Source organism: Mesoplodon mirus (genome assembly GCF_964341445.2).
Source record: "Mesoplodon mirus genome assembly, chromosome: 9".
In the NCBI taxonomy this organism is placed as follows: domain Eukaryota; kingdom Metazoa; phylum Chordata; class Mammalia; order Artiodactyla; family Ziphiidae; genus Mesoplodon; species Mesoplodon mirus.
Window position 1 is genome coordinate 102,037,531 of NC_138985.1, and position 127,501 is coordinate 102,165,031.

Sequence of the window (127,501 nt, forward strand, 5' to 3'; positions counted from 1 at the left end):
CACCACTGCCTGTTTCACAGACCTTTGGGGACAGGCATTTGGAAAAGCAAAGCTCATACTTCAGGAAAATGAGAAACGTAGGATATTCCCCAACAAATATTTATTGGATATGAGGGAGGGCATCATGGGTGTTACAGAGATGAAGGAGGCACCCTCAAGGAGAGTAAATCTCGTAGGAGAGAGAAGATATGTACACAAATCATTTTACACAAGCACAAAGTAACTAGACATAGAGTTACCATATGATCTAGCAATCCTACTCCTGGGCATATATCCTGAAAAAATGAAAACTCTAATTCGAAAAGATACATGCAGCACCCCAAATGTTCACCGCAGCACTATTTACAATAGCCAAGACATGGAAGCAACCTGAATGTCCATGGACAGATGAATGGATAAAGAAGATATGGTATATTGGGAATTCCCTGGTGGTCCAGTGTTTAGGACTCTGCGTATCCATTTCAGGGGGCGTGGCTTCAATCCCTAGTCAGGGAACTAAGATCCCACAAGCCATGCTGTGTGGCCAAAAAAACAGATATGGTGTATATATATACAATGGAATATGACTCAGCCATAAAAAAGAATGAAATAATGCCATCTGCAGCAACACGGGTGGACCTAGAGAGTATCTTACTGAGTGAAGTCAGACAGAGAAAGACAAACATCATATGATATCACTTATATGTGGAGTCTTTAAAAATGATACAAATGAACGTATTTACAAAACAGAAACAGACTCACAGACTTAGAGAAGGAACTTACGGTTACCAAGGGGGAAGGGTGGGGGGAAGGGATAGTTCCGGAGTTTGGGATTGACATGCATGCACTGCTATAATTAAAATGGATAACCAACAAGGACCTACTGTATAACACAGAGAACTCTGCTCAATATTATGTAACAACCTAAATGGGAAAAGAATTTGAAAAAGAATAGATACATGTATATGTATAACTGAATCACTTAGCTGTACACCTGAAACTATCACAACATTGTTAATCAACTATACTCCAAAATAGAATAAAAAGTTAAAAAAAAAACAAAACAGAAATAGACTCAGACATAGAAAACAAACTTACACTTACCAAAGGGGATAGTGATTGGTGGAGGGAGGGGAGAGATAAATTAGGAGTATGGGATTAACATATACACACTACTATATATCAACTAGATCAACAACAAGGACCTACTGTATAGCACAGGGGACTATATTCAATACCTTATAATAACCTATAATGGAAAAGAACCTGATAAAGTGTATGTGTGTGTCTGTGTGTGTGTGTGTACATATATATATAATGGAATCACATTTCTGTACACATGAAACATTGCAAATCACCTATACTTCAATAAAATAAATAAATAAGTAAAAAGTAAGCACAAAGTCCTACAAGATATGAGGAAGGAGAATTATCTGGTTTAATGAAAGTCAGGCAAGATTCATGAACTGTGCCTTGGAGAACAATACAGTTCCCGAAAGGGAAGACACCGGGGTAATGCCAAAGGTGCAGAAACCTGCCTCAGTTTCCGACAAGGATGTAGGGAGACAGAGTTGGAGAGATGCACTCGGCTTGGACCTGCAGCGCCTTAACAACAAGCTTGCAAGCTCAGCTTGATCCAGGGGGTGTGCAGATCTCACTGAAGATCCTCAACAGGGTGAGAGTCAGGATCGAATCAGTCTCCAGAAGCTCTGTCTGGAAGTTGCCGGCAGGATGGATCAAAAGGGAGAGAAATCAGAGGACTACCGTTCTAGTTCAGATGGGAGTAATGAAGGCCTGAAGGATGGTGGTAACAATGGGGATGGGAAAGGAAACGTGTACAACGTTACAGAGGTGAGTAAACAGAGCCTGAATTTTCACTGGATGTGAGGAAATGAGAGAGAGAGACATCAAAATGACTCTGGAAGGGCTTCCCCCATGGCGCAGTGGTTAAGAATCCACCTGCCAATGCAGGGGACACGGGTTCAAGCCCTGGTCCAGGAAGATCCCACATGCCACGGAGCAACTAAGCCCATGCGCCACAACTACTGAGGCTGCGTGCTGCAACTACTGAAGCCCATGTGCCTAGAGCCCATTCCGCAACAAGGGAAGGTATCGCAATGAGAAGCCTGCACACTGCAACAAAGAGTAGCCCCCGCTCGCCGCAACTAGAGAAAGCCCGTGAGCAGCAACGAAGACCCAACGCAGCCAAAATAAATAAAATCAATAAATAATTTTTTAAAAAAGACAATTCAATGGGGAAAGAATAGTCTTGCCAACAAATGATGCAGCGGGATAATGATAGCCACATGCAAAAGAATAAAACTTGGACTCTTATCTAATACCACATACAAAAATTAACTCAAAATGGATCATATGCCTAAATGTAAGAGCTAAAATAATGAAAGTCTTAAAAGAAAACTTACGAGTAAATTTTCATGACCTTGGACTAGACAAAGATAGCTTATGTATGACACCAAAATCAGAAGTGACAAAAGGAAAAACAGGTAAATTAGAACTCATCAAAATTTTAAAAATTCGTGTTTCTAAGGATACCAGCAAGAAAGTGAAAAGACAATCTACAGAATAGGAAAAATATATTAAATCATATATCTGATAAGGGACTTGTATCTAGAATATGTAAAGAACTCTCACAACACAACAATAAAATGACAAATAACCCAATTTTTAATGGGCAAAGGAGACACATCTCCAGGAAGACAAACAAATGGCCAATAAGCACATGAAAAGATGACCAACATGATTAGTCATTAGAGAGAACCGCAAATCAAACCACAGTAAGACACCACTTCAAATCTATTAGGATAACTAAAATTTTAAAAAGACGGACAATAACAAATGCCGGTGAGGACATGGAGAAATTGGAATTTTCGCAGATTGCTGGTGGGATTGTAAAATTGTGCAGTCACTTCAGAAAGTAGTTCGGTAAAATAGATAGCTAGTGGGAAGCAGTCGCATAACACAGGGAGATCAGCTCGGTGCTTTGTGACCAGCTAGAAGGGTGGGATAGGGAGGGTGGGAGGGAGGGAGACGCAAGAGGGAAGAGATATGGGGATATATGTATATGTATAACTGATTCACTTTGTTATAAAGCAGAAACTAACACACCATTGTAAAGCAATTATACTCCAATAAAAACGTTAAAAGGAAAAAAAAAAGGAAGTTGTTTGGCAGTTCCATATGTTAATTATAGTTACCATATGACCCAGCAATTCCACACCCAGGAGACCCGAAAACATACATCCACATAAAAACTTATATACAAATGCTCCTAGCAGCATTATTCATATTAGCCAAAAAGTGGAAATAACCCAAATGTCCATCAACTGATGCGTGAATAAACAAAATGTGGTGCATGCATACAATTCAGTCATAGAAAGGAATGAAGTATTGATACATGCGACAATAGAAATGAGCCTTTGTCTCAATTGTACCTGTGAGATTTTAACTTATGGAAGTGACTGACTGATGACAAGCAGAGGTCAGTGCCATTGAAAGATTTTTATTTCTCACGGTGCCTGAAAGGCGAGCACACCACACCCACCGGGCCCTATGGGGAAGCTTCAGTTTGGGTCAGGAGGAGGAAGGAGCCAGGGAAAGCCTGAGCCAGAGCCTTTATTGTGTTTTCTGCAGGAAAGGCAAGGCAGGGCAGGGTAAAGAGTTTAGGACTGACTAGTCTGAATAATTCTGGCAGGCTTTGGGAAGGGCTGTCTCTTAGTTGTTTGGCACTTGGCCCTCATTTGACCTAGGGCAGGGGAGAGATTAGCTTGGTGTGTGAGAGTTTGATAAAGGACGTGGCTGGTTCCTGGTTGGTTCGGGGTGTGGGCTCTGGACTGGATCGTTTGCATACGAAAAGTGTGCTACAGGGTGAGCCCTTTCCTATCTCTCAGAGCCGGCTAGTCCTGGGAGGGGCAGGGAGCCCACAAATGCCAGAGCATCAAGAATACAGAAAATAAGATGATACAATTAAGACAGCTGGCCTTCTGATGAATGGACGCCAAATAGACAAATACAGGATCTAAGAAAACCCAGTTAGAACAGCCTAGAAAACATTATGCTAAGTGAAAGAAGCTAATCACAAAAGACCCTGTATTCCATTTATACAAAATGTCCAGAATAGGTAAATCCATAGATACGGAATGTAAATCACTAGTTGCCAGAAGCTGGGGAAAGAGGAGAATGCAGAGTGACTGCTAAGAGGTACGGGGTTTCTTTTGGGGGTGATGAAAGTGTTCTAAAATTAGATAAACCTGTGACTATCCCTAAAACCACTGTACACTTTAAATGGGTGACATATATGTGTAAATTATATTTCAATAAAGTTGTTATTCAAAAAAAATACAAAGAAAGAGCGGTGTTCAATACTTTCACAAACAAGACATCAGAGGGGAATTTCCTGGTGGTCCAGTGGTTAGGACTCTGCACTTTCACTGCAGGGGGCCCGGCTGCGATCCCTGGTCCGGGAGCTAAGATCCCACAAGCCACGCAGCATGGCAAAAAAAAAAAGACATCAGTGGAAGAGAGGTGTCACTACTACTTACCCTCAGATCTCCGGTCTCCCAGATTTTCTAGCTAGAGATGAGGCTTCATGCAAGATCTCATCATTAACCCAGGAAAGCAAGTCCTTCTTGATATATGAGCAGGAGAATAACACCACAAAAATACTGTTTAACAGGATTATTCTGCGAGTTGAGCATGGCACAGACTGCAGCAGGGAAGACTAGAAGAGGGACACCAAAAATAAGGCCATTGAGAATAATTCAGGCAGAGGAAAATGGCTTAGAAATCAACAAGAAAGATGAATTAGAAAAGCAAGTGAGAAAGAATCAGCAACGCCTGGAGGCTGAGGACAAGGAGAGAGGAAAAGATGTATCCACAAGTATCCTTAAGGCTGGGAGCCTGGGGAAGATGGCCTTGCCACTGACAGTTAAAGACATCCCAGAAAATGTGAGAATTATGGCACAGTGGAGACTCCGGGTCCAGTAATGCAAGAGGGCTACTTAATGAATAAGGATCAAAATGTGCCTTGATGCCTAAGGTTACTCAAAAATGCTTCAAGCAGTTTATTAAACAAAGACCACTAGGAAAGTTATGTGAGAAGTGGGTTTGCAGGGACTGGGGTGAGAAAATGAACTCTATTACATTGGGCTACCAGCAGGACATCCTGGTGATCGCAAGGCAATTTAAGATTGGAAAATGAGTAACAAACTGGGGCTAGAGAGAAAAATTTGGTAGTCATTGGGAGGTTTTAGAAAAATAGGAAACAATGAACTGTGTAAAAGAAGTACTGGAACAGAGAAAAATTAAACATTAACTAAGTTCTACCACCTACTTGCCAGGCACTGTCTGAGAGGATTTTTCAAAATGATTAGAAGTTAGTCCTGACTTTCTAGAGTTTTGTGGACAAGTGATGACAAAGCTAAAAATAGAGTATGAACTAGAGTGTCTGGAACACAGAAGATGAAACAATTTTGTCTAGGGAGTTTTCTTACAATTGAGGATTAGGAGGCAAAGGGGATATCAAAATGGAGACAAAAGTAGAATTCAAAGAATAAGAAGGTAGTTAACGACATCAAAAGTAAAGAACAGAGACGGCCAGCTTTGATCAGAAAGCAATGCTTGGGGGAATAGCTTCAATAAAAATTTAAGATTAGAAGCATAAAAAGCTGAAAGGGAAAGAGGGAAGTTGTCTTCAAATATATCAAGAGAAAATATATATCTGTTACTTTGGAAGCATTAGGACCAATGGAAGACATTGTAAGATTTTCACTCGGGGGCTTCCCTGGTGGCGCAGTGGTTAAGAATCCACCTGCCAATGCAGGGGACACAGGTTCGAGCCCTGGCCCGGGAAGATCCCACATGCTGCAGAGCAACTAAACCCATGTGCCACAACTACTGAGCCTGCGCTCTAGAGCCCACAAGCCACAACTACTGAGCCCACGTGCCACAGCTACTGAAGCCCGTGCACCTAGAGCCCGTGCTCCGCAACAAGAGAAGCCACTGCAATGAGAAGCCCGCACACCGCAACGAAGAGTAGCCCCTGCTCGCCGCAACTAGAGAAAGCGCGCGTGCAGCAATGAAGACCCAATGCAGCCAAAAATAAAAACAAATAAAATAAATGAATTAAAAAAAAAAAAGATTTTCACCCAGTAGAACACATCTAACAACGAGAGCCTCACAGGGAGAGCATGGCTGAGGTGCGCGTGGGAAGACCATCCATTTGGAGAACAGGTTACTATTCATAGTAGGGGGATGGTAGAAGCAAGGTGTGGAAGGGAAGGTTAAAGGTCTCAGCTGAGAGGCCTGGAGGATTGAGAGACTAGAAAAAAAAAGATGGAGAGAAGCTAATCAAAAGGAATGGAATTTAGAGTGAAGTTAAGGCATCAATTCCCGTGCAAAACAGAGAAATGCCCAAGTGGAGAAACTCCAGATAATCCTGATCTTTCAGTAAAACAGGTGGGGCATCACCAGTGGTAACAGAAGGCTGCCAGGTGGGGGGACCGAGAACTTCTGAGAGAATAACTAGCCAGGAGGGTTTCAGAACCAACGGATGTAAAGTCATAATGAAATGAAGCACATGTGGCTTTCTGGTGCTGACAGGTGCAGCGGGCAGGGTCTTTGGAACTTTGTCTCCCCCTGCTGAGTCAAGAGGCATGAACGGCTGAGACGAGGAAAGGAGCCCAATAGGAAAGAACTATTTCTTTTGGCAGCGGGCGGGTTAGAGAGAGGAAAACATAAACATTGATTTTTTTAAAATCACCTAAGTCAGATCCTGCAGCATTAAATGAGCTGCTATGCGAAAACCAAACAGCAGAAAGATGTGGGAAGGGGGCCAGCACTGGGTCATCCCTGTGGGCCACGCTTGCTAGTCTTTTTGGGACTTCCCTGGCCGTCCAGTGGTTAAGACTCCACGTTTCCATTGCAGGGGGCACGGGTTCAATCCCTGGTCGGGGGACTAAGATCCACACAGTGCGGGGGTGAGAAAAAAAATCTTTGCTAGTCTTTTCTCTAAAAGGCTCTTCTCATAAGTAACCCATCCCTTTATCCAGATGCTGCTTCAACAGCCTCAAAGTGATTGCAGAGATAGGGACCTTTCCCTCAGCCAGGACACAGGCTTGTTTTGAATTTCAAAAGTTCTGTTAAATTATCTTCTCTCCAAGAACTTGTTCACAGAATCATTTTTACATGAACCCACCTAGTTGAGCAAACAAGGATGAAACCTATCTCACGACTGGGGGCATTTGGGGAAGGGTATCCCTTCAGCCTCTATTTTAGTCACTGCTCCTTCATCCCCCAGCTCCACCCTCCTGGCTCCAGAGCAGTCTTTCTTTATTTTGTAACCCCATCCACATCTTAATCCCATGCAACAAAGGCAAGTTATGTATGCGATTCCTTAGGTATCCGTTTTTTTAATGAAATCCACAGCAAGAGTTAGGTTCCTGAAACTTTCTATGGTGAGCCTAGGAAAACAAACAAAATGCTAAATAAATAAGCAAATGTGCACATACACACACACAATCTAGGACTATGGTATCCTGATGTCACTCTTCAGGGCCTGATAATAACTATTAATTAAACAAGGCGAAGGGCTTTGAAGTACTTGGATGAAAGGTTTTACCTAAATACAATTATCCCATTACAATCCAGATCAACATTCCCATCCAACAGGGTGGGCTTTTTATCAGTATTTCACTGATGATGAAGTTAGGACAACATCCTTGCGATTAAATGGGATTTAAAATGGTTTCAAATGATTTTGCTTCTTGTTATCTAATTTCTGAAAGGGCAAAAGGGAAAAATAAGTTATTTCTTTAATCAGAGGGCAATGGCAGGCAATAAAAAGCTGACTAATGGCATTTTAGATATAAGACCGTCATTCAAAGTTAAACATTCATTAGAAGGAAGGGTAAGGGAATTCCTGGCAGTTCAGTGGTTAGGACTTGGTGCTTTCACTGCTAGGGCCTGGGTTCCATCCCTGGTCAGGGAACTAAGATCCCACAAGCCTCGAGGCGCCGCCAAAAAAAAAAACGACAGGTAAGAGCAGGGACCTTGTCAAGAGGAAAGAGGCGGAGCTGGCTCAGGTGGGCATGGGACATCAGCACCTCCACCGACTCCAGGGCCGGGGGAGGACAGAAGACATCACAATGTAAGAGTCTGTCAGGTGGCAGATCTGCCTGAGCCTCAGGCAGAAGGACCAGGAAAGAGGGAAGAGATGCTCTTTAAAAAGGCAAACCTGGAGCGGAAGGCGCTGCAGAGCGGGGCCCTGGGGGGCTCTGAGGGGCGCTCAGTCCAGCAGCAGGTGCGAGCTGGAGGCAGTTTTAAGACAAAGCTTCGGACTTCCCTGGTGGCGCAGTGATTAAGAATCCGCCTGCCAGTGCGGGGGACATGGGTTCCAGCGCTCGTCCGGGAAGACCCCACATGCCGCGGAGCAACTAAGCCTGTGTGCCACCACTCCTGAGCCTGTGCTCTACAGCCCGCAAGCCACAACTACTGAGCCCACGTGCCACAACTACTGAAGCCCGCACGCTACAACTACTGAAGCCTGTGCACCACAACTACTGAAGCCCGCGTGCCTAGAGCCCATGCTCTGCAACAAGAGAAGCCACCGCAATGAGAAGCCTGTGCACCGCAACGAAAAGTAGCCCCCGCTCGACGCAACTAGAGAAAAGCCCACACGCAGCAACGAAGACCCAATGCAGCCAAAAATAAATAAATATATATTTTTTAAAAAGCCAAAGCTTCACAGCGTCTGGCAGCCCTGCTCACCTGCAGGACTCTGGTGCACGGAATTCGAGAGCCTTGCACAGCGTATACCTTGGAAGGAAGCCCAGGATAAGATTAAAGTCAAATGAGAAGAGGCCGAGTAGCATCACGGAAAAAAACACTGAAGTCAGAAGACCTGGGTTTTGATTCAGTCCTGCTGTCATGTACTAGATGTGTGACCCTGGGCAAACCCATGAGCTTCTCAGAGCCTCAGTTCTCAAATCTAAGGACCACAACCACGGGTCCTCCTACCTTACAAATGCGGTGGGGATAAAAGAGAGTAGTGGATGGGAGGGCACTTTTAAAAGTCATGTACCAGGAATTCCCTGGTGGTCCAGTGGTTAGGACCCTGAGCTTCCACTGCAGGGGGCCGAGATTTGATCCCTGATCAGGGAACTAAGATCCCACAAGCTGTGCAGCACGACCAAAAAAATTAAAAATAAAATAAAATAAAGAAAGTGAGGCCAGGGGACTTCCCTGGTGATCCAGTGGTTAAGACACCATGCTTCCATTGCAGGGGGCACAGGTTTGATCCCTGGTCTGGGAACTAAGACCCTGCATGCCACGTGGTGCAGCCAAATAAATAAATAATAAACTTGTTTAAAAAAAGAAAAGAAAATGAGGCCAGGAAAATGAGAAGCTTAAAAAAAATAAAAAGAGGGTTCGTGCCCCGGTCCGGGAGGATCCCACATGCCGCGGAGCGGCTGGGCCTGTGAGCCATGGCTGCTGAGCTTGCGCATCCGGAGCCTGTGCTCCGCAACGGGAGAGGCCACAGCAGTGAGAGACCCGCATACCACAAAAAAAATAAATAAATAAAAAGAAAGTTGTGTACACACATGAAGCATTGGGGGCTCAGGCACAGAACTCCCTTTCAAATATCAGTCTTGATGTACATGTACATAAGTATGTATTTATATGTGTGTGTATAGTTAAATGTAACACATAATTACATATATATATATATATATATAGTCACCTAGAATTACCTATAACACATATATAACCATTTAAGTGATTTGTATTATCTGTGTTCACATATATAAATTTCATACTGAGTCTGATTTATTCTGGATATATGCTGGAACAAACCTGGTCACCAGAGGGACTTCCCTGGGTAGCACAGTAGTTAAGAATCTTCCTACCAATGCAGGGGACACGGGTTCGAGCCCTGGTCCAGGAAGATCCCACATGCCATGGAGCAACTAAGCCTGCGAGCCACAACTACTGAGCCTGCGCTCTAGAGCCCGTGAGCCACAACTACTGAGCCCGCATGCCACAACTACTAAAGCCCGCACACCTAGAGCCTGTGCTCTGCAACAAGAGAAGCCACCGCAATGAGAAGCCCATGCATCACAACGAAGAGTAGCCCCCGCTCACCTCAACTAGTGAAAGCCCGCACGCAGCAATGAATACCCAATGCAGCCAAAAATAAATAAATAAGTAAATAAATAAAAACTTGGTCACCAGAAATGATCAGGGCATTTAAGGAAAAGCAAAAGGAAGATGTGCCTGAAAGTACAGAGGCCACAAGGGAAGATAAACCAGCTGTCTTGATTGATGGTTGCTGCGACCTTGGACATGGAGTTGACTCTTTCACGCTCACAATTTAATTGAGGAAACAACAACTTAACCAGAAACAACCAGAGAACAAAATAAGGCAGTAAAATCACTCGGCCTGGGCAGACTGCACAGTCTATGTAACGACTCTAGAATTTTAAGGAAAGGAAAGAGCATTAGAAGTGGGGTAATCAGGAAAAGCTCCATGGAGATGAACATATACACACTACTATATATAAAACAGATAACCAACAAGGACCTACTGTATAGCATAGGGAACTCTACTCAATATTTTGTAATAACCTATAAGGGAAAAGAATCTGAAGAAAAAAATATATATATACGTATGTGTAACTGAATCACTTTGCTGTACACCTGAAACTAACACAACATTGTAAATCAACTAAACTTCAATTAAGAAAAAAAAAAGCAAAGTCCCATGGAGGTAGAACATCAGGAGCTCAGAGAGACAGACAGAACTGGAAGGAAGAGGACGGGCCAGGTGAAAACACGCAGCAGGAATAAAGACAGCAGCTTGAACAACATGCGGTTTCTTCTATAGCAGCAAGCTCGCCCTTCACTGTGGCTTAGCTCTCCAGGAGAGCCGATACGGCTACTGAAGAGCCTAAGGAGAGGACAATGCATTCTCTGCCCCATGGCCTGGCCTGATAACCTGTCATTTACTGTGGGAGGCGGTGTCATGTTGTAAAGCAAGGGGAAGAGCCACATGCGGGGTCAGGGAGCCACACTCCACTCGGCCCCCCTCCACTCCTTTTCCTTCCACCTTTTCCAACACCATCAACATTTATGCAGCACCAACCATGCAAAGAACTAGGCATTGGAGAAAAAGACCAATAATCAGGGCTTCCCTGGTGGCACAGTGGCTAAGAATCCGCCTGCCAATGCAGGGGACATGGGTTCAAGCCCTGGTCCGGGAAGATCCCCCATGCCGCGGAGCAACTAAGCCCGTGCGCCACAACTACTGAGCCTGCAAGCCACAACTACTAAGCCCACGTGCCACAATTACCTAAGCCCGCGCGGCTAGTGCCCATGCACCGCAACGAAGAGCAGCCCCCGCTCGCCGCAACTAGAGAAAGCCCGTGCACAGCAATGAAGACCCAATGCAGCCAAAAAAAAAAAAGAAGACCAATAATCACCTTGGGGAGTTAGATATAAAAACAGTCTAATGGGATGAATGGATAAAGAAGATGTGGCACATATATACAATGGAATATTACTCAGCCATAAAAAGAAACGAAATTGAGCTATTTGTAATGAGGTGGATAGACCTAGAGTCTGTCATACAGAGTGAAGTAAGTCAGAAAGAGAAAGACAAATACTGTATGCTAACATATATATATGGAATTTAAGAAAAAAAAATGTCATGAAGAACCTAGGGGTAAGACAGGAATAAAGACACAGACCTACTAGAGAATGGACTTGAGGATATGGAGAGGGGGAAGGGTAAGTTGTGACAAAGCAAGAGAGAGGCATGGACATATATACACTACCAAACGTAAAATAGATAGCTAGTGGGAAGCAGCTGCATAGCACAGGGAGATCAGCTAGGTGGTTTGTGACCACCTACAGGGGTGGGATAGGGAGGGTGGAAGGGAGGGAGATGCAAGAGGAAAGAGATATGGGAACATATGTATATGTATAACTGATTCACTTTGTTATAAAGCAGAAATTAACACACCATTGTAAAGCAATTATACTCCAATAAAGATGTAAAAAAAAACCAAAAAAAAAACAGGTTAGACCAAAGCAGCTAAGGACCAAATAAGTAATATTGCTATTGCTACCAAAAAAAGGCGAGACGATGGGGGGCTAGTAAGGCTGGCTGGAAAATGGTTTCTTGGACTAGATGGTGCTTGTCCAAGTCTTGAGGAAAAATTAAGATTCAGAAAGCAGAGAGTTAAGAAGGGGTATTACAGACCAGAAGTGTGAATCAACACTAGAAGTTAAGCACTACGATGTGAATATATTAACACTTAACACTACTGAACTGTATACTCAAAATGGTTAAGATGGTACATTTTATGTTACATGTATTTTATCACAATTCAACATTTTTTTCATTTAAAAAACAAACCAGCTTTTCCCCATCTTGCAAGATGGCGGGTGAAAAGGCTGAGAAGCCAGATACTAAGGAGAAAAAACCTGAAGCCAAGAAGGCTGATGCTGGTGGCAAAGTTAAAAAGGCGAAGCAGGTTAAGAAGGGGAAGCCCCACTGCAGCTGAAACCCTGTCCTGGTCAGAGGCATTGGCAGATATTCCCGATCGGTTGTGTATTCCAGAAAGGCCTTGTACAAGAGGAAGTATTCGGCAGCTAAATCCAAGGTTGAAAAGAAAAAGAAGGTGAAGGTTCTTGCTACGGTCACAAAACCAGGTGGCGGTGACAAGAATGGTGGTACCCGGGTGGCTAACCTTTGCAAAATGCCTAGGTATTATCCTACTGAAGATGTGCCTCGAAAGCTGTTGAGTCACGGCAAAAAACCCTTCAGTAAGCCTGTGAGAAAACTGCACGCTAGCATCCCTCCTGGAACCATTCTGATTATCCTCACTGGGCGCCACAGAGGCAAGAGGGTCATTTTCCTGAAGCAGCTGATCGGTGGCTTTGCTACTTGTGCCTGGGCCTCTGTCCCTCAATCGAGTTCCTCTGCGGAGAACACACCCGAAATTTGTCATTGCCACTTCCACCAAAATTGATATCAGTGGTGTGAAAATCCCAGAACATCTCACTGATGCTTACTTCAAGAAGAAGAAACTGCGTAAGCCCAGGCACCAGGAAGGTGAGACCTTCGACACAGAGAGAAATATGAGATTACAGAGCAGCGGAAGGTTGATCAGAAAGCTGTGGACTCACAAATTCTGCGAAGAATCAAAGCTGTTCCTCAGCTCCAGGGCTACCTCCACTCTGTATTCGCTCTTACAAATGGAATTTATCCTCACAAAATAGTGTTCTAAACTTCTTCCAAAGAACCTAATTAAATAATTGGGTCCAAAAAAAAAAAAAAAAAAAAAAAAACCAGGGCTTCCCTGGTGGCACAGTGGTTGAGAGTCTGCCGGTCGATGCAGGGGACACGGGTTCGTGCCCCGGTACGGGAAGATCCCACATGCTATGGAACGGCTGGGCCTGTGAGCCATGGCCGCTGAGCCTGCGCATCCGGAGCCTGTGCTCCCCAATGGGAGAGGCCGCAACAGTGAGAGGCCCGTGTACCACCAAAAAAAGAAAAAAGAAAGAAAACACAGGTGCTTCCAAAAAAAATGATAAACTGATATGAATACACACAGCCATTTGTAATCAAGTAATAAGCTAACCAGTCTGATTATGTAGAAGGTTCGTGTAGAGAGACATCAGGAGATTCAGTAAAGAAACAAACTGAGGGACTTACTTCCCTGTTGGTCCAGTGGGTAAGACTCCATGCTCACAATGCAGGGGGCCCAGGTTTGATCCCTGGTTGGGGAACTAGATCTCGCATGCCGCAACTAAGACCTGGTGCAGCCTAAATAAATAAATAAATAAATAAATAAATATTTTTTCTTAAAAAAAAGAAAGAAAGAAACAGACTGAAGTTGGATTGTGGGAAACCTCAGGCTAACAGGTGGCACTTGATTCTCTCAACCAAGGTTTCTAACTTTGTGGTCTAAGGATGGGCTTCAAGTTTTGGCCTGTGAACACCCTGTAATAAACCTTGAAAATTTGTTCACAGGTGCATTTTGATCTGGGGAGAGGGCAAATGGCTGTCATATTCTCAAAAGGGTTTATGACTTAGAAAATCTGAAAACCATTCATAAAGCCAATTGGCAGTGTGGTCTGGGTGGGGATGGGAGAGGTGTTGAGGTTACATAAGTTGAGCTCACTTCCCTTGAGACTTGCAGTTAACTAAACACCAGATAGTATTATATAAATGGATGCCCTATCTCTCTTTAGTACTTAACAGAGCTATTGTTAGGTATTAAGAACAGCTCATCTGGGAAAGCTGGTGACCCCTATTGGAAACTAGCAGAGGGTGAGCAGAGAACCCAGTAAAAGATAGGAAATAAGAAGATTCAATACATGAAAATGCCATAGAAGCCAAAGAAAAAAAGTCCTGGAGAAGATGAAGTGGTTACCGGAGTCAAGTATAAGAGGAGGATTAAGAAAGATAAGGAATGAGGAAAAAAAGATATCCAAGTTCTATGACCTTCAGTTTCTGGAGAGCGATGCAAAAAAGGTCCAAGGTTAAGGGTAACATATCCAAACTAGGACACTGGGAGAGCAAAGGAAAGTGCTATAATTATGACGTGATAATTATGTCAGAACATCAGGCATAAACCAGGAGTGTCCTGGACGAATAGACATACAGTTAGTTACCTAGTTGAGGAGGAAGTGAGTAGCACAGCCAGGAAGGCAGCAGATACCATCTGTTAACTCAAAGGATTTGGTTGTGAAAAGGAAAATAGGACATTAAGTCAGAAGAACTAGTAGGGATAAGAAATGGCTTTATCAGTTACCTGTGAGGGAGGAGGGAGGACTTCTGATGTTGGAAAGGAAAGGGAAGGGGTGGACAAGAGCATCCTGTACTCTCCATCTCGCTGAACTTCACGATGCACACAGGGGGCCCTCAGACATTTCTTGTGTGAATGTTGACTGGGACACGAGCCCTCCAGGAAGCAGCAAAGACTAGAATAAGCAGGAGTGGAGAGGGGCCTTTCTCCCTTTGAAACCATATGGAAGGAGAAAAGAAAACACCGTATGACAAGAAAAGTCAGGCCAGAGCGCTGTATTTCAACCTAGTGAGTATGGGAGGATCGAGGTGTCAGAGAAGAATGCTTTTCCAAACTGGCCTTCACTATGGCCTTTTCTTCAAGGGAAAAAAAATAAGTTAACTCTTAGGAGTTCTTTAAAGCTAACACGTATGTAGACTGCCAGAAAGAGAATAGGAAATATACCCATAGTGCAAGATATAATTTCATTCAGTGCTGAGCAGTTGTTTTATTTATAATTTCATTTCAGGTACAACTTGGGGGCTACAGAGAGGTCAGAGGAACACTTGTCCAGCTAAGTTTAAACTTGAGAAAGAAAACAATGGCTGGTGTCAGGATACGAAGATGTGACCATACTGATTACGTGGGGGGAGAGGAAACTCTCAGCCAAATGTCAGACAGAGGCTAAATAATCAAAATGGGGTTCATCTACAGATGATTCTTAAATTACGACTAGGCAACTCATCCAAACTTAGCATAATCTTACACAAAGGGGAAGGGAAGGCTTTCACAGAATGTAGTAGAAATAGACCTGTACAATCTGGCAACACCGTAGGGTCAGTGAATGGTCACCAGGGAACACTCAGTAGCAGGAAATTGCAAGGCATGAGTCACATTCTACAGCGCGGAGCTCAGAGTATATGTAAAATAACCAGGTGGACAGATGTTTATTATAAAAGTCAGTTTATTTTCCCTTTCTGTGTTTCATATTTTCCCTTTTTGTCAGTAATGAGCAATTATCTGATTGGAAATCTGCTTGATTAAATAACATTAACAAGTTCATAAACGCACCACATTTGAGAGTATAAAGCAAGAGGTTGAAAAATATTCCCTAACCCAATGCAAATTAGGCAGCCCTCAAAATTGCACATTTTTCAACTGTTAACTTCCATAATTTAAAATATATATACAGTATGACCTTAAAATATTGATAATTAGTATAGAATTCACAGCCTTGAAGACATATATTCTACAAACTTCTAAAGAATAGATACCTAGATACACCTCAGGCCCTAGTAATCCATTAATGTGATTCAAGGTCACATACTTAACACTTACAGGGCCAAAAGGTCTTTCATTTTTCTCTAATTCTAGTCTTCTGCTGAGGTAATGCAAGGAACCCAGCTGCAACAGAGATCAATCCTCTGAAAGTAGGGCTAAGCAGATTAGCTTCCTAGTGGATCCTAAACTTCCCAGAGAACAGATCTGGGGTTGAGTACTTCAGTTGTAAATTACACACTGGCATGTTCACAATTGAGGTACCTTATGGTCCTTGAAAGGAAGACTAAAGACTTCCAGGAGTCAAAGGGAATTCTGAATGAAGACGGAGGAGAACAAGTTGACAATCACTTGAAGATATTTCTGCTTCTGGAGCTGAACAACTTTAGAGCAGATACAGAGTGACTGAGCCAATCAGCAGGTAGTGTGATTTTTCCCACCGTGGTTAACAAAGGGATTCTCTGTCCAAGGCAGGCTTACGCTAGACCCAGCTAGAGTGCTTTATCCGGATTTGATGCTTCAGAGACGAGGCATGCTCTGCAAACTCAGGACTAAAGCAAAATGCAACGATCCTTTCTATTCGTGGAGCACGTCACTGATACAAACCATGCCTGACTGCCTTGTGGTCACTCGGCTTTCCAGGCTGGAGAACTTGGGTCCAAGTCCAATACAGCATTTACAGTTAAAAGGATAAACCTCCACAGGCCAACAAAGACGCTGGCAGATTCATAGGCCATTCAGTACATTCATGAAACAACAGCGATAAAAATCATTAACAATAATTCCTGTAGTGTAGAAAAACAGCCCAGCCTTCACTCTGGTCAGCATCTCCGGTGGCTGACACTGTTGAAAGAGGCTTGACAATCTGAGGTTATGCTGGAGCTCTTAAGACAACCCCAAAATAAGATGAATGAAAAGAAATAGTCCTGATGTGTCTATTATTCTTGTTCTTTTGTGGGCACCAGTCACCCACTCAATATGCGAGCTTGTCGTCTTTGCATAAGATAGCATATTTCCCTCACTATTAATGGTGAAATAAATAGAATTGTGCAACTTGTCTGTGAAGAGAAAAAAGCATTAAACATGCAGTGACAAGTTAATTAATTCTGTTAGAGCATCATGTTTCGAACATAATAATGAATTGGGACAATTACATTCTTTTTGACTTCGTACAAGGACAACTCAATCTTTAATGAATTAGAGAAGGATTTTGAAAATTACAGTTAATATTACAAAATACTTAATGTTACATTACAGTCTCCAAAAAAAGAACTAAGGTACACAGATTAAATAACTCATAGGTAGGGCATAAAATTGATACTGGAGCTCAGATTTAAACAGTGTTTCTTCTAACAGATTCAGTTTTCTTTCTATTACATTTCTAGTATGATCATACCAACAGGTTCCTCAGGAGATACTTCCCTTTACTCAGAAGTAGATGACAGAGTTATATGGCCCAGTCTGTAGAAGCTGGAGGGCACTCAGGCAGAAGAAAGCATCCTTTGTGATAGGAGAGTACATAAGCCTTAAGGCAGCTCCAGGGGATTCCAGGTGCTGAGCTATCCCAAAGGCTCCTTGGATAGGCTGGAGGACAGCGTCTAGACTTGGGCAATGGAGGCTGCCTCCAATTAGGATGCCCTAGATTCAGCGACAGGATACTGAATGCATCCCCTGGTGGATGAAGCCGTCACCAGACTCTCAAGTAGACCTGTCTTGAGCACCGTCTCAATATGTGATAAGAGTATGTCACATGCTTATTCAACAGAGAGCAATGTTTTAAAAGCACAAGGCCTAATTCTGTATTGGCTGTTTCCCAGAAAGTACAGAGTTCCAGCCAAGAATGTTGAAGGCACAACAGATATTTTCTCAAGAGACTCGAGGTTCATTTTAGAACTTGCACACCACAGTGTTAATTACAGCAATGCTTCTTTTTTAACCCTATCTGGCTTGGCGTACACATTTCCTTCAGAATTCCCAAATTATATTTAGCAGACAGAGAGTACTCTGGAAGAGTACCCTGATTAATGGTTGGGGATATAAGCCTCTCTTCATTTTTTTCTGGAATTATAAATGACAATACTCATTAGACTCAGGTCAAGGGCAAACTAACAGCCCTTTCCTTCCTTGAAAAATGAATGTGTCTTTCAGAATCATAAAATGTTACTTTTCACAAAAGAATCTTTAAAAGTGGTCAGCAATTTTGTTGGTTTAAGAAGTGATTTAACCATAAAAAGAAATGAACTATTGATACATGCAACAACATGGATGAATCTCAAAATAATTATGCTGACTGAAAGAAGCAGACAAAAATACATAGTGTATGATTCCATGTATATAAAACTCAAGAAAACGCAAGCTAATCTATAGCAACAGAAAGTACGTCAGTAGTTACCTGGAGAGAGGTGGGATGGTGGAGAGGCAAGAGACAGGGATTACATAAGGGCTATGAAGAAACTTTTGGGAGTGATGGATACATTTACTGTCCTGATCGGGATGATGGGTTCACAGACATGCGTGCACATATGTTAAACTGTACCAAATTTTACTTGTTAAATATATGCAATTTATTTTAAGTCAATTATTCCTCAACAAAAAAAACCTACTTTGCGTGTAAAAAAAGTGATTTAAGTAAATGCTTTGAACTAATTTAATTTAAAAACTACTAGTTTAAAAAAAACAAAAAGGGCACACACTTACCATAAGAATGAAAAAGTAGAAAACCCACATCCATCCTAGGTTGTCCTGGATCAAAGACACTAAATACTAAAGGGAGAAAAAGAAATCACAATATAATCCTTTATAAATTAATAAACTGAAGTAGCTAAAAAGTAGATTAGGACTTCCCTGGTGGCGCGGTGGTTAAGAATCCGCCTGCCAATGCAAGGGATGCGGGTTCGAGCCCTGGTCCGGAAGATCCCACATGCTGCGGAGCAACTAGGCCCCTGCGCCACAACTACTGAGCCTGTGCTCTGGAGCCCACGAGCCACAACTACTGAAGCCTGCACACCTGGAGCCCATGCTCCACAACAGGAGAAGCCACTGCAATGAGAAGCCCGTGCTTCAAAGAGTACTACTGCAACAAAGAGTAGCCCCTGCTCACCACAACTAGAGAGAGCCCACACGCAGCAACGAAGACCCAATGCAGCCAAAAATAATAAATAATAAACTAAATAAAATTTTTTTAAAAAGTAGATGAAACATATCTCTTCTAGAAAACAAAAGGGAGTTAGGATTTGTATAATGTTTTGCAGTTTGCAGAGCTGTTGCATATACATGCTCCTATTTAAACTTTATTGACAGCCTTCATTTGGTAAGCTGGCAGAGTCCACATACAAAAACTGTGTAACAGAAGGCACAAGTCCAGGAGGTATATTTTTTTTCACTTTGCTATTAAGAGAGGATGATGGGGACTTCCCTGGTGGTGCAGTGGTTAGGAAACCACCTGCCAATGCAAGGGACACGGGTTTGAGCCCTGGTCCGGGAAGATCCCACAAGCCATGGAGCAACTGAGCCCATGTGCCACAACTACTGAGCCTGTGCTCTAGAGCCCGTGAGCCACAACTAAGCCCACGCACCTAGATTCTGTGCTCCACAGCAAGAGAAGCCACCTCAGTGAGAAGCCCACGCACTGCAACGAAGAGTAGCCCCCACTCGCCACAACTAGAGAAAGCCCGTGTGCAGCAACGAAGACCCAACACAGCCAAAGATAAATAAAATAAAATAAATAAATTTATTAAAAAAAATTAAGAGAGGATGATGAACAGCCTCAAGTCACTTCCATTTAATCATTCCTTCTTCCAGTGAATGGTACTATAATTGATGCTTGGTCTAGTGGCTAAGACTCCACACACCCAATGTAGGGGGTCTGGGTTCGATCCCTGGTCAGCGAACTAGATTACACATGCCACAACTAAGAGTTCGCATGCCACAACTAAGACCCGACGCAGCCAGACAAACAAACAAACAAATAAATAAATATTTTTTTTAAAGTTCGTCTTTTAAGTATACCACTCATTTTTCAATTACACTATTTGCTCATAGGATTACTGTATGACTTTGACACTCTACAGCATATTCTTTTATTTTCAATTAATAAAAGGTATCCAATAGTTTTTAACCCATGCTTTTTTTTTTTTTTTTTTTTTTTGCGGTATGCGGGCCTCTGTTGTGGCCTCTCCCGTTGCGGAGCACAGGCTCCGGACACGCAGGCTCAGTGGCCATGGCTCACGGGCCCAGCCGCTCCGCGGCATGTGGGATCTTCCCGGACCGGGGCATGAACCCGTATCCCCTGCATCGGCAGGCGGACTCTCAACCACTGCGCCACCAGGGAAGCCCAACCCATGCTTTTAAAAAAAAAAAATACATGTAACACAAAGCTTGCCATTTTAACCATCTTTCAGTGTACAACTCAGCAGCATCAAATACATTCATGATGTTGCACAACCATCACCACTACCTATTTTCAAAAGTTTTCATCACCCCTAACGGAAACGCTGCACCCCTTAACTCTCTGCAAGAACCCTCCATGGCCCCTCTCCTCAGCCCCTGATAAACTCTAATCTGCTTTGTCTATGAATTTTCCATTCAAGATATTTCATGTTAAGTAGAATCACACAATATTTTTGTGTCTGGCTTATTTCACTTAGCATAATGTTGTTAAGGTTCATTCGTGCTGTAGAATGTATCAGAACTCCATTCCTTTTTATGGCTAAATAATATTCCATTGCATAGATATACCACATTTTGTTTATCCATTCATCTATCAATGGACACTTGAGTTGTTTCCACCTTTTGGCTACTATGAATAACGCTGCAGTGAACATCAGCAAACAAATATCTGAATCCGTTTTCAATTCTTTGGGGTACAACATACCTAGGAGTGGAACTGCTGGGTCATATGGTAATTCTATGTTTAACTTTTTGAGGAACCACCATAGCGTATTCTACAGTAGCTGCACGATTTTACATTCCCACCAGCACTGTATGTGAATTTCTCCACATTCTCACCAACACTTGTTACTCTGTTTTGTTTTGTTTTAATTACAGCCATCCTAATTAGGTCTCAAGTGGTAGCCCATGTTTTTGCTTTGCATCTCCCTAAGGATGCTGAGAATCTTTTCAGGTGCTTACTGACCACTGGTATATATCTGTCACGAGGCGTCGTCCCTATGTTTCCTTCTAAGGGCTTTATTAAGTCCATATTAAGTCATGGAGTTTGGGATTTCATACCTCAAGCAATAGGAAATCATTCAAAAATCAACATGGCGGGGGAATGAGTAAAGCTAGCTATGCTTTAGTCCTGGTCCTGCTTCCCAAACCATGAAAGTCAATCTAATGCTGACCCATGTTCACAGACAGGGATCTTAACACTGGCAGGCATTCTAAACGAAAAGAAACTCCTTGAAATGCTAATTACAATCTACCCATTTGATTAATAAGGAAAACATTAGCTGGGAAGGAAAACTTAAAATACAGTAATTTCAGAAAAGGATGCCCAATACCCCTTATACGAAGACATCTGAACATGTGGCCAACAGCATTTTTTTAGTTCCTACTCCAGAACACATTTCTCCTACCTTTGCTAAGTTTGTTTTTCCTTTAGTCTCAGAATCAAATATGCTAACACACTGATCCTACAAATCATTCATTCTACAATCATTCCACAAACATCTGAATGTCTACTGTGTGCCAGGCACCACTCCTGGTACCAGGGCTACAGTAGAACACAAAACAAATAAAATGCTGCCCTCGTGAAGCTCACCTTACAGTGGGAGACACAGACATTAACAAATAAATGTGTAATATATGGCTGGGTGGAGACCAGCATTAAGATGGTGTATCTCCCTCAGTATTTGTTCTTGCATTAACCACTAGCAATTGGGTACCACTGATCCACCCCCATTAAGCAGCAATCTTCAAGGCCATTTAATGACCTCAATGTCAAAACTACCAGCCTTTTTCCTTCCATTCTCTTTCTCCTGACCTCTCTACCTCTATGATCTGAGTAACACACCTCCTCAAATTCTGGCTTCCTGTTTCTGTGACCATTGGGCATCCTCTGAGGTTCTGCCTATATTTTCTTTCCCCATTAAACATCACATCACTTCCACGGTTTCAACCATTTTATCCCTGCAGTTGATTCTCAAATCCACATTTTGCAAAATTAGCACTCAACGACCTAGAGTAGTACACCCTAGGAGAGGCATGACTCCTGACTGTCCCAGAGAAGGGATGCCTCTCTGAAGCCGAATGTAAGCAAAAAAGATCGATTTGAATAGTTCTGATTACCTAGAGTAGGCCCATCTTAGCCCAGAAGATCTCAAACTTTAGAGTGCATAAGAATCGCCAGGAAGGCTTGCTGAAATACAGGTCCCCAGGCTCTCACTCAGCAAGTCTACAGTAAGCTTAGTGTTCGGTACTTTAATGAACCCCCAGATGATTCTGGCATAAGACATTTATGAACCGCCTTTTGAGACACAGTTGTAGGAAGCAGGGTAAGCAACTCAGGGCAGCTGCAGAGTCCGTGGCAATTTCTGGCAGGGGTCCATGGGAAGAATGTGTGTACGTGTGTGTGTCTGGTAGGGGGAGAGAGATAGGGCCTGCATGTCAGGTGTGGGGTAATGAGAAGCATGTGTCTCATGGCCTCCTTGGAGTGCCAAGTTCAGGCTGGAAGAAGGGGGTGGAGGGCTGGGACTGGAGAATCTGTCTTATGAGGTGTTAGCTTCTTTTAAGACAGGAAGAATCTGGAGGTAAAAGTGGAAAGAAGGAACTGATAAATGTAGAGCGACCTTCCACATTAGGTCACATCAGCTGGACCTCAGAGACTAAAAACCCAAGGCTTTCAGTACAGTGCACTACAGCAGACGAGTGCCACCCTACTGTGGCCCAGAGGGCGGGGGTAAAGTCTTCCACCGCTGAATAACTGCCGAACACTCCATGTCAAGCCCTCCCCTGCTCTCTCACCTGGCCCACCGCAGCGCCAATGCTCCCGGTTCCATCAACTATTCCTGTGACGGTCGCCAAGGCCTCAGTGCTGCCTTGGATCAGCTCCTGACGACCCAGGTCCGCAGAAATAGCAGAGCTAATCATATTAGAAGGTCCACCAATAAAAAATCCTGAAGTCATAAACAGAACAGGTTCTTATTAAGACACTATCTGTAACAACGCTAGGAATCTACTGAATAAAGCAAACTCTTAATCCCAGTACTCCAATCAGTATGTTGGAGAGAAACGAAAAGAGGGGGAAAAATAACCAATAAAAATGGAAACTCCCCCAGATAGTAACATCTTCAAACTAGTTAGCATCCACTTTTCTCTAGAAAATAGAGTGAACACACAGCTTTCTAATCCTGTGAAGTGTGCATGCATTGACAACTAAGTGCACCAGCTTGTCAAATTCTCTTATGGTAGAGGTGCAGCGCAGAGCATCTGACTGCCCAAATTCAACCAAACATATTGAAAAAAAAGAGAGACAGGAGAAAAAGCGATTTCAATGGTGCAGGGGGTTCCATCTGCCACTGCTGCCGGTGAGGCTGTCCAAGGACTGAGCAGGAGTTGGCCCATGTGAATCTGTTCAAGAGGCTGCATCAGTCCCATGTGCCTCATAGAGCAGGAGCAGCTCCCACTAACCTATGATCTCAAGTTTAAAAATAAGAATTCTTCTATAACACGGTCCCTAACTGCACTCAATTGTTTCATCTGGGGCTCAAGTGAAGAAATTCTGACCAATTCCAACACAGGAGGAAAAACTAGCTATACTGGACCTTTTGAAAGTTGGTGAATTGGTTTCCAGTGTGGCATCTTCCTAAGCCACTTCCGCAAGTAACATGAGCGGGCGGGGCAGCAATCAAAAATCTCAGAAAATCTCTGTCAAGAGGGACTGCCTCTGTCACGACAGGACTGAGGAGGTCACACGAGAGCAGAGAAGTAGGATCTGAAGGAGGCATCTTTCCTTTTACCTTCGGAGCTCTCTATGATTGTGGTTTTAGCATTACTCAAATTGAAGGAGAAATCAGTTTCCTTTTTTTCCTTTTTCCTTACAGAGGAACAGTACAGTGAAATGGAGCCTATGCCATACCTGTGACAGCCATCAGAAGCGCATTGATGGACTTATCATTTGGAGAACCTGTGAGGAAAGACACAGACACAGAACAACGATCTGAGGAGCGCATTACGTGTGCCTCCACCCAACAGTACACACAGATCTGGGCCTGGATCTCCGTGACCTCACAGATCGCTCCCAGGGATAACAAGTGCATACAGCTCCATCACCACCTCCCCCAACTTTTATTTGTAATGTCTGCTTCTTGCTGGTGCTCAAGCTAATGTGACTTCTAAAAGCTTACAGGAGAACTCTACTTCTATCTCAGCAGCATCTTAAGGGACATATACCAAACCTACTAATTACCATCTCTCCTCTTTTGAAATCTTGTCCCTTTTATTGTTTTATTGGCTCTAATGCTGCCACTCTGGAGCCTACCCTTGAACAAAGCATATACACTCCCAAGCAAGCTTTTAAACAAACCGACAAAGCAAAAGAGATGCCAGTTTCCTCCCCAACACAAATAAAACTATGTGATACTTTTAGCGGCATTTACAGGACAATACAAAGGTCCCATATTATGCCTTTGTGGCTGGTCTCAACTACCCCCCCAGGGTTGATCACTGACTCAAGGCAAATAAATGCCTGAGTCCTAAGAGATGAGGAAAACAGCTTAACTGCAAGGGAATACTCACGACTATATCCAACGAGGGACCCGACGGCCAGAAGCAGACTGAGAGCTAACACCGGGGCTCTCTTCTGTAGCACATCAGAAATGAAGCCTTGCAGAGTTCCACCTTCAAGCACAAAGAGTGCAACCCAATCAAAATCTCTAATTTAGCTCAGTTACCTGACTCTCGCTTACCACATACCCTCCACCTGCGATCAGGATCCTAACACTGGTCTATCCAAAAAGAGAGCTGGCTCTCCTCAAAAATTTCCTCCGTAATTTCCTTTCAGAAAGGTTACCTGACTATTAACTGCCATGATGGCTGATGGGGACGAACCACAAATAAGGGAATATCATCAAAACTACCCCACTGTTTGGGCCTCCCTGGTGGCGCAGTGGTTGAGAGTCCGCCTGCCGATGCAGGGGATACGGGTTCGTGCCCCGGTCTGGGAGGATCCCATATGCCGCGGAGCGGCTGGGCCCGTGAGCCATGGCCGCTGAGCCTGCGCGTCCGGAGCCTGTGCTCCGCAACGGGAGAGGCCACAACAGTGAGAGGCCCGCGTACGGAAGAAAAAAAAAAAAAAAAAAAACACTACCCCACTGTTCCTTGCTGTTTTTCCTTCTCCAACCAGCTGTGAAGGCTTTTCCTGCTTTTTATTTTAAAAGATAATTAAGGACTGTGCTTCATCGGCTATTAGTAGTAGTGAACATAAATATTCACTAAAATTGAATGCAGCAATCATGGTTTGGTAATAACTAATAGGTCAAGACGTTTAAAAGAAGTGATGTGGATCCTTGAAGCACCGCAGTCACATTTAGATGCAGTCCTATTTGGAGTCTAGGGGCAATGGGACACCTGGTACACCCTCATCAGAAGTACGTGCAAGTCTAAAGGCAGCAACCTCACCTTTGGCTCTGGATCTAAGAATAAGAACACACAAGTTCAAATACAGCAACAGGATATCACCTAAGGATACACTGTGCTTTCATGCGCTCAGGGCAGTTTAGTCTTTCCACACTTCTAAATGTAAACATTACAAAAAGGATATTAAGGTTCTGCCATAGCCATATAAGCAGCACCCACTAACATGCAACCGGTACGTCTGTCTGATTTTAAAGTTTCCTACTTCCTTGTTTACACTTCCAGTTAGAGCAAAAAGTCACTGTTAAAATCTGCTGTGTACAATGAAGCAACTGCAAAACAAAAAAATTAATCCCTGCTATTATTCCTACCTTTATGATCTGACAATCAATACGCTAAGCTAGTATGTTTCCCTTCTCTGGCTGCAGTGTGGTATATAAAATGAACACATTCACATCCTAACTTGAACCTCTGACATACAATTTGCTTTACAGCTAAGCTACTGCTGAAAGTGTACAAAAGGGTTACACTTAAAGAGATCAGAGAGAGACAGCCCTGCACTTCCCAAGACAAAAGAACTGATCCATCAACAAAGGACTGAGAAAAAAGAGCCCTATAAATCACAGGGCTGCCATAGGCTAGGTCTTCTTTTCTAAGGACTTTTTTTTGTTGTCGTTGTTAAGACTTTGGCTATTTACTCGTAGGACAGTTTAGGAAAAATAGCTGTGGAGTAAGTAATAAAACTTTAAATGATGCCAGATTTCATAACCCAGTAAAATATGATTAGTGACTAATTCTTATTACAGAAAAAGATGTATCACTGGCCTTACCTATAATTCCTCCAACATCGTACCAAATGGACAGCTTGTCGGCTTCAGCCTCCTTCCATCCGAAGTTATTACTCAGATAAAAGGGCAACCAGAAGAAGAAGGAGTAGTTCACTAACTTCAAGCAGGCATAGGCCAGTGAATACTATAAGAAAAACATCCAACTACCAGTAAGGAACGAACGGCACAACGTAACTACCATTTACATGTAATTAAACAACAAAAGAAAACAGAGGGGTTTGGGGCGAATAGTACCTGATTTTCAAATTCAATGTTTCTACAAATTCCTATTTGCCTGACTTTACCTAGTCTCCCTCTTCTCTTCATCCCCCCTTAGCGCCTAGAAAGTCAGTACAGTAGGCCTTGGGATAAAAAACACATAGGACTACTCCTTAATTGTCCCCCCACTTTCTTCTTTCAGTTCTCTGGTAGAAGCAAACCAGTGTTTTGAACCTGCAAGGCAGGGCACATACTCATATTTCTTTATTTGGATAAAGATAAAAGGTATTCATGCCACTGACTAGCACTAACCATAAGCAAACGAATCCAGTAACATCACAGCCTTTATTGCAAGCAGCCAGACTTTTTTGGTTCTACTTCCTGTGAAGTTAACATCATGGACAATGCAAAGCAATGGGACTGGACTACGGTTCCAAGGTCTAAGAAAAGCATCAACATGAAAACTACTTTCACGCTGTAGTTTCCACAAGCTTTGAGTCAAAAATGAAAGAACAGGATCGTGGGCCTCCCTGGTGGCGCAGTGGTTGAGAGTCCGCCTGCCGATGCAGGGGATACGGGTTCGTGCCCCGGTCTGGGAGGATCCCATATGCCGCGGAGCGGCTGGGCCCGTGAGCCACGGCCGCTGGGCCGGCGCGTCTGGAGCCTGTGCTCCGCAACGGGAGAGGCCACAACAGTGAGAGGCCCGCATACCGCAAAAAGAAAAAAAAAAAAAAAAAAAAGAACAGGATCGTCATGGGTCTTGTGGCTCTAGGTTGAGGAACGAAAGTTACAGCTGCCTTAAGATGGCAGCGGGGCTGAGAATCCTATATTCAACACATTATTACCAGGAAATCCTGACATTTAGCATCAAAGGAAAAAGGGGGAGGAACAGGGAGACCGACTTCAAAGGGTGTCTGGCTAGTATATTCTTTTCCCTGGAGCTGCCAGTTATTCCCTAGGTATCACTTGTTTTAAAGCAGCTTCCCAGGCAGGGCAGCAGCCACCCCCTAGAGAGCCAAATCCCAATCATGAGTGCATTTTGTCCAGACAGCCTGCCACAAAGACAAAGGAATTAAGTTAACTGGATTTCCTTTACACCCTGCCCGTGGCAGGGAACAATAGCTTGTGAAACACAAAGCAATAGCAAAAGAGGGCCATGTTTAGTCACAACAAATCTAAGTTCTGTCTCAGAAATTAACCTATTACCAGCAGAACATTTTAATAACTACTTTAAAAAATACTGATCATTAGCATAAGAACAGGCCCAAAGGAACTTGCATTTCCCTTGTATTACACATCATCTTTTGGTTGAAGACTTGTGGGAATTTACACTTAAATTTTAACTCACGCCTAAACTATCTTGTTTGTAAATGTCAGTTCTCTTAGCTTGGGGACAGGTAGAAGGGAACTGCAAAGTATGAAATGGGACAACCTGCAGACTCTGCATTTACTGAGGGGTCACGTTCATAAAGCACCATGAAACAATAAGATAAAAAAGGTGCTTATTCACAATACAATAACCCAGCATTACAGACCCCAGGGAGGACTGGTAGGCTTTCTGTCCATAGGAAGGGGAACTGAGACATGAGAACGGGCTGAGTGACTTACCCCAGGCCGAGTTAATGGGTAAGCTGGCAACATAACCTAGGCCTCTTAACTTCCACTCCCACGCTAGAGCGCCCAAAACACCAAGACAGAAAAACTGCAGCAGAAGGGATTCAGTTTAGACATTAGGAAAAAACCTAACTGTAAAGGTTGCGGAAACACTGGAATGCATTACCAGGAAATACTGTGGAGTATTCTGCTCTGGACCTTTTAACAGAAGGGCAAACTTTTTTTCCCCTAGAATATTAAGAATATAAGCAAATCAAACAGACTTAACGAACCACTCAAACCTGTCTTGGGCTATTTATAATTCTATAATACTTCAACAGGCCAAAAGGTATATATTTAAAAATACCAATTTTGCCTTCTTACTTGAAGGCTAGACCACGGTCAGCAAATTCCAGCTCATGGGCCAAATACGGCCAGGCCCGTTTGTTCCGTATCATCCATGGACTCCGTTCCTCTACTGAGTTGAGTGATTGTGGCAGAGACTGTATGGTGCCCCCAAAGCTGAAAACATTTACTAACTGGCTCTGCACAGAAAAGGTTTTTTGCCAAACCCTGCATTAGATTTCAGATAAAACTTCAAGTGGTGCCAATACAGAAACAAGCTGAGGGCCAATATTCGCTATTCCTCTGAACATATACTCCTAAAATAAAGTCTCAGAGAGAAGCGAAATACTTCAAGATACTTTATCCCAGGAAGAGTTACTATCCAGGCTATAACATCTCACTGGCTGTGGTGAGGAGATTTGAACAGGCTTTACCGCTATAACTCCGGGAAGGCAACAAGCCTGGTAAAAGCTTATTGCCTTGACTTGGGTAACAGTCTTGTCTTCTTGGATTGAATAATTAGGCTCAGCTTCATCTTCATTTTCAGCACCACTAATTAATGGCCTGTGCGAGTCTTCTTCAAAATTTTCTTCAGCCTCAATACCTGGGAGACCTATAACAAGAGTGATAGCCATGTTTATAGAGGGCCCTCCAGGTGCCCAGCACTGGGCTAAGTGCTTTGCATGCATCATTACTTACAGGGTCCATGTTATTTTTATTTCCATTTTACAGAAGCAGCTACTAAGGTTCAGAGTCCAAGGTCAATTAAGGTCACACAGCTAATGAGCCACAAACCCAGGCCTCTAATTCTCCTTGACCTGGCTTCAAAGCAAAGCTTTTTCAACTACATCACAGTATCTCTCTTACATAATACCAAAAACACCATTAATTACGTGCTCTTAAACTGACATGTCTCTTTAGTATACTCAAAAGAGAGAAGAATCATGTATCTATCTGCTTCTGTGGTTTCACTTGTACACGTTCTGTATTTAACCCCAGATAAGTATCACATTAAATTATTTTTATGAAGGAGAAGAAATCTGTCTCAAGAAGTGAAATTCTAAATCCATCCATGATAATTTCTAGCCAGCATCTCCATTATAAAACCCATTTGCAGATGATGAGTTTTCCCTGAATCTATAAAAAGGTGAGCCTCACTCCCTCAAACAGTTGCAACTGTGCCAGGCGAGGCCACAGCATCAACAGGATACAAACAGCAATACTGATCCTTGAATTCACCGAAAGGAGCTCACAGTTCTCCTAGGAAGAAAGAGATGGGCTGTTCTGGCCACAGGTTTCTCTTTGCCTATAACAGTAAGACGTTCTGAGTAGAAGAGTAGCTTCTCACCAATTTCTTCGGGTGATACCAGGAGTCCAAAGAAGATGATGATCCCACCAGCAAACTGCACAGCCGCCGTCACCAGAAAGGCATACTGGAGGGGGAAGGGAAAGGTGCTCCTGACGCATCTGAGATGCTCATTAAAGGCACATTCATTAGAGGCGCACGGCGGGAGGACGGGGCGACTGGAAAGGAAATGAGCGCTGAGCGCCTAGCCTGTGCCAGGCACTGAGCTAAGTGTTTTACTTGTGTTTTCTCACAAGTTTTTCCCAGTGACTCTATGGGACTCAGAGAGGATAATTAAGGTCCACTGGACACTGAGTGGTACTATTACGATCATGAAATCAGAACTAGCCCCCAAAATAATACTCCTTACACCACTCGGCCTCCTACAAAAGACAGTATCTGCCCTCAAAGATATTTTCCAGTTGAGGGGATTAAACAGTACACAAAATAATAGTATAAGGCAGCATGCAGCTGATAAATGGGAAGGCCCACTCCTAATAGGAAACAAACAGAGGAACTGAATTCAGAAGAAGGAAACAACTAAAGAGGTTGAAGGAGGGAGACAATGCTTTAGGGAGTAGCTGAAAATCACAGCAATTGACCACCTTTCCTGGCACGGCTGAGGCAAAGGCACCGGGTGGGAGGGAGGTGGAAAGCCTTCTGCATGGCGGGAGCTGAGGACTTCTGCTGGGGGTAACAGGGAAGAACACTGACTTGGAAAGGTGCTATCCAGATGAAAGACTCAAGAGCCAGGCTGCATCGCTGAATATTAGTTTATTTAAGAGTGGAGCCTGATGCAGATAGACAGGTGACAAAATTAGTTTTTCCAGAAGTCAAATCTGGGAGCAGCACATAGGGTGAACTGAAATTCCTGTCTGTGCCAATTAGTGCAATCCAGGTGTGAAGCTAAGAAACCTGGGAAAAGGTGAATGTGAACACAGGAAGGACTTCCCAGTGGCCCTAACTAGACCAGAATTCTTCAGGGACCGAACACTTGGCGAGCAGCTTAAAAATGTATCTGCTTTTCAAAAGAGCAATTTACTTTTAATTATTAGGGTTTTGAACAGGCAATAGGTTGACATGATTCAAGCAACAAAAAGTAGATGTATAGTTAAACCCTCCCTCCCATCCCTTCTCCCAGCCATTCAATTCTCATTTTTCCACATATAAGCACTGTTATTTCATTTTTACTTTCCAGAGATTGTTTTGGAAACATACAAGCCAATACAATAGATACGCTTTAATTCTTCCTTCATTTCACACAAATGGCAGCATTCAACACACACGGTTATGCACCCTTGCTTTCTTCACTTAACACACCACTGAGCTGTTTCCCTGTCAGGACATTAGGGCTGCATAATTCTACTTCACAGCTGCACAGCCATCCACTGAATAGGAGTTCCTTGGTATAACTATTTCCCTTTTGGTTGATATCTGTTACCAATCTTTTGCTATTACAAATAATGTTGAAGTAAATAACCTTGTAGATGTATCTCTCTGTACATGCTGAAGTATATTCAGCAATGGGATTAATTCACAGATGTGGAACTGCTTGGTGAGAGCCATTATAATTTTGATAGACCATACTGATCCCAAGAGGGGTTATTTACTCTCCCATCTGCAATGCCTGTTTTGTCACATCCTCATAAACACGTTACCAAACTTTTGGGTTTTTACCAATCTAATAAGTATACGGTGTCATTTCTTTTCTTTTCTTTTTTTACAGTGTAGTTTTAATTTGCATTTCTCTGCCGACTGACACCTAAACTCCATAAGGGTAGAGATTTTTGTCTCTTGGTCAGGGCTCTATTCTTTGCTGCCTTGGGGCACTTAGAGGAGCTTAAAAATATTTACTGAATGAATGAATAAATTCTGAGTGAAGTGGAATACCCTGTCGTATGTTTACAAGCCATTTCTATTTCCTTTTCATGAACTACACATTCAAATCCTTTTACCTTTCTATGTGTTGGTCTTTTTCTTATCAATTTGTGGGCATTCTTTATATATTAAGGAAATAAGCTCTTTAACTGTAACATGAGTTGCAAATACTTTTCCCCAACTGATATGTCTTTAGATTTGGTTGTTTTTCCATGACTAATTTTTTTTTTTTTTTTCCATGACTAATTTTTTAACGTGTGTGAATTTACCAAGAGTTTGTCCACTCTTAATACAAACCTTGCCCCACCCAGACATAGCTCTAGGTCATTTTAAATGGTCACAGGAGTATTTCCTAAAATAGAAAATATATTTATATATTCAAGGAAAAGCTAGAAAGAAACACCTACCTCATAACCATACTGCAGAACGGAAGAAGCTAGACATGCTCCCAAAATATTGCCCACTGAGGCACAGGCACTCCAGAGACCAAAAACAACTCCTCGTCTAGGACGGGAACAGTGCAAAACAGAAGACAATAGGATCAGAAGGGATTCTGTGTGCAGTTCAAATACAAAATGGCCAAAACAGTGCATGTTCGCATTACAAAGAATCAATATTCTATTTTAACGTTTTTTTAAAGTACACCCAAATGGCAAAACGTCAGGTAGGTCTCGTCTAACTCTAAGATTTTATTATAAGTTCAATTTGGGGCTCACTGGAAAACACCATTAAGAGAATTTAAAAAGCCAAGCCACAGATTGGGAGAAACTATTTGGATATCACTTATCTGACAGAACACTTGTCGCTGGAATATAAAGAACTCTCAAAACTCAATAAGGTGAAAAACAGACAACGCAATAAAATGTTAAAGAGTATAAATCTACAATAATCAAAAATACAAAGTTTCTGAAAAAGGGGCAAAAGATTTTAATAAATACTTCACACACACAAAAAATAAGATGCGAATTCCCTGGTGGCGCAGTGGTTAAGAATCCGCCTGCCAATGCAGGGGACACGGTTTGAGCCCTGGTCCGGGAAGATCCCACATGCCACGGAGCAACTAAGCCCGGGAGCCACAACTACTGAGCCTGCGCTCTAGAGCCCACAAGCCACAACTACTGAGCCCACGTGCCACAACTACTGAAGCCTGCGTGCCTAGAGCCCATGCTCCGCTACAAGAGAAGCCACCGCAATGAGAAGCCCGTGCACTGCAACGAAGAGTAGCCCCGCTCACCACAACTAGAGAAAGCCTGAGTGCAGCAACAAAGACCCAATGCAGCCAAAAATTAAAATAAATAAATAGATAAATTTATATTAAAAAAACAAAAAAGAATCCGCCTGCCAATGCAGGGGATATGGGTTCAATCCCTGATCCAGGAAGATCCCACATGCCATGGAGCAATTAAGCCCGTATGCCACAACTGCCTGTGCTCTACAGCCTGCAAGCCACAACTACTGAGCCCGTGCGCCCTAGCGCCCGTGTGCCACAACTACTGAGCCTGCATGCTGCAACAAGTGATGCCCACGCGCGTAGAGCCCATGCTCCGCAACAAGAGAAGCCACCGCAATGAGAAGTCCACGAACCGCAACCAAGAATAGCCCCTGCTCACCGCAACTAGAGAAAGTCCGCACGCAGCAATGAAGATCCAACACAGCCAAAAAATTTAAAAAATAAAAAATAAATAAGATGAAAATAAGCACATGAAAAGATGCTCAACATCATCAGACATTAGGGAAATGCAAATTAAAACCACAAGGAGGTATCACTACACACCTACCAGAATAGCTAAAATCAAAACACACTGAGCATACCAAGTGCTGGCAAGGATGTATAGCACCTAGAATCCTTATACTCTGCTGGTGGGAATGTAAAATGGTTCAACCACTTTAGAAGAAATTGTTGTGGCCTCTCCCGTTGCGGAGCACAGGCTCCGGACGCACAGGCTCAGCGGCCATGACTCACGGGCCCAGCCACTCCACGGCACGTGGGATCCTCCCGGACCGGGGCACGAACCCGCGTCCCCTGCATCGGCAGGCGGACTCTCAACCACTGCGCCACCAGGGAAGCCCGCCAGTTTCTTAAAAAGGTAAACACACACCTATCATATGAACCAGCCATCCTACTCCAAGGTATGTATCCAAGGGAAATGAAAGCATATGTCCATACAAGGATTCGTGAACAAATATTCACAGTAGCTTTACTAGTAAAAACCGAAAACTAAAAGCCTGAATGTTCACCAATAGGTGAACGGATAAATTGTGATATAATGGATGACTCCTCCTCAGCTATAAAAAGGAATGAACTATCAATGCAGACATGAATTAATCTCAACATTACTGTGCCAAGTGGAAGAACACAGTCAAGAAGACATACTGCATGATTCCATTTATATAAAATTTTAGAAAATTCAGATTAAAGTGACAGAAAGCAAATCAGCGGTTGACTGGAGATGGCAGTGGGAGGGAGGAATTACCAAGGGGCATGAGGAAACTTTGGGGGTGATGGATATGTCATTATCTTAATTGTGATGATACTTTTACAGGTGCATGCATGCCACAACTCATCCAGCTGTACCCTTTGAACATGTGCAGCATATTGTATACCTCAGTAAGGCCATCAAAAAAAAAAAATGGATATGTGGATGAAGAATCTGTGGAAGGGAAACTAGCTATTACAATAGTCCTGGAGAAAAACAACTAGCTCTGGACATCGGCAATGGCAGTAGGGCTGCTGAAGAAAGAAAAAGACAAAAAAAAAAGAGCAGTTAAGAAAAATTAATTTTTTTAACGTTTAAATTTGTGTATTAGGACTTCCCTGGTGGCGCAGTGGTTAAGAACCCACCTGCCAATGCAGGGGACATGGGTTCGAGCCCTGGTCCGGGAAGATCCCACATGCCACGGAGCAACTAAGCCCGTGCGCCACAACTACTGAGCCTGCTCTCTAGAGCCCGCGAGCCACAACTGTTGAGCCCATGTGCCACAACTACTGAAGCCCACACACCTAGAGCCCGTGCTCCGCAACAAGAGAAGCCACCGCAATGAGAAGCCGGTGCACCACAACAAAGAGTAGCCCCCTGCTCGCCGCAACTAGAGAAAGCCTGCGCGCGGCAACAAAGACCCAACACAGCCAATAAATAAATAAATAAATAAATAAATTTTTTTTAAAAGTATGTGTTACATTTTAAAAAATAAAATTAAAAAATAAATTTGTATTTTATTCTACTTAATACATATTAATAACACACGGTGTTAGGTCTAGGTTTTTCAGCTCTTTCAACATTTTTATAACCTCACTGAGACAGAAGGAATCTTAGAAATGAACAGGTAGACAACATTTAACAGTGAAAAATAAAGTCTTTTCAGAAGTCCCAGCTCTGCCACTTCCAGCTGGGTGATCTCCAGCAAGTCCCAGCCCAGGCTCAGGGCTCTCATCTGGAAAGCACTGTGCTCCTCAAAGGACTGAGTGCAGTGACACAGTTGACAGTTTGGGCCTGCAAGGGTGTAGCTACTAGTTACTACCTGCCTCCATGTGTTTTAAAAAACTATGACCCCGACAACGGGAGGAGGGACACGACTCAGCCAAGGTAATAGCTTTCCAAGGCAACGACCTCAGTGGATCACTTAATTCCCCAACTTTTTTCACTTGGAAATCATATGATTTGAACTAGATAATCTCTATGTTCTCCCCAGTGTGAAAATGCCCCAAGCCTCTAAAACCTAAAACCTACCAAGAGCGTCCTAGAGGGTCTGAATAACACTGGCTGACCAAAGACATGATTTCAGAAGAAACTGGCTGAAACCGACTGTGACTTTAAGTTATCATAGTTTTATTGGTACTTCATGGTTTATTGTTACATTTCACAGGAAGAGTCACTGTGTGTCAGGCAATGCATCATCGATTTCACTTACTAGTGTTATTTGCTTAAAAACAAACTGTCTTACTTTCAAAAGTAAACTGTTAATGGCTTTCTTGACTTTGTTGTCTTTGTGACTGAGCCAGAGAAATAATCAAGAGGTCAGCCTACCCAGTCACTGCCACCTACCACCGAGTGTCACCCAATTTATAAAAGTTCAGATAAGGATTATCTCAAAATGATACATGTCAAAGTGATTATCTTTGAAGTGACAGTATTTCAGGTGGTTTTGCCTTTATTTCTCTGTGTTCACTTATATTATCTGGTTTGGCTACAATAATCAAGTAACCTTTGTATAATTTTCAAAAATCATGCTTGGAAAGAAGTTATGTTAAAACTCTGAATAAAAATAAATAACACACAAGCACACAGCATCTCCTACTCCAAAAGAAAACTAAAGTATCCCAGGGGAATGAGTACCTCCGAATATCAATTGTTAAACCAGTGACACCAGAGTTGGAAAGAACTGGAAATCACTAGCACACTGAACATAATCAGAGCATTCTCATTAAGCGGTGCTGATTCTAACCACAAGGCATTTTACAGGTGAACTTTCACAACAATACAGAGATCGTTAGCCAGCAAGCACCTCTACTACTATGAGACTGGGGAAGCTGGAAAACCGAGAGGAGTTGGTCAAAGCATGCACTGATCACCGCGGCGGGTGGATAATGCCTGCTGTGTACACTGGTCCCTACGTAAAAGAGTAAACGAACAAAAAACATAGGGCCATCGATGAAATAAATGTGCATCTCACAACACAAAAATATTTATCCAGGACAAATGAAAGAAATCCAAATTAACAGTATTCCCAAAGGCAGAGTGTCATAAACAATGATGAACAACAAAGGCAGAGTGCCACAAGCAACAATAAACAACAAAGCCAAGTCTCCGGGTAGCTCAACTTATTTTCCATCCTGTAAATTAAGTATGGTTCTTCTTGAGTGGCAGTAGGTGCCCATCCTCAAGCCATGGCCCCCGCCACACACACACAAACTCACATACAACGATAAGTACTTAAAGGTTTATGGGAAAAATGGCCCACTTAACTAAGCCCCAAAGTTTGGCATTCTTCATCTGCATCTTCCTTTTTTTTTTTTTTTTAAGGGAACTTTATTGGCGCACGGGCTTAGTTGCTCCGCGGCATGTGGGATCTTCCTGGACCAGGGCTTGAACCCGTGTCCCCTGCACTGGCAGAAGGATTCTTAACCACTGTGCCACCAGGGAAGCCCCATCTGCATCTTCTTGAAGCCTTTGCTCTGTGACCTTATTAGGGCAAGCCCTATGGATAACTTCTGGCCTCAGTTTCCTTATCTTTAAGAAGGTTAAACTAGATCACTGAGTCTCAAAAAAAGGGAAAGCAAAACCCACAGGAAGATACATGATGAGATGGCACATGAGATTTCTGTTATTATGGTGTGTTATTTATGTTCTCTAAAGGGAAGATTTAAAAAAAAAAAAATTTGAGACGTACGGCCTTAGCCACACTCAAAATCTGACCATGGCCAGGAGACTGCTGTGAATGAGTCCCACAGGCTAGACCATCTCTAGGGTCCACATTATTTCCAATGTACTTTGACGTGAAACCTCCTCTCCCGGCTGCTCTAAACTTTCTAAAATAGAGGGAAGACGTGGGTGGTGCCGAAGGGATCAAGTGCATTGACTCTGACAAGTCTTGAACAATCCCATATTAAAACTACTTAAGTAGAGAAATGAAAGAAGGAGGAAGTGGCATACCCAGCTTTCCCAAACCAGTTGCCCATAACAGCAACGACGCAGGGCCAACCAGTGGACTGCAGCAGGCCATTCACGATCCACAGGCTGCAGTATAGCCCCTTGTTGTAGAAATGCAGCCATTCTGTGAGAGTGCCAAAGACGAACACCTTAAAGGAGAAGAAAGAAAAAGACACATGTAACATCCGCGTGGACACCCCGACTAAAGACCCTATGTGAAAGATACAGTCAATGTCTGAGGCCTGAGAGACGTGTGGCCGACTCTTCAGATGCTCCCGCCCGGAGCAGCGCTCAGTGAGACCACCGCCAAACCACCCCCACCAGAGAGGCAGAGATGGCAAAGAGCGTAAAACGCAGTGAGGACCATCCTTCCAACTTGCATCTTCAACCCTAAAAGGTTAAGTCCCCATTGTTGGACCTCTTTTTACATCTATTTCCCTTTCCTCTTGTTTATGGAAGACAGCTCTGGGGACTACCTGACTTCACATGTTTAAATATCGTTAGAACAGCCCAGGCACATCATGCGGACCAGAAAGCGCCAGCTGTTATTAACACCGTGCTTAATAAGTGCATTGGCGTAACTTGTGATTGGCTCAATCATTTGGTGGCATTCATCAAAGGACTGCTTTTTTCCAGGCATTCTGCTCGGGGTGGGCACTTTATTTGTAGTCAGACTCCTTCGGGAATATTTGGCATGGGTTTCAAAATGGTAGGTCTAATACTGTATGATTCCAGTTATATGACATTCTGGAATGAGCAAAACTATAACGACAGAAAAACAGTCAGTGCCTGCCAGAGGCTGGGGGCAGAGGGAAGGGTGGTAGTTACACAACTATACTCATTTGTCACAATTCAGGCGTATACGCTAAAAAGGGTGAGTTTACTGAGTTTATGTACATACTTCAATTTTTCAAAAAATGTAAACAAAAAACAAACAAGAAAGTATGTATACAGGTTTAAAAATAGTATGTATATATGTGTGGGTGAGCAGCTTGGGAATAAATAAAGTGCTTCAATCTCTGAAATAGAAAAATAAGTTTTTCCCCATACACAAATGGCAGACGTTGAAAAACAATAGAGTCTAACTGAACTCCATGCTTTCATTCAATCAACAAAAATTTATCACCAGATGTTTGCAAGCAAATAAAGATGAATCAAATATGGATCTTGCCCTCTAGAGCACTTAATACACCAGACACTGTTCCAAATGCCCCACATATAGTAACACACAGAACCCTCACTGCAACCCCAGGTGGAGGTATTCAAGAGGGGAGGCTAAAGCACACAGAAACCGTAGCTGGAAACTCCCGGGGAAGGACTGAAACCCAGGCGGTGCAGGTCTGGGGAAGTCTGTGGTCTTAATCACCCCACTGCAGGCTCCTGGGGAAAGCAAGACTGACACAGAAATAAGCAGGCTGAGCAGCAGACAAGAAAAGTGCCTTCAAAGAAATCCAGGCACAGGAGCTCAGGACAGGGAAGGATGACTTCCGGGAGTGGGGCTGGTAAAGTAAGGCATAATGAAACAAGAGTCATTTGGCCTCTTGAAGGAGACGCTGAGTTATACTATCAAGAGCTGAACAGAGGCATTCAAGGCAGGAAGAACAGCAGGAACAATAGCCGTGAGGTAGAAGGGAGCAAGATATGTTAGGGCCGCAAAAGGTATTGATAGTTTGATGTGGGAGAGCAGAGAGGTGAAGCACAGGACGGACATGACTGTAGAGGCGGGCTGGGACCAGGTTCTCGGGGGCACTGGATGCCAGGCGAGTTATGCTTTGATTTTGCTGGTGACTGAGAATCAAGCAAGGGGCATGATTGAAGTCATACTTTAAGGACATACCTAAGCAAAAAGGCACAGAAGGGATTAGAACACTGAAGATTAATTTTTCTATTCTATTCTATATACAGAAGTGGGGGATTGCTTGGAATGTAAAATACCTGGCTGAGATAACAGTAATAGTAATAAGAATAAGAAATAATAGCACCTTTCAACTTACCACTAATGCAGAGGAGCACATGCCAAAAGACAGGACCCATCGCAAATTAAGCCGGTCCCCAACGATGCCACTGATGAAAAGGCCCTAAAAATAAAGCATTTTATTTTATAGCTCTGGATAACAACACAGCCTGGAAAAAGTAAAATGCATTCCAAAGCAAACGAGGCAAACAAAACACAAAAATCAAATCTCATTCTCATGCCTAGCCTAGCTGTCTAAATCACTTTCACTAACATTTCAAGAAATGACAATCGTTTCTGCACACTATACTGTAAACACTTCATGCACCAAGACAGTACAATTCAGTGCAAATTTCCATTCTATTTGATCCCCTAACTGCCTAAGAGACTGAAAAGAAAAACACTTAAAAAAGAATAATTCTAATAAAACAAGCACACAAATATGTTTCCTCTTCTAGAAGAGATGAACTCCTAAACATCAGTTACCTGCTTTCCCAAAGGGATTCCTCTTAGCCATTTGCGTTCTGAATTAAGATGTGACGTGTCCTGCAGAACAGGAGCTTCGGGGGCACGTGCACTGCCTGTTTAATCTGACCCTTGGGTTTCATGACATCACGGGGCAAGGAGAGCACGGAGGCAGAGACGATAATCAGGTGAAGAGACGTACAAACGTTCTGCCTCCTGCTCTCCTCCCACTGAGTGGCAGGAATTAGAATGCCGAGATCATGGCAGCAAGGCAGACCAAAGAGCTAAGGGCAACACACTTTAGGTTTCTTCCACAAATATGTAAAATGAATAAATGTCTTGACTAAATACCTAAATTCAGATACAAGTGTTTCTCATAAATTGACTATATTATAAATATAATATAGCTGTATAAATATATCTATATTAGAGTAAATTTAGATGATAAACGGCATAATAAATGTTTCTCCCTCATTATTGTCAAGCTTTCACTACCTCAGAAGAGGCACCCGCAAACGTTAGAGAAGAGTCTATGTTCTATAGCTCCAATTCACATGGTCTTATACTATATATAGTAAGCGCGGGGCGGGAGGGGGGGCGGTGGTGAAGAAAATCTCTCAATTATGCTTCAGATTAGGCAACCAATTTATTCTGTATTGCTCCAAAGGTCCACACAATACCTGGCAGTTACAGAAGGAAATGCAGCTCAATATAAAGAGCTATGATCACTGGTTTTTCATGGCATTTATCTTTTATCTCCTAAACCTATTTAATCCTATAGACAACTATTATCATCATAATTCTGTATCATCATAACTCTATATCATCATAACTCTGTAGGTAAGGAAACTAAATATCAAAAAAAAGGTTAAATTCCATTTTGATACGAAGCTTATCATAGCTAGTTGGTGGTGAGCTAGAGGTTCCATGAGACGACACAGCCTCTTCTAAGGCTGAAGGAGACGCATCACTGGGAGTGCTCCAGCCAAAGCCAAGCGATCCTATATTGGGATTTTGTACAGAAAAGGCTGGTCTGATCATCAGAAAATCTACAAACAACAAATGCTGGAGAGGGTGTGGAGAAAAAGGAACCCTTTTGCACTGTTGGTGGGAATGTAAATTCCCGCAGCCACTATAGAGAACAGTATGGAGGTTCCTTAAAAAAATAAAAATAGAACTACCATATGACCCAGCAATCCCACTACTTGGCATGTACCCAGAGAAAACCATAATTCAAAAAGACACATGTTGGGCTTCCCTGGTGGCACAGTGGCTGAGAGTCTGCCTGCCGATGCAGGGGACATGGGTTTGTGCCCCAGTCTGGGAAGATCCCACATGCCGTGGAGTGGCTGGGCCCGTGAGCCATGGCCGCTGAGCCTGCGCGTCCGGAGCCTGTGCTCCGCAACGGGAGAGGCCACAACAGTGAGAGGCCTGCGTACCGCAAAAAAAAAAAAAAAAAAAAAAGACACATGCACCCCAATGTTCATTACAGCTCTATTTACAATAGCCAGGTCATGGAAGCAACCTAAATGTCCACTGACAGACAAATGGATAAAGAAGATGTGGTGCATATATACAATGGAATATTACTCAGCCATAAAAAGGAACGAAATTGGGTCATTTGTAGAGACATGGATGGACCTAGAGACTATCATACAGAGTGAAGTAAGTCAGAAAGAGAAAAATAAACATTGTATATTAACGCATATACGTGGAATCTAGAAAAATGGTATGGATGAACTGGTCTACAAGGCAGAAACATAGACACAGATGTACAGAACAAACGTATGGACACCAAGGGGGGAAAGCAGGGGGAGGGGCATGGGATAAACTGGGAGATTGGGATTGACATGTATACACTAATATGTATAAAACAGATAACTAATAAGAACCTGCTGTATAGCACAGGGAACTCCACTGTACAGTAGAAACTAACACAACATTGTAAAACAACTATACCCCAATTAAAAAAAAAAAAAAGGCTGTTCTGAGAAGCTAGGCTAAATGATCCAAGATCTGCTCCAACTGTGTCTGTAAGTTTCCTCTTCAAAGAAAAGATATTCTTGGGCCTCCCTGGTGGCGCAGTGGTTGAGAGTCCGCCTGCCGATGCAGGGGGTACGGGTTCGTGCCCCGGTCCGGGAGGATCCCACATGCCGCGGAGCGGCTGGGCCCGTGAGCCATGGCCGCTGAGCCTGCACGTCTGGAGCCTGTGCCCCGCAACGTGAGCGGCCACAACAGTGAGAGGCCCGCGTACCGCAAAAAGAAAAAAAAAAAAGAAAAGATATTCTAGTAACCGCCCAAATAAACATTTGGAGATTACTTTGGGACTTTCACCCAGCATTTCACATCACCTGCACATTTATACCTAAAAGGCTTTTTTATAACTGGACACTTTTTTTTTTTTTTTTTTTTTTTTTTTTTGCGGTATGAGGGCCTCTCACTGTTGTGGCCTCTCCTGTTGTGGAGCACAGGCTCCGGACGCGCAGGCTCAGCAGCCATGGCTCACGGGCCCAGCCGCTCCACGGCATGTGGGATCTTCCCAGACCGGGGCACAAACCCATGTCCCCTGCATAGGCAGGCGGACTCTCAACCATTGTGCCACCAGGGAAGCCCTATAACTGGACACATTTTAAAGATAAACAGTAAGATGCTGGGGAGAAAAGGTCAGACTGCTCCCCTGGGGGCACAGCTCCAGCTATCGCCACCACTGCTCTAATTCGGCAGCCACCACAGACAGTCCCTAAGGCCAGACAGAGACTCTAGCTGCCCGATCCCAGGATACGCCCTCAGCCAGAGCTGGCCCCGGCCGTCCTGGTTCTGCTCCCAGGACAATGCCACCCTCTCGCGGTTCTCCTGCTCCCTCTCAGCCTCCCTGGCCCATCCGTCATCTTCCCCACCTCGAAATATTGGAAGCGCCCCAGCCCCGGCTCAGTCTTCCTACCTCCTCCCTGTCCTTATCAACTCTCCTGACCATTTTCATCCAGTCTCATAATTAAAAAAATCATCTATGGGACTTCCCTGGCGGTCCAGTGATTAAGACTCCACACTCCCAATGCAGGGGGTCCGGGTTCAATCTCTGGTAAGGGAACTAGATCCCACATGCATGCTGCAACTAAGAGTTCTCATGCCACAACTTAGGAGCCCTCCTGCCGCAACTAAGAAGCTCACGTGCTGCAAGTAAGGAGCCAGCGAGCCACAACTAAGACCCAGCACAACCAAATAAATAAATAAATTTAATAAAAATAAAAAATCATCTATATGTGAGGGGCTCTGAAATCTCCACCTACACTCAGGCCTCTGCTCTTGACAAGGTCCTCCCCGGCCGTCCTACTAACACGACAAACCCCCCACCCCACCCCAACCCGGCCTGGCTCTTTGCCACAGCACTTACCACCTTCGAATACACTCAGTCATTTACTTATTTATAGCATTTGGTTACCATTTGTCTCCCTTAGCTCCCACTCAAGAAGAGAAGCTTAAAAAAGAATATAAGCTTTATGAAGGAAGGGATTTCTCCTGTGATGCTCACTGATGAACTCCCCATCGACTAGAAAAGTACCTGGCACATGCTAGGCACATGCTAGGTGCCCAAAAAATATGTGTCGAATGGAGGAATAGAGGGATGGGAAGGACACAAAATATAAACTCTCCTCAGTCAGCAAATTCAAAATCCCTTGCCAACTTCATAAGGTTTGGAGTAATTCTACATTTTTCCTTAACATAAAAGCCTAGAGTTCTGAGACTTACCACAGCATAGGAGAAGAGGAAGATAGTGTCAAGTGTTCCGAGGAAAAGAGTGGCTTCCTCTGCACTGGGAAACAAATGGTTGCTGCTCCAGATCTGCAGTCACACAAGAACCAGTCAGTCCCACTGGTCCAAAGCACCTTCACACACAACTACCACCCACCCCCGCATCACAGGGTGGTGATACTGAAAAGAGCAAATCAGCACTCTGTACATAAGGAAACACATATGCAAAAAAGGTCCACAAGGCCAAAATCATTTGCATAACATAAAATGTTATTTGCTTTTTCCCTTTCACTTTTCCATTGATGGTGCAAAAGAGTGGTGGGTAAAACTGTGCCTTAGCACGGATCAAGGCGGTTACACAACTGTACTGTTATATATATATATATATTTTTTTTTAATTTATTTATTTAGTTTTGGCTGTGTTGGGTCTTCGTTTCTGTGCGAGGGCTTTCTCCAGTTGAGGCGAGCCGGGGGCCACTCTTCATCGCGGTACGCGGGCCTCTCACTATCGTGGCCTCTCGTTGCGGAGCACAGGCTCCAGACATGCAGGCTCAGTAGTTGTGGCTCACGGGCCCAGTTGCTCCGCGGCATGTGGGATCCTCCCAGACCTGGGCTCGAACCCGTGCCCCCTGCATCGGCAGGCAGACCCCCAACCACTGCGCCACCAGGGAAGCCCCACAACTGTACTATTAACCACTGTATTCTTTAATGTCGTGCAGTTTAAAAAAAAAAACAAAGGCAATTTCACTTAAGAGTGTCCTTGGCACATGCTAGACGTTCAATAAATATTTGTCGAGCAGTAAAAATTACGATTTTATTAAATCTGGCCCCTGAGTACATTTTTTTTTAATATTTCGTGTGATGAAGCAGAAAATATGCATACAGCACTTATGCACACCAAAGTATGATGGCTATCTTGAGAAAACTGTCTGAGCTGCAAGCTGGAATGTCATTTTTACTTGAAAGAGTGACTGACAAACAAACCCTAGTTATTCAGATTTGGGTATTTGGCAGATATTTCCTCAGAAAAGAATGAAATGAGCCTGTCACTTCAAGATCCATTCAAAGTACAAGACAGACAAATGGATCTTAATGCAAGTGTATAAAAAAGTTAATGAATACAGTTTCAGATTCCACATTGTAACTAACCTTTAAGAAATTGCCTCTTGTCAAATTCTCATGTAGCATCAAAGACAAATATCCACAATTAACTAAAAAGGCTATTAAAATACTTCTCCCCTTCCTACTATGTATCTGTGAAAGCCAAATTCTCTTCATATACTTTAAAGGATCAAGCTGCAAGAGACTGAATTCAGAAGCAGACATGAAAACCCACTGTCTTCTATTGAGCCAGACATGAAGAGATTTGCAAAAATGTAAATCAATGCCACTCTCCTTATTAAGTGATTTTTTTCCATTTTGAAAAAGTCACTTTTCACTAAATGTTATTTATGTTAACGTGTTATGGGTTATTTAGTTCATTTATATATAATTTAAAACCAGTGTATTTTTCTTCAATGTCTTGGTTTTAATTTCTAAAACAGTAAGTCTCTATAAATACAAACCCATAGCTCTTTGGGGTCTCCAGACCAAAAAGTTGTTATACTAAATGATTTCTGAGATGGGTTATTATAGAAAATTTGACTTTGGAATATTAAAGAGAAAAATCACAATTGGCAACTTAAAATACACTCTACCTTTTAACAGAAAGTAAAATCCCCAAATTGTAAGAGAATATATAAAGTGTGATCCTAAAGCATTGTGACTCACTTCCATGAGGCTTAACGCCAACAGTCTTGTTACTTTCCCTCACACACTGCTTTCATGAGCAGTAAGAAAGCAGCTCACACGGCTGAGACCCATCAGTATTTCAGTGTGCCAACTTGGGGCCCGAAATATCTCCAATTAGAGTTATTTTGCCACCTTCCTCTCTAACCACAATCTTTGATCCCTGATGCCATCCAGGCTCAAAAGGACCCAGAATTAAGCCCTGTGGAGCACACACCAGTGTGAGGAGCTCACATTCAAGCAGGTGCTCCAAGTTTCAGGGTTTTTTTCTTTTTTTTCTTCTCTTATGAGAAGCCACTGAAATCTCCCTGCAGGTGTGGCTGACACAAAAACTGACAGGTTTCAAACAGCTTTTTTCTGTTTAAAATTCAGCTGAAATACACTTTTGACTGCCTACTTAACAAGTGTAAACAAACCCCAAAACGAAAAAAAAAAAAAAAAAAAGCAGGACTAACAAAAAGATTCAGAAAATAGGATAAAAGAGAAAAGGCTAGTGAAGAAAGTTAACATCGATAATACAGCTATACCAACAGGAGAGAAGATGACTGTCTTGAGGAAAACGGTGTGAGTCGCGAGCTGAAATGTCATTTTTACTTGTAAGAGTGACTGACAGACAAACTCTAGCTATTCAGATTTGGGTATTTGGCAGATATTTCCTCAAAAGAGAATGAAATGAACCTGAAGGTCATCAACAAAGTGACTTTAAGGTGCTCAAATCTCACCCACTGGCCTGCACATATGCACAATTGCCACGTAAAAGGACCGGCCTGTACGTGTGGAGGCCTTTCTTGTGTTGTCAGGGGAGGGCCTGCATTAAGCTATGACGACCGCTACACATTGGGGCACTTCCAGGAAACACAAAAGGTCGCAGTGTGGGTTTCCTAAGTGAGAATGTTTATCACAGAACTATAGCTATGCATGCGGGTGGGGGAACTGACACGAAAGCGCTTCCTGAAGCCACGCTCGGAGGAAAGCTGAAGCTGACTTGTGTTCAGGGGTCAGGTATCGGTTGCTGTGAGAATCTGAGTCTTCAGCTGTGGCCGAGGTTGCGCTGGAATGTTGAGGGCACCTTGAATCCTGCTTTCCTCTCCTGGAGAGAAGTTTAGACTCTCTTACACTATTCCCTACACCCTGGAAGGACTGTGCTGTCTGGAGAGTTATGACTTTTTAACTTAATGGAACAAATTTTTGTTCACAATTTTCAATCAAGTTGTCCTCAAATCTTAGATTCAACCATTTCCTCTCCATTATCTATAAACAGAGATTTTATATCATGATCTCTTACTATGTCCAATGTTTGCCCATGTCAGTGGGATCCATTATAAAATCTTAAGGTATACAGACTGGGTCTGCTTAATTTTTTTGTAAAGCACCTAAGATAAGCTATGCATAAACATGAAAGCTATAATAAGCACTTTTCGAGGATGCTGTTTAGGGCACTTAAGAAATGTTAAAAAACATATATAAACAAAATGTTTTTAGAGTTGACTCATTTTACGTCTAAGAACCTTTCCACTTTGGACAAGAAAGTAAGTGTCCAAAGGAAGCTGGAGTTAAGACAGTTACAAACCCAGAAGCACAGGAGGAGTGAAAGGTACACACTGCCCTACCCACTCTGCTCCCAGCAGTAGGCTTCAGGAAAGAAAAAACCTGGATTTTAAAGTCTACAGAAGGGAGTGGAAGGTTGGCACTGCTCTCTGTGAGGGCAGGTATGGAAATACAAAGACCTCCAAGATAAGTCAGAACCCGACTTCTACATAACCAATCCATCCAAGCTACTGAATACATAGTTCTGAAAGATCAGAATGGTGAAACCTACTTTAATAAGCAGCAATTAGAATAAGTAAGTAAGTAAATATCTCAGTGGGAAAGTTAATGCAAGTTCAACACAAGCTAATAATGTGACACGGTCACTGGCAGGGAAGAGTTACCATAGCAGACCTGATATGTACCCTTAAAAAGGCCTACTTGGAAGGCTGGCCCCTGGAAGCTTGGATCTTGGGAGGGTTCCCATCATCCCCTGCTAAAAGTGGCTCCCTGTACCTAAGCTGTCTGTCCAAACAATATGGTTTGTGCTGAACCCCTGCTTTCCTTATGGGAATGTAGAATTTTCGTACGTGCCAGGCAGAGGGTGCCTACATGACCAGCCCCAGTAAAAACCCTGCCACCAAGTCTCTAATGGGCTTCCCTAGCAGACATCTCACCGGAGTTGTCATGACTTGCTGCTGGAAAACTTAAGCACATCCATATTATTGCACTGGAAAGGGACTCTTGGAAGGTTTTGCCTGCTTTCCTCTAGACCTTACCCTATGTGCTTTTCCCTTTGCTGACTTTGCTTGGTATGCTTCACTGTAATAAACCATAGTTCTGAGTCATATGCTGAGTCCTATGAGTCTCCCTAGTGAGTCATCAAACCTGGGGGTGGTGCTGGGGATCTCCAACCCAGTCACCTAAAAAACAAAGGCTGTATAACCAGAAATTCAGTGCCTAAATCAAATCCTATTATTCTATATATTGGTCAGCCTGGACCTGAAAGAGCATATTTAGTGCTCTGTGTCACTAAACTACAGCCGAAAGAGCAGGGATGTTGTGCCTCAACATGAGAAATTTAGGGAGACGGATTTTCCTCAAATATTTAACAGGCTGTCCCTGCAGCACGAATCAGCTTAGTATGCATGGCTCAGGATAAAACCTAAGATCAAAATTAAACAGCAGGGGCTTCCCTGGTGGCGCAGTGGTTGGGAGTCTGCCTGCCGATGCAGGGGACACGGGTTCGTGCCCAGGTCCGGGAGGATCCCGTGTGCCGCGGAGCGGCTGGGCCCATGAGCCATGGAGCAACGGGAGAGGCCGCAGCGGCTGGAGGCCCGCGTACCACAAAAAAACAACAACAAAATTAAACAGCAGAACACTCTTACCTCACTATAAGAAAGAACTTACTAATAATGAGAGTTAAATAAAAATGTAATCGTCCACCTAGAAAACAGGGAGTTTCTTCTCCCTGAAGTATTAAAGCAGAAGCTAGGTGGTCATCTGTCAGTAATGACAAAGAAGGATTCTACACAGTTTGAGAGGTTAGGGCATGTGACCTCTCTAAGGCCACTTCACCTTGAGGGTCTGTGACGAGTCAGTGAATGATCATTCAGACGTACTTACCACGCACACGACACTGGTCAAGGCTCCGTCAAGAAATGCAGCTGTCTAGTCTTAATAGCCTGCCTTTTAAAAGTCCCTGGTAACTTCAATTCCAGAAAAATTGTTCAAGAGCATTTCCACTACAGTGTCAGCTCCATGAGGACAGGCTCTTTTCTTTTTTTAATTCTCTAGGCTTTTACTGATTGACTGACTGATTGATTGTATCCTCAGTGAAAGACAGACTGAATAAGCTACTGACTGAATAACTTATTTACACTTCAGGCTATATTCAGATAACCTTTGAATCTCTGTCAATTTTGAATTGGTCCAAATAGGGGAAATAATTTTTAAGAAATAAAAATGCGGGGCTTCCCTGGTGGTGCAGTACTTAAGAATCCCCCTGCCAATGCAGGGGACATGAGTTCGAGCCCTGGTCCGGGAAGATCCCACATGCCGCGGAGCAACTAAGCCCCTGTGCCACAACTACTGAGCCTGCGCTCTAGAGCCCGTGAGCCGCAACTACTGAGCCCACGGGCCACAACTACTGAAGCCCATGCGCCTAGAGCCCGTGCTCCGCAACAAGAGAAGCCACTGCAATGAGAAGCCTGCGCACCACAACGAAGAGTAGCCCCCGCTCACCGCAACTAGAGAAAGCCCGCGCGTAGCAACAAAGACCCAACGCAGCCAAAAACAAATAAATAAATATTTTTAAAAGTGCAAAGCATATTAACATATACCTATAATTCCACATAAGTAGAGCTCAAACAACATAGTAAAGTTTGACAGGTATGGATTTTTGTATTGGGATATGGCATCATACAGAATAGCATCTCCAGGACTTCCCTGGTGGCGCAGTGCTTAAGAATCCACCTGCCAATGCAGGGAACACGCATTTGAGTCCTGGTCCAGGAAGATCTCACATGCTGCGGAGCAACTAAGTCTGTGCACCACAACTACTGAGCCTGCACTCTAGAGCCCATGAGCCACAACTACTGAAGTCGCCGAGCCTAGAGCCCGTGCTCTGCAACAAGAGAAGCCACCGCAATGAGGAGACCGTGCACCACAACGAAGAGTAGCCCCCACTTCCCGCAACCAGAGAAAGCCTGCACACAGCAATGAAGACCCAACGCAGCCAAAAATAAATAAATTTATTTAAAAAAAAAGAATAGCATCTCCATTCCAAATAGTCATCAAAGGATTTACTTGGTCCAAAATGAATATAAGAGGGAATTCCCTGGAGGTCCAGTGGTTAGGACTTGGCACTTTCACTGCCAGGGCCTGGGTTCGATCCCTGGTCGGGGAACTAAGATCCCGCAAGCCACATGGCACAGCCAAAAAACAAAAACAAAACAAACAAACAAAAATGAATATAAGAACTGGATACAGACTCCCTGACTTCAAGTCACTTAAACAAGATAAAAACAAGTGAAATGATTATAAAGTACATAAGTACCTCGACATTGAACTATGTAATATGCAGTGCACACAGTTCAGGAGGGGGAAAAAAATCAGCAGAAGCTGGAAAAAAAACTTGATAGAAAAAATGGCATTTTATCTTGACACAAAGGAAAAAGCAAAATTTAGATGGGTGTAAGGAAGGTGAAAGATCATACAAAAGAATACAGGCAAAATCTCAAAGGCAGAAATAAGCATGGTACTTGTGAAACTCAATGAAAAAAACAGCCTAGCCAGAATTGTGTGATTTCAAAATAGTGAGAAATAAGTTGGTTGAAATGGTAAAACAGACCTGAATCAGGGCAAGCTAAGAAATCAGGCAGAATAGTTTGGATTTTATGCCATAGGAAATAGTAAGCCATCCTAAGGATGAATGAAACAAAACAGAACTTAGAAGAATTTACGGGTGGGTGTGGTTCCCTTCTTAAATCCACCCCAGCATTTCGTTCTGCTTACCTCTACTGGCAGTTCAATTGACTTGTTAAAAGCACTTGGGGTCCACTGCTTAGAGATACTGACTTTGACGTTGCTAAATGTTTTTCTTGACGCGTGGAGCAACGAGTAACTACAAAAGAGAGAAGAAAGACAGCTGAATGAAAGAAAAACGGATTCAATAAAATCACAGCTATATTCCCATTTGTTTTATACAATTTGGAATTCTTCTTTTAAAAAAGAGAAATTCAGGGGCTTCCCTGGTGGCGCAGTGGTTGAGAGCCCGCCTGCCGATGCAGGGGACACGGGTTCGTGCCCCGGTCCAGGAAGATCCCACATGCCGTGGAGCGGCTGGGCCCGTGAGCCATGGCCGTTTGAGCCTGCGCGTCCGGAGCCTGTGCTCCGCAACGGGAGAGGCCACAACAGCGCGAGGCCCACATACCGAAAAAAAAAAAAAAAAAAAAAAAAAGAGAAATTCAGAAAGAAAGAGAGAGAGAGAGAGGGCAAGAGGGAGGGAAGGAACCGCTTTATAAGAACTATCCACTGAAACAGTCTCTGCTAAGCAAAGAAACAATTAACTTGTCTTCTTCAGTATGAGCCCCCATGTTCACTCATAACATGTCTCTGGACCTAGAAGATGGAGATGTGAAGGACTGCAACCCCTTTAAATCATGGTTGCAGTTCTGTAAAGGATTTTAAGTCTTTACCAACCACTGGCCACTCATTGCACTAGCCATTCAGTGGCTTTTTCCTTGGGGCCTGTCTTTTCCTCATACTGATGCCTCCCTCAACCCCTCACAAATGGATTTCCCCTAAAGCAAGCATCCAAAATTACCTATCAACTCTTACATAATTAGAAAACCATTTTCCTAGTTTCTGCCTTAAAAAAAAAAAAAACAACCATCATCATCATTTGCGGTGCCTTCAATAAAGATTAATAATAAATAAAATCTATTCAGAAGAAATAATCGAAATAGTTGAGTCACAGGGTTATGAAAAACGTGCCCTTAACACCAAAGAGCCTGGCTGAAGTCATCTACAGACCACTAAAGAGAGCCACTGAGGGCCACTGAGTCAGACATGGCCGATTCTTCAGTCACACTGACTGGTCAGGCTCTCACACGAGTGACTGAAGTTCCTCAAAGAGGTCTCCTACCATCTTTACTGCTCAAGGAGGCATAGAGCATTCCCTGAATACGCACATCCTTTTGTTCGCAAGCTCCTGGTTTTAACAATCAAAGGACTTTATGTCAGAGCAAGGTTTTTCAATCACAGCAGTATTGACATTTTGGGCCCCCCAAATTCTCTATTGTGGGGGGCTGTCCCGTGCACTGCAGGATGTTTAGCAGCATCCCTGGTCTCAACCCACTGGATCCAAGTAGCACCCCTTCCCCCAGCGTGACAACTAAAAATGTTTCCAGACCTTGCCAAATATGGGCAAGACAGCCCTCGAGAACCACTGTATTAGAGCTATCATAAAGTACTGCAGAAGGACCAGCTGGTCTAGCTCATGATTAGCCCGGGCCAATCACTGCATTAAGCACTTGCCATGCAATAAATAGCTCCTTCAAAAGGAAAACAAGGACAAGAACAACAAGAGAAGAGTTTTAGTGGTCCACTTACCTGAAGAAGGTGAGCAGGAACACTACCACATGATGATGGCTGAACTGGGAGAGCAAAGTTCCTCTTTGAAAAATATTTGGCCAGGCCATGTTCCTCCTGACCTTCCTTCTCACCTTGACCTTAAAGTCTGGACAGTGAATGGTTTACATCATTTCTTCTTTCTGGAAAAACAAAACACATTATTAACATTACTCATAATAGGCATATTATCCAAAAACAGAATTATTTAGACTTTCAACCAGTCACTGTATAATCAGGCCTAGAAAAAAAAAAATTACATGGATTAGTTGACACCAGAAAACTAGATTGATAATTATGTTTTATAGCTATTAACTAGTCCTTTAAAAAGAAATCCTCGGGGCTTCCCTGGCAGTGCAGTGGTTAAGAATCCGCCTGCTGGGCCTCCCTGGTGGCGCAGTGGTTGAGAGTCCGCCTGCCGATGCAGGGGATACGGGTTCGTGCCCCGGTCTGGGAGGATCCCATATGCCGCGGAGCGGCTGGGCCCGTGAGCCATGGCCGCTGAGCCTGCGCGTCCGGAGCCTGTGCTCCGCAACGGGAGAGGCCACAACAGTGAGAGGCCCGCGTACGGAAAAAAAAAAAAAAAAAAAAAAAAGAATCCGCCTGCTTATGCAGGGGACACGGGTTCGAGCCCTGGTCCGGGAAGATCTCACATGCTGAAGGGCAACTAAGCCCGTGCGCCACAACTACTGAGCCAGCGCTCCAGAGCCCACGAGCCACACAACTGAGCCTGCAAGCCACAACTACTGAGCCCGTGTGCCACAACTACTGAAGCCCATGCACCTAGAGCCGGAGCTCCGCAACAAGAGAAGCCACCGCAATGGGAAGCCCGTGCACCACGACAAAGAGTAGCCCCCACTCGAAGAGTAGCCCCCACTCAAAGAGTAGCCCCTGCTCGCCACAACTAGCGAAAGCCTGTGCACAGCAACTAAGACCCAACACAGCCGGTAGGTAGGTAGGTAGGTAGGTAGGTAGGTAAGGTAAGTAAGTAGGTAAGTAAGTAGGTAAGTAAGTAAGTAAGTAAGTAAATAAGTAAGTAAATAAATAAGTAAATAAGTAAATAAATAAATAAATAAATTTATTATTAAAAGAAATGCTTGACGAAAGATTACCTCCTAACAGAACGAACTCTCATACAAACTGATAAGAAAATCACTAATTCTGACTGGAAAATGAGCAACGGAAATGAACAGACAACTCAGAAGAAATGAAATGGCTATCAAACTTATCAAATAAGAGTTCCAATCTCATTAGAACATAAGAAATGCTAATTATGATAATAAAAAAAGTTTGCATAGTTAAAAAAGACTGTGCTCAATGCAGCTCAAGGTCTAATGATCCTGAACTCTCATACACTGCTGATAGAAGCGAAAATTAACACAATTTTATAGGAAGACAATCTGGCCAGGTGCATTGAGAGCCTTTGACACAAAAATTCAATTTCCAGGGATTTATTCCTAAAGAAATACAAGGTGCATTCAGCTCTATACACAAAGGTACTTTCCACAAAAAGTCGGAAGAGCTCTCTTATATGAAGAAATGAACTTTGTGCCAGTCATAAAGGAACAGGGGAAAGGCACAGGGCCACACCTCTGCCATCTCTTTCCACTTCCTCTCACCTCTCCTCTGTCCTCTCGGAAAGCCACATCCACGCTCTGACACACCAAGACTAATTAAGCATAAAGTAAGCATCTAGGGCTTCCCTGGTGGCGCAGTGGTTAAGAGTCCGCCTGCCGATGCAGGGGACACGGGTTTGTGCCCCGGTCCGGCAAGATCCCACATGCCGCGGAGCGGCTAGACCCGTGACCCATGGCCACTGAGCCTGCGCGTCCGGAGCCTGTGCTCCGCAACGGGAGAGGCCACAACAGTGAACGGGAGAGGCCACAACAGTGAGAGGCCCGCATACCGCAAAAAAAAAAAAAAAAAAAAAGTAAGCATCTACACTTAATGTCTCCAGCTATGAGTCTGCAGAAACAACCCAAACATGCAATAAGAGGGGAATAATTAAACAAATTATGGTATATCCAAATGGCTGAATATTTTATCATTTGACATGATGATTAAGACTTTATAATAACATGAGTAAATGGCAAGTGAAACATGTAGGATATGACTTATGATCAACTGAACTCTAGATTTACATAATATTTACAAGTAAACAGGGAATATATAGTTCTCTCTAGGCAGCGGGATAATGGGTAATTTTACTTTTCTATATATTTTCCTAAAAATTCTACAATAAACATGTATATTACTTTTATAATCAGGAGGGAAAACATCCACAGCATTGTAAAAGTCCTATAGTTTATCTGCATATTAGGAAAAAATTAAATTAAATTAACAGCGGCTTCGCTGGTGGTGCAGTGGTTAAGAATCCGCCTGCTAATGCAAGGGACATGGGTTCAAGACCTGGTCCGGGAAGATCCCACATGCTGCAGAGCAACTAAGCCCGTGCGCCACAACTACTGAGCCCATGCTCTAGAGCCCACGGGCCACAACTACTGAGCCCATGTGCCACCACTACTGAAGCCTGGACGCCTAGAGCCCGTGCTCCGCAACAAGAGAAGCCACCGCAATGAGAAGCCACCGCAATGAGAAGCCCACACACCACAACGAAGAGTAGCTCCCGCTCGCCGCAACTAGAGAAAGCCCGCGTGCAGCAACGAAGACCCGACGCAGCCAAAAATAAATAAATTTAAAACAAAAACAGGGCTTCTCTGGTGGCGCAGTGGAGAATCTGCATGCCAATGCAGGGGACATGGGTTTGTGCCCTGGTCTGGGAAGATCCCACGTGCCGCGGAGCGGCTAGGCTCATGAGCCATGGCCGTTGAGCCTGCGCGTCCAGAGCCTGTGCTCCACAACGGGAGAGGCCACAACAGTGAGAGGCCCGTGTACTGCAAAAACAAAAAACAAAAAAGCTTTAAAAAAAATTAAATTAACAAAATACCTTGTATGATAAACATACTACAATAATAGTCAAGGTAGGAGACAAACTCAAAAGCTTCCAGCACTAAAATTAGTGAATCACAGGACTTTGCCCAAGGCTGTGCTCCCTGTAACTGCTATTTATATTCCTGTTCTCTACTACAATTTATACTACAGATTGGTAGATGAACCCAAAACCTTAAATGCTGAGAGACCCAGCTGAAAGGCCATTCTTGAAACTTTTGGATAAAAGATACAAAGTTGAGATGGTTAAAGTTTATATAAACATTACAGCTGATTCACTTGCTGGATGTGAGCCCTCGGACACATCAATCTCTCTGAAGCACAGACTGTCATGTGTAAAATGGCCTATCTCTTCTGGGACCAAAATAAACAATGCATGTAAGGTATTAAGATAATTATTTTAGCCACTGATCTGCCCAGGGTTAATCCCACACCAGGAGAATATAGTTAATTTCATATAATCATTCTCCTTGAAAAATGTTAAAACAAAATTGTGAGCCAAGTCAGACAACAAATTTCCACTCACAAACTGTAAATAAACTTTCCGTCTGTAATTCCAGGAAGTTACAAACCCGAGAGCTGTTAGTGTCACTGCTAAAGTTACCTCCATCCCCCAAGTTAAACACGACACCCAAGTGAAACAACGCAAAGCTTTAACCGTTCTTTATAAAGCACAGCTCTTTGACCGGAACACACTCACAACGCAAAACACTGTACTGAATACTGCAGAAAAGGTTGTGGGTTATGAAATTCTATAATTAATTAGGTAAGAGAATAATTCCAAAAATGTATGCTCCAACAGATTGGAATGACTTGCTTCGGCAATAATGGTTGTGGATTTCAGGCCTGTACAGTTACGTTAATGGTGTTAAATGACTACCAAGCTGTTTGAGACCATCTGGATTTAGTTTCTAAATAAACCACCTTTTCCTTAGCTACAGTGACAGGGAAGAAAATGCTTAATAACTTCAATGGGAAAAGAGTTTAAACATTCTTCTGATGTTGGCAGAATGCCATTTAAAATGAATACTATTATAACATCTGGTCCTATATAATTATAATCATTAATAACAATACCTTGCGTTTATATGTCCTACATCACAGAAGTGATTTCTGATCATCTGTGAGCTCTGGAGCCCTGCAGAAGCACAGAGTTTTTGCCAAGTCCGACTCTATTAAGCACATCCTACTTTTAGACCATTTTCTTTCCGGCTCTGAATATAGACTGAACAAATGTCTAACATGTTTCAAGCGTATGTAAATGCTGTTATAATTAATAAAGCCAAAATTCATTTTAAGTGTTTCTGAATAGAGGCTTGTCATTTAATATTTTCTTAATCCATGGATACTAAATATACAACTGTCATGTGAGAACAAGAATGATCTTTAAAAAAAAAAAAAAAAAAAAAAAAAAAACAAACGGGCCTCCCTGGTGGCGCAGTGGTTGAGAGTCCGCCTGCCGATGCAGGGGATGCGGGTTCGTGCCCCGGTCTGGGAGGATCCCATATGCCGCGGAGCGGCTGGGCCCGTGAGCCATGGCCGCTGGGCCTGCGCGTCCGGAGCCTGTGCTCCGCAACGGGAGAGGCCACAACAGTGAGAGGCCCGCATACCGCAAAAAGAAAAAAAAAAAAAAAACTTATAAAAAGTAAGATCCCTGGGGCTTCCCTGGTGGCGCAGTGTTTGAGAGTCCGCCTGCCGATGCAGGGAACACGGGTTCGTGCCCCGGTCCGGGAAGACCCACATGCCGCGGAGCGGCTGGGCCCGTGAGCTATGGCCACTGAGCCTGCGCATCCGGAGCCTGTGCTCCGCAACGGGAGAGGCCACAACAGTGAGAGGCCCGTGTACCGCAAAAAAAAAAAGTAAGATCCCTGCCATCAAAAAGGATGCAGAGGGCTTCCCTGGTGGCGCAGTGGTTGAGAGTCCGCCTGCCGATGCAGGGGACACGGGTTCGTGCCCCGGTCTGGGAGGATCCCACATGCCGTGGAGCGGCTGGGCCCGTGAGCCATGGCCACTGAGCCTGCGTGTCCGGAGCCTGTGCTCCACAACGGGAGAGGCCACAACAGTGAGAGGCCCGCGTACTGCAAAAAAAAAAAAAAAAAAAAAAAAAGGATGTAGAACCATTGAGCCCTATTCTACTTTTCAAGGCTAGTTCATGATCATTAACTCATCCGATTTGTAAGAAGCTTTCTGAGATCCTATAGGATCACCCACACAACATACTTTCTAGGATGGAACACTCCATATTGTGTGATGGAGGCTAAATAAAAAGATGGCTTCACATGTGACACGCCCAGGCAGAAGGCAATCTCCCCCTTATAAACACTGCCTTGGAATATAAAACATTCCCCATATTTCACTTTCCATACATATTTAGAGTCCATTCCAACTCAAACATAGTAAGATTTAAAGTTGTCTTGTAGGGACTTCCCTGGTGGCGTTGTGGTTAAGAATCCGCCTGCCAATGCAGGGGACACGGGTTCAATCCCTGGTCCAGGAAGATCCCACATGCTGTGAAGCAACTAAGCCCATGCGCCACAACTACGGAGCTTGCGCACTAGAGCCCGCAAGTCGCAACTACTGAAGCCTGGGCGCCTAGAGCCCGTGCTCCGCAACAAGAGAAGCCACCGCAATGAGAAGCCCGCGCACTGCAACAAAGAGTAGCCCCCGCTCGCCGCAACTAGAGGAAGCCCATGCACAGCAACGAAGACCCAACACCGCCCAAAATAAATAAATTGATTTTTTAAAAATAATAAATAAATAAAGTTGTCTCGTATTAGCAACACTTTGGGGGAAACAGACTTCGGAGTGGAAACGGGAGAGACTGGCAGAAAAGGAGATCACCTGCCACCTCCATCTCATCGGACCCATCCTCACCCCACCCCCACCGGAAGGAAATGCTCTCTGGAAATGGAGAGAAGCAGTTAATCTACTTCTCCATACCATGACCCTGTTCTGCGAGTTCTTGCCTTTCCTACCCTGGCGGACTCCTGCCTGCCCCCAGATAACACTGCTTCCTCTGGGGTCTCTCAGGGAGAAGCAATTTTCCTTCTCACAACCACTCCTCCTTGCGAGACCCCAGCTTCTCCGAAGCTCCTGGGCCTCGCTGCGCATTGCCCCTCACAGCCGTTGTCTCCTGGTCACCTGCTGTCCCCGCTCTGCCCTGTCTCATGTCAACACACAGATGGGTAACCTAGCAGACCCTGGTCCTGTTCCCACCAATCTTTTCCTCTATCCCATGAGCAAAACCCGGCCCGTGTCATCTACTAAGCAGTAAGTGCATCACCTCCCAAACTGCGTTTCAAACATCTTGCTTTGTCTCCTTCCAGAAAACTGCTTACTTCATACTCCCCACTCCAAAGTCATTTTACCTCAGCAAGCTCCCAATTAGGTCACCTCCCCATTTTTTCCCTTCATCCATGACCCTCCTCCTGTCCTCATTCCCTTCTTTCCCAACTTAGATCTGGACTATCTCCCTTACGGGCCTTTTTCCTCGCTTGCCTCTGGCCTCCTCTCCTGGGCCCAAGTGGTTGAGCTTTGCCAGAGAAAAATCAAAGGAGCGGGCTGGTTTCACTTTTCCAATTCAAAACCACAAACCTCAGAGGGCATGCAGCTCTGCCCAGCAAGTCCGCACTTGCCTAAGGACCTGCTTGCTCAACATCTAAGATAACCACTCACACTTTTCTCTCTCAGCTTCCAAGCTCTCTGTCTCCTTCATCTGGTACCACGGCTTTCTGCCAATGATTCCCAGAGGGCCAGCTCTAACTCGGACCCCCCAGGGCTCCCAGCGGCACAGCCAACCAACCACTTGAGAGCCCTCCTTGGAACTAAAACACAATTTCACAATTCTTCACTTCCTCCCTCCACACCCATTTGTCCCCAGCACTGCCCCCAGAAGATGGTACCACCAAGGCCACTAACACTTAGCCCTCATTTCTCCTTTCCTCTCAGCTTCCACCTCCAACCCATTACTAAATCCAGTCCTTTTCACCCCAAAATTCAGCCCAAATCCATGCTCTTCTCTCCATCCCCACAGCCACTACCAAGGGCAACCACCCACGTCTTGTACCAAGCCTAGCGCAACAGCCTCCTGCAGGGTTTCACTATTTTACATCGAGCACACACACCAGCCCCCTGCTGTCCATCACGCTTCACACATCAGCCAGAAACATATCTTACAACATAAATCAGCTGTCACTCTTCTGCTTAAAATGCCTTCTTCACGGTTTCCCAAGACTCATATAAAACCACAAAACAAGAGTTTCGCCATAGCCTCCAAAACCTGTATGCAGTAGACGCTATACACATACGGTAGAAAGTTCAAAGGGTATATACACGGTGACACCTCCCTCCCTGTTCTCACGTCACCCGGGGCTCCTACCATTGCTTCTGCATTCTTGCAGAATCTGCACCTGTGCGTGCATTCCAGGCGTAGCCCCACACTCACACATACACAAATGGGAGCATACAACACACACTATCCTGCACCATTTTTTTCCTTCACTTATCAGAGGTTGGAGGTCCACCCCATCTGCACCTACAGAGCTGCCGCAGTCCAGTCTCCTGCGGGACACCTGGGTGGTTCCCAATCCTTGGCCGGTGTACACAGCGTGGAGCTAGCCGTTTCCTTCTCCTCTGTGGCCCCCTTGCTCCGCCCCCCACCAGCATCACTCCTCCACACGGCTACCATCTCCCTAGCACCCAATCCCTTTCTTGCCCCTGAACACCAAGCCCTTCCTTGCTTTGGGACTTCGCACTTGCTGTTCTGTTGTCTGACATGCGTTTCTCCTGGTTCTTTGCAAACAGCTTGCTCTTGCCTTTCCTTGGCTCAGCCTCAAGTGTCATCCCCTAGAGTGGCTGCCTGGATCGCCCTATCTAAAATGGCCTCCCTCCGTTACTACTTCTCCCATCTCCATCTGTTTTTTTCCCTTCACAGCATTCCTCCCAATCTTATTATCTGCTTTAATTGTTCACATGTTTACTGTTCATCTGTAAGTGCCATATCTGTCTTAACACCGCAGCTATAATCCCAGGGCCTAGCAGAGCATTTAGAATGATCAGTAAAGATTTTCTGAATGAATGAATGCTTTGACTGATGGCCAACACTGAATGCTTTCAAAGTGCCAGGTCCTGTGCTAGGCACTTACCATGTGCCATTGCATTCAGTTCTCACCACATCTTACAGATAAAAAAATGGATTTTAGAAAGTAATATCTCTTAGGAGGTGAAAGGAGCATTCAAACCCAGACCTGACCCTAGACCCTACGTTATACTGTGTAAGAGGGAAGGTTAAAAGATTAAAATATCCCAAGTTGGGTAAAACACAGTAATTAAAAATATCACACATTAAACATAGACGTATAGATCCAGGATGGAAAAAAAGCACCTTAGTAACTGTGGTTCTCGCCCACGCTTAAATAAGGGCAATTACTTCACTCCCTAGACTTCAGCTTTTATGTTTGCAAAGTAAAATGATTCTGTATACTCAGTGTAAAGAGGTAGGGGGAAAAGTACTCAATGGGTAGTTGAGCTCACCTATTGTGACAGTTGTGCATGCTGTAATTGACACAAGTATCTTTTTTATCCCACATGACCTCATTGGAAGTCCCTGTACCATGTAAATCCTTTTATTCGAAACTCAAGTCTTCCTGTAATTTGTCTCTCTTCTTAAATTTTTCCTTACCACAGATGTAAAATACCTAGCACTTTTCTGTAAAATTCCCTCAGGGTTCCCCAAACCACGTTCTTCCTACCTATTTTGAACATATTCCAAAGACAACAGTTTTCAAGATAAAAATCTTTCCCTCTCCTAGACAAAGGACTTATACTCAAGTTAATGGTCACTGCTGTGACATTTCCTTACCACTGGTGAACAAGACAAATCAGAACCTGAGACAATGACTAATACACTGGATCCTGACAGCTAGGGAGCAACAGGACAGTGCACCGACTTTGAGCTTATGAAAGTATCGTTTCAGGGTTATTTTCTGATGCAGAGACCAGATATCAAAGATTAACAGAAGATTGTCATCTGAAGCCACACCGTGGCCCACACAAAGGCATGAAAGTTCCAGTTGGCATTCAAGACCCTCCACTTAACTTCTTTGAGTCACTGAAAGATTAAATGAGACAATTTATAGAGAGTTCTAAGTACAGCACCTGGGGCTTCCCTCGTGACGCAGTAAAGAATCCGCCTGCCAATGCAGGGGACACGGGTTCGAGCCCTAATCCGGGAAAATGCCACATGCCGCGGAGCAACTAAGCCCGTGCGCCACAACTACTGAGCCTGTGCTCTAGAGCCCGTGCTCTGCAACCAGAGAAGCCACCGCAATGAGAAGCCCGCGCACCGCAACGAAGAGTAGGCCCCGCTCGCCGCAACTAGAGAAAAGCCCGCACGCATCAATGAAGACCCAACGCAGACAATAAATAATTTTTTAAAAAAGACCCAACGCAGCCAAAAATAAATTAATTAAGTACAGTGCCTGGCATACAGCAAACATTCAACAAATGGGAAAAAAAAGAATTCAAGCATCAAAACGCTGAAGAAAGAAGGTGGCCATTAAGAATCATATTTTGCTCACCCCAGAACTCCCTACAATCCTTTCAGTAAGTTATCAGGAGATCGCCTAGTTTCTGGAAACACCAAAAACCCTGTGGACACGTTCCCATAATCCCGTGAGAAGCAAGAATAAACAGACCACATTCTGCAAACAAGAATACTGAGTTAATGACGAAAAAGCGATCAGATAAATTCCTGACCGAGACCATGGTAGTTACCAAAAAGCAAAGCCCATTTACTCCACTAAGAGCCTTCTCCCTCTGTGGCCTCACTACATCCTCTCCAAAAGCCTGCCCGCCCTACCTGTGAGGTACCCTTCTAGACGACAAACCCTTTTCTTGCACAGGCGCCCCCGCCACCGCGCTGGCGTGGGGCCTGGCCGCCGGCTCTCCCCGGAGGCCCTCCCGATCCTCCCGCTCCCCTCCACTACGGTACTCGCCGGCCCCGCCAGGTCCCGGAGCACCTGGACGCCGAGGAGCCAGGCCCAGAGTGGAGGGAACGAGGGGTGGCCGGCCTTGCCCGCGGCGCCACACCCACCGGCCGCCACCTTCTGCCTCTCCGCCCCGTCCCCTCGACGCCTGGAAGCTCCTCGGACCTGCCCTCGCCTGCGGCACACCCCAGCCTCGCCCCAAGCCGGGTTCCGGCCCTTCTCGGCTCGGGCCCGGCGCGTCGCCACTCGCGCACCCGAGTGCCGCAGTAGTCGTCGCGCTCCGGACGGCCGGCAACTCCTCTCGCTCCGCCGCGCCCGCAAGCTTGCCACTCCCGCCGCCACATCACCGACGCCGCCGCGGCCAGGGTTTCCGGGCACTCACGTGACCCGTCGGTACCCGCAGCATGCTGGGAGTTGTAGTCCGACCGCGCTGCTTTACCTGAGGGCCACTGGGCAGGGAGGGGAGGGGGAGGGGAGGGGGAGTGCCGGCTTCCAGACGCTGCCGGAGGCCTGGGTGGACCCGGCAGCTCCGAGGGGGAAGTGGGGGTCGGAGGGACGGACACCGGCCAGGACTGTTAGGAAAGAAGCAGTGCGGGAGAGAGAAGATACAATCTGGGAAGAAATTATGTATATATAAATCATCTTTTTTTCAAAAAACCTTTATTCTGCATTTTGTTTTGAGAGAAAGAAACGGGCTGCTAGGTGTGCTACTGACCTGCCATGAGGGCATAAGCTTTAAATTTTTGTTGAATTAAATACAGTTGACCATAAGGACAGGGTTATTAGTCTGTCGGTATAATTCACTGTTGTACATCCCACCCCCATCACGCAAACAAATAAATGAGTGTTAAGATCCTGGCAGCCACAAGCAAAAACTGAAGGCCTTACAACACACGACTCTGAACAAGGGTCTTTTGCCCTCCTGGGCTCTCTTTCAACTGCTAGGGGGGGGAAAAATTAAGTCTTTCAACCCAGAAAACCTGTCCACAAAGATAGCAGATTAGAAAACAGTTTTATTATTGAATACGCTTTGAACCAGACTGTGACGCACATCACAGGCAACGCGCTAAGAGGTAGCAAAGGAAGAAAGGAATCTTCCCCTTACATTGCCAGGCAGACAGACACTACCCACTCCAGGCAAGTTCTCAGATAATCACTACCCCTCAAGTGAGAAGACTCGACTGGACCTTATGTCACAAATAGGTCTCCTAACTTTATCACGGTCACTGGGGAGACCACCTGAGTTGGCTTATCACACCTTTAGGACAAACAAACTTTTCACACCTTTAGGACAGGAGATGGTTTTGCAAATTGGAGCAAGGCCCCCACGGAAGTTAGCCTCCCATCCTGCCACAGGAACTGGGGGTTAGGGGCAATAGCTCCCTGGATGTTTGAATTTCAAAAGATGGCTCCCAGGTCCTGGAGGAAACATTCCAGAGTTGTGAGACCGGCAGAGGTTATTTAGCCATTATAAAGATATACATATGTTGGAAAAGGACAGAAATTTTGAAAGAAAAAGGAGGGAGGGGGGTCCTCTTCCCTTATTTTCAACAAGGAGAATTAAGTCTCTTATCTCTAATTTGTATTTGCCTTTACACAATGCAGGGGTAGTTTTGTTTCCAGTCATCAGAGGGTGTGGCTGGGGAAATGTGATATTATGGGGAGCAACCATAAATCAACCAGACCAGGCGTTTCACATTTATTGTAAAAAACAAATTGTGGACAATTATTCAACTTTAAAGGAATGAAATTATGACACATGCTACAACATGGATGAACGCTGAAAACATTAAACTGAGTTAAGCCAGACACAAAAGGACACTTACTGTATGACTCCACTTGTATGAGGTACCTAGGGTAATCAAATTTATTGAGACAGAAAGTAGAATAATGATTACCAAGGGCTGGGGGGAAGGGGAAATGGGAGTCATTGTTTAACAGGATATAGAGTTTCAGTTGGAGATGATGAAAAAGTTCTGGAGACGGATGGTGGTGATGGCTGCACAACAATGTGAATATATTTAAGACCACTGGATGATACACTTAAAAATGGCTAAAATGGTAAACTATATATACTGTGAAATATATGTGTGTATATGCACATAGGTATGTGTGTGTGTATAAGTATATGACCTGCATCACCACCACCCACGTCAAGAATGCCTTCTTCCCCATAACCCAAGTTCTGCTCTTTGCACTTATAGTCAGCATTGGTGGAGAGGGTCGGGGTAGGGAAAAGCAGCATCTCTCCTTGACGTCGATAACCATTTGGGCATTTTACCGTTCGAATTCTACTTGCTCTCCAAGTGCGAAGTCTGAGTCAGCTGGGTTTTTTTGGTTTGGGTTTTTTTTTCTTTTTTTATCAGTAATCATTACCAGAAGAAGAAAACATTTTGACACCTAACCTCACTGACACGTCTCACGGGTTTTATTTCCTGCCCCTGCCCATACATTTGTCGTGGATCTTGACCTACATTTCATTTTCAAGCTGCATACGCATGACTGTGGCTTTCAGAGCACAGTCTGCAGGGCCTTCCCTGGTAGTCCAGTGGTTAGGACTCCACACTTCCATTGCTGGGGGCACGGGTTCAATCCCTCATCAGGGAACTAAGATCCTGCATGCTGCATGGCACGGGCAAAAAAATAAATAAAATAAAATAAAATTTAAAAAACAACAAAGCATGGTATGCAGCAGCAATATTTGGCAGTGTCTTTTGTTTTCTTGCTCTACCTGCCAACATTGGGTTTATCCTCCCCAAAAGAGAGGTTCCTGAAAGTGATGTGTAAATGGAATTTGGGGTAAGATAAATCATCATTTACTGGTTTTCTGGAGAAATGTTCTTGAGTAGTGAATAAATCGTCCTCTATTTCAGTGCTAGGCCTCAACCCACAGTAAGAAATACAACTTACATCACCCCCAGCACACACGTGCCGGTTCACAACTGATCCAAACAGCTCATGCAACAATACTCTTACTCCACGGAATGCATTCTGCATTGGTTTCCTAATCTTTTCTGTAAAAACGCTGGTTACAACCCACTGAATTTGACTTCATGACTCATTAACGGGTCTCAGCCCACAGTTTGAAAACACTACACCAGTTTAATATTTTATCGATCGGGATGTTTCTGTTTTGCATGTTGTGCCTATAGCTTAACTGCCTGCTCAGCACATTCCACAGAGTGGAGCTGATCTGGTCCCCATGCTAGAAGCAGTGACTCTTCCAGACTCTGTGGGGAAAACATAAAAAGGAAAATTCACCTCAGCTCTTCGCTTCTCCTGCCAGCATCAGGGACTGACGAACTCCAGGTCTTCCTAGAAATTAACCTTGGTTCTGGGGTACACTTTGTGGGGGGAAGGAAACATTGTTTTTCAGCTCCCCCTGCACATTCAAAGTTGTTTTCGTTTTTTAATCTTCTCTTTGGATCACCTCCTTACTCTCAGTGGCTCCTCAGAAAAGGTTATTCAAGTCCACAAAAGAGTTAAATGACTCAAAACCCAGATCTGTAACCTCCTTTAAGTTGCTGTCCTTCAACTAGCCACTCCCACCCCAGCCAAACAGGGGACACCAGGAAACACTGGGGGTAAGGGCTGCCTAAGAGAATGTGAGCTGAAAGAAAGAACAGGGCGGCTCAGAGGTGTTGGCTGAGGTAGCGGGCTAGTCCTTTTCATTTTGGGTTTGCTGGATAACGTGTGATGCTAAGAAGCCGGAGGAAAGGTGACCTAGCGTGGCCTCACCCCGTGCTTTGTACCCAATGGCAGCTCCTCCGGATGGGGAGGGAGGGGAGGCGGAGGGAGGGAGGGTTGACACTTTCCTTTCACTTTCTCAGGCCACCAAACCTGACACCTGGGGACAGAACTACAGTTCCCACGACGCCTCGAGACAGGAGGAAGAAGGGGCATGGAGGACCAAAGGGAAAACCAGGAGAAAGAGCAAACATTACCTACTGGCAGAGGTGAGAGAGCCAGACAGGTAAGCAACAGGTGCAGGTTACAGGATGCAGGATGGAGGGTGTTGGAGGGTGGACGTCGCTTGTCTCTCCTTGCAGGGCGTGTAGGCGGAGGTGAAGGGGGCTTTTGTGGAAACCCTAAGGACTTACTTGGTGGGGGGGGGCATGGAAGTAAAATTTCAGCTCAAATTACAGGGATAAGACACCGGAAGTGGAATGGCTTTCTTTACTTGAAAAGCCCGGGAAGAGTTGTTTGATTATGTCTCGTGTCTGCTGGATCATTTAGCCATAGTGATTTCAGAGGAGTCCAGGAGAAGTGTAGGATCCTCCGTCTGTTTAAAGCTCGCCGTTTTTACGTACAGATTTTAATTTGTGTGATGATACAGACTTGTCCTTTTCTATGATTTCTGAGAAAACCAAAAACTAAAACTGGGGGAAATGAAGAAGGGTGTCATAGGCAGGAACAATTTGCAGCACATCAAATGAAATAAGGTTTCCTGTATTTTTGTTTGTTTGTTTGTTTTTGCGGTACGTGAGCCTCTCACTGCTGTGGCCTCTCCCGTTGCGGAGCACAGGCTCCGGACGCGCAGGCTCAGCGGCCATGGCTCACGGGCCCAGCCGCTCCGCGGCACGTGGGATCCCCCAGGACCTGGGCACGAACCCGCGTCCCCCACATCGGCAGGCGGACTCTCAACCACTGCGCCACCAGGGAAGCCCGGTTTCCTGTATTTTTAAGAGACATCTGAGTAGGAGACCCAACACAACCGAAGAACAGTTGAAGGGCCCAGGTATATCTGCCATGAGGGGACATGGTTGCTCCTCCAAATATCTGCTGGACTGTGGAGTAGGAATCTGCTGTCATGTGGAATGGGAGTCCTGATGTAGCATGAGGGTCCACAGATGGAAACCTAGGGGAGATAGATTTCAACCCCATGTAAGTTAGAGCTGTGCACACAACAAAGATTTTTTTCAGGAGGTAGTGAGTTCCTTGTGATCTGAGATGTTGGGGATATTTAAGAAGAGACGCTGAAGGTGGGAATAAAGTTTCAGGTGGGTGATTGTGTCGGTCAACACTTCCCAAGGCTAGCTAGTCCTCAAAATCACCTGGGAGTGTGTGCATGTTTTTAAATCTATTTAACAGACCTAAGATGGGCTCCAGGAATATATATATATTTAATTATCTTCCCAGGTAATTCTGATAATCAGTTAGTTTGGGAGACGCTGTCATGAGAAACTTTCTTTTCCAGCCTATGGTAGAGTATGGCACAAACATTCGAACCACAGGGTTTGTTTGTTTTGTTTTGTTTTGTTGCACCTCGAGGCTTGTGGGATCTTAGTTCTCCAACCAGGGATTGAAAGAGGGCCCTTGACAGTGAAAGCGCAGAGTCCTAACCACTGGACTGCCAGGGAATTCCCCACAGTTTTCATTTTGAATATTCTCAGAATCATAATTTCCAGGACAAGAAAAAGCAGGTGCCAACCAGAAGAAAAGGGCTATGTGACTCTTCCCGAAACTGACTTGTCTGTCAGGTCTCGTTGATGCTTGCTGCTGGTTGCCTGGCCATTCAGTCTTCCAGTAATTTGTCTTCCTCCCGTGTGACATGGAGATAGGCTGACAGCTAGGCATGTCTCCCACCTGATGACTGGCAGGTAAAACACTCCTGCTGGGCCCCGAGGCATGTGGGATCTTAGTTCCGGACCAGGGATCAAACCCACCACCCCCTGAAGTGGAAGCACTGGAAGCATGGAGTCTTAACCCCTGGACTGCCAGGGAAGTCCCAGTCAATGCTGTCATCTGAGAGTGTTGACCGTGTACTGGGCCCAGCAGAGAACAGCAGTAGAACCTCTTCATTCCAAGGTCACCCCTAAAGTAATGTTAACTCACCTAGGACAGGTGGGGTTTGTGCGGGCAGCTCCCTCTTACCCGACCAGTAATTAACGTCCTTTTCCCACGAGGATGGCAGTGCTAGGAAAACAGTGACCTCCCTCTGTCTTGTCCTGTGCTGAATCCCGAGTGCCAAGAATAGTTCCTGGCCCCTGATAGCTGGTCACTAATACAGGGGTCCCCAACCCCCGGGCTGTGGACCAGTACCGGTCCTGTTAGGAACCGGGCCACGCAGCAGGAGGTGAGCGGCGGGCGAGTGAGTGGAGCTTCACCTGCCGCTCCCCATCGCTCCCCATCGCTTGCGTTGCCTCCTGAACCATCCTGGCCCCCCACCCCGTCTGAGGAAAAATTGTCTTCCACGAAACCAGTCCCTGGTGCCGAAAAGGTTGGGGACAGCTGCATTAAAGAGAGACTGAACTCCTTCTTTTCTTCCTTGATCTGTTCTAGGTGGCAAGAGCCATGCAATTCTCCAGCTCAGCCAGGGCAGCGGATGAGAACTTTGACTATTTGTTCAAGATTATCCTCATCGGGGATTCCAACGTGGGGAAGACGTGTGTGGTGCAGCATTTCACGTCCGGGGTCTACACCGAGGCGCAGCAGAACACCATTGGGGTGGACTTCACTGTGCGTGCCCTGGAGATCAATGGCAAGAAAGTGAAGGTCAGAGGGGGACAGTGGTGGGGCTGCCTCTTTCAGCCGTGGCTCCTAACCCCGAAACACAGGCCTGAGGAGTGAAAGATTTAAATATAAAATATGAAATCATTAAAATACCAGGGAAAAAAAAACCCCATGGGAGTATTTATTTTTATCATTGAGGAATAGAGAAATCAGGCTTTAAAGTAAGACAAGAACCCAGAAGCCATAAGGGAAAATATTGCTCCATCTAACTATTTAAAGGTCAAATTAATACTCTTCTATATGATCATATAAAGGTCAAATGTCTACATACTCAAAAATACCATAAACAAAGTCAAAGATGAGTGACAAACTGGAAAGAAACATTTGCAAATATGGAACTGACAGAGAGCTAATTTCTCTGATGTGAAAAGAGCTCTGATAAATATCAAAGAAGAGACCAACAACCAAATACAAAAAGTAGGCACTTCACAGATTAGACAAAACAGCTACTTCACAGATGTTATATGAACTGGCCCATACATTTATGTGAAAAAGTAAAGGTGCCCATTGTTACTCATAATTAAAGAAATGAAATTAAAATAAGTGAGATAATATCATTTACCCATTTGATCAAAAAAGATCAAAAAGTGTTGGTGAAAATGTAATAAATGGATTTTGCGTGGGATCCTTATTAAACAAACACAATAGTAAAAAGACATTTTGGACGGACTCCCCTGGCAAGCCAGTGGTTAAGACTCCACGCTACCAATGCAGGGGGCGCAGGGTTTTTTTGTTTTGTTTTGTTTTTTAATTAATTTATTTATTTATTTAAGCATCTTTATTGGAGTATAGTTGCTTTACAATGGTGTGTTAGTTTCTGCTTTATGGGTGGTGGGGGTGGGGTGGGGGGTGCAGGTTTGATCCCTGGTCCAGGAACTAAGATCTCACGTGCCGCACTGTGCAGCTAAAAATTTTTTTTTAAATTAAATCAAACAAAAGTGCAATTTCTAAAAAAAGAGACATTTGGAGCCAATCAGGAAATTTTAATATGATCTGAGTATTAGATGACACTAAGGAGTTATTGAAAAGTTTATTAGCAGTGATAATGGTGTTATGGTTATATAAGAAAATGTCCATTTTTATTAGGAATGTATATCGATGGGAGTAGGCATGAAATGACATGAAGTCTGGGATTCTCCTTAAAATAATACGTCAAAGAAATCAACAGAAATGGCTCCATGAAGCAAGAGTGGCAAAATCTTGATAATTATATGGATATATGAGGGTTCACTGTTTTATTCTCTCTAGTTTTGTGAATGTTTGCAAACTTTCTTTAAAAAATAAATTTTATAAATAATGTGAGTATGAAAAAACAGGTACCTTCAGACATTGTTGGACGGGGTATAAATTGATGCCACTGCCTGGGACGGTAATTGGGAAGGTAGTATTACGATAACACTTCTAAACATGAACAGTCGAATGGTCCTTTAAAATCAAAACAGTTCAGCCCATGCTATCACCTTTTCCAGCACTAACATCAATGGACAGACTCAAAAGATAAAGCCCAACATCTGGACGAAGGGATGAGTGTGGTAGGAAGGCAAAAGAACACCAGACCTTAGGACATTGGGTCCGCCTCTCCCACTGAAGGGCACCTTAGGTGACGGCCCCCAACCTGAAAACACATCCAGATTACCCTGGGGAGCAACTGAAAAAGGACAGATTCCTGGGCCCCACCCCAGACCTCCTGAATTTGGATCTCTAGAAGTGAGACCCAGGGAACGACTTAGGTGAGCAAGTTCCCTTCAGGGGTGGGAACTCCTGACGTGGACCCCCTTTCCTGCCCTTCTCCAGATGCAGGTGTGGGACACTGCAGGCCAGGAGCGCTTCCGGACCATCACCCAAAGCTACTACCGCAGTGCCCATGCTGCCATCATTGCCTACGACCTCACCCGGCGGTCCACGTTTGAGTCTGTTCCTCACTGGATTCACGAGATAGAGAAATACGGGGCGGCAAACTTGGTCATCATGCTGATTGGTAGGTCGATTTCAAAGTGTTTCGCTTTCCTTGATTGTCCGCCGCCCCCCATGCTCAGCTTTTTCTGTTTCCAATGGCAGTGGAACAGGAAGCCATAAAAGTGCACGTGGCGGATGGGACCTCAGAAAACATCTGGGCCAGAAATTCCCATCAGGTTCGCTTGAGCATGAGAGTGGGATGGTTTGAACTTGTTAAGAATACAGATTCCAGGGCCCCACCCTAGAGTTTCTCACTGCAAAAACCTGAGATGGGGCCAGACATCTAGACGAAGGTACACCCTGGCTGATTCGACACACGTCTGTACAGACTACACAGGAAGTATTCTGTAGTCTGAGCTTCACAGCGTCTGATGGCTCTTAATCCCCGGAGGAGCCACTCAGATGACTATGCCTGACAACACTCTTGAATGGCTTCTCACACCTGCTAAGATGCTAAGCAAATCTTAACAACAAGCCAACATCAAAATTAACCGCAACTTCAACTATACAAAGTGAACTCACAGCTTGAAATACGTGCCGTCACACTGTGCATTCAGAATCGGGTAACGTGCCGTCACTTCCCTCTAGTATTAGCTACGCAAGCAGTGCCCCTCCTAAGGACACTAATGTTTACCAAGTGGCTGCTTGATTTTGGCAAGTTGGTTTAGGTTCTTGCTACTCAAAGTGCGGTCCACGGACCAGCAGCATCAGCATCACTGGGGTTTTTGGTTTTAGGTTTCTTTTTCTTGTTTTTGTATTAAGACTTATTTTTTTCAGAGCAGTTTTTAAGGTTCTCAGCAAAATTGGGAAGGTACGGAGATTTCCCATATGCCCCCTGTACTCACACACGCATAGCCTCTCCCATATCAACATCTCCTACCAACGTGGTACATTTGTTACAAAGGATGAACCTACATTGACACATCATAGTCATCTGAACTTCATAGTTAACATTATGGCTCATTCTTGGTGGTGTACTTTCTATGGGTTTGGACAAATGTCTAATGACAAGTATCCACCATGATGATATCATAGAGAGTATTTTCACTGCCCTAAAAATCCACAGCATCAGCATCACTTTGGGGTTTGTTAAAAGTGCCCCATCTCAGGCCCCATTCCAGACCTACTGAATCTGAATCTTCATTTTAACAGGATCCTAGAGAGATTCATATGCAAATTAAAGTTTGCAGAGCACAGGTCTAGACAGCTGCTGTGGGACTGAGCGCTAAACATAGCATGTTTAGTGGATTATTTATCCACGGACAGGCATATCCTAGCTGTGTGGTAAGTTACCTTCTGAGCCTTAGTTTCCTCATCTATAATATGCAATCAGTATTCACTAGGGTTGTTGTAAAGATGTGATGAGATAATGTGTATACATCGCTTGACAGTGCCTGGCACATAGTAGGTGCTTCATTAACAGGTGTGTGATTTGTTTCTAGAAGGTTCGTTTGTTTGAGGGAACTAACTCCTCTGTGTTCCTTAAACAATGGGGTGGGGTGCTTATGGTGAGGGTACAAGTCCCTGGGACCTAGGAAAACCCAGCCCAGCAGTCAAGCCCAGCCAGAGTGGGAGATACAGTGGAGCCAGGCCACCCATCGCAAGCAGGAAGCTGGGGACCCTCCTCTCAGGGCTGGGCTCTGTGCACCAGCCTCCTCCACCATTGTGTATCTATGTCTTCTCTCAGAGCTGCTTCTTACATTCAGGATACTGTGGGCCTGCAGCACTCTCTCCCCCTGAACCCTCCCTCCTGGGTTCCTCAAAGCATCATCCCCAGCCTGCTCCTGCCACAAAAGCCCTCATTCTCTCATACCCTCTAGCTCACATTCCTCAGAAAGGAAATCCCATTGCCCCATTCCTTTTTTTTTAATACTTAATTTCTAAAAAATATTTATTTATTTATGTATTTGGCTGTGCCGGGTCTTAGTTGCAGCACACAGCGTCTTTTAGTTGTGGCACGCACGCGGGATCTAGTTCCTTGACCAGGTATCCAACCCAGGCCCCCTGCATTGGGAGCGCGAAGTCTTAACCACTGGACCATCAGAGAAGTCCTGCCCCATTCCTCTTTCTCATGGCAAAGCCTGGCCCAGACTCCGGGCTCAGGGATACCTACTCCCACAGCATCCCTTCCCCCACCAACCAAGAAGCAGGGCTTTGCCCCCAGCTTAAACCTCACTAGTTATACAAATGCATGTAGTTCTCTTGAAGGTACTACCTGAATGCTTCCTGTGGCTGCCGTAACTAATTACCATAAATAGAGCGGCTTAAAACAACAGAAATTTGATCTCTCTCAGTTGCGGATGCCAGAAATCTGAACTCAGTCTCACTGGGCCGAAATCTAGGTGTCAGCAGGGCCACGGTCCCTCTGGAGGCTCTTGGGAGGAGACTGCTCCTCGCCTCGCGAGCTTCTGAGGGCTGCCAGCATTCTTTGGCTTGTGGCCGCATCACTCCAGTGTCTGCCATCTTCACATGCTCAGTGTTTGTACTCAAGTCTCCCTCTACCCTTATAAGGATGCTGTACGTGATTATGTTTAGGGCCCACCTAGCTAATCCAAGATGTCGTCCTCTCCCCATGCCCCACTCCCATCTCAAGGTCCTTAACTTAATCACATCTGCAAATACCATTTTTCCAAATAAGGTAATGGTTACAGTTTCCAAGGATTAGAACCTGGTATCTTTGGGACCATTTTTCAGCCTACCACAGTACCAGAAGGGGTAATGTCCACTGAAAAAATTCTTGGATTTAACCTTAGTTGGGGATAATTATGATCTAAGTCTAGCTTTGTCAATGCGCAGGTTAGTGACTGTCACTATGAGAAAGTATTTTTTTCCCCAATCCTTTTTACTGGGACATGTTTAAAGAGACGTACATTCACACGGATTTATCACAAATCCGTGTAAACACCCTCCTCCTCAGGTCAAAAAAGAATATGGCCAGGGCTTCCCTTCAGTCTCCCCTTCACGCCCCTCCCAATTACTCCCTCTCGGGCTTCCCTAGTGGCGCAGTGGTTGAGAGTCCGCCTGCCGATGCAGGGGACACGGGTTCGTGCCCCGGTCCGGGAAGATCCCACATGCCGTGGAGCAGCTGGGCCCGTGAGCCATGGCCGCTGAGCCTGCGTGTCCAGAGCCTGTGCTCCGCAATGGGAGAGGCCACAACAGTGAGAGGCCTGCGTACCGCAAAAAAAAAAAAAAGAATGAAATAATGCCATTTGCAGCAACATGGATGGACCTAGAGATTGTATTGAATAAAGTAAGTCAGACAAAGACAAATATCATATGATGTCACTTATACATGGAACCTAAAAAAATGATACAAATGAACTTATTTACAAAACAGAGCCAGACTCACAGACGTAGAAAACAAACTTATGGTTACCAAAGGAGAAAGGTGGGGGAGGGATAAATTAAGAGTTTAGGATTAACAGATACACACTACTAAATATAAAATAGACAACCAACAAGGACCTACTGTACAGCACAGGGAACTATATTCAATATCTTGTAATAAACTATAATGGAAAAAATCTGAAATTTTATATATATATATGAATCACTTTGCTGTATACCAGAAACTAACACAACATTATAAATCAACTGTACTTCAATTAAAAGAAAAAAAGATAGTGGCTCTGTTTCCATTCATTGTTGGGTTCATTTTCAGTAAATCTGCCATCAATAACTATTTGTGAACAAATGCATGTGCACATATTGCTAAACTAAAATGTTCTTTTTCAAGTTCACCTTTTAAAAAACCAGATTAAGTTACTCACCGGAATATTTGCTTCTCTCTCACTCCCAGGGAACAAATGTGACATGTGGGAAAAACGGCACGTTCTGTTTGAGGATGCCTGCACACTGGCTGAGAAGTACGGCCTCCTGGCTGTCTTGGAGACATCTGCCAAGGAGTCCAAGAACATCGACGAGGTCTTCGTGCTGATGGCCAGGGAGCTGATGGCCCGCCACAGCCTGCCCTTGTATGGGGAGGGCACCCTGGGCAGCCTCCCCCTGGATTCCAGTCCTGTCCTCACGGCCCCGGGGCCGAGGGAGAAGAGCCAGTGCACTTGTTGAGTATGTTCTCCGGGCCGGGGGCACGCAGCAGAGGCCAGCTCCGAAACCAAGGGCAGCGGATGGCCTCGTGTCTGCGGAGTAGACCTCGGACCCCAGTGCGGACGTGCAGCTGGTCCTACCCCTTCCTGCCGGGTGGGGGGCACCCTTTCACCTCAGTTCACACCAGAGGGGGAAACCCTGGCTCTGAGGATAGAGGACACCGCTGTTTTTCTTGACTTTTCCTAGGACTCAAGGCCCAGCGGTAGGAGGACAAGACTTGCTCCTTTTCATCTTTCCCTTTTCTGTCTCCCCAACCCTTCGGCTGTTTTCTACTGAACTCTGCTTCCCACCTGAAGAAGAGGGTAGTGAAGGAAAGAAGGAAAGAGACATAGAAGAAGGACACAAGAGAGGGGAGAAGATGTTGGGGACATTGCAGAGTGGTTGAAAACAGTGCGGGCGTGGGAAGATGGGGGAAAAGCCTGCAGTGACGAACCAGATGCTGTTAACTTTTGCTTCCTGACATTCACACCTCGGGCCTTACTTTGGGGGGCAAAGCTTTTTGACCTAAAGACCATAAATACGGTCTTGCCAAATGGTCAGGAGCCATGTGATGGAGAGAGAATTAGATTTCACTTTATCCGAGTTGGGCTGATTGGACCACCCTCCTAGGATGAAGGAGATGCCTACAATTTCTTTCCGAAAAGAAATTGTCTTTTTGAAGACAATTTCTTCAAAAAGAAATTGCAGGGATCTCCCCAATCATCTGCTGGATCAAAAGTCATTTCTGAATTGAAATTAAATTGGCTCATAGACAAATATCAAACCAGTACTGACCTTGCTGTATGGCCGGGATGTGCTGTGGACCCTCTGGAAGCTGTGAGTCATAACCCTTGTGTCTGCAAAGCTCCCTGATGGTTGCTGCTGAGGGTGTCTTACAATCCTAAAAAGAACTGCAAATGCTGGTCCAGCCACAACATCAGCTCTGAAAGAGGAAACGTCTGTCCGGGGCGCACCCAGGGTGCAGGTGAGTCCCCCCCCAGGCATTTCTAGCTGTAGCACCGTTATCTGTAGGCTGAGACCAGCACAAAACCAATAGCCACTAGCCACGTGTGACTGAGTACTTGAAATTGGCTAATTTGAATTTGATGAGCTCTGAATGTAAAATACATACCAGAATTTGAAGACTTATTATAAAAAAAATGTAAAGTATCTTCCTAATAATTTTTATATTGATTATATGTTAAAATATTTTAGATTAATATCATTCTAGGTTAATAAAATATATATTAACATTTCAGCTGTTTCTTTTTACTTTTTTTAATGTGGCAACTAGAAAATCTTAAATTATGTGTGTGGCTCATACCATATGCCCATTGGACAGTACAATAGAGCAATGCTTCTGTAGTGGAATTCCCCAACCACACCTATGACAGGGGCCAGGGGATGCTTGTCTAGGATTCCTGACACCCATGGCTGACTGACTGAATCTTTCCAGAAACCCACACTTCACCAAGCTCGCCAGGTGATTCTCCCCACACTAAACCTTGAGAACTACTACCACACAGAGGTTAGGTGAGGATGGGAGTGTGACCACAGAGAATAAATTACATTTAATTCACAGCAGTGTATATTTGTTTTTGAAGCGAACAACTTACCTTTTGGAAACATGAGGGAAATCTATTACAAGCCAGAAATAATAAATGCATCAAAGCAGATTAACCTTTCTTCACATACCTATTCTTGTTCTAAAGAAAGGGTTATGTGAAGCAGGAGTTCACAAGGCAGATCAGGAATACACCTGTACCAAGTCACTGGGCAATTTTCAGAGGAGGCAGTGAGCAGACACTCATTAAGAAGGGGAAGGAAGGGACTTCCCTGGTGGCGCAGTGGATAAGACTCTGCGCTCCCAGTGCAGTGGGCCTTGGTTCGATCCCTGGTCAGGGAACTAGATCCCACATGCATACTGCAACTAAGAGTTCACATGCCACAACTAAGGAGCCTGGGAGCCACAACTAAGGAGCCCGCCTGCTGCAACTAAGACCTGGGGCAACCAAATAAATAAATAAATATTTTTTAAAAAAGAGGGGACTTCCCTGGTGGCACAGTGGTTAAGAATCCGCCTGCCAATGCAGGGGACACGGGTTTGATTCCCTGGTCCGGGAAGATCCCACATGCCGTGGAGCAACTAAGCCCGTGTGCCACAACTACTGAGTCTGCGCTCTAGAGCCCGTGAGCCACAACTACTGAAGCCCACGTGCCACAACTACTGAAGCCCGCACACCTAGAGCCCATGCTCTGCAACAAGAGAAGCCATTGCAATGAGAAGCCCACGCACCACAACGAAGAGTAGGCCCCGCTCGCCCCAACTAAAGAAAAGCACGCGCGCAGCAACGAAGACCCACTGCAGCCAAAAATATAATAAATAAACAAATAAATACATTAAAAAAAAAAAAGAAAAAGAAGAAGGGGAAAGCAAACTGAGTGGATCAGGGGAAAGTGCACAGACAAGAGGCTGAGCAGGATATGAGATTAACGGTTCACACCAATGCTCCTTCATTTATCTGCACATCAGCCTCAACCAATACTCTAAAACCTCATCAGCTTCTAGGATGATGCCCTCTGCGGGTTATCTGGAATTAAAATATTCCTACCAACAGGTTACACACATGAGAACAAGGTCACCTGAACACCAGCACCTGTAATGAACCAGCGTGGGCTCCTGTTGAAATGATGGTGCTGGGACAGAAGCGCTGGACAGGGCAAGCGGAGTGGAGCAGCCTCCCTGGGGGAGGGCGCACAGACGCCTGCTCTGAAAAGAGGCGCAGGCTTTTCCGAAGCTCAGAGCAGGCTTGTACCACACCGTGAAGCTCACTCAGGCAGGCGCTGCTTTAGAGCCATGGTCCAGGAAGACTCTGTGTTAACTGAAGCTGGCACTTTTCTCACATCCTCGAAACTGTATACTTGTTAACAAGGGAATCATATGAAATTAAGTTCCAAAAGGGACATTTTGGAAGAAAAAAAGATTATAGATGTATAAAATAGATAACTACTGAGAACCTACTGTATAGCACAGGGAACTCTACTCAGTGCTCTGTGGTGACCTAAATGGGAAGGAAATCCAAAAAAGAGGGGATATAGGTCTACGTATAGCTGATTCATTTTGCTATGCAGCAGAAACTAACACAACATTGTAAAGCAACTATACTCCAATAAAAATTAATTTTAAAAGATTATGGGGCTTCCCTGGTGGCGCAGTGGTTGAGAGTCCGCCTGCCGATGCAGGGGACACGGGTTCGTGCCCCGGTCCGGGAAGATCCCACATGCCGCGGAGCGGCTGGGCCCGTGAGCCGTGGCCGCTGAGCCTGCGCGTCCGGAGCCTGTGCTCCGCAATGGGAGAGGCCACAACAGTGAGAGGTCCACATACCAAAAAAAAAAAAAAGAAAAGAAAAGATTATGAATGTCTCTATTTCGTCTGCCAGTGTCAAGTACATCTCATGTATGAGAAAATCTTTCAGTTAATATTTCACTGTTGATAGATTATTCCTGAATCTCTTCCCCACACTCATTACTGAAAAGGTCTATTGGTAGTAACAGTAATAATACTACTACAGTAATAATAATGGCAAACACACATGGCAATTACTATGTGCCTGGCACTGTACCAGGCCTTTTTTTTTTTTTTTTTTTCCGGCCGCGTGGTTTGTGGGATCTTAGTTCCCAGACCAGGGAAGGAACCCAGGCCCCCTGCAGTGGAAGTGTGGAGTCCTAACCACTGGACCACCAGGGAATCCCCCAAACATTTTATTTATACTAACTCAGTGCATCCTGTCAACTATTTTTGAAGTAGGTACTATTTGTAACTCCTATTTTAAAAATGAGGCTATGAGACACGGAGAGATTAAGGTCACACAGCTAGTAAGTGGCAGAGCCAGGATGCAAACCTAAATCACCTGGCTCCAGAGCCCACTCTTAACAATTACGCTACACTCTCTCTAAGATAATGACCAGTATTGGATTTGGGCTCCATCATGTTAACTCCTCATCAACCTCTACACACACAAAAATACACTCACCGGGGCTTCCCTGGTGGCGCAAGGGGCTTCCCTGGTGGCGCAGTGGTTGAGAGTCCACCTGCCCATGCAGGGGACACAGGTTCGTGCCCCGGTCTAGGAGGTTCCCACATGCCACAGAGCGGCTGGGCCCGTGAGCCATGGCCGCTGAGCCTGCGCGTCTGGAGCCTGTGCTCCGCAACGGGAGAGGCCACAGCAGTGAGAGGCCCGCGTACCGCAAAAAAAAAAAAAAAATACACTCACCGCAAGATAAACTCACATACCTACACTTCAATATCCTTCAAAGTAAAGTTGTGCAGCTCTCTCTATAAAAGAAGCTGAAGGGGGACTTCCCTGGTGGTGCAATGGTTAAGAATCCGCCTGCCAATGCAGGGGACACAGGTTCATGCCCTGGTCTGGGAAAATCCCACATACTGCGGAGCAACTAAGCCTGTGCGCCAGAACTACTGAGCCCGCGTTGCCACAACTACTGAAGCCCGCGTGCCTAGAGCACAAGAGAAGCCACCGCAATGAGAAGTCCGCGCGCTGCAACAGAGTAGATCCTGCTTGCCGCAGCTACAGAAAGCTTGCACACAGCAAGGAAGACCCAACGCAGCCAAAATGAACAAATAAATGAATTTATTAAAAAAAAAAAAGCTGAAGGGGCGAGAAGGCAGTGGGGAAGGGGCAGGGTAGAGAAAGGGTAGCAAGTTGGGTGGATTGCGCGAGTCCTATTTAACTGGGCGAATTATGGAGGAGCTGTGCCTGAAATACACCTGGTCCAGGCTGAATGCTCTGCCTTTTGAACAGGGATGATGTGGAAACTCCAGTTCCATCATATGTAAGGTGATGTGGCTGATGCAGGGCAAACCAGGCTGGCTTCCACCAGCCATTACGACCCAAGGCTTCGATTGAAAGGATGGGGAAGGACTCGGCCAGCAGTACCCACTGCAGCTCCCCGCAGGTAGCTTGTAAACCTTCAGATGGTTAAGAGGTTCTGGGGATTCATATCACCAAAGGCAATAACAGTGCCTGCTTAATTTTTTTTTTTATTTTCAATAATATCAGTATAATCTGTTCAAGAGCCTGTGATCAATTATTGAATGAACATGTGTAGATTTTACAATTCACAAATGATTCACTAGTTGGTTTACCACCAGCAGAAGGGGAGCTGCTAAAGTGTTTCTGACATCCTACAGTTTGCTTTGTGTTTATTCTTAACCATATATTGTTTAATTTGTACCTCAAAATAATTGCCAAAGACTGGAAGTACCAGGAACGCCGAAATTAAAGTACAAGTTAATAAATAGTACAGAATAGGTGGTAATTCTGCAGAATCAACCAAAGTTTGCTCTTCACCTGAATAAAAGTTTCCTTTACCTATCATTTAGACTTGCATTTACTTATTCTTACATAGTGTATCAAGATGTCTCTAGAACTTGAAAAACCAACATTTAAAAGAGATCGTAGGGGGTTTCCCGGGGCTTCCCTGGTGGCGCAGTGGTTGAGAGTCCGCCTGCCGATGCAGGGGACGTGGGTTCGTGCCCCGGTCCGGGAAGATCCCACATGCCGTGGAGCGGCTGGGCCCGTGAGCCAAGGCTGCTGAGCCTGCGCATCCGGAGCCTGTGCTCCACAACAGGAGAGGCCACAACAGTGAGAGGCCCGCATACCGCTTAAAAAAAAAAAAAAAAAAAAAAAGCCCGCGTACCGCTAAAAAAAATAAATAAATAAAAATAAAATAAAAGAGATCGTAGGGACTTCCCTGGTGGCACAGTGGTTAAGAATCCACCTGACAATGCAGGGCACACGGGTTTGAGCCCTGGTCCGGGAAGATCCCATATGCTGCACAGCAACTAAGCCCATGAGCTACAACTACTGAGCCTGCGCTCTAGAGCCGACGAGCCACAACTACTGAGCCCACGTGACACAACTACTGAAGCCCGCGTGCCTAGAGCCCGTGCTCCGCAACAAGAGAAGCCACCGCAATGAGAAGCCTGCACACCACAATCAAGAGTAGCCCCCGCTCACCACAACTAGAGAACGCCCGTGCGCTGCAACAAAGACCTAATGCAGCCAAAAGTAAATAAATAAATGTATTAAACAATGAAAAGAGATCATAGAGTGATAATTATATTCAATCAGTTTTTCATTTTGGAGCAATAAAAATTATCCACAGATGATGTGTTAACTTTTAGAAAGTCACTTACAAATAGCAGCCTGAAACCTCATCTAATTTAGAAATGAAATTTCAATTACAAAAATAAAATTTATGACATTTGTAGAAATACCAAACCAGTTATTTTTTCAAAATTACAGGATATAGGCATTCCCCATATAAGAGCTTGTGTGTGTAGCAGTTGCCTGTCAGCATTTTATTGTCTATGTATTTCCAAATCAAACCATGGGTTATTTTAAAATTCAGCAATATTTTAACATAAATAAAAATAACTTAGTGAGCATCATTTTAGTGGGAAAAAATCAGTATATCTGAAAATAATTAAAGAATTTCACTCTTGGTGATAGGTGCACAGTATTATGAATGTAATTAATGCCACTGAATTGTACACTTAAAAATGATTGGGCTTCCCTGGTGGCGCAGTGGTTGAGAGTCCGCCTGCCGATGCAGGGGACACAGGTTCGTTCCCCGGTCCGGGAAGATCCCACATGCAACGGAGCAGCTGGGTCCGTGAGCCATGGCCGCTGAGCCTGCGCGTCCGGAGCCTGTGCTCCGCAACAGGAGAGGCCACAACAGTGAGGCCCGCGTACCTCAAAAAAAAAAAAAAAAAAAAAAAGGTTGGAATGGCAAATTTTACGTTATATATATTTTACCACAATTTTAAAAAATTAATAATGTATTATAGCAAAACCCATTGAACTGTGTACTTAAATGTGTGAATTGTATGGTATGTGAATTGTATCTCACTAAAGCTGTTAAAAAGTGTTTTAAAATGAGCTCAAAGGGCCTATGGAGAAAATAATTGCATTTAAAATAAATTTTATAATACAATCTTTAATAACTTATCAGCCATAAGTATTGCTTTTTAACTTTAACCATTGTATACCATACAAAAACACTGAAACACTTTTTTTAAAATCCCTAAGGGAATTACTAAGATTATATATTACTCAGAAACAACTGAGAAAGGTATTTATCACTTGGAAAAAAAAAGGTGAGGAACACTGGCTTTAGAAAAGCTGATTTTTTTGTCCAATGTAGCTTTAAAAAAAATATTTATGTATGTATTTATTTATTTGGTTGTGCCGGGTCTTAGTTGTGGCAGGAAGGCTCCTTAGTTGCAGCATGCGAACTCTTAGTTGCGGCAGGCATGTGGGATCTAGTTCCCTGACCAGGGATCGAACCCAGGCCCCCTGCACTGGAAGTGCAGAATCTTCACCACTGTGCCACCAGGGAAGTCCCCCAGTGTAGCAATTTTAATAATTTTTTCTTCTGCTGCACACTGAAGAAAAAATTAAATTACAGAAAAGCTTAAGACTACTAAAATCAACTGGGATTCCATGCAGAGCGACTCTCTCAACATGATCTTGTACATGTTGTCTTTTCTCTATACATTGACTTTCCATAACATTTCAACATGTAGCTATTACCCAGATAGCCCCTCGAGGGGTTTAAGTCCTGCCCTGGCCATTTACAACATGAACCTGGCAAGTTACTTCCACTTTGCGGGGGGCTTTAGTATTCTTAACTGGAAAAAGAGAAGCCTGGACTAGAGAATGCGTCTGCATCCTGGCTGTGCATGGGGTGGGCCACAGCACCTGCTAAACATACCAGTTCCCAGGTCCCAGCCCTGGAGCTCTGCTTCAGTAGGTCTGTCTGGACGAGGATCCATAATTTGTACTTGTTAGAAATCTCTTCAAAGCATAAGGAGATTCTCACACGCCAATCTACAGACTGACACTTGGGCATCATAGACCAGAACTGATCTGTTGTTCCTACCAGCTCTCCAAGATTCAGCACCCAAAGCCTTAGTGGCCGGTGACCACAGAGATCTGAAGCAGAAGTGGAAATGTCAAAGGAATTCCTAAATGCCTTAAGGAATGCCCATAATTAGGGGAAGAAGGGAGGAGCCACTAGGTCAGAAGAAATCAGAACTAAGATGGTTCTTACCGATGCCGCTAAGGAGGGGTCTGCATGCCATCCCTGGTCCCAGGCCAAGGAAGTATAGACACCAGAGCATTTAGAAATGCTTGTATCAATTTGGCATTGCCACAACATCCAATCCTATGTCTGTCGAAACCAATAATAACTTTGGGATTGTACTCTGAAGAATGTTTTCCATGCCCTTTTTCTTTTCTTTTTTAAAATATTTATTTATTTATTTATTTATTTTGACTGTGTTGGGTCTTAGTTGCAGCATGCAGGATCTTCGTTGAGGCATGCGGGATTTTTTTTTTTTTTAGTTGCAGCATGTGGGCTTCTTATTTGCGGCATGCAGACTCTTACTTGCAGCATGCATGTGGGATCTACTTCCCTGACCAGGGATCAAAGCCAGGCTCCCTGGATTGGGAGTGCAGAGTCTTACCCACCACACCACCAGGGAAGTCCCTTCCATACCATTTTTCTAACAATTTATTTTTATTGCCTTTCACAGAAGTTCTGCATTTCACAGAAGGCCCATGATGAACTGGAATTTTTTTTTTTCCCTAAGACAACTAGTCTTTTTACCATGAATGTTTGAGAAACACTGGTGTAAAATAACATTAAAGACTGGGGGGAATAGTGATCAATTCCACCTATTGCTGGGAAGTCAAGAACATGGAGTAAAGGTCCCTGCAGTTCCTGAATCTGGCAGGACGTCACCAGTTGCCCTTGGCAATGCACTTTTGGTAGAATGATGAGGCGAGTCCACTGCCTGCGGCACAGTCTACTTGAGTCTAGCCTCTAGTCACAAGGTGCTAAGTTTGAAGCCTGCTCCACAGCTTATCAACTGTGAAACCACAGGCAAATGATTTAACGTATGTTTCAGTTTCCACCATTGTAAAACAGATGCCATTCACCTCAGATTGCTGTAAGGAGTAAATGTGAAATGAATGAAGTGCTAAGCACAGGGCCTGGCCCACTATGCATTCAATAAAGGGTAGTTACCTTAAAGTCATTAGTAGAGATCCCTTGTTCAAGAGCTCTCACAATAAGGGACCTCCCTGGCCGTCCAGTGGTTAGGACTCCGGGCTCTCACTGCCAAGGGGCTGGGTTCAATCCCTGGTCAGGGAAGGTCAGGGAAGTGCTGCATGGAGAGGCCAAAAATAAAGAAAAGAAAAGAAAAAAAAAAGAGCTCTCACAATGAGAAAGTAGGAGAGAATTAGTTGATGGTTGGAAACGAGCAAAGGTTTTTTAAATATTGGGAAGACTACTTCTAGGTATTTAGATTCAGGAATTCTTCATGGAGTGTGTGAGACAGTACTGCTAATAATAATGAAAACCTGAAAATAATCTTCAACAATAGGGGATTATTACATAAATTCTACACAACTTCTAAAGGTGTGGTAACTACTATATATAAAATAGATAACTAATAAGGACCTACTGTGTATAGCACAGGGAACCCTACTCAGTACTCTTTAACGGCCTACATGGGAAAAGAATCTAAAACAGAGTGGATATATGTGTATGTATTACTAATTCTCTTTGCTCTACACCTGAAACTAACACAACATTGTAAATCAACTATACTCCAAAAAAAAAAAAAAGTGTGGTTGTCATTGTTTAATTGGGTGAAAAATGTTCAACAATAGGGTAAATAAAAGATTAAAGAGGGACTTCCCTGGTGGCCCAGTGGATAAGAATCTGCCTGCCAATGCAGGGGACACGGGTTTGAGCCCTGGTCTGGGAAGATCCCACATGCCGCGGAGCAACTAAGCCTGTGCATCACAACTACTGAGCCTGCACCTTAGAGCTCGCGAGCCGCAGCTACCGAGGCCCACGCGCCTAAAGCTGTTGTTCCACAACAAGAGAAGCCCGCACACCGCAACGAAGAGTAGCCCCCGCTCACTGCAACTAGAGAAAGCCCGCGCGCAGCAATGTAGACCCAACGCAGCCAAAAATAAAATTAAATATTAAAAAAAATTAAAGAAAAAGTATGATTCCATTACAAGCAAAAAAGTATAGATGTACACAGAAAGAAAACTACAAGCGATATAACTAGAAGGATATAAACCAAAGTGTTATTTCTGGATATTAGTTTTCTATTACTGCATAACAAATTGCTACAAACTTAATGGTTTAAAACAACACGTTTATTATCTCAGTTTCTGTAGGTTTTTGTAGATGTGCAGGCACAGCTTAGGTGGATTCTCTGCTCAGTCTCACCAGGCTGAAAGCAAGGTGTCAGGCAGGGCTGTGGTTTTCATCTGGGTCTCAGGTTCTTCTTCCAAACTCACTGGTTGTTGGCAGAATTCATTTTCTATGGTTGTAGGACCGAGGTCCTTGTTTTCCTGTCAGTTCTTTTTGTTTGTTTCGGCTGCGCTGGGTCTTCGTTGCTGCGCGTGGGCTTTCTCTAGTTGCAGCGAGCGGGGGCTACACTTTGTTCCAGTACGTGGGCTTCGCATTGCGGTGGCTTCTCTTGTTGCGGAGCACAGGCTCAGTAGTTGTGCTGCACGGGCTTAGTTGCTCCACGGCATGTGGGATCTTCCTGGACCAGGGCTCGAGCCTGTGTCCCCTGCGTTGGCAGGCAGATTCTTAACCACTGCGCCACCAGCGAAGCCCCTTCCTGCCAGCTCTTAAAGGCTGCCTGCAGTTCCTTGCCACATGGTCCCCATAGGCAATCACGACATGGGTGTTTGCTTTCAGCCAGGCCAGCTGGAGCATCTCTCTCCACCTTCTCTTTGGCAACCAGCCAGTGAAAACTCTACTTTGAAAGGATTCACCTTATTAGGTCAGACCTACCCAGGATAAGGTCTCTTTTGCATTATAATGGAACATAATCACAGGTGTGATATCTCCCATCATACTCACAAGTTCCATCCACTCAAAGGGGATGGTATGATATCTGAGCAAGGGTCATTCTAGAGTTTTACCTATCACATTGGACTCTTTGGGTTTAAAACTTTATTCTTTATGATTTTGTAACATTTGTATAATAAAAATGTTATTAATAGAAACCTGTGAATAGTTATCATGTAAATGAGCACTGTCCCTTAATTTCAGTGCCCAACTTTGCCTTTCCTTTTATAATTGTCTTGGTACCAAAATCTGTAATGCACCTGTGTCTCAAGCTGCAGTCCAAAGACTACTATGTCTCTAGAAATGACCTTTAGAGTCCCTAAGACCGTAGGTTATGACACCAGTGTTTTCGGAACGTTGACTATAATCCATATTAAGAAACACAATTTACATTTCTACCTGGTAAAACGTGTCCGTATCACATGAGATGCACTCTGACATAAATACACCATTCATTTGCTTAAAATGTTGCTTGTGGCCCATAAATTGTTCTCCCCATCCATGAATGGGTCACAACCTGCAGTGAATAACACTGCTCTGGAGTGGAGGTTCCATGTCTCTGCTACTCCTTTACTCCTTTATACCAGCAGTATGATTAGCACGCAAGCCACTTAAATGCACTGATCATCTCAGACACTTAGACTGGATTATAAGCTAGAGGGTAAGAGTTGTGTTTTGCCTATCTTTGAAGTCTGCAGGATTTAAACAAAGCATATCCTCTGTAAGAAACTAAATTTCTTACATTTGAATCTCCTGATGCAAGTAAACAGAACTAGAATAACGACAAAAAAAAAATCATTCCCCCAAACCTTGAGGCTTAGGACTCCACAGTGTCAAGAGAGAACAAATGTTCAAGTCACAAAGGCCAGCTGAGGGGATGGTGGTGAGGAAGAGTGTAAATCTGTTACTCAAGTCACCCAGAAAAGTGAGCTATGTCCAGAAAGGAAGCAAATGGCAGCAGATCTGTGTAGAGACCCAGACGTGGGAGTCCAAAGCTGTAAGGCTTCCATGGACACACTGCCTGCTGGACACTGGGCTAGTTAACTCCTGCACCTTGGTGTTATTTGCAAAATGAGACAAAACCTGGCCTTAACTACTTTACAGGCTTGTGAGGATCAGTTAAGAAAGCTCAGAAGGTGCTTTATAAAGCATCGTGCAAGTTCTCCTATGATGAGTGTTATGGCTAGGTGGCACGGACTTCAAATTATGGCACAGGTGGCCCAATAATGTGCAAGTGGCTTTAGAAGAGTGATAGCTGAGGTCCCTGTGGGACGGGATTCTGGGGGTGCAGTGACTTCAGAGGAGGGCTAAGTTCTGGTCAGGCTAAGCAGAGGCAGTTGGGTGTGTCACATTTTACTAAAGTACTGAAACTTAGGAAGATCATCTTGATATATTAGGGCAATCCAATATTATCCCTATAAATGTTACCAACACACTTGCATTGAGATCCTTTAAACTGGGCTGCAGGGCATCGACTGCCATCGATGGTAGGCTTCAGTACAAGGTATCATATGCTCTGCCTTTGCCGGCTTCACGGCCTCAGCACATGCCTCTGGTCTGAGGGGTGGTGCCCTTTTCCCCCCTTTCAGATCTCAGCTCAGATGAGCTTTCCCTGGCCAGAGATGAGCCAGGCCTCCCATTAAAAGCTCTCATTTTACACCTTTATAGTAGTTATCCTAATTTATAATTATCAAAAATAATCACACAGTGGGACTTCCCTGGCAGTGCAGTGGTTAAGACTCCACACTTCCACTGCAGGGGCCACAGGTTCCATCCCTGGGTGGGGAACTAAGATGCTGCATGCTGCGTGTTGTGGCAAACAACCAAACAAATAAATAACACAAATGCCTCTAACTCCATTAAGAAAAGGACTACAACTATTGTTAATTAGGATATTTCACGCTAGGCTACATTGGCAAAAAAAAACCAAAACAAAATAGACTCACAAATCTCAGTGAATCTCTTGTTCATGCAAAATCTGATTTGGGGTGGAGGGGTTCTCTTCTCCAGTGACCTGGGGACTCAGGATGCCTCCACCTTGTAACTGCCGATTCAGCGGAGGGGCTTCCAACATCTCCTTGGCAGGAGGGATGGAGGAGGCATGCAGCACGTGGTCCGAGTCAGTCACATGGCACCAATTTAACTGCAAAGAAGTGTGGAAATGCAAGGGAGCACATGGACTATTTCGATGAGCACTGTTTCTGCCACATCTGTGCTCACAGCACCTCAGTGCTAGCACAGTGCTGGCAGGGACTCAAATATCTGTAACAAATGGCTACCTTCGTCTTATTAAAAACGTTACCCATTAACACAATTTTAACGCAGAAGGCAAGGGCAGGGGAAGAAAGTGAGTTCACGCACCTGCATGTATATAAGTAAAAATGAAATAAGCCCTTTACAAGAGGGCAAATATATCATCAGCCTTCCTTTAAACAAATCTTTTTTTCTTAGAAATTCATAATTTTGCATTTTAGATTATGATCACTGTTGGCAAAGACAGAGGAGGTACAAACTTTCTGGAAATGAATTTCTAAGTATTTGTTGAGGGGAACAAGTTTTTAATTAAAAGGAAAGTAAAGCACATCACTTGAACCTAAAAACACATACTTGTTTAGGTACTACAAGGCGTATTTCTTCTATGTACTGATAAGGGAGCTGCATTAAGACCTGGTTAGTTCTGGTGAAAGTAAGATCTTAGGTATTTTCTATCATCAGCAATGGATCTCTTCCTGTCATTCAATACAAAATAAGCACTGGCTGCTTAAAATTTTAAAGATTCTCTTCCCACTTAGAGGGAAATCCCTTTCCTGCACAAGCCTATGCTACCCTCAGAAATGTCTTCTAGCGTTTGAGGGCTACTTAAAAACTTATCACCTAGCTAACCAACTTACAGCAATTCACCTGAAGTCCTTCCGACATATTTAAAAACTGTAGTACAAAATCTCATTCTTCTAAAAAAAATTACATATTTTCATTAGTAGTATTTATCATCAAAGATTAGGCAAAAAAGCAAGTTTGTAATAATGCTTTTCCTACTAATCATGTCTGTATACGATGTATCAATTTTAAAAGATAAAGTTTATTTAAGTTTGTTCATCAGTACAACTTACTTGATCACCTTACAATTTACTTTCCACTGGATTATCTTGAATAGAGGTGCCTAAAAAGTATTGTAAACATAAATGAATATTTTAAATACTGAAAGTCTTCTACTTAGACTTCTGTATAAAATGACAGCTCATTTCTTTAAACAGATTTCAACACAGGACTGGTTGTTATGCTGTGACAACATAAAGATCCAAACTTTCAGAGGCTTTTCACCCCCCAGCTGGCGTTCCCATGCCCCTCAGAGGTCAGCTGAGTGTTCGCCCACCTCTCCCTGCAGTGTGACCCAGGCCGGTGGAACCGCCACCTCCTCAGAAATTACGCACGGCCATAGGAAAGTGGAGAATGAGGAAAACCATGGACTGACTGGCTCTTAACTTTCATCTGGAAATGATACTTGTCACTTCCGCTCACATTTCATCAGCTCACGAAAGTTAGATGGGCTTTGCCACTGTACCGCGCACCCAGAAAGCCGACTTGGACATTTGAAGAGTGTGAATAACGACGACTACAAATACCTTTATCAACAGCATACCTGCTCCCTCCCCCAAATCTTCGGCAGTATTTGCTTCACTTTTCCTCCAACCTTTAAAAAAAATAATCCGTGAATGTCCACAGGAGTTAGTCACAGATGTAAACATCACTTATTGTTGTATGGTGGCAGGAAAGACGTTGAGATGGTAGTTTTGTGCAAACGGGAAAGAGGTTTCACTCATCACCGGTGGTCCCCCAACTGTGTGCAGTCGGCAAGCACATAGAAAGAGCTCACTTTCAATGTAGGCAGTGACCAGGCAGCAACACGCATTAAGGACAGGCTTATACATAAGCTTCCACTGCCTTTTCTGAGACACAAAGAAAGCTGCTCCAAACATCAACCCACCTAAACTCCAGCAGTAAGCTAATATCACCACCTAGGCCATGCCTAGACCATTCTCCCCACCACAGACTCAGACATGCCGCCAACGGCGCAGCTACTGATGAGCCTCTTCCTACTTTTTGGACACCAAAAAAACAGAGGTTTAAGTCTCTGCCCCGGCTCAGATCCCCAACACTTCCACCTCGCCTCAGGCTTTCTAGCATCCCTCTGGGAGTACATGTGGTCCCCCAGCAAGGCCTCAGCAGCAGCACCTGAAGGTGAACTTTGGGCACTTCTGGAAGGGAGCAGCTTCAGCTAAAGATCCACCAGAAGGGAGCTTACAGAAACCTTCAGCTATGACTACAATAAGTTGCAATACACACAATCCTAGATGTGGAGACATTTTCAATAGCATTAATTCTTAATATAGATATTACAACTATTAATTCTTAATTATAGATACTAAATTATTTTACAAATAGGCACTGTAAAAAGGTTACTGAAGGTCTTCCATTGGAGTGGTGGAAGGGTTTTTATTTTAATAATAAAAAATTTATATAGGGAATTCCCTGGTGGTCCAGTGGTTTGGACCCCACACTTTCATTGCTGAGGGCCCAGGTTGGATCCCCTGGTCAGGGAACTAAGATCTCACAAGCGACGGGGCAAGGCCAAAAAAAAAAAAAAATCACGTAATAGAATTAGGAACAAAAACACCGTTATTTGCGGGTCTGAAGCAGGTTCAACAGCACATGTCAACAGAAACTGTCAGTGCCACTGCCAATAAAGAAGGCTTAAGGGTTAGTCTTAAAAGTCCTAAAAAGAAATATATAAAATGATGATCCCAGCTGGTAAGGTTTTCCTCTTTACCTCTTTCTCTCTCAAACATTTCTCAGCAGGCTAGATGTTTTAGGAAAGGTGTCAACTTTTCTCAATGAACCTATATCCACAGAAATTTGACTAACTGATGAACTGATCCAAGAGGCGATGAAAGAAACAAATATGCTTTGACATCTGCACATTTCAAAATGGCTCATTACACAAAACAGAAAGCCAAACTATGGGTTTTTAAAATTGTTTTATTTGGGAAAAGTGCGTCTTACAAAAGGGCAGCTGCAAAATACAGAGACCTCTGCAACGATTACTTGTTTTTGCTTAACGTGAAAGAATGAGTGGTATCCAAGGAATCAAAGCAGTAGATGGACAAACCAGGGGCATCTCCAAGTTATTTTCAGGAAATAGAGCAACAGAACGCAGATTTATAATTTCTGATCAAGGACATCTTCTAACAATTTAACTTTAGCTTATCTCGTGGATTACCACCTCTCCGTCCCCTTTTAGTGGAAAAGCATGACTTACTACTGCAAACCAATTACTCCACTACAGGAAACGCCTTAGAACATAGTTTCGAATCACACCTGTCTAACTGCAAAGCTCAGGGATGGAATGAGGCAAATACCCACAAAAACGAACAGAAAAACCCGACAACAAAACCCCTCAAATGAGGACAAAGGTTTGTCAAAAAGTGCCTGGACTAGAAAGTCTAGGAGATCGTAAAACATTAAATACAACCGTGTAACTGAGAACCAGTTTGTGTTAATACATGAGATAACCAGAGAGTTTGAACTTCTATGGCTAAGCCCATTTCCCTATTTATATAGACAGAGCTAGCCCTGCTCTATTAACAGCTACCAATATACTGCTTTGTCCTTTCAGATCTATTTGCCACACGAGGCTGAAACCACTAAACTTGAGTTTTTCCACTAAGGCTACAGACACTGCATCTATGCAGGGATGAGAAGCTTGTTACACACTCACACGTACCAAGTCTATCAGCCCTTGGGAGTCAACTTCCAACTCTGCATTTATTTTATTCCACTATATCTTTATATGTGTTCTTTCACAATTTTCCTATCAGGCTAAACACAATAAAAATCTCAACACAGTCGCACCTGGTTCTGGTTACCCAGCAGTAGTACTTGTGTGCAATTAAACAAGAGACCAAAACCACAGAACAAGTGCACAGGGTGGGGATTACAGGGCAGGGAACAGATATAAAAACAAAGATGTGCAGAATTCACCAGAAACCTCAAGCATCCGCCTAAGTCTATAGCAGAAGGCTACATGCCACAGTTCAGATCCTTCACCTATCACCCCAATTCTTGGACCCCAAAGCAGGACCAATGCTGTTACTTTTGAACCTGGGGTCCTCAAAAATGAGTACTGGAAATCCAGAAATGCCACCCTTGAACTGTGTGAATCTGGCTGAAAACAGATGACCCAACAAACCTACACTCTAACTGTCTGACAGTTAAATGCATGTTACAAAAAAAAACTAACTTTTAAGATTTATTTTTGTAACTTTTTTAAACAGAGAAAACAACATACTCCTTGGGGATCGAGAGGACAGGCCCTGGGTAAAAATTATTACGACAGCACCTGGAGTTGAGAGGCCTGCCTAGAAGAGAACCACGGGCACTGCCGCCAAAAGCGGGGACGGCTGCCGTCTGAGGCTCAGCAGACCAGTTCACACGCCCCGCAAAGCTGCTATAGATCCAAGTCATAAAAATCTTCCAGCTCATCGTGAAACAAGTCCCACTCGTCTTCAGAGTCCGTCAGGTCGTCGTCCCCACCTGCAGCCAAAAGCATAAGCAACATCTCGCCCAGCTCAAAGGTGACAACCTCTTCTTCGTAGTTGTCAAAGGGGTTGCCGTTCTCTCTTTCCTCAATGAGCTCCCAGAAGTGGTTCCTTCGTTGGGCCTGTAAAAAACAGGGCCGTGATAGGGATGGCACTGCCGAGTAGCATCTTCTATTCTGTTGTTTCTAAGGCAAAACGTCCAGCACACCAGAGGGCATGACGAACCAGACTTCTCATTTAGGGTTTCGACTTTACCAATTCCTCCCCTCTGGTTACTTGAGGCCAACAGCTTAGGCTAGCGCTTTAAGCATCCTAGCTTCTCCTCTCACAGCCCTCCCAGTTTGCCGAAGTTGGTTTCCTCCTTTCATGCTCTAGTCTCGTTCCCAGTGTTAATCTTCTCCTTCCCCGACCCCAATCTGTGTGGGACTCAACTGAGAGTGTGGGATTTCCCCTCCTTTAAAAAAACAGTGAGAGTTACCCGGTATCTGCTTGATGTTCCCACTTTCTGTCTCTGTGGCTCCTCTCTACGGCCATCGGGGTACGCATGCTTGTAAAAACAGTTCCCTCCAAATGGACAGCTCCCACGTCCTTCATCAAAATACCTGCACGCCTTGTTGCTGGAAAGGAAAATATCGCAACCCTTATTCACGGTGGATTTCAGGTCTGTATTTGACTATCATCCAGGGTTTCTTTAAACAGGGAGGGATAGAACTGGTACGTCTGTTTACAGCCCTCCCCAAGGTGTGTTCTTAAACACGTGTGTGCTATTGCATGAAACACCGACTAGAAACAGAAACTGGTCAAGTCTAGCTGTTTAACAGCCCTAGAACCGCAGATCCAGCAGAGAGAAAACCTTCGAGAAAGCCCACACACAAGAACATAGGACAACTGTAACATGGAATCAGGACAAGGCAGACCCCATTCCTGGGGCTTTAGCTCTGTCAGCAGTGCAGACTTCATCGTAACGCAGCCCTTTGGCGTGCACCCCAAGGACTGTGTTATAGCAAGATACAGAACAGTTAAGTGTTATCAGTGGTGACAAAATAAACTGTACTGGGAAGTAAAAGAAAGGGTAGGAAGGAGGTAGGAGTATATAATGCAGCACTGTTCTTTTCAAAGTGAACCCAAGCGACGTTGGGATCTTAGGTTGAGAAAAGGCTGCAGTGCTCATACCTCATTGCCTCCTTGTATTTCTGAATGAGTTTCTGCTTCTCTTCTTTCTCCTCCACCCAGTACTCACTTGGAATGACAAAGTTAGATGTGATCCGGCATTCTGGGCAGGACCTGGGAAACAATGAACAGGCTGCAATGCAAATTCCCCTTTATAGGCCCACTGTCCTTCAAGGACACACCCTGGTGTGTCACCTCCAGATTTAAAGACTTAACTGAAAGGCAGATGGGCTTTTCCTGAAAGGGTTCCACAGACTGGTCACACAACTGACCATTTCTTTTGAGGCAGAACAAACTCCTTTATAAATTCAACTCAACAGCTAGCCAGTTCATTAAAAAAAATAATAACTTAGGTTAAAGAAAAAAACAACAAAAGAAGACATTTCACACAGACTCCTTTTTCTTTCGTTTAAATAAATTTATTTCTTGTAACTTTGCTCTGTTTAGATTATGTAGTTTTTGTTCAGTTATGAGAACAATCTTTAAAGGATGGTGGATTATTGGCTAGCTTAATGGATGGAATAGGAAAGTGGAAAATGTAAAATGTCAGGAAACATACATTCAGAGCTAGATAAGTTTGTCCTCTGAACCTAAACTGGCTAATCCATTAAACACAATCTCCTCAGAAAAAAGCACAAAGATTCTACTAACTGATACATACGGTTTCCTCATTCAAATAAAAGTAGATATACCAACTAATCTAGAAGCTAGCTGAAATACAAAGAAGAAACCCCAATTAGAAGAACCCCCAGTTTCAAGATAAAATGCATGCATTTAAATGCGGTCCATCTGGTTGAAAGTTGGCACAAGATACTAAATTCTTCCCCAAAATAGAAAGCACAAACGAAGGTTGGGGAGGAGTCTCACTTTATGATCTTGCTCTCAAATTGCTTAGCACTCCTCCACTTGCGGATACACTTGAGACAGTAGGTGTGGTTGCAGTTGGAGAGGATCCCGAAGCGGCGCTCGCCGGGGTTGGCTTTTTCGTAGACCACCTCCATGCAGATCCCACACACCATGTCCTTGCTGCGCTGCACGGCAAACGAGAGCTCCATGTCCTTCTCATGGGCCTCGATGCAAGACTAGAAAAAGTGGAGAGAGGCGCAATCAAGTCATGGAGTCACGACAAGACTTCAACTGGACAGCTAAAGACTCCTGTGCAGAGAATCAAACAGTCAGTTGAAAAGATAATGTTCCCAATACGACACTGAAAACAGCTTTGTTCACCAGTGAGTACAGGTGCACTGACATCTGGGGACTTCACGATACTCTAAAGTCAAACGCTGAGGACTCAACTTCAGGAACTAAAAAATTACCTAATTTTCTCTATCCTGCAACTCAACCCCTGCTGTTATTCACACTACAGACAGTTTTTCACACTAAGTTTGTTGATTTTACTGGTTTCTAGATGGAAAATGTAATTAGGATTAAGGCTCTAATTTACAACCCATCAGAAAATAAGGGTGGGGGCTTCCCTGGTGGCGCAGTGGTTGAGAATCTGCCTGCTAATGCAGAGGGGACACGGGTTCGAGCCCTGGTCTGGGAAGATCCCACATGCCGCGGAGCAACTGGGCCCGTGAGCTACATCTACTGAGCCTGCGCGTCTGGAGCCTGTGCTCCGCAACAAGATAGGCTGCGATAGTGAGAGCCTCGCGCACCGCGATGAAGAGTGGCTTCCACTTGCCACAACTAGAGAAAGCCCTTGCACAGAAACAAAGACCCAACACAGCAAAAAATAAATTAATTAATAAACTCCTACCCCCAACATCTTAAAAAAAAAGAAAAGAAAAGAAAAGAAAAGAAGGGTGAAGGAAACTAACCTTTATTAGGTGACAATTATGTGCCAGGCATATAATTCACATTCAAAATACAACAGCTTTATTGAGATATAATTTACATCCCATATAATGCATTCATTCAAAGTGTACAATGAAATGGTTTTTGGTATATGCACAGAGCTATACAACCATCACCACACTCAATACTAGGACGTTTTCATTACCCCAAAGGGAAACCCCAAACCCAGAGCAGTCACTTACTTCCCCCCACTCAACACCCGCAGCCCTAGGCAAGGACGAATCTGCGGATGTGTTTATTCAGGACATTTCGTGTAAATACGTGGCCCTCTGTGACTGCCTTTGTTCACTTCGCACATTCTCAAGGTATCTATGGTGGTACAATGTATGATTATTCCATTTTCTTTTTATTGCTCAGTAATATTCCATCATATGGAGAGACTGCAGTTTGTTTTTCCATTTTCAGGTGATGGGCATTTTGGTTGTTTCTGCTGTGGGGCTATTATGAATAATGCTATGAACACTCATGTACAAGTTTTTGTGTGGACATCACATACTTTTTATTTTAAATGAGGTATAATTTACATAACATTATATTACACATATTTTAATCTCTAAGAAACATGCTAATTATAGGAAATACAGAAAAGCGACAGAAAAGTCACCCATAGTCCCATATAACCAGTTATTTTAGTATATATTTTTATCTTTTTCCTAAACCTTTTTTTTAACATCTTTATTGGAGTATAATTGCTCTACAGTGGTATGTCAGTTTCTGCTGTATAACAAAGTGAATCAGCTCTACGTATACATATATCCCCCCATATCCCCTCGCTCTTGCATCTCCCTCCCACCCTCCCTATCCCACCCCTCTAGGTGGTCACAAAGCACTGAGCTGATCTCCCTGTGCTATGCAGCTGCTTCCCACTAGCTAGCTATTTTATGTTTGGTAGTGTATATATGTCCATGCCACTCTCTCACTTCGTCCCAGCTTCCCTTTCCCCCTCCCCGTGTCCTCAAGTCGATTCTCTAGTAGGTCTGTGTCTTTATTCCTGTCCTGCCCCTAGGTTCTCCATGACCTTTTTTTTTGTTTCTACATTCCATATACATGTGTTTGCATACGGTATTTGTTTTTCTCTTTCTGACTTACTTCACTCTGTATGACACACTCTGGGTCCATCCACCTCACTACAGATAACTCAATTTCGTTTCTATTTATGGCTGAGTAATATTCCATTGTATATATGTGCCACGTCTTCTTTATCCATTCGTCTGTTGATGGACACTCAGGCTAAACCTTTTTTTTTTTTTTTTTAAACAATCCCCTGAAGTAGGCACTGCTCTCGCAAATATATACAGGGGTTTAACCTGCTACATCACACAGCCAATATGCTGAGAAGGCAGAGGTCAAACCACACTCCACTGCTTCACCACCACCCACAGCCAAAGTAAGTTTGTTAAAAGAGATGAGTATGATTAGAAGCAAAATCTGCTCCAATAAATATAAGGTTTTTAATACAGGGTCTTCCCAACAAAAAAAAAAATTCATGCAGCAAATGGGCTTAGGAAACCATAGTTTGAAACTTGCATCCATCGCTGATGAGAATGTAAAACAGTGCAGTCACTGTGGAGAAAGCCTGGCAGTTGCTCAAAATATGAAGCATAGAGTTACCATGTGACCCAGCAACTCTATTCCAAGGTAATCAAGACATATGTCTACAAAAATTTACACACGAACGTTCATGGCATTATTCATAATAGCCGAAAGGTGAAACAACCCAAATGGAAAAACAAAATGTTGTACAGCCATACGGAGGATTATTACTCAGCCATGAAAAGGAATGGAGTACTGATACACACTCCAACACAAATGAATCCTGAGAACATGATGCTAATCTTTTAGCCAGTCACAAAAGGCCACATATACAAAATGACCAGAACAGGGAAATCCATAGAGACAGAAAGTAACACAGCTGCTGCCAGGAGCTGGAGGGAGGGAAGAACAGAGAGCAGTGGAGCTAATGAGCCAGAGGCTTCTTTTCTGGGATAATGAAAATGTCCTAAAATTAGAGAGAATAGTGGTTGCACAACTCTGTGAATATATTAAAAACCAATGAAATGTGCATTTTAGAAGAGTAAATTGTATGGAATGTGAATCTCAGAGAAGCTGTTATTTTAAAAGAGAAGAAAAAGGAAAAAAGGCCCAGAAGTCTGAGGTTCTAAAGCACAATTTTCTTGATAAAGCAGTCAAGAAGCCTAGGAAGGAAAACATCCCTAACTTAATGATAATCACCATTCAATTCACCAAACGTTTCTTTGAAATGAACTGACAATGTTGTGAAAAGGAAAATATAGTTCTCACACCTATTAACAGAATATCTTCCTTAAGACTTACTTTTATATGTTGTGATCTTTGGGCAGCATCCATTGGATGGAGGACCTGCAGGCCACACATATCACACGAGTCTCCGTGGAGATACACACAGTTCTCCCCATATCGGCACTCTCCCACTGCAGCATAGGGGCAGAGCTGCGTCTTTGTTTCCACTGCCGTCTGCTCCTTCTCTGATTCTTCCTTGGTCGCTGAGCCCTGCAGGGGTGCTTCGGTGGAGGAAGGGGCGGCTGAAAACGTTGAAGAGTGTGGTAAAGGTCCAAACGGACAAGGCAGAGACATAAACTATAAATAAGGGAACTGAGAAACTAACTGAAAAGAACTTCAATTAAACTCCACAGCAGTCTATTGAACTAATTCCCTTACTCTTGAAAGAAATGAATTTCTTCTGATACTGACATTTCCAAGATTAGCTTTGTTTTAAATTTTTTTAAAAAAACCTTTTTCCATATTTCTTGTGCAACTGTATTGATTAAAGGAGAGAGGCTTGGGATTCCCCGGTGGCACTGTGGTTAAGAATCTGCCTGCCAATGCAGGGGACACAGGTTCAAGCCCTGGTCCGGGAAGATCCCACATGCCGCAGAGCAACTAAGCGTGTGTGCCACAACTACTGAGCCTGTGCTCTAGAGAGCCCGTGCTCCGCAACAAGACAAACCACTGCAATGAAGGGTAGCCCCCGCTCACCGCAACTAGAGAATGCCCGTGCGCAGCAACGAAGACCCAATGCAGCCAAAAATGAAAAATTTAAAAAAAGAAAAAAAAGAGAGAGAGAGAGAGAGGCTTCAGTTTTTCAAAACATTCTAAATTCATTACTATTGGGATTCAAAATATGACTAAATATGAAGATTGGAAGCAGGAAGCTTGTGAAAACTCAGCTAATTGATGAACTACTCTCTATCCCTCTAACTTGTTATTATTCTTCAAAATACTCACTACGGCCACAGTAGGGCTGCCCAGGAACAAACTCAATGGCATTCACCCAGTCTTCTGAACCCGCTCCTACAGTTGAAAAGTTTGAATTTCTTGTCTCAGCTTCGCCCATATTCATTTCAACAATCGGTCCAACTACTGATGAGAGACTTGAGGAAGCAGCAAGGGGTGACTTTGCAGTTAGATCTGTAGCAGTTGCTTCTTCTTGTTTCAGTGGCTTGCTGTGTTCATATCTTAAAAATAAAATAAAATAAAATTTAAGAAGTCGGCAGTCACTGTCTAACCAGAAGCCTCTAGATGGAATATATTCCCTATCCTGTCCTTGGGTTCTTTTCAAACTACTGTGCCTATGAAACACGTGGAAAACTGTTAAAAGGCAGATACCTAATTTCGAAGTCTGGGTGCAGCCCAGAGTGTTGCGTGTCTAACCAGCCCTCACGCATGCAGTGCTGCTGCTCCAGGGACCAGTGTGAGCAGCAAGGCCATAAACCAGGGGTCAGCAAACTTAAAGAGTCAAATATACACAGACTCGGGGCTCTGCAGGTCATACTGCCCACGTTACAACTATTCAACTCTGCAGCTGTGGTTCAAAAGCAGCCATAGGGGGCTTCCCTGGTGGCACAGTGGTTAAGAATCCGCCTGCCAATGCAGGGGACATGGGTTCGAGCACTGGTCCAGGAAGATCCCACATGCCGTGGTGCAACTAAGCCCGTGAGCCACACCTACTGAAGCCCGCAGGCCTAGAGCCCGTGCTCTGCAACAAGAGAAGCCACCGCAGTGAGAAGCCCGTGCACTGCAACAAAGAGTAGCCCCCCGCTCGCCGCAACTAGAGAAAAGCCCACGCGCAGCAACGAAGACCCAACGCAGCCAAAAATAAATAAATAAAATAAATAAATAAATTTTTTAAAGCATCCATAGGCATTATCTAAATGACGATGCGTGCTGTGTTCCAGTAAAATTTACAAAAACAGCCTTTGGTCAGGTTTGCCCTACAGGCCTTATAGTTCACCTACCCATGCTGTAGAACATCTATTACCCTTCAAATTCCACTCTAATTAGGAGTTTCAGACAGTTGACTACCGTTCCCATGGCAAGTCTGCTAAAGAGATTGTGCAGCCAAAATTAACACTGATTAAGAAAGCAAGGCTGACACTCAAAAATTCAACAAATATGTGAAACATTTTACCAACACATAAAATTCTCCCAATATTAAAACGCAGAGATAGTATTTACAAAATATGCAGTGTGTATTTTCTTTTCCCACATCCATCCATTCACCTAATTTTCTTTTCTAAATTCTTACCCTATGCATCTCCTGATTGCTTTTCATCTGTAAAATTATCATTGACCCTTATCCCCAAATACAGAAAAAAAAACTATTTATATCCTTTAAGAAGCACCTTGCTGCCTGAGAAAATCCTCACAATTCTTTGAACATTTTATGCTGAGAGATTCACCCAGACACAATAAATTAATTATGAATGCAGTACATAAACTGTGTTATAACATATAGTATGTATCTAGCAGTTGTAATTAGTTAGTTAACTGGGCAGTACTAACCATGGGTCATCTGTGTTATAGGTGTCTGTGTTTACATCTAAAGAAGAGGTAAAACTTTAACTAAAGACTGTCCTTTAGCTTATGGCAAACATTTGCTGAGCTGGTCTTTATCCTATATTATCTCAAATCTTCCTATTCCTACTCCTAAGCATTAGGTAACCTACTCTGCTTTGCAGTACAAGTAATTTGAGTATCCTGATATCAGCTACAAAACCCAGTGCATTTATCCCACAGACTGGAATTATGCCAGCTGAAGATCAGAAATATGCTCTCTCACTTGTACCACCACACTTCATCATCAATAAACTATGAGAAAGTATTCTTTCATTTTATTTTATTTTATTTTATTTTTTTGCGGTACGCTAACCTCTCACTGTTGTGGCCTCTCTCGTTGCGGAGCACAGGCTCCGGACACACACAGGCTCAGCGGCCATGGCTCACGGGCCCAGCCGCTCCGCGGCATGTGGGATCTTCCCGGACCGGGGCGCGAACCCACGTCCCCTACATCTGCAGGCAGACTCTCAACCACTGAGCCACCAGGGAAGCCCTTCTTTCATTTTATAGATGACGTGTAAGTAGTGCTCTAGATCTAATGTGACTCCAAATCCACCCTGTACAAGAGAGCAGCCATTAGCCATATCTAGCTATTTATGCTTAAATAACATTTAAAACTCAGTTCCTTGGTCCTGGCACTAGCTACGTTTTCAAGTGTTCAATAAGTAGTCACACGTAGCTAGGGGGTCACCTTTTTGGGCATTCACACTATCAGACAAAGTTCTATTAAACAGCACTGCTCTGAAGTTTGTTTCAGAGCCTTAAGGAACCTTAGAAATCTATCCCCAGATCCTCACATTTTAACTGCTTTCACTGCCTTTAAGTTAGAAAAGAACCCGGGTTTCAGAATTAAGACAGGCTTGAATTTAAAATGCCAGCTTCACCAATAGAGAAAGCCTTCAGGGCTTTGGGAAAGTTTTAAAGGATTAAATAAAACTAAATGGCAAGATACATAAAGGGTCTAAGAAGTAGATATGACACCCATATTTTAGTTCTCTTTCTTTCCCCTTTGCCTTATTCATTTCAAGAATTTCAGGGTAAATGACTCAAAAAAAACTACTTAAAAGATAGGACTTGAATGCTTACCACCATCTATCAAATTGCAAACACTACAAAGTTTTTGAAAGGAGTGAATTTTGGTTTTAAGGAACATTTATCAAGGAATCAATAAGGTATAAATAAAATTTTTGAAAGCACAGAATATTAGCAAGAAAGTTCACATCTGTAAATAGTGCAGAATATATCTATATAAAATACACTTCTGAAGTAAAAATTTGTGAGTAAGCACTAGGAAAGGTAGAGTACAAATAAGAAAGAATAAAGCAAGAAAGAAAAAGACAAAGGCAAAAGCAATACACCCATTCTGAAAGGAGTTTACTAAAAACTAATGGTTCAGTGAAGCATGGAGCTCTTCGCCGAACAGGGACCGGCCACCTAAGGCCCTCAAGCCAAACCCTACGGGAGCTAGTAATGGTTTTGGCATTTTTAAATAGTTGTAAAAAAAGATCATTTTATGACACGAAAAGTAATTGAAATTAAAATTTCAAGGACTTCCCTGGGGGGTCCAGTGATTAAGGTTCTGCACTCCCAATGCAGGGGGCATGGGTTTGACCCCTGCTCGAGGAACTAAGATCCCGCATGCCATACAGCATGGCCAAAAATAAAACTAAAAAAATTAAATAAAATAAACTCTCTCAGAAATGTTTAAATTAATTAACTAATTAAATAAAATTTCAGTGTCCCAAAATAAAGTTTCATTGGAACACAGCCACATCTATTAGCTTATGTATTTATCTAGGGCTGTTTTTGGACTACAAGAAACTGTATGGCCTGCCCAGCCACAAATATTAATTCTCTGGCCCCATACTGAAAGTCTGCCAGGCCCCGTTAAAGAGAATTCTCACATCTATTGGATTCACAGTCCATGACAGTGGCTTTGCAAAGTTATTAATTCTTTAAGAAATTAACACAAAATTGCTGATCCTTTAAGCCACAGTGGTAAGTGGTATGTTAATACTGAGGCAACATTGAAACTAATATTGAGTTTTTCTTTCACATCTTGCAAAGAATACTCTGATACAGTATCAGTTTCTACCTAAGGAAGTTTAATCCATTTTTCTTCTACCTCTACACAAAAGACAGACACTTCTCCCTCTGGTTGGCTTGCAACTGCCCACCCCTAATCATTCTGAGCTTTGATATCTGCCTTTAAATATTTTAACTTATGGGATTTCGTAGGTCTACAGGGCAAAAAAAAAAAAAAAAAATCCCTCCAAAGGGGAATTCCCTGGTAGTCCAGTGGTCAGGACTCCGAGCTTCCACTGCAGGGAGCATGGGTTCAATCCCTGGTCAGGGAACTAAGATCCCGCATGCCTCACGGTCACTCCAAAGGAAACAAGATCTACCATAACAATGGTTGTCAACCAAGGCAGTCCTGTCCTTTTCCCAAGTGGGTGTTCAGAAACAACAACTAGGAGTTCTAATGGCACTTACTCAGTGGGGGGCAAAGGATGCTAGATCTCCTGCAACAGTCCTGAACAACAAAGAACTGGCATCACTAAATAACAGCACCCCATTATGCAACACGGATGCAGCAATACTTATGCAACACGGATACAGCAACACTTCTGCAACACGGATGCAGCAACACTTCTGACCTGTTGGAACTAGGATATCATCTTTCATTATAAACTATTCCCTTCATGAGGAGTTAAATTACTCAAAATCCCTGGGCACTGGCCAAGTTGTATAAAAAGATCTCTACATAGTAAGAGTGAAAAGTAGGCTTAAGCCCCCAAGTACAATTTTAATGAGGAAACAGTCTTGGAACAAGCCACTCCATGAGATTCCTTCCTTAGCTAGTCTATAATCAAGCTCTTAATAATCACCTATATCAGCCTGTCCCAAACAATTATCACCAAACTTTCCTTTCAGGTAGACTATTGGGATGTAGGTTTCCCTAACTCCTTTCACTTTATCCTAAGAGCACTAAACCCAGCTCAAATCAGGATCATTCCCCAAAAAGGGAGCTGTATACCCTTACTAAAGAGAAAACTAAAAAGAAAAAAGCAGTTTGTTAGGTGACTTGCATCCCAGGTGAGGTCCCCCGCCCTCTGAGACCAACCTCTGCTCCTTGAGCCTAAGCCGCACCCCCCACAGTCCCCAAGGTCTTTTCCAGCACTGGGGGTCCTGAGCACTGGCCCCGCCCACTGCCCAAACCTTGCCCTTGCTTGGGCCCCACTCCCCACAGCCAAGGCCTTTCTCCCCTCCCCTCCACTTTTTCATTTCCCTCCTCCTTTTTTTTTTTTTTTTTTTTTACTATTGTGGTACTGATGCACCTTCTGGTTGCTGACTCATCTATATTTTTATTTTTATATTCTTCCTAAAATATCTGTTAATTTCCTAGGCTAATTTTATTTTTTACTATATTATTGGGTTTTTTTCTTTTTTTTTTTCCACCCCAGGAGGCTTGCGGCATCTTGGTTCACGAGCCCGGAGTCGGGCTGAAGCTCCTGTGGTGGGAGTTCCAAGTCTGAACCACTGTACTAACAGAGAACCTCAAACCCCAGGGAATATTCATCGGAGTGAGGCCTCACGGAGTCTCTCATCTCAGCAACAAAACCCAGCTCTACCCAATAGCCTACAAACCCCAGTGTTCGAAGCCTCAGGCCAAACAACCAGTAAGACAGGAACGTAATCCCACTCAAAAAAAAAAAAAAAAAAGGAGAGAGAGGGAGATGGCAAAAAAATATATCACAGATGAAGGAGCAAGGTAAAAACCTACAAGACCAAATAAATCAAGAGGAAATAGGTAACCTACCTGAAAAAGAATTCACAGTAATGACAGTAAAGATGATCCAGAATCTTGGAAATAGAATAGAGGCATGGATTGGGAAAACACAAGAAATGTTTAACAAAGATCTAGAAGAACTAAAGAACAAACAGAGATGAACAACACAATAACTGAAATGAAAAATACACTAAAAGGAATCAATAACAGATAACTGAGGCAGAAAAACGAATAAGTGAGCTGGAAGACAAAATGGCAGAAATAACTTCCGAGGAGCAAAATAAAGATAAAAGAATGAAAAGAATTGAAGACAATCTCAGAGACCTCTGGGACAACACTAAACGCACCAACATTCGAATTATAGGGGTCCCAAAAGAAGAAGAGAAAGAGAAAGGGTCTGAGAAAATATTTGAAGAGATTATAGTTGAAAACTTCCCTAACATGGGAAAGGAAATAGCCACCCAAGTCCAGGAAGCACAGAGAGTCCCATACAGGATAAACCCTAGGAAGAACACACCAAGACACATATTAATCAAACTAAAAAAAATTAAATTCAAAGAAAAAATATTAAAAGCAGCAAGGGAAAACAAAAAATAACATACAAAGGAATCCCCATAAGGTTATCAGCTGATTTTTCAGCGGAAACTCTTCAGGCCAAAAGGGATTGGCAGGATATACTTAAAAGTGATGAAAGAGAAAAACTTACAACCAAGATAACTCTAACCAGCAAGGATTTCATTCAGATTACATGGAGAAGTCAAAAGCTTTTCAGACAAGCAAAAACTAAAAGAATTCAGCACCACCAAACCAGCTTTACAACAAATGCTAAAGAAACTTCTCTAAGCGGGAAATAAAAGAGAAGAAAAAGACCCACAAAAACAAACCCAAAATGATTAAGAAAATGGTAATAGGAACATACATATCGATAATATCCTTGAATGTGAATGGATTAAATGCCCCAACCAAAAGACATAGACTGGCTGAATGGATACAAAAACAAGACCCATCTATATGCTGTCTACAAGAGACCCACTTCAGACCTATGGACACATACAGACTGAAAGTGAAGGGATGGAAAAAGATATTCCATGCAAATGGAAATCAAAAGAAAGCTGGAGTAGCAATACTTGTATCAGATAAAATAGACTTTAAAAGACTGTTACAAGAGATAAGGAGGGACACCACATAATGATCAAAGGATCAATCCAAGAAGATGTAACAATTATAAAAGTTTATGCACCCAACATAGGAGCACCTCAATACATAAGGCAAATGCTAACAACCATGAAAGAAGAAATCGACAGTAACACAATAATAGTAGGGGACTTTAGCACCCCATTTACACCAGTGGACAGATTATCCAAAAAGAAAATAAATAAGGAAACACAAGCTTTAAATGACACAACAGACCAGGCAGATCTAATTGATATTTATCCACCCAAAAGTGGCAGAATATACTTTCTTCTCAAGTGCACATGGAACATTCTCCAGGATAGATCACATCTTGGGTCACAAATCAAGCCTCGGAAAATTTAAGAAAACTGAAATCATATCAAGCATCTTTTCTGACCACAACACTATGAGACTGGAAATCAATTAACAGGAAAAAAAACTGTAAAAAACAAAAATACATGGAGGCAGGCTTCCCTGGTGGCGCAGTGGTTGAGAGTCCACCTGCTGATGCAGGGGACACGGGTTTGTGCCCCAGCCCAGGAAGATCCCACGTGCCGCGGAGCGGCTGGGCCCGTGAGCCATGGCCACTGGGCCTGCGCATCCGGAGCCTGTGCTCCACAACGGGAGAGGCCACAACAGTGAGAGGCCTGCGTACCGCAAAAAAAAAAAAAAAATGGGCAGAAGACCTAAATAGACATTTCACCAAGGAAGACATACAGATGGCCAAGAGGCACATGAAAAGATGCTCAACATCACTAATTATTAGAGAAATGCAAATCAAAACTATAATGAGGTATCACCTCACAGCGGTCAGAATGGCCATTATCAAAAACTCTAGAAACAATAAATGCTGGAAAGGGTGTGGTGAAAAGGGAACCCTCCTGCACTATTGGTGGGAATGTAAATTGATACAACCACTAAGGAGAACAGTATGGCGGTTCCTTAAAAAACTAAAACTGGAACTACCATATGACCCAGCAATCCCACTACTGGGCATATACCCTGAGAAAACCATAATTCAAAAAGAGACATGTACCACAGTGTTCATTGCAACACTATTTACAATAGCCAGGACATGGAAGCAACCTAAGTGTCCATCGACAGATGAATGGATAAAGAAGATGTGGCACATATATACAATGGAATATTACTCAGCCATATAAAGGAATGAAACTGGGTTATTTGTAGTGAGGTGGATGGACCTAGAGTCTGTCATACAGAGTGAAGTAAGTCAGAAAGAGAAAAACAAATACCTTAAGCTAACACATATATATGGAATCTAAAAAAAACCAAAAAAAAGGTACTAATGAACCTAGTTGCAGGGCAAAAATAGAGGTAGACATAGAAAATGGACTTGAGGACATGGATGGGGTGGGAGGGCAAAGTTGGGGCAAAGTGAGAGTAGCATCAACATATATACACGACCAAATGTAAAATAGTTGGCTGGTGGGAAGCAGCAGCATAGCACAGGGAGATCTGCTTGGTGCTTTGCGATAACCTAGAGGGATGGGATAGGGAGGATGGGAGGGAGGCTAAGAGAGAGGGAATATGGGGACATGTGTATACATATGGTTGATTCTCTTTGTTGTGCAACAGAAACTAACACAGTATTGTGAAGCTATTATACTCCAATAAAGATTAAAAAAAAAATCTTGCAGAGACCATCTTACTACAAAGAATCGCTCATTCACAGTAGGATGGATTTCTAACACCTATTGCCCTTTTTAATATTGTGACTGACTACAAAAGACATATCTGGGTTTTTTAGTTTTGGGGTTTTTTTTTGAGGAGTGTCATTGTATCAGTTTTTTCCTTCTAGCAATATTGCAATGAAAAAAATCAGCAGAGGGCAAAATGACCACTAAACTCAGATACCAGGGGTTCCATTTCTGGGATCCTTCCTACAGTCACATGGAAAGAATCTTTTCCTTCTTCTCTACCCTTACTAGATTTCCTAAATAAAACAGATGTGAGATAGCCTAACATCAATATCCCACCCGTCAATAATTTCTTAGTCTTTTGAACTCTAAGCATTTGAACCCAATAGTTGACACAATTCTTTTCTGATAATAGGATGCTAAAATTGGCTATGATGCTGTCAAAATATCTTACCTAGTGTGACCATTTAAAATATGCCCGGGACTTCCCTGGTGGCACAGTGGTTAAGAATCTGCCTGCCAATGCAGGGGACACAGGTTAGAGCCCTGGTCCGGGAAGATCCCACGTGCCGCGGAACAACTAAGCCCGTGTGCCACAACTACTGAGCTTGTGCTCTAGAGCCCACAAGCCACAACTACTGAGCCCTCATGCCACAACTACTGAAGCCCACGTGCCTAGAGCCCGTGCTCCACAACAAGAGAAGCCCACGCACCGCAACAAAGAGTAGCCCCCGCTCACTGCAACTAGAGAAAGCCTGCACAGCAACGAAGGCCCAACACAGCCAAAAAAAATTTTTTTAATAAATTAAAAAAAACCTTAAAAATATAAAATAAAATATGCCCAAAATTCTTTGACAGTCCCCCCGCCGCTTTAACAGGTGGAGGCCAATTTCTTTCCCCTTGAAAGTGGGCTGGACTTAGTGACTCGCTTGTAATAAACAGAATATAGTGGAAGTGACAGTGTGTGACTTCTGAGACTAGGTCATAAAAAGGTATTGTGGGGACTTCCCCGGTGGTCCAGTGGTAAAGAACCCACCTTCCAATGCAGGGGACTCGGGTTCAATCCCTGGTCAGGGAACTAAGATCCCATATGCCCCATAGCATAGCCAAAAAAAAAAAAAAAAAAAAAAAAAGGTATTGTGGCTTCGTCCTTGCAGTCTCTCTTGAATCACTTACTCTGGGGACAAGTTAGCGTGAGGACATTAAAGCAGCTCTAGGGAAATGTCCACGAGGCGAGGAACTAAGGCCTCCCACCAACAGATGTGTGAGTGAGCCACCTTCCAAGTGGTCTTCCGGCCCCCATCAAGACTTCAGATGATGGCAGCCCTGGCTGAAATCTTGGCCGAAATCTCTTAAGAGTCTCCAAGCTAGAACCACCCACCCAGCTAAGCCACTCCAAGATTCCAGACTCCAGAAACTATGAGATAATAAATGTTTACTGTTTCCAAGCTGTTGAATTTCAGGGTAACCTGTTTAACATCAATAGATAACTAATACACTTAGATATTTTCTAAACTGAGAAGATAAAGAAAAGCTCTAACTGGGACTTCCCTGGTGGTCCAGTGGTTAGGACTTGGCGCTTCCACTGCAGGGGATGCGGGTTTGTTCCCTGGTCAGGGAACTAAGATCCCACGTGCCGCACAGTATGGCCAAAAAGAAAAAGAGAAGAAAAACTCTACCCAATTGCTAGCAGAACCCACAGAACCCACTACTGCTGAATTGCAATTTAACGGGATTATGGTACCAATTCAATGAATGATGATAGAGATTACTTAATAACTAATCCCTCTTGGTTTTCCACCATTCTGAGATAGATACTAGAGACTATTCTGAAGCATTTTCTGTAAATCTTGGCTTAAAATTTAGTCTTGCGAGCTCAAGTGGTTTATGAAAGTTTAGTTGGAATGACAAGCCCTCTTAACTAGTAACCTAATACACTGTTCCAAATGCCTATGATCCCATTTTCTCTCCATATTTCATACTAATAGAGAACAACTGAAACTAGTCCCAACTGGTCAAATATGAACCTTATTCTTGGTCTTTAAGAGGAAATGCTATTAACAAACATGCCTTCACCACACCCCATCTCTAGGTTTGCTGGAAGTTGCTCCTCAGGCACTATTTAAACTTAGGACTGTATTATAAACTCATTTTTTAAATGTAATACATTCCGTCCAAGAGAGAGATATGTCAGTGTGCTAACATTTCTAATGAGCACTTTTTAAAGTACTATTTTAGGGAATTCCCTGGTGATCCAGTGGTTAGGACTTGGTGCTTTCACTGCCATGACCCGGGTTCAATCCCTGGTCGGGGAACTAAGATCCTGCAAGCTGCGAGGCATGGCAAAAAAAAAAAAAAGACTATTTTAAATCTATTATTTACAAAGTTGTTGGAATTATGTATTTTACTCTCATTTTTTTCTGCCAACCTCTCCATCCACCCCTGAACAAAACTGAATTGGAAACAAATTCTTACCTGCAGCGGTCTCCGTAAATACAGTACCCTCGCTGAAAATACTTGCACACTACACCATATGGACTGTCAGAGAGGTCATGTGAGTATCGACAGTTATCTCCTTCCTTACAAACCCCATGCATGAAATACCTGTGAGACAAAGAACCACAAGTTGGTTTATAAGTCAGTACTCAAAGAATTCATGACCAATATATTCTAATAACACAGGAGCACTATACACTAGTACTACGTTCTACTGTTATAGTCTATCTACACAAACACGAGAAATGAACACAAAGAAAGTAGAACTAGATTATATGACCATAAAATTATCCATGATGGTACCACAGGAAGGTTGCCTATAGATAGAGACACCAATTTAAACTTTGAGGTCACCATTAATCTTGTCTCTACGGGTTAAGTCTGACTACTGCTCTCATTTTACAGTCCTACAGAGGTAGCTTCTTGTTTTCCACTAACTTCAGCCATAATGGCAGCTCTATCTGCAAAAAAATCAAAGATAAGCAAGAAACAACGTAAACCTGAACGGGTCAGACTACTGTATATGTTTCAATTCTTCGAGAAACCATTTTAATTCTTTAAAAGCCACATGCGAAAATCCAAGTAAAATTTGTTGCAAGGGTAGAGGCAAAGGGAAATCACTTCTGCCCTTCATTTAGCAGACTCTTGTTCTAAAGGAGAACATGTGTACTTAACTAGCAGTTTCCAAAACCCAAGTATCAGAGAATGACTCAGTTTCTAAGAGGACCTGGGAATTTGCTACAAGTGCAACTTTTGAGACCTCACCTCAGACCAACTAAACTGGAAATGGGGCGGAGGGCCAAGCAGCAATCTGTAAGTAACTAGGCAGATCAGGGAAGCCCCAGGGTCTTTATTTTTTGTAGATAATCCTGATCTTGTAAAGTGGGTAGAACTACCACCGCCCCTTGCATCCTCCCTCCCATCACTGACTTTGGTCTCTTTCTCTTGAGCAGAGTTATGAAGATTTCATATTGGCAGCCCATAACTGCGCCAAATATGCATCTATGTACAGCTGATCCAGAGTGAGGAAAAAGTGCCTATCTCCTGGGTGTGTCAATTATCTAGAGATGGAAGGTAGAATAGCAGAAAGTGCACTCCACTTGTGCACTGGATTGAAGGATATATAGAAAAGAGACTCATATTTACCTAAAGGAGCCTTGAAGAAGGCTGCCCCAAATTGAAATGTGAAAGGTTCTATTCAAATTACTGGCATGGGGCTTCCCTGGTGGCGCAGTGGTTGGGAATCCGCCTGCCAATGCAGGGGACACGGGTTTGAGCCCTGGTCCCAGAGGATCCCACATGCCACAGAGCAACTAGGCCCGTGCGCCACAACTGCTGAGCCTGCGCTCTGGAGCCCTGCAAGCCACAACTACTGAGCCTGCGTGCCACAACTACTGAATCCCACGCTCCTGGAGCCCGTGCTCCGCAACAAGAGAAGCCACCGCAATGAGAGGCCGGCGCACCGCAACAGGGAGTGGCCTGAGAGCCCAGGAGCAGCAACGAAGACCAAACGCAGACAAAAATTAATTAATTAATTAATTTTTTAAAATTACTGGCATGTATACCTTCTATGTGACATAGAAAGAAAAAATGTAACATCTTGGTGGAACAGCTATAATTATCAAGAAGATCCTGAACTGCCCTAGGATTTCAGTCCATAACAAAACGTAAGAATATAGTAGTAGGAAGTCAAATTCTAACTATAATTAACCTAATTTCAACTGTTATCAGGTTTAACTTTAACTAGGTTTGAACTTTTGCTCAACTACAGGGCAACTTTCTGCAAGCTTTGAAGCTGTCTGAGCACCACATAACACAAATCTGAGTTAAACCACTTGTGCTAATAGGTACTTTTTGACCTATAAATGAAGAGATTAACACTTAAAAAAACCCAACAACCCAACAAGTCAAATAATTGTAATCATTGTAATCACCACTAGTATTATCATGCTTCAAAGTATCTATAAAAGTATCCCCACACACACACACAAAAGTATCCACAGTTGGTAATTGCTTATTCATTTGAAACAGTCTCACTGTTTGAATACAGTTGCTTACTGTCCCATCCCCAGTGGGAACTTTCACAATTCTCAACACAAGACAAAGCTGTCTATACCTTCAATATTCTTTGGGGTCAGTCTGAAGTCAGAGGTGCACATACTGATACAGTCTTAAGGCTTGATAAAACACCTGCCCCTAGAGATCGCAAACCCGTTGCTCCAAGGAGTTCGGCTCCCTGACACCTGCGTTTAAATGTCCAGCAGGATGCTCTTCCTCCACACGTGTGCAACACCTCACACCACTACTACTTTCTGACATCCATGATAGTAAAAACTGTTCCCGAGAATCCAAAATGAAAGCGTAAACTCAGAGTCACTGGCCCAAGACAGTGTAGCATGGCCTGTTGGCACCTTTTGACCAAGAGCATAATACGGCAATGACCAAGAATGGAGAGAACAGGGGAGGCCAGGCTGGAAAGCTAGGGAACAGATTCTGCAGGGCCTTTTAAGTCAAGTTATCTTAAAGCAGTAAGAAACCGCTGAAAGATTTGAAATAAGGACGTGTCAGAATTAAATTTAAATTTTAAAACACTACATTAAACTGCCTTCTTCCAGGTGACGTGTCTGGGCCAGCTGATTACATTTATGTCTAGGGACTTCAGTTAATTCCAAGTTGCAAGAGCCAGCAGTGGATGCAGCTACCAGAACAGTTAATACAATCAGGCTGCATCAGTAGTCAACTGTTTGGATCAAAGTAGTAATAAAAAGCACACAGTTTAAGAATTAGGAAGACTGTTTAAATTCCAGCTTTGTGACCCTTAGTAAAGCTATTTTGTCTTAGTTTCACCACTCTTTCAGATTTAAGAACTTAAAAAAACCCAAAACACCCCACCACGTGTGCAGTAGCAGCTGCATAGTGTCTTTGCTGGCACTTGAGTTCATTTCCCCATCTCCCCTTCCACATCTCTTCTCTGCCTTGACTACATTTGTTTCCAACCACACGCTGTAAGAGGTACACACTAACGAATCGGATAAGAAAAGCAAGAGACCTAGATGTCATGCCATAAGAAGATTTTAAGTAACTGGAGTAGTTTGGCCAGAAGACAAAGGAATAGCCTTTTCCAGCACTATTCCTGGCAAAGTCAATACATGTGGGAAGCTACATCATAAACCTGGCTCAGCGTAAGGACTGAGAACTAGAACTATCCAGCAATGAAATAAGTTCCTGAGGTCCAGAACTAGCATCACCAAAGGAATTCAAGCAGACACAAATCACCTGATACTGCAGAATCAACAGAAACACTAGAATACAAGCCCCAATTAGTTACTGCCAAATACTAAGCATTATTTTACATGGTTGTTTGGTACATATGGTCTGGGTTTGTGGTTTGTTTTACTTGCCTTTTGTCTCTCAGTGATATCAACACTGTTGGTATAATTATAAACAGTCCTCACAGTGAAATCCCTTCTTGCCAACCCATGTCTAAGTCTAAGAGATTATGACATGATAGTTAGTGTAAGTTATAACCTAAAGAGGAAAAGAGGCAACTCTCCCAAGAATTTCTCCCCATTTTTTTTTTCTTTTTTAAATGCCACCACCAAAAAGCCATCATCCAAGTTCACCTTAATGCCAGTGTCCAGGCTGAGCTTGCCTTCAGTTAAAGGCTGGGCCATATGATTTCTATGGTTCCTTCCACCTTGAAGATTCTATGACTCCAATCAGACATTGTCCAGTAATAAAGACAAATACAATTGACTAGAATCCCCGACTGTTGTACCTCTTGGAAACGTAAGCATGGGTACCAAGATATATAAGAAACCCCAACAGTAGCTTGTGAGAGTGTAAGAGAACCACACAATACCCTCAAAGTACTTCTAGGCATCATAACAACCTGTCTGGGGATTTACAGAAATTACAGAATATTAATTAATTTGGCACTTAATCACTTAATCTGCTGTGACACTGTTTACTGTTACTTAATTCTTGATAAGTACGTGTACCCTATTTCTCAAACTAGATTGTAAATTCCTGGTGTTTAAGAACCATAGTTTATTCTGCTTTTTATCTTCTACAGTACCTGTACACATGTAGAAGCACTCTGATAAAACAGTGTCTAAATTCAAAATTACAACTTGCAAGTTACAACTTTGTTGTTTTAACCCCCAACACTAAAGAAAACTAGAAGAAGCAATAGCATTTCTAGTTCACAGCACTAAATTCTAATAAAAAATATTAAAATGGCCTGGTGGGGGCAGCATAACACAGTTCCTTGGGAAAAGTATACCTAGGTTTTCCTTAAAGGCCTGAGAATATAAACACAATGACAGAATTTCCAGAGAAATATTTAGACAATACTAACCAACAAGAAAATACAGATGATTCTGAGCAACGAAAAACAAATTTCTAACATCCACACAGCTAAGAGAATTATACCCTTGGTGAAGAAAACAGCCTTAGTCAAATTCCTAGATATAAAGGGGGGAAGAGGCACAAACTAGAACACTATCTTGAATTCTCTTCAAAGGAGATTTTGCTATCAAACACCACGAAAATATTTATAATACAGTGCATTTCTGCATCTCCTTCAACATCTAGCTCTATGTCTCTCGTAAGCACTAATGCTTATTTACTGAATAACTGAAGGAGGTAGTCCCGAAAAGATATACACATGTTCTATTAAGTCCTTTGTCTTTGCTGATTTACAAGGGTCCTCTTCTTCTTAACGAAAGCAGAGGAATCTTACAAGCACATATCAAAGTGGGTAATTTTAGGTGTGGATTTACCAAGATCAATTTAAGCCTTTACTGAGTACACCAGGCACTGACTAAAGCCCTACAGGTACAATGATAAACAAAACAGCTCAGAAAGCCCAAAGTTTACAATAAATAAATTAAGATATCGTATTTGGTATTCCCCTACTCAAAAGATTTTTTTTTAAACAGGAGATCGTGTGAGTACTTAGAACAACTGAAAACAATATCAAATATTAAAACCCAAGACTTATCAACTAGCCTGTGCTTTTTTGGAGAACTGTCTCAAGCAAAAGCTACAGACAGGTTTATATGAAAAACAAAACAGTAGCACATCTAAGCCTGTATCTGATACATAACGCTTCTTAGAAATATTACTCACATATGTAAATTTCCTAAATATATAAATCTATTGGTTCATGGGCGAGGAACTCCCACTGGTCCAGGATTGATCTGGGGTATTTCAGAAACTCAAAGATCCTAAAGGTAGGCAAAAAGGAACGATTAGTCTGGTGAGCTGTTCTGAATCCTGATGACACTGGTGAGGAAGTAGAAAAGGGGAAGTAAATCAGGGAAAAGTGCCTAACAAAGGGGAAAGTAAAGCGTAGAAGTGATAACGCATTCTGGGCAGAAATGAGTTGAGCTCAGATACAGACACAACAGGATAATAATGAGACAAGTAATATATAGTAATGTCAAGTTAGTGATGGGTATTCAAGGCTAAACTATATTGAGATCAGAGTTAGTGTGTAAAATCAAGGCACTGAATAGAATTCTTAAAGAACCCACATATTAAAGGAAAACTAGTCTCAGTGTATAGATAGATTGGAACTGCAGGATGAATGGCTAGAAAATTCAGGAATGTAAAGGTTACACTAGTCCCTTTATTTTTAAAAGAGTCAACTAGCACATATAAATCAACTGTAACATTGTAGAGAAAAGAGAAGTAAAAGACTCAAATAATTGGTTCCATGAATAGGAATTTTAAAATTCTCATTCTTTGGGATACTGCACAAGTATTCTAAGGATCTACAGATGACTGATAAAAGAAGCTACCTAAAACAGCTATGCTTTCTACATCCCGTTATTGAAAATAACCTTAATTAAACTTATTCATGCCTTAAATGTATCATGTTAAGCACTGAGAACGCTTCACTCTCGCTGTTAATACCAGGGCAGTGAATTCTGTATATTAAGAATATTTTCAAGCATTTACACATAAATTACCCCACCTAAGTGAAAACCAGCGTTTCAACTGATTTTTTCAACCGATCGAAAAACAAAAGCTTCTAGGCGCTTACTGATCACTTTTTAAAAATCCAAGTACAACATCCAATTAAATGCCCTAATCTTTTTTTTTTTTTTTTTTGGCGGTACGCAGACCTCTCACGGTTGTGGCCTCTCCCGTTGCGGAGCACCGGCTCAACGGCCATGGCTCACGGGCCCGGCCGCTCCGCGGCGTGTGGGATCTTTCCGGACCGGGGCACGAACCCGTATGCCCTGCATCGGCAGGCGGATTCTCAACCACTGCGCCACCAGGGAAGCCTTAAATGCCCTACTCTTAAACGTACAGCTCGATAATTTGTTACAGGCGTGCACACGTCAGTATAACCGTCCTCCACTAATCACTTTTTTTCCAAATATTTTCATCCGACATCCCAAACCAAAACAAAATCTCTCTCCTTTCGGAGCGACGAGCTCCTTGACTCCCTAAGTAAGATGCGTGGATTTCAAAAGAGAAGCCTTTAGCCGGGGGACGGGAACGGCAGCTCGTCAAATTTAAGGCGGAGGAGACGACCCCGGCCCGGCACTCGGTTCTAAGACAAAGCTCAGAACCGCCAACCTCGATAAACATACAAAGAAGAAATAACCAAAGCTCCTGCTCCGGGTGGGGCGGGGGCCGAGAGACCCGAGACGACTTTACAAATGGATGACACGGCGGCGGGGCCCGGCAGCCAAGTCCCCTCGCCGGGGCCCGCGGCGGCGCTCCCCGGCCAGGCAGGGTCGCGGGGAGGCGGCGGGCTCCAGGCGACACCGCCAACCTCCTTCTCGAACCGGCGAGCTGGAGGCAGGGGCTGAGGGATCCGGCGACAATAAAAAGGAGGGAGGAGTCATCCTACCTCTCCCCGTGCGCGCTGCGCGCTCTGCCGGGTGAGGGGAGACGGCGGGCGGTGCGGCGGCTCCTCAACGACGCCGCGCGCGCCCGAGCCTCGGCGGCAGGCGACGGTTGACGCAGCGCGGGCGGGGAGGCCGCGGCGGCCGCGCGGACAGCAAAGCCGGCGGCGGCACCAGCAGCGGCACCGTCGGCGGCGGCTGCGAAACGCCGGCTCCCCTCCCACCTCCGGCCGGTCGCCCGCCCCTTCCTCCGGGGTCTCGGTCCCCTCCCCGCGCCCGGCGCCGGCCGCGCTGCGTCTCACCTGCAGGTGACCTGTTTAGTCCAGCCGCCGCCGCTGCCGTCTCCCCCGCCCCCCGCCCCCAGGGACGGGGAGGTGACTGTGGGGGTAGGGGTGGGGGAAGCCGCTGCCACCGCCGCCGCTGCCGCTCGTGCTCCTGATGTTGTGGCTGTTGTTCCGGGAGCTGCAGCCTCCGCCATTACTGTTTATCCCACACAGCAATGGCGCCGGAACTTCCGGGATCACATAATTCCGGTCCGGCTGCGGGGAGGAGAAGGCGGCGAGGCGAGGGGTGGGGTGGGGAAGGACACTGAGGCGCCCGCTGGCTCCCCTCTGCCCCGCGCCGCGTCTCTGAGCGATCTCGCCGCTCGAACTGAGGGCCGGAGCCCGAGCGCCCCCCAGCCCGCCCCCAGCGCCCTCTGATTGGTGAGCGAGGCAGCTCCGCCTGGGAGGGGCGGGGCGAGGGCGGGCTACCCCAGGTGAGGCCCACCCCGCCACCTACTGCCCCCAGGCTCCACATGCAGGGAACCAAAGTCCTCATTTCAAGGGCACTGACTTAGAGGAATGCGTCCCAGCATAGGCTGATGCAGTGGAGAGGCGGAGTGGGATTGGGGTCCTGGGTTTGAATCCAGACTTTCCTGGCTCTACCAATTACTAGCTGTACAAACTTGAACTGGTTACCCATTCTCTCTAGCCTCAGTCTCCTGATCTCTCAAGTGGGGGTGAGAGTAGGCCCTACCACATAGGGTTGTGGTGAGGACTATATATGTGTGGCAATCCCTGAGCTTACTGCCTGGCCAGACTAAACACTTAATAAATGTTCTCTCTTATTCTTCCCATCAGAAGTGGGATCTCTCAACCCAAGAGAATAGCATGGTGGCTAAGCAAATGCTCTGCAGTCAGCTTGTCTCCGTTACCTCCAGGCTTCTCCCATTCCTAGCAATGTGTTTTTGAGTAAGTTAACTTACCTCTTAGTCTCCTGCTTTCCATCTGTAAGATAATAATAATTTAAAAATAATAACTGTCCCTACCCGAGACGATTATGAAAATTAAATGAGAGTCCACTGTGCTTCACACTACAGCTTTAACTTAATAGATATTGAATAACAAAAGCTGTCTGAAATATCCCAGCTTCTAAGAGTTATTTCTAAAACTAGGAACATTAAAAAGTATTTATTCCTACTTTCTGATTAAAGCCCATGGTCCACACAGATGCTGCATATTAAATCCTGAGCAATTTTTCATGAGCCCTTAAATTTGCTTTTCTTGAGAAAGTGAAAAGCCACCCCACTGATAATCAGACCACAATGTACCCAACAGACACAAACAAGGACAGTGGCAAAGCCAACAGAAAACAATGTTTCACCCAAGGCCACACCATGACTGCGAAATGACTAACAATCCCCTTTTGAGTAATTATAGCTTTTTACTAATGACTTTCCCAGCCCCACTTCATTTCTCCCTCTGACCTCCCAAAGAAGATTTATGAGACACCCAGTTTCTAAACTGCCCCACCTTAAGACAGGACCCCAAACCAGAGCTGGTCTCCTCTTCTGCTGTGTTGTTACCCAAAAAGAGCTTCAACCCTGTGAGAAGCCCCTCCCTATTCCCCTTTCCAAGATGCTCACATTCTGCTCCTGGGTGGCCTCCCCTGCTGCGGCAATTTAATAAATCTTTGTTGGACTACAGGTGTGTTCCTGGTACTCTTTATCTGTTAGGGTTTATCTGTTGTTGTTAAATAACAAAATTTCAACCAAGTCAATTTTATGATCTAATTGGCTTTATTGAACAATTGGACATCTAGAAAGGAGTTGCACTGAGCTGTAGAAAAGGAAAGATTTTTAAAGGCTGAAAGGGGGCAGAAAAAGGAACTTATTAGCAAAGAAAGCATTGTTCTCCCAAAAGGAACAGAAGGGGCCAACTGGTCATATCACCGCACCTAGTGCTGACCAGGTAATTCCAGGTTGACTGGTTAAAGGTTACATTCCTGGGGGGTTGAGCCAACAGTTAGGTTAGGTATTAAGTCTTGGTTTGGTGATGTGCGGTTTAGCACAAGTGACTCCATTTTGGGCCTTCTGTCTCCTTTTAACACAGTCAAGTGATAAATTGTGTTTTTAAAACGTGGGAGTAGGAAAGGAAGTACTGAAACTTTTTTATGTTAAGAAAAGGGGTCATTTAAAACAATTCTTCTATTTTAGAAAAATCCTCTTGTAAAGTTTGGGTTCTTTGTCTCCTCACTGCTGCCCTCACCTGGAAGCAGTGATGCTCGGCTCAGGGCCCTCAGTACAGTCACATGAGATGGTAAAAGATCTGAGTCACAGAGATACACCTGGAAAGGCCCTGGGCCTCAACTTTAAGATGGATTGAGGATGGGACCCAGAGCTGTCCCCGAGACCCCATGTGCCCAGCCAAGCTGAGCTCTGAATTTTATTTTTATTTACTTTTTTTTTTGTGGTACACGTACCTCTCACTGTTGTGGCCTCTCCCGTTGCGGAGCACAGGCTCTGGACGCGCAGGCTCAGCGGCCATGGCTCACGGGCCCAGCCGCTCCGCAGCATGTGGGATCCTCCCGGACCAGGGCACGAACCCGTGTCCCCCGCATCGGCAGGCGGCCACCCAACCACTGTGCCACCAGGGAAGCCCTGAGCTCTGAATTTTAGATCTTCCTGTTCAACCCTGCAGCCAAAGTGACTTTCTCTGCTCCAAGTCCTCCAAGGAGGGTTTCAATCAGGGTAAAGCTTTACTAGGCCCCATCTACAGACCTCATTTCTCTTCTGCCCCTTTTTCGCTTCTCCAGGAACTCTGACCTCAAGCTTGTTACCAAATGCAAGTTTGTGTGCCCGAGGCACAGGGAGGCCAAACAGACCTAAACATCAGAGTTTGGTGCAGAGAGAGGTTTATTGCAGGGCCAAGCAAGGGGAACGGGTGGCTCATGCTCAAAAAACCCCAACTCCTCGATGGTTTTCAAGGAGAAGTTTTTATAGGCAAAATTTGGGGTGAGGGCTGCAAGGTGTGTGGCTTTCTTCTGACTGGTTGGTGGTGAGGTAACTGGACGATGCTCCAGGAATCTAGCGTTCAGCCCGAAGTTACCATCCTCCACCTGGGTGGGGACCTTAGTTCCTGCAGAAGAACTTAAAGATATTGTTATGTACATTCCTTCAGGAAGAACCAGGACCCTGCCCCGAGGCTTCACTATTGTTTCTTGACTGTTCCTTCTTTGTTTCTGTATTCCCTCCCTTCCCTGATTAGCAACTGTTTGAATCCACCCTTTGGGACTCAGGGAATATCAAGGAGGCTGAATGAAGCTTATAAACAAGAAACTGGGGGCAGGGAAAGGATTTGTACTTGGTTTCATGCTGACCCAAACACGCAAGTCACAGTCTCACAACCTCATCATCTAGACATTTCCTTGGCTACCTCCTCCAAGCTTTTGCCAAAACTCAACCAGAAATTCTCAAATCTCAGGGCTGGGGGTGATAAACTGGGAGACTGGGATTGACATATACACACTACTATATATAAAACAGGTAACTAATAAGGACCTACTTACTGTATAGCACAGGGAACTCTACTCAATACTCTGTACTGACCTATATGAGAAAAGACTCCTAAAAAGAGTAGATATAGGTGTTGACTAAAAAACTATTCACAACCTAAAAGTTGAGAGTTATGTTTTATTCAGCTGGAGTTTTTAGGACTTCAAGCCCGGGAGTCAGTGTCTCAAGTAACCCTGAGAAAATTGCTCCGAGGAGAGGAGAGGCGAGCTAGGATATATAGTTTTGTAACAAAGGGCAGGTAGTAGGAACAAAAGATTACTGTTAATAAAAGAAAACTAGATAAGTTAAGGAATTTAACATTTTCTATGTATGGGAAGATGCAAGAGTTGGGCTCACTGAAATCATTCCTCTGATCTGCACCTCAGCTGTCTGGGGCCAGTATCCTGTGTTTTCACGTCCTGAGTTTCCTCAGGGCTCACCACAGAGAGTGGCTGCAGTCTGATGGCTGCTAGATGGCAGGTATTCTTTCCTTCCTGAGTCCCCTCAGGGCTCACCAGCGCAGCCTAGTGAGCTGCAATTGCTGATGACTGTGACATCCTTTGTTTACCGATAATGGCAGGCAATATTCCATTTATCATATGTATATGTATAACTGATTCACTTTGCTGTACAGCAGAAACTAACACAACATTGCAAATCAACTATACTCCAATAAAAAACTAATTAAGGGCTTCCCTGGTGGCACAGCGGTTAAGAATCCGCCTGCCTATGCAGGGGACACGGGTTCGAGCCCTGGTCCGGGAAGATCCCACATGCCACGGAGCAACTAAGCCCGTGAGCCACAACTACTGAGCCCGTGCACCACAACTACTGAGCCTGCGTGCCTAGAGCCCGTGCTCCGCAACAAGAGAAGCCACCACAATGAGAAGCCCGCGCACCACAACGAAGAGTAGCCCCCGCTCACCGCAACTAGAGAAAGCCCACGCGCAGCAACGAAGACCCAACGCAGCGAAAAATAAATAAATTAAATAAATTTAAAAAAATTAAAACAATTAAAAAAAAGAAATCTCAATTTCTCCTCTGACTGCCTTTTAAAATATTGCAACATGTTTCCTCACCACCTCACCCCACTCTCCTACACTCCTAATCCCCTTACTCGGCTCCATTTTTCTTTTTCTTTCTTTCTTTTTTTTTTTTTTTTTGGCATGCAGGATCTTATTTCCCTGATCAGGGATCGAACCCATGCCCCTGCAGTGGAAGCTGGAGTCTTCACCACTGGATCACCAGGGAAGTCCCTGCTCTACTTTTCTTCATTGCATAGTATTTACCTTCTAATTTACTATAGAATTTCTTGATATTTTTTAATGGTCTATCTCTCCTAGCTAGAATATAAGTTCCCTGAGGGCAGGAATCTTTACCTATTTTGTTCAGATGTATCCCAAGTCCCTAGTACGGTGTCTGGCATATAGTAGGTGCTCAATAATATTTGGGCAATGGATGAAAGAATTCTCTGTTGTTAGAAAAATTACTATGCCTTGTCTCACCATCCATACCAAAAGGAATAATGATGTTTTGTATTATAGGGAAACAAAATAAACAAAGAGTCATCTCTTTCTCTGGGAGAAATGTTCAGCACAGGGCAATCCATTTACCTCTTCCCTCACAAAATATTTATTAGTGATTTTGATTTTGCTGGACCCGTGCTACCCAAACAGCCAGGTTACATAGGAATCATGAGCGGACTTTAGTGCCTGAACGTAGTAGCCAGGTGACACTGGGCAAGTTCCTGCCTAAGTCTCCTCACTGGTGAAATAAGGCCAGTGGTACACCTTCCTTATAAGTATTAAATGAGTTAATATATATAAGCCTCAAGGAACAGTCACTAGGTGTAGTAACTGCTAGGTAAGTATTTATTATTGTTTCCATTGATGTTGTTATATGATGTCAAAACAGGGTTGCCAGATTTAGCATATGAAAATACAGGATATGCCTAGTTAAGTTTGAACTTCAGATAAATAACAAATCAAGTTTTAGTGTAAGTATATCCCAAATATTGCATGGATATACTTATACTTAAAATATTCGTTGTCTGTCTGAACTTCAAATATAACTAGGCATCCTATATTTTATCTGGCAACGCTACATCAGAACCATACTTGATGCTTTTCAAAGGCCTGTCACCTCCTTGTCTAGTTCTAGTCTCACAACAGGCTTTTGAAGCTGAGCAAGCACAGGTTATTTTGCCCCTATAAATCTGAGCAGATGAAGTTGAAGAGACAGGCAGAGATGCTGTGCAGGATCACACAGCCCATGAGTGACAAAGCAGAGCTTGAAGCTTGAGGAATTGTAGCTGTGGGGCTAGTGTTCCTTCCCCAGCCGGTACTGGAAGTCAGGCTCTCCCCTAGGGGAAGCTTTTAATGTAAAAGGGAAGACTACAGACAAGACGCGCAGTCCCACTTGTCGGTCTGTGCTGAGTGCTACAAAATTAAAGAAAGTACAAGAGATAAGGCCAGCATCATGCCAAGCCGCTGTGGATTCTATTGCTGTGAGCAGATCTACTTTGCACTCTGTGGAACAACCTTGAAAACCTTAGTGTGTGAATTCTAGTCCACACAATAAGCACCAATATTAATCTTCCTGTTATTTTCTTTCCAAAGGGGGTTCAAATAACGATTTGGTCTCTGTAAAAACACTTTGTATTTTCACATAGGTCAGTGGTTCCCTGCCTTCTTCGGTCTAAGTATCCTCTCCGACAATTTATGAATTATTTTGTATTAGATGCTGTGTTAATTTTTGCTTTGTATAAATTTTTTTTATAATAATACAGTCATGTGACTAAACATTTTCAAAAGTAGAAAAGGGCCTGACCAGGACTTCCCTGTGGTCCAGTGGTTAGGACTCAAGCCTCTCACTGCCCAGGGCCAGGGTTCGATCCCTGATTAGGGAACTAAGATCCGACAAGCCGCGCAGGACAGCCCAAAAAGAAAGGGGGAGGGGGTCATGACAAAGATTCTTTGACTAAACTCTACTCAGGCTCCCCTGAACTTTACAATGAGGCCTCAATTTTTGGACTTCCGTGTTCATCTCTGCATCATCCAATTTTAGCAAGAATCCTGTTAAATTGCTTTAGCCAGAATCCTCCATCGCACCGGTGCCAGGTTGAATCTGGGAGACAGAGTTTTGGGTGAAGTAGAAAAGGACAGTATTGCTTTGCCAGGCAAATGGGAACACACAAGGTTCCTGCCTCAAAAAAATGTGTGTCCCAACCCAAGAGGATTTGAGGAGTTTTATAACAATACTTCAGCGGTGGGGTTGCTGACAAGATGAGGGTGTGTGCAGGGTCTCAGGGTCTCCTGATCTTGATGGGCTTCTCTGGTCCCTTTAATCTCGCCTCGGGTGGTTTCTCGGCAGCTCCTCCCTTGATTAGCAACTGTTCGAATCTGCCCTTTGGAACTCAGGAAAGGTCATGGAGGCTGGAGTCTTGCTTACAAGAAACGGGAGACAAAAAAAGGCTTCCTTGCCCAGGATCCCATAACCCCACCCCCGTTTCACTAAGCACTGGACCACCAGGGAATTCCTCTCTCTCTCTTTTTTTAAATGGAAGTAGAGTTGATTTACAATTATTTGCCATGCCTCTTAATCCTCATAAGTTTAAGAGATACTTTATTTCCTTTTCTGTCTATTTGCAACCTTTGCCCATTTTTCTCTTAGATCCTTTGTAAGTGGAATTAGGGAAATTAGCATGTCGTTTCTCATGAACTGCAAATATGTTTCTCAGTTTGTTGTTGGTGTTCTGATTTTCCTTGTGATTTTTGCCATGTGGATTTTTTTTTTAAGATGCAGTCTAATTCTATGTTTTCTGGATTTTGTATCATAGTTATAAAAGTCTTCCCCACCCCAAGGTTATTAAAGTATTCACCCCCCTTTTTTTTTCCTAGTAATTTTATGGTTTGATTTACTACATTTAAATTTATGATCCTTTTGTAATTTGTCCGGGCACAAGGTGTTAGGTGTGACAGCTTTGATTTTTCCCAGATGGTTACCCAGTTGTCTCAACACCATTTATTGAATAGTTCATCTTTTCTCCACTGACTTGAGATGCCATCTTTATGGCATATTAAATTCTTATTTTTTATTTTAATAGTGTCCATTTCTTTTTTTTTTTTTCTTAAGAAATTTATTTATTTTTGGTTGCATTGGGTCTTCATTGCTGCACGGGCTCTCTTCAGTTACAGAGAGCGGTGCGCGGGCTTCTCATTGCGGTGGCTTCTCTTGTTGCGGAGCACCGGCACTGGGCCAGCGGGCTTCAGTAGTTGTGGCTCGTGGGCTCTACAGCACAGGCTCAGTAGTTGTGGCACACGGGCTTAGTTGCTCCGCAGCACGTGGGATCTTCCCGGACCAGGACTCGAATGCGTGTTCCCTGCATTGGCAGGCGGATTCTTAACCACTGCGCCACCAGGGAAGTCCCATATTAAATTCTTATACTCGTCTGTTTTTGAACTTTCTGTTCTCTTTATTTAAATCCCAGTGCTGTACATTATTGAAGGTATATAGTATCTGTTAGTGCCATCTTACTTTTTTTTTCCAGAAAAGTTCTCACTTTATCTTTTACATATGAAATTTAGAATTTGATTGCCTAATTTTTTAAATCCTGTTATTTTTATTTTTAACATTAAACATTTTGCCCTACCCCTCCCACAATCTGCATATAATGCTTGGAGCTCTTTATCCACAGCTTTAGCTCAGTGCCTGGCCCAAAATCTTTGTTGAGTAAACAAATGAATAGATAAACCAATGGATAGAAGTAGGAATGAATGCAAATTTAGGTTTGTGCTGGTTTACCCTAGTGCGAAGCTCCCCTCCCCCACTCTAAAGGACAGGATCTAAGGTCTTAGGAAAAAAAATTAGGAAAACTTGTAGCAAACTCAGTGCCTCCTCTTTAAATGGCCTGGTGTCTCAGCCCTTCGCGCATTCCCACACCCCCAAGCCTTTGTGCAGATCAAATAGCTTTTGCAGTTTGAGGGCTTCCTTTTAAGCAGGGAGCAAAAAATGTTAATAATGTTTCCAGTTTCCATTCTTGCCCTTGCTAGGAGTGTGAGCTGTAATCTCCAAAAGTACAAAAAGGCCTGGGGACAGCCCTAGGGGTGGGTGGGAAAAAGATCAACTAGATTTGAGAAAAGTAAGCATTTAAAATTCCAAGAAGTTAGAAAAATCTTATCTGCTTTAACCTTTACTTTCTAGGGTGTGTGTGTGTGTGTGTGTGTTTTAGCCATTAGAGTAAATGCTACTCTCTCTTCTGCCCTAGTGAAACCAAGCTTTCTAGGAAAGAGAGGCTGGAGAGGGCAGCCTAATCTCCGAAGGAATTATCTATTTCAAAAGACTTCTTGAGTCCAGACTAAGAAATGGGCGCTGAGAATGAATTTAAGAATTCCCTAGACTGGGATCAACAGATACACACTACTATGTATAAAATAGATAACCAACAAGGGCCTACTGTATAGCACAGGGAACTATACTCAATATTACATAATAATCTATAAGGGAAAAGAATCTAAAAAAGAATATATATATGTGTGTGTGTGTATATATATATATATATATATATATATATATAAGTAGCTGTGCTGTACACCTGAAACTCACACGATATTATAAATCAATTTAAAAAAAAGAATTCCTTAGCCTTATTTGGTTAAAAAACAGAATTTTGTTTGTTTGTCTTTTGAAGAAAAAGCTTCTTCTGGGTACAGTCTAAATGGGCCACAGTCTTAGGACGATGGCATCAGTGAATGTATTCACTTATTCATTCATTTAGATACGGTCATCAGGGAAGGCTTTTCTTTTTTTTGTTGTTATAAACTTATTTATTTTTGGCTGTTTTGGGCCTTCGCTGCTGCACGGGCTTTCTCTAGTTGCAGCGAGTGGGGGCTACACTTTGTTGCGTTAAGCAGGCTTCTCATTGCAGTGGCTTCTCTTGCTGCAGAGCATGGGCTCTAGGGGCGCAGGCTCAGTAGTCGTGGCCCACTGGCTTAGTTGCTCTGCGGCGTGTGGGATCTTCCCGGACCAGGGCTCGAACCCATGTCTCCTGCATTGGCAGGCGGATTCTTAACCACTGCGCCACCAGGGAAGTCCAGGGAAGGTTTTTCAAGATGATATTTAAACAGACACCTAAAGGATTTGCAAGAATAAGCCAATTGAAAATCTAAGGGAATAGTGTACAGGACAGAGGGAACAGGGAGTACAGAAGCCCTGAGACGGGGTCATGCTTGATATAATCCAAGAACTGCCAATGCCAGTGTGGCTGGAGCCCACTGAGCCAGGCTGAGTGTGGCCAGAGATGGGGCAGGCTGGCTGGAGAGAAATGGGAAGAGAGAGTGAGAGACAGGGTCCCGAGGAGCAGATTCCTCCTAACACCAGTTCACAGCATGCTTTGGGTGTAAGTCCACGAGCCAGGCAGAAGTTATCTAACCTATTGAAACTGCACTGAAGCAGCGGGCATCCTGGTGTGGCTACCTGGAGGAGACAAAGGGATGTTGTGAGTGGAGGGGAGGGACAACACAGACCCCTTTTTCATTCTCAAATAATCACAGGTACAGAGTGTCTTTCTAGCTTTCTGTCTGTTTATCCTTCTGGCTTCACACGTAGCAGGGAGATTTGATCTGAAGGATTACAGCAATGCATTCTGGATTTGGTAATTACATGGGAGAAAAAAAACCTTTCTCTACTCTCTTAGGTTCATTATCTAGGACATGCAAATTAAACTGATAAAAGACAGATTAACAGGAGAAAAGAGTTTGTTTCATATGCATAAGAGTAGCCAGCGAAAGAAGTAGCTGGCTTCTTAAATGGTTAAAATTAAAGGCTTATACACCTAACTTAGTAGGGAAAAGGGAGGGAGAGAGAAGGCTTCTATGGGAAAAACCCAATAGGTTTCTTTAGGGAAGGCCAGTGGGTTTTTAGAACAGGTGAGAGATAAGAAGGTTTGTGATAATGACTGTCTACATGGGTATGCATGGTATTTTGCCTTCTTGAGGGCCATTAAGGGGATTTATGGTATCCTCATTTCCTAGCAGTTGCTGATTTTAGTTAGGTAAGGAAAACTCAGAAAAGCTTTTTTTCTGCATCTGTTGAATCTTAAATGTCTTCAGCTTAAAATCATCTTGATATCAACTCTGGGGTCTTGAGTGGGTCCCCACATTGCCTAATATATATCTCATAGCATCTTGTGCCTATTTTCCAAAATATAAAAATGCACATGTAATTGACAGATGAAACGAATGCCCTTTGATCAGAGAGCTGCTCAGAGAATACTCGCTTTGTGTGTCCTCATAGGATGGGGATCTGAGCTCCTAGGACTCACCCTTGAAGAGCAGTACAAGACCACCAGCCCCCCAAGCTGCAGGGGAGCCTTCACCTCGCTGACCCCACCTCAGCTCAGTGCCTGCAGCTCCTTGTTGCCTCTCACAGCAGCGGCCAGGCTTCCTGAGCACTGGTTCCCATGCAGGACAACCAGCCAGGCCCAGAGGCGACGGATGCCTTCCTCTCCCTCTTCCCAAAGCCCCCCTGTGCCCAAGTCCTGGCCTTTTCACTTCTGAAATCTATCTCAAAATTGCCCTCTTGCATCTCCACTGCCACTACTCTAAGCTATCATCATTTCTTGCTGGGCTATTTCAGT

General features: G+C 43.8%; 3 protein-coding genes and 1 pseudogene across 12 annotated transcripts; 2 read left to right on the forward strand and 2 right to left on the reverse strand.

Annotated features, from left to right (window-relative positions):
- Nucleotides 1-12,418: 12,418 nt before the first annotated feature.
- LOC309810633 (large ribosomal subunit protein eL6-like) lies at nt 12,419-13,335 on the forward strand (annotated as a pseudogene). Its single transcript has one exon. The product of its transcript is annotated as a large ribosomal subunit protein eL6-like (transcript).
- A 1,975-nt stretch (nt 13,336-15,310) lies between these two features.
- On the reverse strand, nt 15,311-62,408 carry SLC37A3 (solute carrier family 37 member 3). 4 transcript variants are annotated; one of them, XM_082633185.1, is made up of 15 exons: nt 62,302-62,408; nt 52,095-52,255; nt 50,496-50,604; nt 43,662-43,754; nt 39,490-39,573; nt 37,499-37,644; nt 32,255-32,351; nt 29,973-30,057; nt 29,059-29,237; nt 26,471-26,612; nt 24,804-24,905; nt 24,145-24,192; nt 23,031-23,182; nt 18,765-18,830; nt 15,313-17,125 (listed from the first exon to the last, which is right to left on the reverse strand). In XM_082633185.1, the coding sequence occupies exons 2-15, from the start codon at nt 52,181-52,183 to the stop codon at nt 17,033-17,035; spliced, it is 1,485 nt and encodes a 494-aa protein (XP_082489311.1). In that variant the 5' UTR covers nt 52,184-52,255; nt 62,302-62,408; the 3' UTR covers nt 15,313-17,032. The 4 variants fall into 4 exon arrangements, with proteins under 4 accessions (XP_082489314.1, XP_082489311.1, XP_082489313.1 ...); XM_082633187.1 differs by having other exon boundaries at nt 62,213-62,408; XM_082633186.1 differs by lacking the exon at nt 62,302-62,408 and adding an exon at nt 62,155-62,261.
- A 4,621-nt stretch (nt 62,409-67,029) lies between these two features.
- On the forward strand, nt 67,030-74,599 carry RAB19 (RAB19, member RAS oncogene family; the record flags this gene model as incomplete). 2 transcript variants are annotated; one of them, XM_082633195.1, is made up of 4 exons in its annotated part: nt 67,030-67,047; nt 68,330-68,542; nt 70,355-70,538; nt 74,316-74,599. In XM_082633195.1, the coding sequence occupies 3 exons, from the start codon at nt 68,342-68,344 to the stop codon at nt 74,582-74,584; spliced, it is 654 nt and encodes a 217-aa protein (XP_082489321.1). In that variant the 3' UTR covers nt 74,585-74,599. The 2 variants fall into 2 exon arrangements, with proteins under 2 accessions (XP_082489321.1, XP_082489320.1); XM_082633194.1 differs by lacking the exon at nt 67,030-67,047 and having other exon boundaries at nt 68,342-68,542.
- A 15,996-nt stretch (nt 74,600-90,595) lies between these two features.
- On the reverse strand, nt 90,596-116,715 carry MKRN1 (makorin ring finger protein 1). 5 transcript variants are annotated; one of them, XM_082633193.1, is made up of 8 exons: nt 116,354-116,715; nt 109,165-109,293; nt 98,458-98,687; nt 97,528-97,754; nt 94,204-94,418; nt 93,407-93,450; nt 92,645-92,783; nt 90,596-92,288 (listed from the first exon to the last, which is right to left on the reverse strand). In XM_082633193.1, exons 1-8 carry the CDS (start codon nt 116,527-116,529, stop codon nt 92,144-92,146), a joined length of 1,305 nt encoding a protein of 434 aa, XP_082489319.1. In that variant the 5' UTR covers nt 116,530-116,715; the 3' UTR covers nt 90,596-92,143. The 5 variants fall into 5 exon arrangements, with proteins under 5 accessions (XP_082489319.1, XP_082489315.1, XP_082489318.1 ...); XM_082633189.1 differs by having other exon boundaries at nt 93,340-93,450; nt 116,354-116,713; XM_082633192.1 differs by lacking the exon at nt 116,354-116,715 and adding an exon at nt 116,057-116,203 and having other exon boundaries at nt 93,340-93,450.
- Between the last annotated feature and the right edge of the window lie 10,786 nt (nt 116,716-127,501).

What these genes read in the sequence shown, in the direction of transcription:
- MKRN1 (XM_082633189.1), bottom strand. Translation starts at nt 116,529, where the DNA reads ATGGCGGAGGCTGCAGCTCCCGGAACAACAGCCACAACATCAGGAGCA. An exon ending in TTTGAGAGCAAGATCATAAA is followed by an intron (nt 93,451 to 94,203) that starts GTGAGACTCCTC and finishes ATTGTTTCCCAG; the next exon opens with GTCCTGCCCAGAATGCCGGA. An exon ending in GAACATCAAGCAGATACCGG is followed by an intron (nt 92,289 to 92,644) that starts GTAACTCTCACT and finishes TGTTTTTTACAG; the next exon opens with GCCCAACGAAGGAACCACTT.
- SLC37A3 (XM_082633185.1), bottom strand. Translation starts at nt 52,183, where the DNA reads ATGGCCTGGCCAAATATTTTTCAAAGAGGAACTTTGCTCTCCCAGTTC. An exon ending in AACTGGTTTGGGAAAGCTGG is followed by an intron (nt 32,352 to 37,498) that starts GTATGCCACTTC and finishes TTCCCGTCCTAG; the next exon opens with ACGAGGAGTTGTTTTTGGTC. An exon ending in GGTATCACCCGAAGAAATTG is followed by an intron (nt 29,238 to 29,972) that starts GTGAGAAGCTAC and finishes CTCTTGTTATAG; the next exon opens with GTCTCCCAGGTATTGAGGCT.